This window comes from Podarcis bocagei (assembly GCF_964188305.1).
Source record: "Podarcis bocagei genome assembly, chromosome: 3".
Lineage (NCBI taxonomy): Eukaryota > Metazoa > Chordata > Lepidosauria > Squamata > Lacertidae > Podarcis > Podarcis bocagei.
The window spans coordinates 85,589,806-85,703,608 of NC_138127.1; the positions used below are offsets into that span (position 1 = coordinate 85,589,806).

At 42.0% G+C, this 113,803-nt stretch overlaps 1 protein-coding gene and 1 long non-coding RNA gene across 6 annotated transcripts; one reads left to right on the plus strand and one right to left on the minus strand.

The window, feature by feature from the left end:
* Positions 1–13,233: 13,233 nt before the first annotated feature.
* Positions 13,234–97,786, minus strand: SYT14 (synaptotagmin 14). Of its 5 annotated transcripts, none has more exons than XM_081186006.1 (10): positions 97,658–97,750; positions 92,375–92,422; positions 83,743–83,825; positions 74,426–74,590; positions 71,338–71,556; positions 29,183–29,451; positions 26,501–26,950; positions 19,360–19,549; positions 15,867–15,923; positions 13,234–14,683 (listed from the first exon to the last, which is right to left on the minus strand). In XM_081186006.1, exons 3-10 carry the CDS (start codon positions 83,789–83,791, stop codon positions 14,370–14,372), a joined length of 1,713 nt encoding a protein of 570 aa, XP_081042132.1. In that variant the 5' UTR covers positions 83,792–83,825; positions 92,375–92,422; positions 97,658–97,750; the 3' UTR covers positions 13,234–14,369. The 5 variants fall into 5 exon arrangements, with proteins under 5 accessions (XP_081042132.1, XP_081042129.1, XP_081042130.1 ...); XM_081186003.1 differs by lacking the exon at positions 15,867–15,923 and adding an exon at positions 72,718–73,541; XM_081186004.1 differs by lacking the exon at positions 15,867–15,923 and adding an exon at positions 80,196–80,336.
* Positions 97,787–97,962: 176 nt separating this feature from the next.
* On the plus strand, positions 97,963–110,309 carry LOC308582716. Its single transcript, XR_014005794.1, has 3 exons — positions 97,963–98,310; positions 102,452–102,588; positions 109,720–110,309. It is a non-coding gene; the product is annotated as an uncharacterized lncRNA (long non-coding RNA).
* Positions 110,310–113,803: the final 3,494 nt, after the last annotated feature.

The window sequence follows — 113,803 nt, forward strand, 5'->3', positions numbered from 1 at the left end:
TAGGCAGAAAGTTTTGGGCATTTAGATGAACCGTCTTGTGAATTCTAATGTTTCTGAATTCTAACCATGTACCACATGGTTTTTCTGAATGTATAGCTATGTGCCTTCTTGGTCATATTAATACTACATTTTGAGATCCCTTTGACTTGAAGTGGAAAATGGATTTGGTCCTGAGTGGTGCAGTCCTACCACTGTTTTTGCGTGGTAGTATATATTCTGTGAATGGGTTCTCATTGAAATCAGCTGAATCACATAATGTATAGGGCGTGGTTCAGCATGAATAAACCCTGCAGAATCAGTCTCTGAGTAAGGACAATGGGTCAGGACCATTATGATACAGTATTGCTCATGGAGCATCTAAGTTTGATCCAAGTTATAAAAATAGTTAAGAAAGCTCTGTAGGAAAGTTCATAAACTCAGTAAGGGGGAATCTTGCCTTAAATTTAAAAAAAGGAAAAGAAATAACATTTCATTTATCACACATTGTTATTAAAATGATGCTTTTAAAGCATTATTGGATGTCGCCCTCAGAAGCGTCCTTGTAGCCTGTGACTTGCATTGTTAATAAATATTTTCTTAAATGTCCAAAGTTACAAGATAGTTGCTTAAAATGTTACAATGACGTACCAAGTACATTAACCTGGGCTGCCTGAACCTGATGTCTGCATCTATCAGCTGGGTGAGGAGAGACAAGGCAGGAAAATCAGGCAAGTTGCCCATGGCGCTGATGCTGGGGGCACATGCTGTGGTGCTATGTGAGTGGGACTGGACCCATAAGCTGCTTTGTAGCCATGGAGGTTGTCAGGCCATGGATATAAGTGGGGTAAGGATTGGGCTGCACAGCATACGGAAGAACAAAGGGGGGAGGCATCAGGTACTCAGTGCAAGATTAGGGCAGTGGTTCCCAACCTGTGGCCTGTAGATCACCAGCAGTTTTTTATTGCTTCTTTTATAAACACAATGTAATATATGTACAACATATAAGAAATAAAACAAGCAATAAAATACAACTGAAAACATACAGTAGCACAGTGCATTAAAATTGCTGAAACAGGCAGACAAATAATTACATGGTCTGCCAATTTTGGGAACCACTGCATTAGGGAACTAGGACCTTGGGTCGGACGTTGGCAGCTACAGCCTAAGAACAAAGTTGTTCTGCATTGTGGTACAATCTGCCACAGTATCCAAAAGAATTCGATTGTGCCATTTCTAAATGTGGAGTTATACAAACTCTGATTTTACATCAAAGGGGAGATTTTGATACTATTTGCTTAGAGCCCCTGTGTTACAGAGAAATTGACCGGATTTGTTGATCGAGATAATGTTCATGCAAACTGAAAAGTTGCTGCTTACTTTTTCTTCGCTAGTTTTTTTTAAAAATAAAAACCGCAGCTAAAACTGCAAACAATACATTTCATATAAAAACCTCACCAAATAACAACTCCCAGCTCCTTTCCACCCCTCTGATGAATGTTAAAACTTTAACGCGAGCGTTAAAGAGATACATGCCAAATCTTGTTGCTGCTACAGGGAATTTCAGGGTTGTTGTTTTTTAAAACAAAGAATCTTCATACAAGTAAATATGCATGGGTAGTACTGAGTAACATTTTACTAAATGTTAAGGTACAACTTTAAAATATAGGGAAATTTGAAAAGGCAAATACTTGAGTTCAACCAAATTTTCGCAAGCTTCAATTTTTGTGTTTAAATGTGCCTACTTGATAGGGGCGCAGGTGGCGCTGTGGGTAAAAGCCTCAGCGCCTAGGGCTTGCCGATCGAAAGGTTGGCGGTTCGAATCCCTGGGGCGGGGTGCGCTCCCGTCGTTCGGTCCCAGCGCCTGCCAACCTAGCAGTTCGAAAGCACCCCCGGGTGCAAGTAGATAAATAGGGACCGCTTACAAGCGGGAAGGTAAACGGCGTTTCCGTGTGCGGCTCTGGTTCGCCAGAGCAGCGATGTCACGCTGGCCACGTGACCCGGAAGTGTCTTTGGACAGCGCTGGCCCCCGGCCTCTTGAGTGAGATGGGCGCACAACCCTAGAGTCTGGCAAGACTGGCCCGTACGGGCAGGGGTACCTTTACCTTTACCTTTTACTTGATAGGGGAGATTTGTGGAACAGGTATGCAAATCATGAAAAAGAATGAAAAACTCTGCACTGCTCAGAGAAAGCTGTGCAGAAAACATCATTGTGTTGTTTTTCTTTTCTTTTTTTAAGCTCTAGGAAGCTGTGCATTTCATGCGCTAGTCCACAGGACTATCCAGCCTACCAATTCTATTATTGTGGGGAAGCAGAGGGATGCTATTCTCATGCTGATGTGTGAGAAATGTTGTGCTCACGAGAAGTATGTCTAGCAGTTACTGGGGTAACAAGGCTTGCAACTGACAAGATTCAATCTTTAGGCAGGGCATAAAGCTCCAGGATCGACTCAGACAATAATCTGTTCACTCCATGGTGAGTGTTCACAATTACCCTGTGGTGAATCCCTTGTGCAGCATCATGGTAGAAAAGGGTTCTAGCATTACACTGAGTCTCCAGCTGTGAGGGTTTGATTAGCTGCTTGTGCGTGAAAACGTGCTCCCTCAGAGTTTGTGCGCCCCCACAAACCTCCGTGTGTGACGGAGCTCCTCAGACATGTCTGCTCTAGTCACTAGTAGAGTCCGACAGTGGCTGTCTGCGGAAGCGTTTCCAGCAAAGAAGTTCCTTAACGGAAACGCGTCTCCTGGACTCACGGCGTGACAGTTTCCTGCGAGGTATGGGTCTCCCTATGGGAGACTCCGATACCTCCCCACTGTTCTCGCTGGAAGCCTCCCTGAGCCCTCCCTCCTGCTCGCATTCCCTCAGAGACCCACTCCTCCCCCTGCTGGTCCCTGCTTCAGCAGTTGAGTCTCTTTCATCCTGCCTGAGTCCCTCCACCACCTGATGCTCTGATGGCAGTTCCCTGACATCCACCTCCCCTCCAGGGCCCCCCTCACCCCCTCCCAATTCCTCCCCCCTGGGAGGTGAAGGGCTAAAACCCCGAAACGAATCTTCCTCATCTTCTGACGTCTCGAACAATTCTCTCCATCGATCGTCGTCCTGGCCAGCTGAATCCTCCTCCTCTTCAGAATCTGGGAACCCCTCCAACTCCTCTTCCTCGTCGGTGGTGGCAAAGTATTCCCTTCGGAACCTCGCTACAGGCTGAGGTTTACGTGGGAACCTCTGATGAAAAGTCTCTATTAAAACCTCGTCATTGACATCCTCTGCCCTAACCCAGGTGTTTTCCGACTCCGGTTCCCCTTCCCACATTACCAAATACTCTACTTGATCTCCCTTCCACCTGGAATCGAGGATCTCCGCTACATGGTAGCTGTGTTCCTTCTCCTCCATTGCTGGTCCCCTAGTGACCCTCCCCTCACTGTCTCCTCTATACGGTGACAGCAACGACCTGTGAAAAACTGGGTGCAGCTTCATGTGGTTCGGTAACCGGAGCCTGAAAGCCACTGGATTGACCTGCTGTATGACTTCAAACGGACCCAGCCTTTTGGGTCTTAATTTCTTACAACCTCCTTTGAATGGCAACCCTTGGGTTGACAGCCACACCTGGTCCCCCACCCTGATGCTTTCACCTTCCCTTCTGTTTTTGTCTGCTTGCCTCTTATATTCCTCCTTAGCCCTGTTTAAGTTGAGTTGGAGCTGGCGATGGATCGCTTCCATTTCTTCCACGAACTGTTCTGCAGCTGGAACGCTCCAGTTCTCCCCCTCCCCCCCTGGGAAGGCTCTGGGATGGCACCCGTGATTAGCCAAAAAGGGGCTCATCCCCGTGGACACGTTCTCTGCATTGTTGTAGGCAAATTCTGCCAACGCCAGCTTCTCCACCCAATCATTCTCTCTGTCATTAACATAACACCTCAAATATTGTTGGAGAACCCCATTTGCTCTTTCCGCCTGCCCGTTGGTTTCAGGATGACGGGCCGTCGAGAAATTAACCTCTACATGCAGTAAGCTCATGAGCTTCCTCCAGAACCTGGAAGTAAATTGTTTCCCTCGGTCTGAAACCACCCTCAAGGGGGCGCCATGCAACCTAAACACATTCTCTACAAACAATTTGGCGGTTTCTTCTGCTGTAACCGCATGTGAGCAGGCTATGAAGTGGGCCATTTTAGTTAACAGGTCTACTACAACCATGATGGCTGTTTTCCCTCTAGACCTTGGCAGATCAGTCATGAAATCTATTGCCACTGCTTCCCACGGTCTCTCAGGTGTGGGCAGTGGTTCTAATAAACCAGCCGGCGCCTGCCTCTCCCCCTTGGCTCTTTGGCATTGTTCACACCCTCTCACATACTCCCGCACATCTTCCCTGACCTTGGGCCACCAAAATTCCCTGGTAACCAGCCACATGGTTTTGTGTTGCCCAAAGTGCCCTGCTGTGGGGCTATCGTGCAGCTGCTTGAGTACTTTCTCCCTCAATTCCCCTTCAGGTATATATAACGCTCCCTTATAATACAATGCCCCATTTCTCTCCTCAAAACCACCGGGTTTGTCTTCCTCCCCTCTGAGATCCCTGAGTTTCCCCTGGGCGTATGCATCCTGCACCGTACCCTCTACCAATTCCCTTTGCCCCACCAAAGTCGCCCCACACACCCAGCGGTCCTCTGGAATGATATGGGTTTCTTCGGGTGCTCCCTCCCCCTCCAAATATTCAGGTTTGCGTGAGAGAGCGTCCGCCCTAACATTCTCTGGGCCTGGCACATAACAAATCTCAAAGTTAAATTTGGAGAACTCTTGGGCCCATCTCAACTGCCTTTGGTTGAGCACTCGCGCCGTTCTCCAGTACTCTAGATTTTTATGGTCCGTGCACACTTGCACTTTATGTTGTGCACCAACTAGCAGATGCCTCCATCTCCGGAACGCCTCATGAATAGCAAGCAGTTCTCGGTCGTACACCGTGTAGTTCCTCTCGGATTTGTTCAGCTTCCGCGAGAAGAAGGCACACGGACGCCACTCCGACTCCTCCTTCCCCGGCTGCAGAAGAAGCACCGCCCCTATGGCTCTGTCAGATGCGTCTGTTTCAACCCTTAGCTTCTTTCGTAAATCCACATGCAGAAGTTGTTCTTCAGAGGCGAAGGCCCTTTTCAGTTCCTCAAACGCTCGCTCCGCCTCCGCCGTCCATACAAACTTCTTCTTACTGCTGAGACAGTCAGTGATGGGCGCCGTCAGATGGGCGAAGTTGCGGATGAACTTACGATAAAAGTTTCCAAACCCTAGGAACCTCTGCACATCCTTCTTGGTTTTGGGTGTTTTCCATTCCAGCACTGCCTGTACCTTGCCGGGATCCATGGCCAATCCCTTGTCTGACAGGCGGTACCCCAGGAATTCCACCTCCTTGGTATGGAACCGACACTTCTCCAGTTTGACCCACAGCCTGTTGGCTTGCAGTCTGCTCAACACTTCTCTGACGTCTCTCACATGTTGCTCCTCATTCTCAGAATACACCAACACATCATCTAGAAAGGCAACGCAATTCTTGTAGAGCAAAGGGCCCAGCACGTGGTTCATAAAAGATTGAAAACACGCGGAGCCTGCTTGTAATCCAAATGGCATAACGAGGTATTCAAACGCCCCCAAAGGGGTAAACATGGTGGTTTTCCATTCATCCCCTTTCCTTATGCGTATCAGGTTGTACGCCCCCCTTAGATCCAGCTTTGTGAAAATCTTTCCCTTCCTCACCATGGTCAAAATATCATCAATTCTGGGCATAGGGAACGCCACCGGTTCAGTCACTGCATTCAGCCGCCTAAAATCACATACAAGTCTCGGCTTGTCCGCATTTTTTTTGTCCACAAAGAACACTGGGCTCCCCCCTGCTGCTTTGGACTCTCTGATGAAGCCTCTCTTCAGGTTCTTGTCAATGAACCCTCGCAACTCCTGCATTTCCCTGTCTGACATGGCATACAACTTGCCCACGGGAAGCTGTGCTCCAGGGAGTAAATTGATCTGACAATCAAAGGGTCTATGAGGTGGTAGTTGGTCAGCTTCCTTCTCGCTGAACACGTCGCTGAGATCTGCATACTGTGGTGGTACCTTCACCTTCCCCATTACTTCAGTCCCTGCTAGGGTGGCTTGGGCCCCTACTGAACCCTTCTCCCCTTTGCAGTGTTCTAGGCAATGTGCTGAACCAAAGGACACCACTCTTTGATGCCAGCCAACCAGCGGATCATGTAGAGCTAGCCAGCTCATTCCCAAAATAATGGGAGCGCCTCCCAGGGTGGCCACATTAAACGCTATCAGTTCTGTGTGCCTTGCCACCCTCATTATCATTGGGACAGTCTGCAAGCGGACTCCTCCTCCCAACAACTCCCTGCCATCAATCGTGGTCACCTGCAGGGGGTTGCTTAAAGGGATGGTCTGTATCTGGTGTTCAGCAGCAAACTCCTTGCTCATAAAATTGCAGGAGCTGCCTGAGTCCAATAGCGCCTTTATTTTTAGGGGGTGCCCATTCTGCAGCTCTAGCGACACTTCAATCACTAGAGCAGGTCGAGGAGCTTCTGGCACGGGCACTTTCACTGCTCTTTGGCCTGGCTGCAGTGCCCCAATTGTGGCAACCAGGCGTTGGCTTTTACCTGCTCCGCTCCCCCTTCTTCTCCCCCCTCAACAGCTCCCACCATCCCTTGCCATTCCTTCCTCTGGGGGCAGACTCTGGCAAAGTGGCCTGGCTGTTGGCAGAGATAGCATTTCCGGGGGCCCTTTCCCTCCTTCTTAGCTCCCTCGCTGGTTTTTGAAAATGCGCGCGCGCGCGCTGTTCCGATTTCCATCGGCTCTGCCGGCGGGAAAGCTGGCTCAGGAATGTCTGGAATGCGGAACTCCTTCCAACGTTCCCCTCTCCCTTCCCGCCTCTCCAAGGCTCTTGCCTCCTGCCGCGCTCCTATGGTCAGCGCAGATTTGGTCAGCTGATCCATAGACTCCGCCCTGGGGCTCCGTGCCAGCTCGTCTTTCCCCCCCGAAGAAAGACCTTCTTCAAATAGCATTTGAACGGGTGCCGCCGATAAATCCCAACTCAGTCTGTGAATCAGCATGGTAAACTCAGTCCAATATTCACGTACAGATCGACTCCCCTGCTTACAAGCCATTAGCTGTCTGCGCACCACCCCTTCCTCAATATCGCTGGAAAACATGATATCCATTGCACGAAAGAACTTCATTGTGTCCTTTAGTATGTCATTGTGCGTTGCCATTAGGGGTCGAACCCAGTCTCTAGCCCCTTTCTCAAGATGCCCAATTACAAAAGCAACTCGCGATTCCTCATCAGGGAACTCATCGAACTGCACATTAAGGGCATATTGCATCTCTGTCCTAAAAGCATGGTAGTCCTTGGGGTCCCCCCCAAATTTCTGCACCAATCCTGGTACCTTTCTGGGGAATTGAGTGGCTCTCCCCTTCTTGTCTGCATCCTGAGCCCTTCTCTCCTCCAGCCTCGCCGTCTGCAGGGCCAGTTGAACCTCCAACGCTCGGTATCTATCTTCCAAGCTTGGACCAGCTCCAGCCCCTGCTCCTCCGGTTCCGGTTGGTTCGCTCATGATGCCTTCTCTTGCACAGGCAGCGTACAAAGACTGTCGGACTGCTGTGAGGGTTTGATTAGCTGCTTGTGCGTGAAAACGTGCTCCCTCAGAGTTTGTGCGCCCCCACAAACCTCCGTGTGTGACGGAGCTCCTCAGACATGTCTGCTCTAGTCACTAGTAGAGTCCGACAGTGGCTGTCTGCGGAAGCGTTTCCAGCAAAGAAGTTCCTTAACGGAAACGCGTCTCCTGGACTCACGGCGTGACAGTTTCCTGCGAGGTATGGGTCTCCCTATGGGAGACTCCGATACCTCCCCACTGTTCTCGCTGGAAGCCTCCCTGAGCCCTCCCTCCTGCTCGCATTCCCTCAGAGACCCACTCCTCCCCCTGCTGGTCCCTGCTTCAGCAGTTGAGTCTCTTTCATCCTGCCTGAGTCCCTCCACCACCTGATGCTCTGATGGCAGTTCCCTGACACCAGCCACCACGTTTTGTTTTTTTAATCGCTATTTGATTTTAATGAGAGTCTGGTGGCCATGGAGGTGGTCTCATGCAACTCATTTCCCAAGAGTTCCTGTAGTAAGGGAGGCTAAATAAATACATAAATCACCACAGTATCTAATTAATCCACACCTAGAAGTTCTGTCTATGGTTGAAAACCCTCTTGCAATTAATAAGAGTTCTCTACTTGGTTTAAAATAGAAGGCCAAAAGATAAGCAGTGATGCCAGCGTCAAACAGAGAAATTATCTTAATGCAACAGGTCCCAGCCCAGTTCAAGTCATAAGCAACTAGGTGTGCACAACATCCAGAGTCCTGAAGGGATATACATGTTCCCAAACCTATCAAAAGGCGAGTTTTAAATTTGTCATTCAGAAATATGAACTCTGCTAAAGATCAGATAAAACACTTTCCCTCCCACGTGCGTTCTCTATTGCAGCAGGAAAATGAAAGGACTGCCACATGGAAATCACAACAAGTGGGAGAACAACACACAGTCAACATAGAACCAAAAGCAAGTGCTCTCAGTAGTTTGTTCAGGAGTTAAGGCTGCCACCCTAACCTCACAATGTTGTTGGCAGGGGGAGAGGCTAGGATGGCACATACTTGTGTCTGCTGGTTGGGAGGGTCTACCACGAAGATGCCTGGGCAAGAGGTTATGGGGCATTTCGGGGCACCACAGATTATGGACCGATGGAATCCAAATCCCCATGGATCCCCCAAGGGGCCCAATCCTGTGCCAGCCCTGGAGCTGAAGCAGCAGTAAGCCGGAGGAGGAAATACCCCTCCTTTCCCTGTGTCCAGCAGCAGCAGCAGGTAGGGCTGAGGATGCAGCAGTGAATCTGCGGCTTCCTACCTTCCCAGTCCTGTTAAGTGCCTTACAGACTTTGAACAGAGCAATTTGCCAAAAAAGAGAATCTATAATTAATCTCTCTTTTCACGAGGACAGATATTCTATAACTGCTATTTGAATGAAGTGTTCCTCAAATGATTCCCTTTCTTTTTAGCTTTAAAGTAGACAAATTCCAAGCTGCTAAAGGATGAACAGGATATTAAATTGAAGACAGGGGATTTTTAATCATACTCATCCATGTTAAAAGGGGTACTATACTTTACACGTCATTCACATAGCATCTGTGGTTGCCTAATGTCACTTGCCTTTAGTGGCATCATTTATTCATTTATTTTAAAAACTAATATCCTGTCCAGGTTTTTTTTGTGTGTGTAAAACACCCAAGACGGCTGAGCATAACAAAAATGAAAAATCGTCACGATTTAAAACAATGTAAGAGAATCCAAACATGAACAGTGAGTAAAATCAACAGCAGAAAAAGAACCACACTATTTCCCCCCCGCCCATAGGATACAATTTCTGTTCTTCTAAAATCAAGAGCAAAAACAAAAACCCCAATGAGTTTGATCACATGAGGCTGATTCTCACTTCTGAGTCAAACCCTATCCCAGTACTTCAGTGGCATTCAAGGTTTTGGACAAGAGATCTTCACCAACGTTGCAACCTGAGTTCCTTTCAACTACATATGCCACTGATTGAACCAGGGATCTTCTGCAAGCAAGATCCTGCCATATAAGCCATAGCCCTCCCATAAAAGGCTTGCTGGCATTCAGCAATAATCCACAGATTAGCAAGAAAGCAGTTGGAACAGTTTGGAAACGATTCAGAGAATATGCCAAGTCAGAGTTTGAAAAGCATGACGGCCCCTTTGCCAACAGCATTCAAGCAAGAATATTTCCAAGACACCCAAAATGAGTACATTAAAATGCCTCGCTCGCAAGCGGTAATCACTGGGTGACTTGCTAGACAGGAACTTGAAGCAACACAGTCCCTTGCGAGAGTCCTTAACACGACAAGGCCCTTTCCCTAAACATACAAATCAAGATATAATTTCTGCACTCAAAGAAAAAGAGGGTTGTAGCCAATTACGTTCTACTCAGGGTAGACCCATTACATTAATGAAAGTAAGTTAGCCATGTCTATTAACTTCAATGGGTTAGTTCTGAGTAGGACTAGACTGGGATACAACCCACAGTATTTTCACATGAAAAATTGCAATGTTTGGGTAAAAAAAAATATGGGGGCAATCCATATGGTATTTTGGGTGCAGCTGCTGTCACAAAGTTGCTTGTGTCTGGCAGGCTCTCCTGCCCCAGATAATATTTTGTATTTATATCCTGTTGTTAAGGCAGACCAGCCTTTGCCAACCTGCTGCCCTCCAGAAAGCTCTTATCATCGCTAGCCAGCACAAAACATCTGGAAAGTATCAGGCTGGTTGAAGGCTGGATCAGACCATGTAGATACTTCCCACACTAAAGTCAGGTAGCATGGGAAATGCCCCTGTGATCTAGTACAACATGGGAACTAGCTTTAGAGAGGCAGTGTTATGGCAGCAACTACACTGAAAAGGCTATACACCTGTTGGCCCTAGCTCACACTATATTCTGGCATCATGGTAGTGGAAAGGCTAACCACATACTGCTTTCCTAAGCATATTACTCCACCACATAGGAAGAAACTGTTAACTCACATGTACTAGCCTCTATTTTGTTGTGTGCACAAAACTGGAAACTGCACATACACTGTCTTTTAAAACCTGTACCTGTGTTACTACATGTACATGCCATTTCCAATTTGTGTACACATTATGCAGTTATTGCACGTGACAATTTACACAGACTTTATACAATTTTTTCCGACATCAAATTGCTATGCATTTAGGACATTTCTTGCACTGAACATATTAATTATTAACCCTAGGGCACCATTTATGCAAAGTGTTCTACTACGGAGATATGACCCCACTCAGTTGAAAATGACATTAATCTGTTGCCTTGAGCTAGTTGAAGAAGGGAGGGGGGAATCTAGTAACTAATACAGTAATGATAATCCCAAACAACAAAATAAAAATAAGAGCCACCAAAAGGAGTGTTCTATTAATAGGATCTTATGTTAACGTGACTTGCTGAATTCCCTTTAGGCCTTTCTAAATACATACCCAAATATGTTTGTTGTTGTTTTTAAAAAGTCTTATGGTACAAAAGTTGAATTTTCAGTTAATACCTGTACAACAATCCTGTAGAAAGATGGAAGAAGATTTGAATGTTTCTTACCCATCAAATGCTTTATGTGTACAAGGTAATTTCCAAACAAGGCAACCAATGTGAAAATTAGGGCAAAGGTGTTAATATGACAAACAACGTTCATAAAAAAATAATACTCTGCTCACTTCTATCTTGCCTTTTAGCAGAATTACTCAATAGCTGTATCTATACTGCACTTTAAAAAGCAAAGAATATGCAGAGGTACAATCCTGATTAGACAACTTTGTGAATTAGGAATCTCTTAGGTCATAACCACCAACCAAGTAATACATTTTTAAAATTAGGAATATTGTTATGAAGCCACAGTTTATTCGTCTGCTCCTTCTCTGTATGAATGCATAATCCAATCTTCAAGGCACTATGACAGTGCAAGTCTTACAGAGCAATCCTAAATATGCTTACTCAGAAGTTTAAATGAGTTCAATAGTACTTATTTTCTGGTAAGCCTTATTGGAACTGGAGGCTTAGATCTACAAGTAGATCCCAAGTGTCTCCATTTTAACAAAAAGGTTGTAAAGTGAGGACTTCTGAAACAAAAAATCTTGTAATAAGGCTTGTATAAGGATGCACTGCGAAATCAATAAGAAACAAAACTGGAAAGATTATACTATACTGAACAACTATTAACATTATTTATGTTTGCAAAAGTTCCTGAATGGTTTTCTTTTAACAAATTATATTTTGTGTGCCATACTCTTCATGCAACACAGGAGGGAAAATTCATTTGGTAAATCTTTAAATCAATCAAGACTTAAATCATCCAGTTCAGCATCGCATTACAGTTACAAATTTAAGTGGTGAAACATGAAAGGCACTGAATAACAATTTCAAGACAACAGCTGGGAATTTTTAAGGAGGTTCTTAAGAATTTTGAGACTGGGAACATTGCACATATTTCATATGATGCACTTGTATCCATTCATGCAAAAACTGGATCTTAAACTTATCGGCATTCAAAAATATTGTGAAGAAAACAGTGATAAATATGCACTTTCTCAATCAGCTCACTCTAAATAAATAAAGGAAACATGAATCTTTTTTCACAGACTCACCTCATCCAGAAATCTTAACTGAATCTGGCACTTAACTAGGAATTCATGAGCTCTGACAACACTTGCAACAGATAGAGATTCCATCCTCAGATATGAATACTAGAAGTTCTAGGTGCTTATTTAAACTGTACTAATTTTTAATCATGATGCCAACCTCACCCTCAAGGAAAGCTTCAGTATCACACAGAATCCCTGAAATTTACCAGTAGTTGAAACAGAAAGTGGTGAAACAATTTATTGCAAGAACTTTAAAACTAGCAGACTCTAGTCATACTTTCCTTTGTGCTTCAAATCTCATAATGCATGAAGCTGCCTTTCCAAGATTTATATTATGATTAACACATTGCTGAAGTTAAATAAATTGACAGATGTCATAGAAGTTTATTTCCCTTATTTATTATCAAAGATTACCCAAGTCCTTATTCCCAGCTGTTTTAATCCTTAGATTTTTGTCACCTTTGAATTTTCAAAGGTTTGTAATACAAGGTTCATATAAAGACCAACTGATTTAATGACAAAGAAATTTTAGTAAAGTTATCAGCTGTAGTCCTGCAGTCTGCTACCTAAACAAAAATACCACTGGTATCAGTGAGACTTGCCAGAAACTGCATACAGTGGTGCCTCGCAAGACGAAAAGAATCCGTTCTGTGATTCTCTTCGTCTAGCGGTTTTTTCGTCTTGCGAAGCAAGCCCACTGACGGATTAGCGGATTAGCGCTATTAGCGGCTTTTAGCAGCTTATCGGATCAGCTGATAAGCGGCTTAGCTGCTTAGAAAAGGGGAGGAGGGGGAAAAACCCGCAGGAACTTGCAAGACATTTTCGTCTTGCGAAGCAAGCCCATAGGAGATTCGTTTTGTGAAGCACCTCCAAAACGGAAAACTCTTTCGTCTAGCGAGTTTTCCGTCTTGCGAGGCATTCGTCTTGCGGGGCACCACTGTACAGGATTTCAACCATGCTCTACTACTGGGGGAAATAGGATGACTTTAGTTGTGTCCTGGTGCTTCTGTTCATGCAGTGAAACTTTTTTTTAAAAAAACTCGACCTCCATACTGTGAAAATTCCTCTCCGTTTCAAAGCATGGAGGGCTGCTATTTGAGAAACACACGTCTAAAGCTCCCTTAGGCACATTGAATTAGTTGTGCAGCTCTTTAGATCCTGTGTTTTCAACCTGTCTAAATAGGCCTGTGAGGGATCCGTAAAACAAAAAATGATCGCTGCATGACATAAAGTGGAGATTATTCCTGAGGTGGACTCAAAGACAATTTGATCAATGCCAAAAATATTGAGACCTGATTTGACAGATCCAAGGAAACGACACGCAAGAGGATCCTGCATGGTAAATTGGCACTCTCACAATAGTTCAAGAGAGCAGAAAGTTTTTTGAGAGAGGCTTCCCTTCCCATGGTGTACACACACATTTTTCTTTTCTCTCACTGCTGCCACCGGTGAAACAAGTCTGTAAGCTCCTGAAACAACACAAAAAGGTGTTTGCCAGGGATGAATTGTGATGGGTTTATGCACACTATTAGCAGTGATTCATCATTCGAACAACTTCCGCTCTTGGGAGCGAATAGGGAGTTACAACCCCCAGCCTAAAGCAGGCACCACAGAGGAGCTGTTTGTGTATCTGATAAGCAGTCAACATGCAGGAGTGCTCTTGCATGTTGTTCTTCAAAATTAAACTCCGTTAAGGAAATGTTAAGTTCCTAAGGGGGTGGGGAAGCAATGTTCCAATTACTGTGTGCCAAAATTCTAATTTTTGTGTTCCACTAGTTAACTACTCCCCCAGCTCTCTAAATCTGCTTCTCGACAAGTCATATATAACACAGCATAGCACCTCTAAGAAAACAAACACAATCAAGAGAACTTTGCAATAGTAGATGATTTACACAAAATACCTATTAGTTAAATGGAAAACTGAGATGTGAACCAAAACAATCCTGAAAGCGTCAAAATAAGGACTTGGGATTGCTCTTTCTTCTGCGTCCAGTGCATGTCACCTGAACTCAGTGGTGTCAACTGAAGATGCGAAAGTAAATTCTGCTCCACGGCGTTTTGTGCATCTGTAAAAGTGGAATGTTGAATTGTAACTTCTGCAACACTTTCTCTTGGTTGCACCTGCGGGGCAGCCTCGTGGAATCCTGACATTACGTGGAGCCGCAACTACTCATTAAGATTCTAACAACGAGTGCCACCTACATACTTGCTGTCCTTTGGATTCCTTCATCTCAGTCCAGTGATTTAGTTCCTCTTCGCCAGAACTGTTCAAACCTAAAGAAATCCAGCCTATCATTTCCTTTCGTTTCATGCTACGTTTATTGTACACAGACAATATGAGTGTAACATCAGAAAGCTGAAACAGTGCCACCTGGAAAATAAAGGTCTCTTTGTAGACTGGATTCGGTTGCCCTCTTCGGATAGATGTCTTGCATTTGGACATCTCTTGGCCCATAGAATTCAGCAACGTCAGCTTAACAAACGTATCTACAAAATAAACAATGTCATGCATAAGATGCTTTAGACAAAGGATTTCTCCTACGAAAATACACCAGACTATCTTTAAGGTTATGGCGTATACCATGTTGGATTTTGAGTAGTTGACTAAACTTAAGCCATGTTTAAAAAAGAAAGTAAACATTGAAGTTCAACTTTTACTTAATTGCATTATCCTTACATAACAAGTTTACTTAAAGGTATACCTCATAATCCTTCTATCCATTCACCCCCTGCTCACTTGCATAAAGCAGACATGTGTAGCATTAACACTCAGCAAGCTACAACTGGCCACAACACTGTAAAGCATTTCAGAGTTTTCAGATAATGTAAACAGGTGGATAAAAAGAGAAATGAAATAAACAAATAATTTACAAGTAAAAATATGTGTATGAGGTGGAGTGCAGTGATGACATCATGGGTGCTCAGAATGAAATGTTTACTGGGGGAAAATTCTCTGCATGGATGTGGTTCAAGGGTTGTCAGTTTTTTCTTTCATTTGTGAATATTTAAAATGCCAAAAAACAAAATGCATTGACAAGCTGATGTTTACTCATCTGAGTAATGCTCTCTCTTCATGTCTAATTTTTAATATTCAATGTGTTGTTTTGTTACATTATTTGGGCACAGTTGCTTTATAGTGCTTTTAAGAAGTACTAGGCTATAACAATAGCTCAGATAGTCAGGCCACAATCCAAAATCCTATCTGCACAGGGGGATATATTCCAATGTTGATAGACGAGAACAGGAAAGCCTCTATCTGTGCACCAGAGCTACTGAATCGTGGACATGAATTCATTAATACAACATTTGACACCAAAAACTATCAGTTTCATTATAGTGTTTTCCACTTTGTCTGGGAAAATACACTCATGGCCACTGAATGCAGGATGCTGCATCCATATCTGTATTTCATGGTATTTAGAAACAAGACAGTTTTTGTGTCTTCTTTTTTGGCTTACTCATTAAATTCAACTTCACATTTTAATTTTCAGATCTTTGAAATACCATCATCCAGTCAGAGATTTGGTCTATCTCCATTATAAGAGTAGAATAGTTAATTAAGGTAAATTGTCAGAAACCAACATGGTGGCGAGTGGTGGAGAGCTTTGCTGCTGGCAACTTTCTTTTGCATGAAAAAGACAACATCCAATTAGTCTCTACAGGAACTCACCTCGTATTATATAAACCTGTCCACCTATCAAGTGTTTTAGACAACAGAACAGTCCGTCTGACAACAGGGGGTGGAAAGCAGTAAAAGAAATAATGACCAGATGTCAATAGTTGGGTGAGAGAGGATCAAAGGTTAAAGTTTAAGAGGAAACACTATTCACCAGAGTGGAAGAAAATGAAACCTTAACAAATCTGTTTAGAGAGAGGGACCAAACAAAAGGATTGGCAGGTACAATTGAATGAAATGAATTCTGCAAGGTCATTGTGTAATCTTTAACAGGGAAAAAAATTACACTGTTTCAAGTAATGGGATATTTTAGTACTAATTTCTATTGTGTTTCTAACACAGAACATACAGATTCATGCAAAAGATTACGCTACAAAACTACAGAAATCATAGTGTCACCTTTACCGGACCATCCTCTTTTTCATGCAAACTCCAGCTTTTTGAGTAAGGGTCAGTTCAATGACCTCAAACTAGTGGAGCCTCATTTGAGGTCAATGGGATTACAAAAGGGTAAGCAGTCACTGAATTGAATCCTGTATATATTACAAACAATAAGGTGAAAGCTAATTGGATTAAACATTAGTTTGATCAATACACTGGTTGTTGGGTGTTTTGTTTTTTATTAAAAAAAACAACAACCACAACACTATTCTGTACATTTAATGCTACTTTACACCAACATTCATCTGAGATAAATTATTACACCAAGTGCAAAATCATGTGATCATAGACCATCTAAAGCTTAATGGCTGCTTCAATGCACCCATAAAGTTCTCCTGTAAGAATAGGCTTTCTACTCAAACTACAGTGTCAGGGAAGCCTGAGTGAAAAACATAGTGGAGATTAGTGCCTAGATCTGTTCCCAACACTGCAATGAACAGATAGAAAAATTTGGTGTGTGGATCACAACACCTGCATGTGCAAGGAGATTCTGGATCAGGGCACCAGATTCCTAAACTCATGACAGTAATATGGGTCCATTTCAAACAAAATGGAAGAAGATACAGTGGTACCTCGGGTTAAGAACTTAATTCGATCTAGAGGTTTTTTCTTAACCTGAAACTGTTCTTAACCTGAGGTACCACTTTAGCTAATGGGGCCTCCTGCTGCCGCCACCACACGATTTCTGTTCTCATCCTGAAGCAAAGTTCTTAACCTGAGGTACTATCTCTGGGTTAGCGGAGTCTGTAACCTGAAGCGTCTGTAACCTGAAGTGTCTGTTAAAAAGGGTTTTTTCAAAAAATGATGCTTGCAGCAACCCAAACGGATAGATAGAAGTGTATACAATTATGAATGGCATGGAAGAAGTGGATAGAGAAAAGTTTTTCTCCCTCTCTCATAACACTAGAACTCAAGGACATTAAGCCGAATGCTGGAAGATGCAGGACAGATAAAAGAAAGTATTTCTTCACACAGCACATAGTTAAACTACGGAACTCACTCCCCCAGCAGCAGAGATAGCCACCAACCTAAGGTAAAGATAAAGGGACCCCTGACCATTAGGTCCAGTCGTGGCTGACTCTGGGGTTGTGGCGCTCATCTCGCTTTATTGGCCAAGGGAGCCAGTGTACAGCTTCCGGGTCATGTGGCCAGCATGACTAAGCTGCTTCTGGCGAAACCAGAGCAGCACACGGAGACACCGTTTGCCTTCCCGCCAGAGCAGTACCTATTTATCTACTTGCACTGCGTGCTTTCAAACTGCTAGGTTGGCAGGAGCAGGGAACGAGCAACGGGAGCTCACCCCGTTGCAGGGATTCGAACCGCCGACCTTCTGATCGGCAAGCCCTAGGCTCTGTGGTTTAACCCACAGCGCCAACCTAGATAGCTTTAAAAGAGGATTAGACAAATTCATGCAGGAGAGGGCAATTGATGGCTATCAGCCACAACGACCATCTCCATGGCAGTAATACTTCTGAGTACCAGTTGCTGGAAACAGCAGGAGGGGAAATTGCTGTTGCACTCAGGTCCTGCTCGCAGGCTTCCAACAGACATCTGGCTGGCCACTGTGTGAACAGGATGCTGGACTAGATGGGCTATTGGCCTGATCCAGCAGGCTCTTCTTATGTTCTTACGACTTAACATCTTGGTAGCAATGGTTGTTGAATATCGTACCTAGTTTGTCTTTTCTCCTCCCTAGGTTCTGACTACCACTGTGGTTTTCTACCGCTTACTTTTTTCTTTACTGATTTATATATGCGTGGCTCCCAAGGGCTAAATTTGGGTGCTAGCACAATGTACATCTGATTCCTGGGCCCGCTTGCACATTCTGGTCCCGACAAGTGAACAAAAGGAACTCAAATATGCCCAGTTCAAACACATTCCTAGCTCCATCTGAGGCTATGGGGTGGAGCAGTCTAGTGGGGGCAGGAAAGGAAGAATTCACAGTGGAAGAACAGAGCCTTGACAGTCTTGTGATGACTAGGCTGGTAGGTGGATGCCAGGCCACTGCAGGGAAAATATGTGGAAGTTCCAAGACATCCTTTTCATCTATTGTTGGGGGCATGCCAGGGGCATGGGAGAGCTTTAGATCGTGTGGATCCAATGTTTCTTTCATTCTTCCCTGACATGCCCCCTTTCCCTTACCAACACAGCAGAAGCACTGGATGCAGAAGAGACTTCCAGTTACAGAAGTTCCCTCTGGGGTAGATCTCCTCTGTCTGCAGATCTCCCTCTCTACCCATGGAGTGAGAGGTCTGCAATTTCTTAGGATTGCACCCATATTTGCCCAGTTTATCCATAAGGGCAAGCCAAACCATGGCTCAGTGTGATTGTTCAAGTGCACGGGTACGCACAGTAGAAATCACAGCCACTTTGCTCCTTCCTGGTCTTGCTACTGCTGTCCAACCCAATGCTACCCCATGGTTTGGCTTAGCATTATGTCTGAACTCAGGTTTGTTGTTTGAGTACCGCATACAAACAAGAAGCAGGAAGCCAAGAACAAACCGCATGACTGTCTTCCTATCTATCTCTAGAGTATGCAACATTTCTTCATATCTGGTATCAGGAATAAATATAATATAAATCATATTATACTATGAGAATATAAAATCTAAATTATACATGTCGGTATCAGTTAAACTCTCACACACTGATAAACTCTTACAAGAGGATCCTTAACCGCAGTAGCATCAACACATTTACATAAACATTCATTGGCACACACTTTTAAAATACATTATAACTTTTTATATTGGCTCTGTGATGTGAGGCATTAATAGTTTAGCAATTAATCATTATGATAAAGGCAATTTATTAGTCAGCCAGTCATGAAAAATTAAAAGGATCTTGTCAAATCACAACTAATATTTTGAATTTTAGATTTCTGCCATTTCCCCAATGACTGGAAATATAAAACATGAAACAGATTAGCTGATGATTGCAGTATTTCAGTTTGACTGGATAAAGCTAAATGATAGGATTGAAGTCCCCACCAGTGAAATCCCCCCAAGTGCAGAAGTATTAGGATAAAAAAAAATATTCCACTCACTGGGTGGTCTGTTTGCTGCCAGGTTTTTGAAGTGGCTGCCTTTTATCACTTCTGCTGCTAGTCTTCCAGTTGTGGCATTATAAAGCAGTCCAATGAGGATTTCTGGAGCTGAGCCATGTGCCAGAGACTGACAGGAGGAGGTACTTTCACTGCAGGACATTTCTGACATGCTCATTTGGGAGTCGCAGCCCTAGAAGCAAAAGCAAAGCATTTGCAAGCATTTTATGCAGCCAAGATACTGAAGAACCCATTCCCAGTATTTATATCTCCCTAGATTTTGACTCTAACTTGATCTTAACAGCACATGACAGCTTAATGAAAATAAAAAACGGGGGTGTGGATCTGAAAGAACAATACATATAAGAGTGAAATATAACCCTCCTCAAAATATAAAGAAGGCCACCTTCTATGCCAACAGAACCAGTATCACAAATAGGAATAACAAGTTCTCAAAGTGCTGGAAAATGCTCAGTTTTGCACTTGGAACAGAGTCAGGAGGGAAAATCCATGCACAGAAAGGTTTTCACTACCCTCTTGGTCTAAGAATGAATTCCCATGCTCAACGCCTGCAGAGAGACACACGGTGTCCCTGCACCTATCATACAACATTAAACCAAGGACCAGCCCCGATCACTTTCTACCAGAGAGATCAATTCCAGGAACCTGTTTCCTCTATCTTTCTATAACAGCTGTAGGAGAATGCAGCAAGGCAAGATTCCAGGGGCCCCCAATGTTCAGAGCAAAGCCGAGGCAAAATATCAAGCTGTGAAATTCGATGCTCAATTCCCCCACCCCAGAAAACAATTAAATCTCATCACATACATTTAAGCCAGGATTACATTACCATCCCAGCCCAAAGAACCGGAATTACCTTGCCTTAAGTCAGAAACGCAGTATGATAAATCTGGTTGCTGGAAATCAAAGGTATGCTTCTGCAGATTTCCCATAACTGCAGGCAAGGGTCTATCACCGACACTCAGTGTGGTGCAAAGCCAAGTGCAACCTTCTACAAATCAGTTGGGTGCAACAAAGCAATTCAAATGACTCGGCAAGATACCGGCAAATGTTCTCCAATAACCCCACATTGTGTAAACGAAAGATCGCCGCAAGCACAAATCTAACACTCAAGGAAGCAAGAACAGACACAAATGTAACATTATGTTTTTGAAATGTGTATGTATGTGTATTGCATCTGACCTGAAGAGACAACTCTCCACCAGGGACCTGCCTTTTCAAAACCCTGGTTCGTGTTCTTATAAATTAGGAATCTTTTCCAGAAAGCAGTTGCAAGCATGTGTTTGCTGCTAAGAAGCACATTCTACTTTAAACAGGTGCCCTGTATTTGCCTTTGTTTGGGACAGTAAATTATGTAGTGGACAGTAAACAATGTAGCCAGGGTGTAAGATATCAGATGTCGGTCCATCTTTGCTATGTGGTAGGCATTTGTAGGCACCTCTTCTGGCAGCAACCATATCCCATGCATGAAAACTAGGAAATCTGAGACCTCCCTTCCCACTTGGATTTCTCTCCTAACAGACACCTCTGCTTTTGAGGAAAGTTCACTAAGCAACTCTCTTTCAATCAATAGTAAGGGCCCTGGAGACCTGCAGCTCCTGGTAAGCTGGACCTCTGACAAGAAGGGTAAGGTAGTTATAGCCTGACCTCCATCTCCTTGTGCCTTCTCTTGGCTACCAAAAAACACACATGTGCCCCATGTAAGTATACTTTCTTATTTCTCACTTCATTCCAGATGCCACTTTTGTCTTCTACACTCTGTCACCTCTACTTCAGGTGCAACTGGGTATCAGAGGATGTGTGAAGCAGATGTCCTCTTCCAGGGTTAATACCAAGATAAGGGTAACTACCCAAGATAGCAAGAATCTATTTGGACCAGATTGTTCAAGGATCTTTTCCACTTTTTAGAAATGTCAGCATGGGGCTTCTTGGTGACTCAGGATATCCTTTTTCAACACTGGTGCAAGGCTTTAATGGGGTGGAGAAGTGCTACAATGAGGTGTCTTCCTGCCTTTTCAGGAATCAGGTATCAAGAAATGTGCCTCAAGCTAAGATTATCTTATATGCAACTACAATCTCTGGCATATACTTAGAACATCTCCATTTTTTTTTCAGTGGAAGAAGTATGCATGCACAATATGTTAAAGAATCTACTAGCCATTCTTTCTTGGTAGGGGTTATATTATCTTTCCACCTATGACCTAACAAAGTCTGGGCATCTGTAGTCACATATATAAATAGTCTCTTCCGGTTATTTGGAATCTTTGCACCTAGGATTCCTAAAAGAAAAGCTTCTGGCTTCTTAGAAAAGGTTATCTTGAACAGGAATGTTCCTGTTTTGGCACTGAAAGGGTAACTTACTTTATTTCTACAATTCTACATGCTTCCCCAGGTTGACTCATGGTTAGAGACAGAAAAGCAAGCTGCTAAGTTAAGATTAAAGGTCTCCTGTCCCATACTGGAGCAAGAGCCAGGTACCGAGTCAAACTACGAGTGAAGCCCATTCCCCCCGTCCCTGGGGGGAATTTGCAAGGGTGATTTAGCCTCTGTCATTCTTGTTTTTCATTTGCTGGTGATCCCCCGCAGTTGTGGGGGCTGCTTCCATTAAGGCAGGGGGGACCATATTTGTAATCAGAATATTTGTGATGATTATTATTTTAATCACAGTATAGCTTCTATTTAAGATGAGGGTGTGAGATCTAGTTTGAATAAAATTTAGAGCCAAGCTCTTTTATTGATTTATGAAAAATCTTGCCGGCTACATATGCCATTCTAGTGGTACAGTAAAAAATGATAAAATAGACTGTTGTTTTATTAAGGGCACAATCCAAACTCCTGGAGGGTACAACTGGACATCATGGCAATCAGAGCAGAAGGTGGGTGGCACGAAATTACCATTCTGGACCAGCTCCAGGATAACACAGCAGAGAGACCTGGATTGGGCCTGTCAATGGACTGGCTTAGGATCAGTGGTTCCTTTGCCAACCCAAAACTCTCCACTCCTCGCCCCTGAAAAGCCTTGTTTGGGAGGCACACACAAGCTGTAGCTGATACTGACACTGCCAGTGGTAGCTTCCACACGTTCAGTCACATGCAGTTGGAAGCCCCGTCCGAATTCACTCCAGTGCAGAGGATTGATCTGCTCATCTACAATCCTATATCCACTTATCTAGGAGAAAGCCACACAGAACTCATTGATTCTTAATTCTGCATGGACCATGGGTAGGTAAACTAAGGCCCGGGGGCCAGATCCGGCCCAATTGCCTTCTCAATCCGGCCTGCGGATGGTCCAGGAATCAGCGTGTTTTTACATGAGTAGAATGTGTGCTTTTATTTAAAATGCATCTCTGGGTTATTTGTGGGGCCTGCCTGGTGTTTTTACATGAGTAGAATGTGTGCTTTTATTTAAAATGCATCTCTGGGTTATTTGTGGGGCATAGGAATTCATTCATTCCCCCCCCCCCATATAGTTCAGCCCCTCACAAGGTCTGCTGAAAAAGTTTGCTGACCCCTGGCATAGACTCTATAGAATTGCATGAAGCACCTAATCAGAGTTTTAGAAGAATTGGTTAAAAGACAACTTCTCAAAGGCCTTTGCTTCTAATTTGTTTTTTTCAATCTCAAGAGGGCAAACTGGTAGATGCACTATTAAAAATCTCCTTCTGTCTTGGGCAAAAACACTGATTAAAGTAAAATCAAATGAAAAACATAATTCCTTCACTGGGTATAATCAAGAGACTCAAATCTTTAAAAATTATTACATACAGCTGTGATTTATTACTACAGAGTCTATAAAGTTATATCAAATTTCCTTCTGCAAATCATAAATAATATGTGAAATATATGCATAGGCAAATTATTCTGAGAACAAAAGTATCACACTATTCACAGATCAGCTTTGTTCCCAAACTTAAGCTACTGTGAATAATATACTCTCAAAATGAAATGACAAAACAGAATTTATATGTTTCGGCAAATCAGTGTTCCAACTTCCTCAACAGACATTTGGCAAGGTAAGAATGGCACCCTTGTGCCACTTTTCTCATTTGATGCACAATGCAGTGTCTTTATAAGTTTTCTAATAAAAATTATGCAGTACATCTTAGTGGGTAAAAATGAGAAGATAGATTATTTAATTTGTTTGGAATGTGCTCTGACAAAGCATTAAAATTATTGCCTAGATACCCTTTTTATAGTCTACATTAGGGTCTAATAGTGTCATATGCAAGGCATCTTTCACTGACAAACATACTTCACAGCTATGTAAGAATGTAGCCATAAAAACTTTTCAAACATTTGATTAAAGGGTAAGCAGGCACATATCAGTCTATTTCTGGTTTATGCCTCTTTCAAGCAATGTTTTTTCATAAATCCATTTCATCGTGTTTCTGCATCAATCTACAAGATTTTAAAAAACTCACAAAAGTCAAATTTAAATAAATACTTTTTGAACATATTTTATCTCTAAATATGCATTTATAAATGTATTTCACCTCAGATACTTTACATATTGTGGAGTGAAAAACTGCAGCAGAAAATTCAGAGGAGTGCTAAATCTAAAGAATAACTAGGTTCCAATCTGCATAATAGCTTGGGAGGTGTGTGTGGGTCAGCTCAGTTTCTATCAGAATTGACAAAGAGCAACTTCCTCAGGCATCCCCGATAAAGGGATCCCAAGCCAAAAATCACAACCTAACATAGAGTTAACCACACATAAGGTCAGTAGTAGCATGACACTGGCATCACTGCTGCTTACTTGGACAGGGGTGGGAACAGGCCACAGTCCCACCAATGCAACCATGTAGCCCTGACCTCACTGTTGCCCTGCCTTGTCCAGGTAAGCCGCAGAAATGCCAGTCACAGGAGGCCACAACACACACTGCTACTGATTAAGCCCACTAAAATCCATGGTCTTAAATGTTAATTCATGGCTGTGAGTACTCTGAAAGAACAGCCCATTAGCAAAATAATGGCAGCCACCTCATGATTTTTTTTGCAAGCTTTATAGAAAATCCCCCAGAGAATATTGCATGTGTGTGTGTGTGTGTGTGTGTGTGTGTGTAGATCCACTATTCTTTGAGGAATCAATTCTATAAAGAAAGCATATGACCTGTAAAGGTAAAGGGACTCCTGACCATTAGGTCTGTTGTTGTTTAGTCGTTTAGTTGTGTCCGACTCTTTGTGACCCCATGGACCAGAGCACGCCAGGCCCTCCTGTCTTCCACTGCCTCCCGCAGTTTGGTCAGGCTCATGTTCGTAGCTTCAAGAACACTGTCCAACCACCTCGCCCGTCATCCCCTTCTTCTTGTGCCCTCCATCTTTCCCAACATCAGGGTCTTTTCCAGGGAGTCTTCTCTTCTCATGAGGTGGCCAAAGTATTGGAGCCTCAACTTCACGATCTGTCCTTCCAGTGAGCACTCAGGGCTGATTTCCTTAAGAATGGATAGGTTTGATCTTCTTGCAGTCCATGGGACTCTCAAGAGTCTCCTCCAGCACCATAATTCAAAAGCATCAATTCTTCGGCAATCAGCCTTCTTGATGGTCCAGCTCTCACTTCCATACATCACTACTGGGAAAACCATGGCTTTAACTATACGGACCTTTGTTGGCAAGGTGATGTCTCTGCTAGACCATTAGGTCTAGTTGTGGCCAACTCTGGGGTTGCGGTGCTCATCTCGCTTTATTGGCCGAGGGAGCTGGCGTACAGCTTCCAGGTCATGTGGCCAGCATGACTAAGCCGCTTTTGGCGAACCAGAGCAGCACACGGAAACGCCATTTACCTTCCCGCCGGAACGGTACCTATTTATCTACTTGCACTTTGACGTGCTTTCGAACTGCTAGGTTGGCAGGAGCTGGGACCGAGCAACGGGAGCTCACCTGGGAGCAGGGATTCGAACCGCGACCTTCTGATCAGTAAGTCCTAGGCTCTGTGGTTTAACCCACAGCGCCACCCACGTCCCTATATGACCTGTAAGCGATAGATAGCTCCATTGTCCTTAAAGTCTTTTGACGGTTTCTTGAATATAGCATAGGATGCTCCCCTGTCTCATTGCAAATTCAGTTGGGAAGGATTTGGTTTAGTGCTGCCTTCAGCTGATGCAAGGTGATTCAAGCCATTTGGCAGAATCCTACCATGCTTCTCACAAGGTGATACAATAAACACATATCTGAGGAACCTGGAGGAAACTGTGTAGTAAATGCAGGGAAAACTAACTGGAGCTTAGGAAGCTGAATCATTCTGTTTCTTCTTTTTTCACCCCTCTGTCCCCCTACCCATGTTTATTTCTAGTACCACCAGCTTTCAAACCTAGACTTGAGCAACAGTTGTTCATTGTGGATCTGTTCAGACAAGCCACTTACATTATTTCAAAGAGCTCACACATTCCAACTTAGTAATACTCATCTTGTATTACACAAATGAGAGCCATGTTGTTTACGTTACATTGTAGGATAAAATGATGTGCCCACATTGAGCTGGATTAATTACCTCAGATTTAACGTTTCCTGAAAGCACCCCCTCAGATGATAATTATTACAGAAACAACTATCAGAGATCTCATATTTCTTTCTGTCTTGGTCTCCAATGGAGTAAACCTTCCAGTATTTCTGATAGCATCCTGTTACAAAGGAATCTTGGCTGGCATGCAACAGCAAAAGCAATACAGTTCAAAGCACAATTAATAGCATCAATCTTTTTTAAATATATATATATATATAATATATATTTAATTAATTTACTATTTTCAGGTTTACACACACACACACACACACACACACACACACACATTCCTCAAAGGCTAAGATAAAGAGGTGTGTCTTTAGCATATGACAAAAACTGAATAATGGTAATGCTACATGGACCTTTGCTGGGAGGGAATTACAAAGTTTTAGGGCTACTACCAGGGCCAGTCCAAGCCATTTCAGCACCTGAGGTGAACTCCAAAATGGATTCTCTCCTTCCCCACCAGAAAAGAAGGAGTGAGCGAATTTCATTAAATCAACCAACTACTCATTGCCCCGCTGTAACGATTGTCCTGCTGTAGAGAAGTATATTTCTTTGTGGCACAAAGAACGGTTCTAATCAGAATCCTTGGTTGTACACTTTTCTGTATGATTTAATACTCACGGAAATAGGGTACGCTGGCTCCAATGTCACTGGTACCGACATCTTCCCTTGAAGATTTAATTTGGTTAAGTAAAATATCTTTTCTCCCAAAATCCTCTCTCTTTTTACACGGCGTATACTGTACAGTCTAAAGCGCACTGCATAATTCCCAATCATCTCAGACTCAATATGATTAAATTTAAATGTCTCAGTGAAGACAGGGCATGGACCCCGCTGGATGCTGGTCTTTGCTCTCTGCTTCTTGATAGGAAGAAGAACCAGGTGTACTTGCCATAAACTTCCACTTGTCCTGCTATAATTTGGAATGTCTGTGACAGCTGTCACTGTTATCAGAAGCCTCTGTTCCTGCGAGTCGTAGTCAAAAGTCACATCCAGGGTGCCATACTTAGCTTCTGGTTCAGGATCAAAAGATTTAGGGAGCTGTGATGATGATCCTCGAGCTGACAGATCCTAAATGAAATGGAGCAGAGGTTTTACATACATTCACCCCCATTTAGACATCTATAACTGTATCGATACACTCTGTGATACATTTTGTTAAAAGTGGTTTCGCCAGTATGTGTCTTAACATAAATTGTTAAAATTAAAATGCTTGTCCTCGGTGACGGAGTATGATGTTTTTGTTCATTTCACACACAAGGTATTTGAATATTCAAGGAAGGACAGCATGCTGTCAGGCAGTCAAACAAAAAATGTGAGGGCTTCTTTTACTGCTTGTGAAAAGAGCCAATCAGAAAAGAGAAAGGCAAGAATAAAAGGTTCATAGCAAGAAGGTCAAAGTGTTTGGAAACAGCTGGGAGAACTGGCTAGGACAATGTTGAAGGGGTCGGGAGGAGCTGGAGAAATAAATGACGTAATAAATTTAATTAATCAATGACATAATAAACCATTTTGAAATGTTTGCATAAAAATGAATAAAACAGAAATAAAACATAGAAATAAGTGACAATTTTTGGATTGTGCAGCCTGATACATAGAAGCAGGGGCTGTAGAAATTGTGCTTTTAAAGGCAAGACTAGGAGATGTTGTTCATGACATTATCAATTGTGGGCATGGCATTTTAAAAGTTAAAAGCATGTGCAGGAGGTCTGATCTGGATCAGGGTGGGTAAGCTAACCCCTTTCCCTCTACTATAGTCACTTTCAGGATTAGGCCTTCTGCACTTGCTATGTCTATTGGGGGAAAGAACTTCCATTTGTGATTAATAATAATAATAATAATAATAATAATAATAATAATAATAATAGCTGTTTCAAAACACCTGGTGATTTTTCAGAGTGCCAGATTTATTTTAAGGGAGGGACAGATAAGTAATCCCTGCATGAGGGTGCTATGTGCTGACACCACAGCCTTTTCCCACCTATTTCACCCTGTGCTTTACTAAAAAGAAAACCAAAACCCTGCTACCAGACTGGTCAAATGACCAGTCAAAGTGACATTTGGTATGCGAGAAGACTCAGTTAAAAATAAAACACCTTCCTAATTGCATGCTGTACATTTAAACTATCAAAGCACACTATTAATTATAAGTAAGAATGAGATTCACATATGTAGCCAAATCTGCTAATAATTTTGGTTGTGGTAGAAGACGGTGGTGTTATCTGTGTACCAAACATTAAGATTCCAGTCAAAGAATTCCACTGCAAAGTTAGCAAGTCTAACTATAATAGACTTACATTTATATACTTATTTGTTGCAATTACTTCTTTCTCACCTTTCAGGATACAAATCCTTCCACAATGGCTTATTAGTGACATTAAATTACTTTTTTAAAGTACACAATATTTTACTATGAGGAAAGTACAAAGTCATGGCTATTCTTCCCACAGGGCACTTGGTGGAAGAAAGGCTCAGGGGCAGGTTTGGGGAAGGAGAAGTTAACTTCAGGTCCTGAGGTGGTCTTCTGATATGTCAGAATTGGGGAGTGTTTTTCAGCCCGGGGGCCACCTTTTCGTCTGGGCAAGTTTCCGGGGGCCACAGGGAAGTGATGAGTGGGGCCAGAGGGAAAGGTGTTTTTTACCTTTTTACAGTAGGCTAGTTTCCACATACTCTCTCACACACACACTCCTTGATCCTCTATCCAGGCAAACAAGAAGAATTACCATATCCTCTCTAATTTAAACTCTAGCCAAGGCTTTGATAGAGGCTGCATCTCAGTTTTCATGCTCAGTAGGTAAAAGGTAAAGGGACCCCTGACCGTTAGGCCCAGTCGTGGCCGACTCTGGGGTTGCAGCGCTCATCTCGCTTTATTGGCTGAGGGAGCCGGCGTACGGCTTCCGGGTCATGTGGCCAGCATGACTAAAACGCTTCTGGCGAACCAGAGCAGCGCACGGAAATGCCATTTACCTTCCCACCACAGTGGTACCTATTTATCTACTTGCACTTTGACGTGCTTTCGAACTGCTAGGTTGGCAGGAGCAGGGACCGAGCAACGGGAGCTCACCCCATCGCGGGGATTCGAACCGCCGACCTTCTGATCGGCAAGTCCTAGGCTCTGTGGTTTAACCCACAGCGCCACCTGGAGGAACTTAAAGAGTTCTCTGCCTGTGTCTCAGGTGGTGCATGTATGGCTCAATGGGGAAAGCCATCTTTCAAGGCCCGACTGATCTGTAATGTACCGGACCAATGCTGCTTCATTATATCCTGAATAATTTTGGTACAATTGGGAGAGCGTGTGTTTACCTCTGGGCTAAGGACTGCAGTGCTGTCACTGGGTACATCTTCTTCATATCCTTTGTTATGGAAGCTTTCTATTTCATGCCCAGTGCTCCCTTCACTTGGGCATTTATATGAGCATCTCGGACTGTTGCTACACTGAGAGAATTCACATTTGCTGTCACCAACTTCGGAGGGCGTGCATGAGAGATGCGGGGAGCCGCTATCATCTTGGTACGGTGGGGGCTGCAATTCATCAAGAGGAGGTGTTTGTCTCATTCTCTGAATGCAGTTTGCTAGGAATAAATAACAGTTATCATAGGCTTTCATTCTGTAAGAAATGTGGCTGGAAGAGAAAAACATCATTTGTTTAGCAAGGTGGTGCTTTACGAGGAATTCAAACATGGTGGCCCTGATCCAAAGAGTTATGTGCTGAGCTTGGTGCATGAAGAAGGAACTGCATCCCTCATCTCTAGGTATGCTCCCTTACCACTCCTGCTCCATGGATCCAGATACGCTTTTGCCCTGCCCTGATTATCCTGAACTTCCAATACGACCCAACTTCAATATCCTCACAGTTTTTGCCTCATCTGCTATCCAACAATGCAGCGCTGGGTTGAATTCTACCTCAAATTGCCACCCGTGCCTTCTCATAAAAAGTACTTCCTAGGTGTGATCTTCTGTCTTTGATAAGATTCTGACAATTCTTGCGGCTTCTTTTCTTGCCTAACTTTCCTAGCTTGATACTTGAATCATAACCGTGAGTCTGTCACTATGAGGCATGTGCTTGCTTGACAGCTATAGCTGAGTTCATCTCCTGGTTCTGAGTCTAAGAGCTCACCTACAGTTCTGATTCTGTATTCAGTCCCAGTCCAGATCCTGCAAACACAATCAAGTGTGCCAAACATTGTGGCTACGTTTTCCAAAACATATAGCCAAGTTCTTTTAAATGGAACTTTATTTTAACTTTGCAAGTACTGTAATATAATTTAAGTATTATTAGGGGGCTGCACCATTTAGCTGATTAAACAGTTATCAGTTTAAAAGCTTTTTAACTGATCAAAAGGTGCCCCCAATTTATAGGGAAATACATTGTGTTAAATATTAACACATATAAAAAAGGCACAGGGTCAACAGCATATTAGAATCGGGTTGCCATATTTTAAAAAGTGAAAGTCCAGACACAACAGTTAGCAAAGTTGTTGAGCTTTTTAAAAGAAAATTTGCCATAATCTACCCTTCTGGACGTATGGCACCTCTTAAAAGAAGATTCCAACTTCTTTTTCTATGACACAGGAGGGAATACATTGTGTGTTCTGTGGCACATACATGCCTTGTCTGGAAATAAGGAGGCACTCCCCACCCCCCAAAAAACAAGTGTCTTATTCATATGCAACTATAAAATTGATTAATTACTTAATGAAGGCTGCAATCTTATACCCACTTACCTGGTAGTAAGTCCCACTGAAGTCAGCAGGGATTACTTCTGAACAGATATGTATAAGATTGCACTGGAAACCTCAAACAATTAATTAAATAACTTTAAGAAATGAAGAAGAATGACAGCCCTAATATATTTCAAGACAGATGGAAAGTACATACAGAAGAAATAGTAAAGTAGAACCTATGAACACACTGCGTTTGCCCCCCCCCCCACCATAAGACAAAACAGAAACAAATTAGTGTTTTCCATTAACAAGGATTTATATGAAGTAAAGTGTATGAGTATATGGGCTGCTTCTAAAAGCTGGATAAGATAATGAAGAAAAGAAAGGTGCATTTTGGAGTCAGGAAAGAAGCAGAGAAGTGATTAATGCTACTAACCAATTTAAGTGGGTTGCAAATTTCCTGTAGAAGGAAACAAATTGAATCCATATTAACTGCAACCATTACTGTTTCAGATGTAAGCTCCATCTTATTCCTTCTTTTCCCCCTCTCCTTTGAAATGTTCAACTTTTTCATTTCAATTGCAAGTTTGGTCCCTTGCCTTACATGCTACTTACTCACAAAAATACAGCATTTGCTAGTAAAGTTCTTTTGCATTGCGTGCCTTGCAGTTTCCCACAGGTCTTCATCATCTCAACTCTTCTTGTTCTATATTTGGTTTCCCCAAACCATGCCTACACTGTCTGCCTCATTAACATCTGGAAACTGCTGCCTTATCTCTGAGGTTCAAAATCCCTAGCCAGAGAACTGCTCTACCAAAATCTGGTTTTGCACATTAGCTTTGAGCTTCTCATGAGCTCCTTTAAATATTCATAATAATCAGAAAAAGGCCTATTGTTATCAATGAGCAACCCAATTCCGGCTTCCCTGTATAGCTTGATAATTTTTGCAAGTAATGCTTTGTAATCATCATGGCTGGTTTCTTTCTCAGCAGCATACTTGCATCTCTCTCTCCCCCTTCCTCTCTCCTGTCATTCCTCCACATGCAGGATTATTCATGTTTATTTTTAAGCTAACCTAAGTTTCAAAAGTTTTAGTACTTCAGGGGCTTCTCGGCAAATGTTAAAACAATTTAAATAAAACATAAAATGAAATACATGTTTAAAAATTAAAGAAAACCCTTTATTTTGAATGATTAAATACCCACAGAGGTTTCTGCTATGCTACTCCGATGAGCGCAAATGGAATTTTCATGTTTTAATATTTTTGAGCTGGGAAAAGTTCATCTCGCCAAATAACCCTGCACCGCAAAGAGAGTATAGAAGATAAATAATAAATGTTTAATGAAGACCTGGGGCGCTTTCCCCCCCTTTTAAAACAGAAAGATTACACGAGCGTACGCAAACATTGTTATTTCACAATGAAGTGGGTTGTCTCAGCATCCTGCTACAGAGGAATCACGGCTTATACCACCTGCCTACCAAAATGGAAACAACATATATTAAACATGAAGGGTAACTTGTGCAGCGAGAAAATAAATATACCTTACGAGTAGATTACTGGGTTGTTTGGGAGGAAGACAAATCGTTTTGATTTCATTTCCAAATAAATTGCTACTTTGGACATTCCTAAATTCTGAAAGCAAGCTGAACTCAGGGAATGTGCATTCAAACGCATTATAATGCAGTGAAAATTCACAGTTGCCATTCGCATCCTCCTCTCCCTTGGGTTTTCATCTACTGGTGAAACCCTTTGGTGCTGCTAAGATGAAACCCTTTGGTGCTACTAAGGTTGAGAAAGGAGAGGCTCACCCCATCAGCTCAGCTGAGAAATGAACTTCTCTTTGGCGCAGGCTTCCTCAAACTCAGCCCTCCAGATGTTTTGAGACTACAGTTCCCATCATCCCTGACCACTGGTCCTGCTAGCCAGGAATCATGGGAGTTGTAGGCCAAAAATATCTGGAGGGCTGAGTTTGAGGAAGCCTGCTTTGGCTCCTCCTCTCCTAAGACTGTCTCCATTCTAGCTGGTCATCATAAGAAAAATTAAGTAACTCCAAAAACTAGGGGCCCAAGTTGGCTTGTTTCCCTCTTTTCTCCCCAATCCTATTTCCTTTTGCATCACATTGATTAGACAATACGTTTGCATGCAGGAACTCTGGTTGTTGTTGTTTATTTTTTTAAAAAAAACTTTTGAGAGTAGTTAAAAAGCTGCTGGTGCTTTATAAATTATTATTACTGTTGTCAGTAATGGCAACAATAGTAAATTTGTTAACCATGCTATGTACGTGTAGTGCTGAGTGACAAAAAGGGGGAAAGGAGAAGGCACTTGTGGGTTGCTCCGCTAGATGTGTAGGAAAAACATGGGGTGGTTTCATCAGACCATAAAATCACAGAATTGTAGAGTTGGAAGAAATCCCAAAGGTCATCTGGTCCAACCCCCTGCAATGCAGGAATCTCAGCTAAAGCATCCATGACAGATGGCCACCCAACCTCTGCATGAATACTGCAGTCATGGCACCAGGCAGCTTTGATGAGAGCAGGGAGCAGTAAAACAAGCATTAACCCTGAGCTGGCTGGGTCTGGGAGTTATGCTGAATGCAAGCATAACGCACACCCATGCTGGGCACCATTGACTATTTGGCTAGCACATACATGCACTGCGTCCTTTTGGCTGGCCCCTGCCTCCACTAAGTTACTATACTTTGTCACCATACCACACAAATGACACCATATTTTGGTGAACCATGCTGACATTGGAGCCTGAAAGCAATAAATAGCACAGCTCTTGGGGGGTGGGGGTGGAGAGGAAGTTTTGTTTCTCTTGTGCTTAACAAAATAAACTAAAATTCAGTTTAGAAAATAGCACCCCCAGAATCCCACTGAAAAGCAAGAAACTCCTATTAAAGAACCTATTAAAGAAATGTGTCATAACAAGATTTTCGATCGGTAATCAGCTCTGTACTAGAAAGGAGCAGAAGAAAAAGGCAGTCTGACAGAATGAATGAACAAGGAGGGAAGAAAAAAGGAGCGGGGAGTGGCAGTTACATTCACTTGAAGACAGCTCAGCTGTCTTGCTCAAAAGCTGAAATAAGCATCAATCAGACAACCCAGTTCTCGTTTGCTACCTACACAACCTCTTCCCTTTAACTGATTGCTGGGCAGAACAATCCAAAAGGAAAGGAGAATCGAAGGCGAGCAAACCGCCTAATCCAAAGCTCCATTGGGCTTGTGTCAGTACGGCAGAAAGCAGTGATGTGGGTTCTTCCTCCTTTTCATTGGTTCACTGCTACATTTTTTAAAATTAAATCCATGCCACTGCTTCCATGCAGCACACCTGGGGTATCTGTTCCCCCTGTTCTAGCATTGGAGACACAGGAGTGCCTAGATCCAATGTTTCCAAAGCCTCCTTTAACATGCCTGCTCCCCTCAAATATCTCCCCCCTCCATTGTTTTCTCTGCTGTCATTCCACAGCAAGCAACATGTTACAACCAATCCCATGATTCTTTTCTCTCTTTCTAAGAAATGTGGGGAGGCTGGAGAAGTAGTGAAATGGGGAGAAGGGAAACTTTCTAGTGCCAGCTCTCTTCCCTGTGACTACCATTTTATTTCCCCAGAATCGCTCCTTGGAACAACACAATTTAATCATTCTGTGAGAGGCTTCTGTCAAAACAAAAAGGCGTCCCTTGACCACCGTCACCCCCGAAAAGCTACCTCAGAATCATCCTATGTGTGAAGAAATGGCTGCTGCTGGAAGAGTGCTATTGTCAGCACCATAAGAAAAGCGATGTTGAAGAAGGGTAAACTGTAGGGTGACTTTGGCGTCATTTTCCCTTGACTGCCACTCCGTCCCCTGCCCCAAAATTTCAGACTGAAACATCGCTGAAGCTAACTTTCAGCTGAGCACTATTTATTTTAACCCAATGCAGCCTGGATTTGGGAACCAGTGGACCTCCAGACATTGCTGGACTACAACTCCCATCATCCTGATATTTGGCCATGCTGGTTGGGGCTGATGGGGGTTGGGAATTCCACAACAACTGGAAGGCCATAGGTTCCTCACTGCTTGTGGATGAAGGAGATGTGGGCAGAGATTTAACCTTCTCCCGATCCTGCAGGAAGACGCTTCAGCTCAGAATTGCTCGACCCAAATTGCTCGACCCAAACTGCTTCATCACCAACATGGGAAAACATACAAGGTTATTATGCCAATTCAAGAACCAGAATGAGTTCCTTCCTAATGGAAAGCTAATCATCAGAAGACAATCTGACTGCGGGGAGACACAAGTACTGAACAATCTACTCTCAAGTGCTGGTTTTACCACCTTACAGTCAATAGTGTCACAATGGAAGTTGTAAAAGCATATTTCAAAAGAATGCTGATGTATTTACTATTTACAGTTATTAGTTTACACACTCAACATTTTCATGGGCATAAAATGTAACATTTTAGATACCTAATTTGAAATTACTGTTTTATACAGCTTGTTAAACAACCCATTTGAAGGTAGCAGATAAGTAGCTAATTACTAACAAATCTGACAGCTACAGCTGCAAAATGTTTGTATGATAATTCCAAAACTGAAAATGGTTTATTGAAGATCCATTCAGAAGCTAAATGACTTATCTGGAAAAAAAACACGCGATTAAAACATTCCAGTGTTTTCTTACAGGGATACAAACAAAGACCACTTTGATTTCTTCTATGCGGAAAAAATCGTTGCATGTTGGGACAGCTTAGTCAATAAAAAGCAAGTAAGAAAATAATAATTCTCGCCCTTGATGCCAGCACAGTAGAATAGGGAAAAAACTGAACAGCCAATCCTTTAAAACCATGTATTAACTGGGCACTGTTTTGAAGGTGTGGAAATTATTTAATAGCAAATCAGAAAAAAAGATATTAGGGGATGTATATATTGCAACACCTATGTATCGGTGCTTTTAAGTGTAGGATTTTAAAACATATAAATAGGGAGATTTGCACTTAACTCCTTCACTTTGGTCCCGATTCAGATTTACGATTTGCACAGCAGAGGGGTGGAGGAATGTCATTTGCTTTTCTACGAGTGGGGGCATAGTGGAGGACAAATGGTTAAACCCCTTCTACCAAGCTACACTTTATTTATTTGTTACGTTTATATCTGATATTTCCTGCAAGGAGCTCAAGGTGACATACAAAGCTCTCCCGCTCCCATCATTCATTCATTCATTCATTCAGTTAACTCATATCCCACTCTTCCTCCTGAAGTAGACTAAGCTGTAAAAGATGTCAATAATAGTAGTAATAGTGGTAGTAAAAGCATTCTTAAAATAGTAAGTAGCATTATAGAAACTGTGAAAAGCATTCTCTCAGCTAGTGATCTGAGAGTTGTATCAGACCCTCCAAGTTTCCCTATTTTCCAGGGACGTCCCTGATTTAGAGAAGCCGTCCTGGTTTCTATTTTCATTGGAGAAATGTTGGCAGGTATGGAATTATCTGACCCCCCCGAGCCATCCAAAGGCAATCCTGTTCTGGGATTTTTTTAAAAAAATGTTTTTATATATGTTGGAAGCTGCCCAGAGTGGCTAGGGCAACAGAGTATGATGTGTGATGTATAAATAGTAAAATTATCATTATGGAATGGGGTGTCCCTATTTTCATCGGAGAAATGTTGAAGCGTATGCTATTTCCTCACAACAACCCTGTGCGAGAGGTGAGCCGATGGTCAATAACCAGCCCAAAGTTACACAGCCTCATGGCTGAACAGGGATTTGAACCCTGGTCTCCAAGATGGAAAACAAGGTACTTAAGTGCAAAGATATACAGCTAACATCTTCTTATTATAATATATTTATTTATACCCCGCCTTTTTTCCTGACGGGACTCAAGGCAGCTTACACTTAAAAACAAGAAATGTAGCATCTAGTCCATGGGTAGGCAAACGAAGGCCTGGGGGCCGGATCCAGCCCAATAGCCTTCTGAATCCGGCCCACGGATGGTCCAGGAATCAGCGTGTTTTTACATGAGTAGAATGTGTGCTTTTATTTAAAATGCATCTCTGGGTTATTTGTGGGGCATAGGAATTCATTCATTCCCCCCCCAAAATATATATATATATATTCCGGTCCCCCACAAGGTTTGAGGGACAGTGGACTGGCCCCCTGCTGAAAAAGTTTGCTAACCCCTGATCTAGTCTCTGAGCTATTTCATCTCAGCAAAACTGTTTTATTTCACACCCAACCTCCCACGTATGCCCACCATAAGATTACGGGGAACAAAGAGCTATGCATGTGTCCCATATCTCCATCCAGTGTTTTATCATGGCTGTATGCAACCTGCACATGTCTCATAGACGAAAAAACTTACACAAGGGAAGACTGGATGGGGATAAGGGAGGAAAGGCCCCATAATATTCCCATGCACTGCCTAGAGGAGGAGAAATGGAGCTTGACTGAGCCCTGTGGGGACTGCTCCGTGAACAGATGCTGCACCTGCACCAGAAAAGAATTATCATTTAGTTTCGTTTTTCATCTCTCTCTCCCATCCAATTGAAACATTAGTAATATGGATTTTGCATGAATTAAGCATGAATTGGCTAGGTACCAGTGGGAGTTTTTCCCTATTGTGAATCACTGTGCTTGGGAGGGGATTTTTCTTTACCAAGATCACAGCTGGCGAGGGAAGGTTTTAAACCTTCCCTACCCACTTGGAACGTTATGATCAACAGTTGATAACAACAATGATATGGAAGGGGGTAAAAATAGGATGGATAAATTAATGGATATGTAGCTAAATAAGATGCATCTGAACTGCCACGGAAACCCAGGTGGGGAACTCTATGCGAATTATTGTATAAGGATGAAAATATGGTCTGTAAATATAAAACGGGGGGGGGGGGGAACCATTAACCTTTTTTGAAAAACCAAAAAACTCATAATGTGATGGCTAGTAACATTGTAAATGTAATACAGTGGTGCCCCGCAAGACAAATGCCTCGCAAGAAGGAAAACTCGCTAGACGAAAGAGTTTTCCGTTTTGGAGGTGCTTCGCAAAACAAATTTCCTATGGGCTTGCTTCGCAAGACGACAATGTCTTGCGAGTTCCTGCTGGTTTTTTTCCCTCCCCCCCTTTTCCTAAGCCGCTAAGCCGCTTATCAGCTGATCCGATCAGCAGATAAGCCACTAAAAGCCGCTAAAAGCCGCTAATAGCGCTAATCTGCTAATCCGTCAGTGGGCTTGCTTCGCAAGACGAAAAAACCGCTAGACAAAGAGAATCACAGAACGGATTCTTTCCGTCTTGCGAGGCACCACTGTATGCAGTTAGGCCTTAAGCACATGCAATTGAAATAATCGCATATTATTTTCCTATTTGCCCATGCTTCCCTTCCTTCTCCTTCCTATCATCATAAGATAGGTTGCATCAGAAGGTAAATAACTTTTTGCAAATCTCATTAGACTTCCATGAATTCAACAGCCAACCCTGCTATAAAGTTCCCTTGCCTGGAATTATTTTTATTAAGGTTTCAATAACAGGAATGAAATTATTTCATGGCTCTATGCAAAATCCACTTATCTTAAATGTTTATCAAAGGACATTGGTAGGGACTGCTGACTGCACCCTACCTTAAAAGCAGTGATTTCTGCAATGCAGGGGGTTGGACTAGATGACCTTTGGTGTATCTTCCAACTCTCCAGCTCTAAGATTCTAAAAGAAAATGGTTTGAATATAATGCTCACAGTATATAATGCTCAAGTTTTCATAGCATGCATACCACTGTTATGGTACTTGTCCCACTTCACCAAAGCAGCTGTTTTAAACTGTTATCATAGAAGACTGGTTTGTTTATAGAATTATAAACCAGAATAGAAGTCGCAGCATAATCAAATACTTTCAAATTAACTCCTATTAGAAACAATTGTGGCTGAACAATGTATGACCATGAAATGAAACAAAGACTGGGCTCGCAAAATATCATGTGCTTCCCCGAGCTGCCTGAATTTCAGTTAAAAACAACCATAAGTAAGCACTCTTGTTTTCTTGTACAAAGTTGCAAAAAAAAAAAAGTAGGCAGGGACAGTTTTCAGAAACATAATTGCATTATCATTTTGGCCATTCAACAATTCTTGAATGATGAAGTACATGGTTTAACCAGACACCATATTGCAATTTACTTTGAAGTAAGAAATGTGTATTGTAACATAGGGTAATGTTAGAATTTTGATAGGCGATCACAGCTGCACCAGAATTAGTTTCTATAGCAACCAAGAAGAAATAATGTGGTGAATTGCATTGTAATACACAAAGATGGGTTCCTTGCAAACAGGATTATTTTGCTAAAAGTTTAGCCTCCCCCCCTTCAAATTAAAACATTTTCTCTAAATAATTATTCTGTTTTTCCTATATAAAAATGTTGCTTGTTGAATCTCCCTGCACCCTGGACAAATATTACACTGCAATTGCTGTTCCTATAAATAAATTCAAGACATGTCCTTTTTAAAAAAAAGGATTTCTAGTCTAACCTGAAGTACCATTTTCAACAATGTCTGTTGCATCATTCCCTTGGAAAGAAAGGCATATATTAAACATACCTTTGAGTAATTCCTTACACAATGCACCATATGGGCAATGCTTTACAGTCCAAAGTCATCGTAAGAAATTGCATGATGGACTGGGGAATTAAAACTGAAATGCACCATCTAAAACCTTTGGACATATGAGATTTATAGAAGCTTTTATCAGCATGTTCTCTCTCATGGCTGGCACATGATTTCACAAATATATTAGTATTCAAGGTACCATGCACTTTTTTAGGACAAGGTTTTTTTATTTTAAAAAATCAGTTCAAACATATCTTTAAAATCTCAAAGGTTAGTGATTTCTACCAGCAAAACAAACCATTACGTTTTGTTTTAAGCTATTTATGGCAATTAATTACAAGCATATGTCTGAGCCTTTTATGCATTTTGCCCTCATAATGCGACCCATTACTGTGGCACAGTCTATCCCCCAGAGTTCCAAAGTATCTTTGGCGTTGCCATGGATACCAACGACATGCTTTCTCTTGCAACTGCTTTGTGTGTCTTATCAAACACCAGAAAACTGACACAGTAGGAATCTGAGCCATCTATATAGGATGAATTTCTAATCTCTTGGTACTGTTCCTTGAGGTTCCCACCCCCACCCTTAGAAACAAGCTGCACAATACTGTATACACTTGAGTTCTAAATGAAATGAATTCGTAGATTAATTTTCGGGAGGGGAAGGAGTTATTTAACCCAGCTGACTGCATTCCAAGAAAAAGAAAAAAGTGTCCAAAAAAAGGTTAGGGTTTCAGTTTCTAACGTTGCTGCAATGACTAGCGATGATATGAGAGTTTCAGAAATAATACTTAAGTTCTCAAGCAAAGAACAGCTGACATTCAGCTTTGGCCCTGAGCTCATGTGGCATTGTGAGACATTTTGAAAATTATTCAGTGGACCAAATTTAGGGACTCTTTTCTTATATTTATAACTATATCCTGCCTTTCTTTTAACTCAAGGGAGCATATTCGAGGTTCCTGGACAATCTTAGAGCCTGGGGATTGGTGGTGGGACAACAATGAGTGGTCAGAGGGAGAAGAGGGAGCCGAATGAGAGGAGGTGGTGCTGGAAGCTGAAGAGGTAACAGGATTTAGTGAGCAGGAAGAGACTGTGGCAGAGAGCAGTGCAGACTCAGAGGCAGGAGAGGAGGGGGGTAGGGTTGGGCAATATCTGATTTTCAACATCACGATATATCACCAGCTGAATATCATGATATCTTGATATATCACAATATATATCTATGGCAGCGGAGAGCCTTGCCAGGCCTCCCCCCGGTGGCAAAGGGTCCCGCCATACCTCCCCACAGCAGCAGAGGACCTTGAAGCACCCCTTCTTGGCAGCAGAGGGTCTCGCCGTACCTCCCCACAGTGGCAGAGGGTGTGCCGCGCTTCCCCACAGCAACTGAGGGCCTTGATGAGGCTCCCTGTGGCGGTGGAGGGCCTTAAAATGTAAACTAGTAGACTTAATAAAAATATTAAATAAACTCCCATATAATATATTTCATATATTTTCAACTAATTTAAGAGTTGTTTAAGTGATTTACTAGTCAGGTTGCATCTGCTTCCCCACTCAGAGGTCTAAGTGGATTCTATGCATGCATAAGCCCCACTGAGTTCAACTAAACTTACTTCTACTTTCCTGGGAGTAAGCCTCCTTGAATTCAGGAGGGCTTGCTTGTGAGTAGACATGCATTTGCTTGCACTGCTTACTGCAAAACACCCAACCTCCCATTTCAGCACAAGGCAGCCAGCTAAATCTTCTCCCCTCCATGTCCCCCCAGAACAGCCCCCCCAAAGGCCTCATCCCACCAATCTCTCCCTTCTTATCAGAGGGAGGGAGGGAGGGCAAGCAAGCAAAAAGATAGACTCATTTAAATAAATAAATAAAACCTTCCCTTTTGATATGGAAGGAAACTATTTAGGGGGGGAGGCAGCATAAACACCATCAGAAAATAAAAATAAAAACTCTTCCCCCTCTAAAAGAAAAAAGAAATAAGTGCTTTCCAGTTCTTTGTTTACATTCTTTCTTGTCCAGTCATGGGGGGGGGGGGCTCCTTCTGGATTGTTAGCAGGCTCAGCATAATTAGCTGAGCTCTAAATGGAAAGATACTGGTGAAGCTGAAAGAGTTTGCTGGTTTGTGTGAGAGTTTATCTCAAAATAAAATAATAATAATAGTAATAATACCCCACCCATCTGGCCGGGCCTCCCCAGCCACTCTGGGCGGCCTCCAACCGAATATTAAAAACAATACAGCATCAGACATTAAAAACTTCCCTAAACAGGACCGCCTTCAGTTGTCTTTTAAAAGTAAAATAGTTGTTTATTTCCTTGACATCTGCTGGGAGGGCGTTCCACGGGGCAGGCGCCACTACCAAGAAGGCCCTCTGCCTGGTTCCCTGTAACCTTACTTCTCGCAGCGAGGGAACCGCCAGAAGGCCCTTGGCGCTGGACCTCAGTGTCCAGGCTGGATGATGGGGGTGGAAACGCTCCTTCCAGTATACAGGACCGAAGCCGTTTAGGGCTTTAAAGGTCAGCACCAACACTATCTTAATTTCTTATCAGTTAGGAGGGAGAGAGCATACAAAGCTGGCAACACCGGGCCTGCAAAATTATCTGCAGAGTAACTAAAGTATCAGTTCAGCTGAGCTACTCCCAGGAAGCTGTTAAGTGTCCACCTGCCTTGTTGAAACACTTATCACAATATTTCAATATTTCAAGGGTGTGGTGATTTTTTGCACAGCCCTAGAGGGGGCCCAGGATACAAGGCAGGCTGCTGAAGAACCCAGGGAGTTCCCCCCTCCTGCTGTGACCAGCTCCCCCTCCTCTCCCCTTTCCCAGAACAAAGAAATGAAGAGGACACAGAAATGAGAAACAAGATGATGGAGCCTTAGGCTGCTGGGGAAGGAACTGGGAAAGAAGCTTTAGAGAGGCAGAGACCTTCAGTCCTCACAACTGCTTCATTGGGGCAAGGGTTGCTGTGACCACTAGGACTGAGCTGTTTTCTTTCCTTGAATAAAAAGTTAACTTCACTGACATTGGGTGCTCTTATTATTTTATTGCTGACCTACGCCTGACTCCAGCTCCTGACACTCTTTATGGAAGTCATATCCTCTTATAAAAAATTGCTAGTCAACCCGAAACCAACTACTCTTACATACATCAGCAAAATCAGCATAACTGGACATAATACAAGGGCACAGGTTGATACACATATAATTGTGATTCTGGGTCTCAATTCAACACACTTGAGGCAAAAAACCCGCCATAAATATCATCTGGTGTAACAAGTGAGACATGCAACAAAATGTTGCAGTGTGTCCTCTTCATCCCTTAACAGAAGTGCTCCTGTTCAAAGTTAATCAGATGGACAGGGTATTATAAACTGTAAGCTGCCTAGGCAGTACAATTCATCCCACCCCCATTTTCTGTTTTCCTTTCCAGCTGACACTCAACGTTCTGTGCTCCTGGAAGTCACTAAGCATGCTCAGTCCTCACTGCGTTGTGGTTCACTCAAGCACTCCAATACAGCCCTCTCATTTCTCAGCGGCCATTTGGGCTCCAATCCTGTTGGCATCACTCAACAACCTGGGTTTGCTATTAGATGCAACAAGTGGCACCTTGTAGTAATAATATATTGCCACACTTCTGCCAGGATTTTATTAGCTGCAAGGAGCTCAAGAAAAGCAATCCATTCTTCTTTCCTCCTAAGTCTTTCACTTCCCTTTAACAACTGACCCTCAGCTCAGTCTTCAGTATTTAAACAGGGGGCATCTCCTTAGGTATTTTTTGTATTTTTGCAAACTTTGGGATTCCCTGCTTCTGCCTCAGTGTCTCCGTTTCAGATTTTTTCCTGTTTGCACTGACACCTGAGTTTGCTATTATACAAACCAAGAAGTCTGAGAAATAACATATTTTTCGCACCATAGGGCGCACCGGACCATAGGGCGCACCTAGTTTTTAGACGGGGAAATCAATAAAAAAAATCTCCCCCCCCCAGCCCCAAAGGCAGCGTACAGGCTGCGCACAACCTCTCCCTGCCGGAGGGGTTGCGCGCGGCTATAGCACAAGCCAAGGCAGCCAACGGGATGGATCGCGCTGGCTGTTTTGGCTTCCTCTTTAGCCCCGCACAATCTCTCCCTGCCAGGAGAGGCTGCGTGGAGCTAAAGAAGTCATAGCCCCGTGCAGCATCTGTTGGTTTCTATTTCCCTCAGTGAGCAGCAACTGCAGCACAAGACATTGTTTTGCATCCCACAGTCAGAGTTACTGTGGGATTCCCACGGGAATGGGAGACTGGATGTGACGTACACTGGTTTCCTGTTTTTCACTGTTCTCTCAGTATTCTTTGTTTCCAAGAGGAGTTGCTTCTCTGCTCTCACAGAGGCAAGATGCATGTTTGTATTCTCTCAGCATAGAGTGGAAATAAAGTTAAGAATGTGGCACATACTGCTTATCCTTCAGCTGTGTGGACTACTCTGCCTGGGCTCAAGATAAGACGAGCCTGTATCAGCTTCAGATGGGCCGAAGCTGGTCAAAATCTCACAGCCTCTCCCTGCTGGAGGGGTTGCGCGCGGCTATAGCACAAGCCAAGGCAGCCAGCGGGATGGATCCCGCTGGCTGCTTTGGCTTCCTCTTTAGCCCCGCGCAATCTCTCCCTGTCGGGAGAGGCTGCGTGGAGCTAAAGAAGCCATAGCCCCGTGCAGCCTCTCCCTGCCAGAGGGGTTGCGCACTGCTATGGCACAAGCCTGCATTCGCTCCATAGGACGCACACACATTTCCCCTCAATTTTTGGAGGGGAAAAACTGTGTCCAATGGAGCAAAAAATACAGTAGGTTGCACAGTTGTAACTAATGACACAGTGATGTTTTTTGTTGTCAGCCTTTCTTTTCTCCTGTCATCATGCTAACTTGGGTAAATTCAGACATCAGATAACCAAAGCCAGGTTCAAGGCAAAAGTATGGCAAATTATACTTCAGTGAAAGCTCTTAGTTTATATTAATCCAGCTCATAAAAAAGCAGTACTATAAAAAATTATAGACTACCAAAAATTTTTATAAATTCACATTTGAAGTGTGGCCTGCTAATCAAAATAAATTTGTAGGCATGTCCTTAGCACCTGAGTAAAGGGAAAGGGACCCCTGACTGTTAGGTCCAGTTGCAGACGACTTTGGGGTTGTGGTGCTCATCTCGCTTTATTGGCCGAGGGAGCCGGAGTACAGCTTCTGGGTCATGTGGCCAGCATGGCTAAGCCGCTTTCTGGTGAACCAGAGCAGTGCACGGAAACACTGTTTACCTTCTCACTGGAGCGATACCTATTTATCTACTTGCGCTTTGGCATGCTTTCGAACTGCTAGGTTGGCAGGAGCAGGGAACGAGCAACAGAAGCTCACCCCGTTGCAAGGATTTGAACCACCGACCTTCTGATCAGCAAGCCCTAGGCTCTGTGGTTTAACCCACAGCGCCACCCGCGTCCCACCCACTACCTGAGTAGCAAGTCCAATTGGCTTAATCCCAGGTGAGTATTTATAGAATTGCCATGTATGGTTGCAACACTAACTCTTAACAAGACTTCAATAGATATGGCTATGGTTGCACTATAAAGTATTTGTGATAAATTTCAGCAAATAAATCACCCTCCCCACCTATGTACATGGATACACATTCTCTCCATCTGAGGCCTTGGGTAGTAAGTCTATCCTCACTATAATGGCTATTCATCAGCAACAGATCAATTATTGAATCCCCTTGGCCTTTTGACTACATTATTTACAAATATAATTCTCCAGTAGGGGCTGTGGACAACTGATTAAATGTTGGGAATTTAAAAGTTGTAGGTAGTAAGTGGTGTTCTCTCACTTTCACTTCCTATTCTCAGGCCCAGAACCATGACTACCTGTAGTCTCAAACTATGTGATAAGTTTAGCTTTACATACCTCTGGCAGTATTAACATCAGTGTATTTCCAGTAGTGATTATGTTAACTTACCACATGGCAAAAGGCCACAGATGGTCATCACCCTTGCTGTTAGCATCACCATGCTGCAGGTCATGTGTTTCCATCCTAATTCAAGTTGCTGGGAGTGATCAGCCTTCTGTTCTGAGATTCACATCTTCCAAATATGTACTCTTATTAGCTCTATTTTTAACCTGCCACTCATATAGTATACTTAAAATTCAGAGCATGTTTACATTATCCAAACAGCAGGCTAATGGAACTGCAAACCAGACAGTCATGCATAATTCAAATCAGTATCCTAAGGCTTGCAACTTCTAGTCAAAGATGCCTCTAAATTAGATAGGGTGTGACTTTTAACATGAAGAAAGTGTAGCTAATTTCTTCCTTTATCTGACAAATTGATGCATTTTGCAAAGGAATGCTATTAATGTGTGGCATCCATATAATAGTGCATTTGTAAACTACTGGTAGAAGGATGAACTACTACAAAATAAAATTAACCTGAAGACTGTAAAACCAAGTCAATAAACTCTAAATACTAAAAATATAAACTAGCCCACAAATTGGAAATGAAAAACAGGTTTTAGAAGGTTTCTGAAAACATTTCTATACATGCCATGGAAAAAGGCAACATGCTGGAACTGCTGAGAAAGGCCTTTGCAAAGACAAGAGGAAGATGGCCCAGAAACTATTGTATCAATCTCAGCAAACTATTTCTGTGTCCCCGAGGGTAAATTAGACAAGATGCCATTAGCAACTGTGTCAGTGTTGCTGTTTTAAATAGTTAGTACAAGAGGGCTCTGATTTGGACCAGGACCCTGGCTAGCAAGGGGATAGGACGCAGGGCTTTAGCACTTGCTGTAGTCCCAGTCTTGATCATGCCTGTTATTTCTTTTGGATTTCTATTTGTGGGGGGAAGGGTTAAAGGCTCAAAGGCTGCCTTTACCCATATGGACTGACCCAAATCCCACACTCATCCCCTGAGGCCCTTCTTCATATGCCTCCTCCATGAGAGGTCTGGAGGGTGGCAACACGAGAACAGGCCTTTTCTGCAGTGGCTCACCTTTTGCAGAATACTCTCCACAGGGAAGTTCAGCTGTTGTCTTCATTATACACATTACAGTGGTACCTTGGGTTACAGACACTTCGGGTTACGTGTTTTCAGGTTACTGACGCGCTGAAACCTGGAAGTACCGGAACGGGTTACTTCCGGGTTTCGGTGCTCACGCATGCACAGAAACACTAAATCGTGCTTTGCGCATGCGCATGCGCAGAAGCGCGTCATGCGCGTGCACAGGCGCGGCACTGTGGGTTGCGAACGTGCCTCCCGCACGGATTACGTTCGCAACCCGAGGTTCCACTGTATACATCTTTAGGCACCAGATGAAAATGTTCCCCTTCAACCTTTTGGCTGAAATGTGTTTGTGGAAGGGGGAGGGGGTTATTGGCTTGTTTGCTTTTGTTATGTATTTTGTGTTTTTTATATTGTAATTTTATGTTGCGAATAGCCCTGAATCTACAGATGAAGGGCAGTATACAAATTTAATACAACATCCACACATTTATTAATTGCACAAATGGCATGTCACTTAGTTGAACCCGGAGTCTGAATATATGTGAGGAAACAGGATATAAATGCCAAACATGGTGTGTAAAGCCATGACACTAAGTAAATTTAGAATTAAAGTCTCAGTACTGTAACTTATTTCTAAATATGTATCTGGTCATGTAACAATAAAGCAAATGCTTCCAGATAATGCTTTCTGTTCTGTTGACGGAAAACAACCTGTTGGTTTTCAAAGGAGATGAACAAGCTAGCTAAAGACAAAAATCAAATAACTTTGAGCTGAAGGAAGAAGGTGCTGATCCACGTAAAAAAAGTGTTCTGAGAATGTACAATTCTAATGCTTCATCTACAAGTAAAATCAGGTCAAAGTAGTAGATGACAATATATATGAGCACAAACTCACAGACCAAATGTAAAGTGAGAATCCACAATACTGAAAATATGTAAACCAGATACGCGAGAAAAAAATATTTACATGATTACTTTGATATAGAATGAGAAAGGTCACGTGATGCATCTAAAACTGCAGGCAGCCATGTAAGTCCATTGCGGGGGGGGGGGGTGTAATCCAAGAGCAACAGTAGTGTAATACCTTCTATTACGACAAAATTTAGTGAGCAAGATTTTAAGTTCCTCAGAAATTATTTTTCATACTGAATTCTCTTTCCAGTAAAGAAGGGAGGAATAAGAAAAATGAATTGTTTTAGGGCCTGAACTTTTGGGAACCAATCTTCGGATAGGGCTAATTACCGGTACCTGATTCCTCCCTCGGCCAATGCTGCTCTCCCCAGGTAATGTATGCATGTGACCCAAGACACACTTATTTACTCTTTAATGAGCAGAGAGTAATTGCAACTTTAAGTCTTTAGTACATGTGGGTATGAAACACATGAAGGAACCAGGAGGAACATAACTCTGCCCCCTCAAAGATGGCACATGTACCAGTCAGACTTTTCCATCCAAAGTGTGATTGGCATCAGTTTGAAGGAGTCCCCTTCTACATGCATAAGGTTTCCATCGTGTGGATGAGAACTCAGATTAAGAAGGTGGGGTAGCCCTGCGTGATCAGTGCCAGTTGGCACTGAATGCCTAAATAAGGCTTTCAGCAATCCTCCCAGTTTTGATCCCCTCAACACAACTCTGTAGAAGAAAAAACTACACTCATTTATCGTCTCACACAAAAAGCCAGGAACAAACTCCAAGTTTCTGCATCTCCCCTCCTCAGAAGGAGTTCTCAATACATCGCCAACCATGTGCGCCACATTATCCCATACATCTTAGAAGACAAAACAAAACAATGGGTGCAAGTGGAGATAGAGATAATTGGAAACATCCCCACCTCAGTGTACCCATTAAACCCCGGCATCACCTTGGAAGCAAACATGACACGGAGGGAAGGTTTGGTAACCTACTCCCACACAATCATCTTTGTGTTAGTTCAATTCCTGCTAAGCCAAAAACCTTTCACAGGCCCCAAGGCTAGCACCTGCAAGCCATCTTCTGCTGCTGCTGGGGATATATGAGTGAAATGCACATGGGTAACAGCTGTTGAGGTTTGAAAGACTGAATGGGGGTTATTCTGGCTCCCTGGCTTTTTTTAAAAAAAAAAGATTGGATATCTCTACCATTACTATCAATATAGTGGTATATCTCCTCTATAGAAATAGATATAAAGACAGATGAAGGAACAGACAGTTTCCTACTTATTGAATATCACTAATTGGAAATGTTTCTGTCTCTGATATTTTCCAAGTACATAAACTCAAGGTCATCTTAAGGACTTTATTTTCCTTTCCTTCTTAGACTTCAAGCCACACTGGTGGGTTGGCAGGGTAGGGGGATTGAATGAAGCAGTCCTAGCTACATACAAGCTTTGCTCCATTCTCCCAATACTGTCTTCATGCTTTCTACAATATGGCTTTCTATACCTGGAAGAGTTCCCACCCATTCTGCATCCTGCAAACTGCCTTTTCCTTCAAATCACCCTCAAAAGACTTCTACACCTACAATACTCTTTTTCACCACAACAAACTCCACCGCCTCTTTATTATTGATTGATTGATTTTAGGTATTTATAACCCACCCTTTAACAGTTCCCAGGGCAGCTTACATAAGTTTAAGTGACAACAAAACAAATTAAAACAAAAACCAAACCCATTATATGCTCATCACATGTATCATAAAGGTCAAGGGACCCCTGACCGTTAGGTCCAGTCGTGACTGACTCTGGGGTTGCGGCGCTCATCTTGCATTATTGGCTGAGGGAGCCAGAGTACAGCTTCCGGGTCATAGAATCATAGAATCATAGAGTTGGAAGAGACCACAAGGGCCATCAAGTCCAACCCCCTGGCAAGCATGGTTTCTGGCGAACCAGAGCAGCGCACGGAAATGCCATTTACCTTCCCGCCAGAGTGGTACCTATTTATCTATTTGCACTTCATGCTTTTGAACTGCTAGGTTGGCAAGAGCACATGTATCATACCAAAATCCTATTCTGTGCAAGGCAAAAAGTGTATCAAATTAGTTATAAGGACAAACTTGGGTAAAAAAGAATTTTTTATGACAGGGGTAGGAAATCGGTAATCTTGGGTTAGAGCTCCCACCATCTCTGGCCAAGGATCATGCTGGCTGGGGCTGATGGAAGTTGGTTTCCATCCTTATCTGGAAGGTACCAGGTCCCCATCACTACTTGGTGCATCATGCATTGAGCATTTTAGAATTATATTTTATGTAAAAGAGCTGACAATTCTGTTCTTCTTTTTGATAATTGTATTAAAACAGCAATGTTCTTTTATTATGCTTATGTATGCCCGTTTATGTTTGACGCGGATGGTGCTGTGGGTAAAACCTCAGCACCTAGGACTTGCCGATCGCATGGTCGGCGGTTCGAATCCCCGCGGTGGGGTGCGCTCCCGTCGTTCAGTCCCAGCGCCTGCCAACCTAGCAGTTCGAAAGCACCCCCGGGTGCAAGTAGATAAATAGGGACCGCTTACCAGCGGGAAGGTAAACGGCGTTCCGTGTGCTGTGCTGGCTCGCCAGATGCAGTTTGTCATGCTGGCCACGTGACCCGGAAGTGTCTGCGGACAGCGCTGGCTCCCGGCCTATAGAGTGAGATGAGCGCACAACCCTAGAGTCTGGCAAGACTGGCCCGTACGGGCAGGGGTACCTTTACCTTTACCTATGCCCGTTTATAAGCAAGTTTGTTGTGCTAAGTATTTATTCTTTGTATTTTCTTATTTTTAATATGTGCATATTTTTCAACAATGCAATTTTTAAAATTTCTTCTTATTTGAGATGTTTTGTTTGTAGCTCACACTTGTTAACCCCAAAGGGTTCTGGAGCACAGAACAATTAAAACAGTCAATTAAAACAACTGTGCATCAAAACCAAAATATTAAAACAGTAGAACATTCTTCAAAATTGCATAATAGCAGAACTAGTAAAATTAACTTCTCTACCTATGAGGGGGAATCCTGCCCTTGGAAACCTTCTCCCAACTTCCATAGAAAGGTTCACCATCAATACCTCCTTAGAAGACAAGGCAAAAAGGGTGGCATTCTGTTGTTGCATCTTGATCAGATGTCATTTCAACACATTCTGGAATGTGGGTAGTATGCCAATCTGGGATGGGATACTTATTTTCTATTACATTGAAACATTTTTTAAAGGCCACATACAGGGAAAAGATAAGGGGAGGACACTTCTGCTCCAACAGTGTCCTGGATCTGGCAGTTCCTGAACCTCAAATTCTCCCTGCCTCAGCCCTGTTTTTATCTGTCTGATAAAAACTGGCTACAGTAAAGCCTCTCTGGGAGCCTACAGTCCTTCCTTCAATAGGTACCACAACCATGGATCTTACAGTTATGGGGTACTCTCCTACATGACCGCCTCTCCTGGTATGCCCCGCGGAGGACATTAAAGTCCACAAATGAAAACATTTTGGAGGTCCCAAGTCACAAGGTGGTTAGATTGGTCTTAACTAGGGCCAGGGCCTTTTCAGTACTGGTCCCGACTTGGTAGAATGCTCTGTCACAAGAGACTAGGGCCCTGCGGGACTTGACATCTTTCCGCAGGGCCTGCAAGACAGAGCTGTTCCACCTGGCCTTTGGTTTGGACTCAGTCTGACCTTTATGTTGCCCTCCCCTTATGGTTTTGATCTATGGGCTATTAGTAAAATGAGGCTGTATTTTAAATGGTATTTTTAACCTGTATTTTAAATTGTTTTTCTTTCCCCCTATTATATTTTTATTGTAATTTTACTGGTGTTAGCCGCCCTGAGCCCAGCTCTGGTCGGGGAGGGCGGGGTATAAATGAATTTATTATTATTATTATTATTATTATTATTATTATTATTATTATTATTACTACTACTACTACTACTACTACTACTACTACTGTGCCTCACAAGGCCAGCATCCATGACAAATCCAGTAAAAGTTGTGGGTGTGAAATCAGGTTTTCTAGATGTTTGGCAGCCATTCCTCCTTTAGAAGAATGTTCTTTGAGCAATTGTACTCGATAAACCACACAGACACACACCATGTTTTACTTGCAAATCCTTGCCAATAAACAACTGCGATCATGCCTCATCACTAGGGCACACCTGATCCTGTGAACAGCTAAATCACTGCAAAACACTACAACACTAGCCAATAAACCTAAAATTATTTCTGGTATCTTAAGGATTAAACAGGCACGTGTCCTCTTCTCCTTGAATAAGTAGTATTAGGCAGCAACATGCAGAGTTAAACAGAAGTATTAACTCCAGTCGTGTTGTTCGCTTAATAGTAAAAGAGAAAGGAGGGGAAATGATTTCAGACATAACCATCCTTCACCACAGAATTCATGCAAGCTGATGCAGTCTTTAATCTCCCCACAACAGCATACATTATGACAAACCGCTTGGACGCAGCACAATTCAACATGTAACCCTATCTTCAAAACCTTCAGATCAATTACAATCAATGGGATTTTTGCCAGTGACTTGGATAGAAGGTGGGTTTGCACCCACAGTGTGGTAGGAAAATTTTAATGTTCACTAACTATAAACACATTACAAACATCAGCCTTTTCCAGGAGCCTACAGTCTGTTATTGCTTTTAACTTGGCAGCTTGTAGCTGGAAGAATCTGATGCTGAATTGTTTGGAGAGAGAAAGGCATCTGGAAAGAAACAAGACACTAGGTTATCAAAAATGCTTCAGTTTGTTCCTTTTTGTCAGCCTACTTTAAAAAAATAAAACTGTCATGAAAACAGCTTTAAAAAGCATTTCACTTCTTCCCCTGCACTCTTTCATTTTCACTATTAAAAATAAAATCTTCTCTAAGCAGGCCCACTTCTATGTTAGACTCTATGTAATACTGATACCTAGCAAAGGTACGGCTGAAAGGGCTGTTGCTGAAAAGGTAAAGATGTTCTTTAATTGCTATTATTGTTGTTGTTGTTGTTGTTTGTTATGTACTGAGTTGAATAGGATCCAAACTGAAGCAGTCTGATTGGTCCTAGAACAATGCAGCAGTATGATTGGTTGGCAGGAACCACCCAATCCTGCTCCAGATAGAAGTGAATCCACAACCTGATTGACTTACAGTAGAATTCCGGAATTAGCCAATCATGTGCAGCCCATTGTGTAAATAATGTATATAAAGCAGATACTGTGAGGGGACTTTCATTCATTCCTCCTCACCACTATGAGCTGATTAAAGAGCATGAAATCACTTTGCGACTCTGAGTATATTTCACTGGCGACGAAGGTGGGATCCCGCTGAGCTGACTGCCACACACAGCACCGCACCACCGCCACCTGCCGCACCGCTGCCTCGCATCGTGTATCCAGGCTTCAGCTCCGGGACACAAGGAACTCAGAATGGCAACCGACAGCAGCTTCTCACCATTCAACCCAGCATCTGGAGACTGGGAAGCGTACGCCTCCCGTTTCACCTTCCTCCTAGAAGCCAAAGGGGTCACCGACGAAGAAGACGCCAAGAAGAGGGCGATATTCTTCAGCGTCTGCGGAGAGCAGACGTTTGAAATCGCCCGGGCTCTCCTTGCGCCTGAAGACGTCGCTACTGTTCCATACAAAACAATAATGGAACAGCTGAAGGGGCACTTTTCGCCGCAGCCCTCAGTGGTGGCTCGTCGAAATGCCTTCTACGCAAAGCGACAAGCCCCTGGGGAAACCATAACTGGGTTTGTGACCTCTCTCCGCCAAGCCGCCCGGTTCTGCAACTTCTCAGAGCTGGAGAACATGCTTCGTGACCGCCTCGTCGGTGGCCTGAAGGATGAGAAGCTGCAACGACGCCTCTACGCCAAGAAGGACCTAACGTTCCAGGTCGCTCTGGAGGAGGCCCTGGCAACGGAAGCTGCCGAGAGGTCAATGCAAGAGGCACGGCCGAGCCTGCCATCCCAACCGAGGGTCCACCACGAAGACCTCACCGACGACTCAGGATCCGACAGGGAGGAGGTGCACCGAGTACAGCAGCGCACTCAAGCAGCGCACAGACCACAGCTGCCTCGACGAGAAGGAGGAAACTGCGCAAGCTGCGGGGAGAGTCACGAGAGGAGGACCTGCCGTTTCTGCAACGCAGAGTGCAGGCAGTGCAGAAAATCGGGACACATCGCCCGGGTGTGTCGGGCTCGGCCCACCCGACACCAGGCATCAGATGACCAACCTAAGAGCCCCAGGTCCCGGGGCCCAACGCACCAAGGCAACTCGACAGAGCTCACGGACTGCCAGGTATACCAGTTGCCCCACCCCAACGTAGAGAAAATTTATGTAGAGGTGCAGATAGAGGGGGCCCCATGCCGCATGGAGCTTGACACGGGTTCAACTCTATCCATAATCTCGGCAAAGACCTTAAGGAAACTGTGTCCTACTGGGGGTCCCAACTCAGGCCGGCCCCATTCACCCTACGGGACTTCCAGAAACGTAAGGTCCCCACAATGGGGATGGGGACCTTCAGGGTGCAATACCGAGGGCGGATGCGGCAACTGGACTTGCTTGTGGTCAAGGGCCCCTACATTAGCTTACTGGGATTGGCATGGTTTGGACCACTGGGGCTAGCTGTCCCTGGGGTGAACCACACTAGCTTACAAGTGGACGTGGACGCCATATGCAAGGAATTTCCAGGGGTTTTCGACGGGAAATTGGGACAGTATACGGGCCCCCCCATTGCACTACAGCTTGACCCCGCAGTACGACCGGTCAGGCTCAAGGCCCGCCGGGTCCCGTTCGCCTTGAAACCCCGCATAGACGAGGAATTGGACCGACTCGTGGAGCAAGGAGTGCTGGAGCCGGTGCCTAATGCCCCCTGGGAAACTCCAATCGTCACACCCGTCAAGCCTAATGGTTCGGTCCGCATCTGTGCAGACTACAAATGTACCATAAACAAGGCCCTCACGGCCCACGCATACCCAGTGCCAGTGGTCAGCCATGTCCTTGCCACCCTGGCTGGGTCGAAAATTTTTGGCAAGCTGGACTTGGCCCAAGCATATCAACAGCTGCCAGTAGATGAGGCCACAGCAGAGGCACAGACGATTGTGACGCACAGAGGAGCGTTCAGGGTAAAGCGGCTGCAATTCGGGGTCAGCGTGGCACCAGGCATATTCCAGAATCTAATGGACTCTCTCCTTAAAGGGATTCCTGGTGTCACCCCCTTCTTCGATGATGTGTTGATTGCCGGGCCCACACCAGAGGAGTTTGAGGACCGCCTCCGCACCGTTCTGCACCGTTTCCAGACGGCGGGTCTCAAGGTGAAGCGGGAAAAATGTCTACTAGGAGTGCCTCAGGTGGACTTTCTGGGATTTATGGTGGACGCAGAAGGGGTCCACCCAACTGGGGACAAGGTACGGGCCATTTGTGATGCCCCAGCGCCCAAGAGCAAGACTGAACTTCAGGCCTTCTTGGGACTATTGAACTTTTACCATTCCTTCCTTCCCCACAAGGCGGCGGTAGCAGAGCCCCTACACAGACTCCTGGACAAGCGGGCCCCTTGGGTGTGGGGCCAGCGCCAGGAGGCCGCATTCCAGGCAGTCAAGGACTTGCTTGTCTCAAACTCTGTCTTGGCACACTTCGACGAGAGGCTGCCGGTGGTGCTAGCATGCGACGCCTCACCCTATGGCATTGGCGCTGTCCTGGGGCACCAACTCCCGGATGGAAGAGAGGTACCGGTGGCGTACTTTTCCCAGACACTCAACGCAACCGAGCGGAACTACTCGCAAATTGACAAGGAGGGTCTGGCAATGGTGAAGGGAGTAAAAAAATTCCATGATTTCTTGTACGGGCGGCCCTTCACCGTGGTGACTGACCACAAGCCGTTGCTTGGCTTGTTTGCCCCCGAAAAGCAGACCCCCCAAGTGCTGTCTCCTCGCGTCCTCAGGTGGTCAATTTTCCTTGCCAGCTACCAGTATGCACTGATTCACCGACCTGGGAAGGCGATGGGCCATGCGGACGCCCTCAGCAGGCTACCACTACCGGAAACAGGCCCTGACCCAGCACCTGCACAAGAGGTTATGAGCCTGGAGCTGCTTCCCGACCGCCCCATTCAGGCACAAGAAGTTGCACACCATTCCAAGAAAGATAGGGTCATCTCCCGGGTCCTGGACTGGGTGTGGAGGGGATGGCCCAGCAGCAGCCCCGGGCCAGAATTCGCTGGCTACACAACCCGCAAACATGAACTGTCGGCCCACAAGGGGTGCCTGTTATGGGGAAGCAGAGTCGTTGTTCCCCAGCCCCTCCGCAAAAGGGTCCTCACAGCCCTACACGAGACACATCCAGGGGTAGTAAGAATGAAGGCCCTTGCCAGGAGTTATGTGTGGTGGCCGGGGATCGATGGCAAGATAGAGGCCTGGGTCAAACACTGCCAGGCCTGCCAAGAATCCCGCCCAGATCCCCCAAGGGCCCCAGTCCAGTCCTGGGAGTCCGCCCGAGCACCATGGTCACACCTGCATGTGGACTTCGCTGGCCCCTTTCAGGGGAAAACATTCTTCATAGTGGTGGACTCCTACACCAAATGGCTGGAAGTCGCACTGGTACCATCCACTTCCACGTCCGCAGCCATCCGAGTACTACGCAGGCTGTTTGCAACCCACGGGCTCCCTAACACTCTCGTCTCAGACAACGGGACTGCATTTACGTCAGGAGAATTCCAAACCTTCACAGCACAGAACGCCATCCGCCACATCCGTTCGGCGCCGTTCCACCCTGCCACCAATGGCCAAGCAGAACGCATGGTGCGGACCACCAAGGACACCCTTCGCCGCATGACGCAAGGGGACTGGGAGTACCGCCTTGCGACATTCCTTCTAGCACAGCACAGCACCCCCAGCTCAACGACGGGCCGGAGCCCCACTGAACTACTAATGGGTCGGCGCCTTGCAATCAGATTGGACCGCCTTCACCCCGATAGAGCTCAGGATGAGGTAGTGGTGGGGGAAGGCAGGAACCCCCGGACCTTCGAGGCCCAGGACCCAGTGTACGCAAAGAATTTTGGGGCAGGCCCAGCATGGGTACCCGCCACAGTCACCAGGGTCACTGGCCCCGTGTCGTACGAGGTGCTAACGGATGGGGGGCAATGCTGGCGCCGCCACTGCGACCAGATACGGCGACGATTCCCGGGAGAAACCCAGGAGGAGGACAGGTCAGAGGAGTCCCAAGGGAACAGCGGGGCAGTGAGGCCCATAGAGCAGGAGGGGTCAGCAGGAGAGGCAGAATCAGTAAATACAGAGAGGACCCGTGAGGCCGAAAGGACACCAGAACCAGAACCACGACTGAGCGAGCCGGTTGCACCAGACCAAACAACCCCATCACAGCCAGCATCCTTGGAACACGAGCCAGAACCTGGAGCCCGGACCAGGGAACACCCCAGGCCGCAACGCACACGTAGGCCGCCGGCATACCTTGAGGACTATGAATGCGACCTCCCGGGCAGGACTGGAACTTAGAGGGGAGGGGTGTTATGTACTGAGTTGAATAGGATCCAAACTGAAGCAGTCTGATTGGTCCTAGAACAATGCAGCAGTATGATTGGTTGGCAGGAACCACCCAATCCTGCTCCAGATAGAAGTGAATCCACAACCTGATTGGCTTACAGTAGAATTCCGGAATTAGCCAATCATGTGCAGCCCATTGTGTAAATAATGTATATAAAGCAGATACTGTGAGGGGACTTTCATTCATTCCTCCTCACCACTATGAGCTGATTAAAGAGCATGAAATCACTTTGCGACTCTGAGTATATTTCATTGTTATTTCTACCACCCTCAAAAAAGTTAATTCAAAAAAGGCTATACTAAGGGCTAATCCAGCCTTCCTTTTGTGCCACATTTCTAAGCACAGGTCTGGACTTTAAAGCTCTGTGTCACAGCAGGGTGGATTTTTTTTGTCCCAGCGCATTCCCTGAGAAAACCTGTATTTTACTGCTGAACTGGAGCAAACAGCAAACAGGTTTTCCATGCAAAGCAATGGTGCAGAAGAAAGTGTGGATGAGCACTAATGTACCCTTTGAGAAAGGCTATACAAGATATGCACTAATGATTTCCCTTAAGAGTTCCAAAGAAAACTAACCAAAACATCATGTGCAAATTCACCTAAATAGTAAATTTGCTAATTTGCTTGTAAATTAGTTTGTTGAACACTTAGCTATATCCGCAGCAGCAAGCTATAGTCAAGCCAGGATTATGTCTGGAACAGTTATACTTGAGAAGAACACTAGTACCTAGACAGTCACCGTAAGACCTGGGCACATTTTAAAGAAAATGGCCCATTCGCTTCCATATCCTGTGAAATCAAAGGAGAATTGTATTTAGACTACCTACACCCATATGAATCTGCATGGGTCCTGCTCTCTGGCCTGCAATGAAAGTTAATTAAATTAGGAGATATCAGAGAAAATGATGGGTCTACATTTTTGGAAGTCTCTCCCTAAAATACATATGGCTTTGTCTGTCTACCTATCAAAATATTTTCATTCTTGTTTTAAATGTTTGAAAACTACCTTAGGAGCATTTTTGCCCTAAAAGGTGAGACATAAAATTATTAAATAAATGAATGAACTGAAAATGAAAACTCGAGAATCTAATTAACTAGACTACTGCTTGCTGAGATAGTTTCTTGGGATGGTATGGACAACACAGATTGCAAGACAAGAGCAGTGGATTGCAAACTGTGTTCTAGTGGCCCATGATACTCCTCAGAAGCTTATTAAGAGGATGTCAATGAGAACATGAGTAGCAGAAGAGAAAATTCCTGAAATATAGCTTTCCCGCATTACTACTGATCTTCCAACACACCATGGAGTCATAGATTTTTAAGTTCCAGGACGCACCATCAGGTTACACAAGCAGTGCTGGATTTATGTATAGGCCAAGTAGGCTGAAAACTAGGGCCTCTAAATCTAGAGGGGCTCCCCAGCCCACCCGCCCCCCAGCGGGCAGTCTCCCCTCTCCCAAAATTGCAAACCCAAGACTTCATGTGAGGGCAGGGTAACGCGGGCCCAGCAACTATGAGACTCGGGACCAGCCATGTGCTAGGTCATTTTCACAAGGTCAGCAAAGCCCTTCAGAAATCAGACCTCTTATTGAGTTCTTGTGCAAGTTTGTTCAGTTCACTTCTGGATTTTTTAAAGAGAAGATTTTGATGAGCTTGAGAAACAAACAAAAGCCACATTGCCAAATTTTAGCTACAAAAAAAGGAGACAAAAAGGGGACAGCAAAGAAATGACAGAAGTGCACCTGATGCCTTAGATGCACTTTCTTCAAGAGATATGTTTAGGATAAAATCCTTTATTCCTATATTAGATGCACTTGAAGCCAATTTTAAAAGAAGTACTGTATACAGTGATGTTGCACAATTGTTTTTCCGTTCTTGCTATTCTGATAGCATCTAAGCAAGAAATTCAGCAAGGTGTTGAACTGTTGATGGAAGCATACCCAGAAGATATTGACTTACTGATGAACTTCTGCACTTTCACCTGTGAGCCAAAGCCATAGGCTTACAGCAGAGCACTCTCTGTCTCGTACAGACCTTTATCAAATTATATACAAGGAAAAAAATCAGATGCAGAGATTTCTTAGCTATATGGTCACTAACTGCTCGGGAGGGAGGAGTTTTTCAAGACTCAAAAGAACTGAAAATGAATTAAGGTCCTCGATGTCTCAAGAGAGATTGTCCACACTGTGCATTCTGTATAATGAAAGTGACAAACTTAGAAAAACAAATTTTGATGAAGTTCTCTGATGTCCTTTAGAGGAGAAATTGTGAATTGAGGAATTGTAAATACCCATCATCATCCTTGGCTTCAATTTTGTTTATAACACTCTTCCATTTTCTTGTAGTTGTGAGGGTGGTGGATTGCAAAGGGCCTCACAAGTGGAGTAGCCTAGGGCCTCTCTTCATCTAAATCCGGCCCTGGAAGGGGGGAGGGGGCAGGAGAGAGGGACTGGGGTAGCAAAGCTGAAGTTCTTATATTTACTGTATGCTTGGGGGTTTTATGTCAGCGTCACTTGGGGAAGTTCTCTTTCTATTCGCTTGTTATATGTGGTGGATCATCTTTGGCTGGCTGCAGTGGGATTTGCTTGTGCGTGGGTAAGGGGGTTGTCGGATTAAGTTAGCCATATTGAATCGTATGCTGTTGGTGGGTTATGAGCTCTTTCTATTGTGAGTGGGCATTGTTATCTTGGAAGGTGTTCAGTAGGGCCAGTTCTGGGGTAACTTCTAGTACCTGTTTAGTTATTTTGCTTATTTCTGGTATGACTGTGCATACTCCTTTTCTGACTGGGTCCTTGATTACTTGGTTTGGTGGGATCTGCTGGTTCAGACACAGCACATGTCTGAGAAGGCCCCATGTGGGATCATGGGGAGGAGGTGCGAGAAAAAAACTGTTGTGTCAATGATTTCTTTGGCAACTTGGAAGGGCTGCGGTGGGATCCAGAAACGGAAACCTGGAGCCCCACTGAGCAGTTAACTGCTCTCTTCTTCAGCTTGGGAGCTTTTTCTGAGATGCTTGCGGGGTATGATAGCATCCTTTGTCGTTTGAGCATCTTTATCAAGATGCTAACAGATCTGCCTGCCTTTGGTCAGTTGTGCTTCAAGGGAAGCTCACCAGACCTCTGATTCTTTAATATTTTCCAGCCCAGATAGATGTTAACCAAAGGATTTCATAATAGTCATCTCCTTGCAGGAGCAAGGAAGCATAGGAGAATCAGATGCACCACAAGAGAATCTTGGATGGGATGGCTTTCAAAGAAGGCTAGACAATTGCATGGAGGAGAGGCCTATCAAAGGCAACTAGCCATCATGGTTATGTTCAGCCTCACCTGTTGGAGAGAGCAATGCTTCTGAAAAGCACTTGCTGGAAGCCACAGACTCCCCAAATGTGTTCCACAAGGACCCCTTCCTTCCCTCTGCCCCAGTTCCTGAGGGTCATCATGTCTCTCCAGGGATTTGGCCAGAACAAAGTATATGTTGGGGAAAAGCTCCCTCCCTGCAAAGAAATTGGAGGAATCAGCAGTGCCTAGCTCCCAGCCATGCTAGCACCAGTCTGGCGCATGAGGGGACACCGGAAGGAAGCATTCCTATAGTATAGGGCACTCAATTGGCATTTCCACCTACCTGAACTCTGAGCCTTTCCCACCTTGTTCTGGACTGCCTCTCTCCTAAGAAAGATGCAAGCTCTTGCTGGAAGCCACTGGTGGGGAGAGTGTCCTATGATTCTCAAATCTTTCAGAAGCATCTTTTTGTTCCTTTAGCTGCTTGATATAATCGAAGCATGGCAGGCTTGGAAGAGATCCAAGAGGTCATCTAGTCCAACCCCCGGCAATGCAAGGATCCTGCCCACAGCCAGCCCTGGCTGGGCTCCAAACTCCAGCCTTCTGGTTACCATTGCAATTCTGCATGGTGTGGGGATAGGGGAGAGAGAAATGTGTTGCTTCCACACTCATAACACTGATATGAAATCCACACCATGCAGCCCTTTTAATAACTAAAGTCTAAAGGGCTGTCACATGGAGGATGGAACAAGTTTGTTTTCAGCTGCTCCAGAGGCCCTTAGGGCTGAAGCAGTGATTCCCCTTCCTTGGATGCTTTTAAGCAGCGCTTGGATGGCCATCGGCCATGGATCATCTAGTTGAGATTCCTTCATTGTAGGGGGTTGGACCCTCGGGGTCCAACTCTACAATTCTATGATGCTATGTTTTAAAGAGCATCCAATGCGCCTTTAAAGCACATGACTTCCCCCCAAAGGATTTCTGCCTTTGTGGCTTCCTTCTCACAGACTTACAATCACCATAACCCCTAACAAAGTACAAGTCCCAGGATCATTTGGGGGAAGACATCTGCTTTTTAGAACAGGGATGAAGAAGCTGCAGTTTGCTCACCCCCATTTCCTAGGAACCAGGAATGGGAAGCTCAAGTGCTTCTAACAGTATGGTTATAGGTAGCAGTGTGTATAAAACATTGAATGTAACAGGGTTATTAAGGTAACTGTATCAGAATTATTATGGGAAGGTTAAGGAGGGAGTGGGAGGGGGAAAGAGAGATTGTGGAATTCTGGTGGTGAGTGATGACTGGATGAGGATTTGAAAGGAGTCTGAATGCAAGGCAGTTGAGAGTCAGTTGAGAGCGGTGGGTTCTAGAGGGGATGGTTGGGCAACTAACTATTCAGTTTAGCATCAGTAGTCTAGTCGTCATTTTTGTAATAAAGCAGCATATAAGATAAAGAGAATTTGAGGCCGTAGGCTCAGGTACACATGTCATCCTACAATCATTTAGTGAATCATCCATACAGTCTACTTTAGTGAGGGTGCAGTACCTAGCATCTGGACCAAACATTGATATTTTTTGCTCTTTTCTAGTTTCATAGGTTTATGTTCTGGTTCTAATGATGTAAAAGGGGTGGGGGCTCTTTAAATATTGGGAGCTGCTACACACTCCTTTTCTTCTTTAAAAAACTAATAATTTCCCCTCATTTTCAAAAGCACACGCATTGTCTCTTTCTTCAGGTTCTTCAGTTACATTTGTTGTAAGACATTGGTGTTACCGTATATGCAGTAGAGGGTTGGGGGGGAAAGAGAACACAAGGCATTTAAATGCTATGACCAAACACTTCTGATTTATGTATACAGTATATCCTAGAATAAAACCCAGAATCCTTTGCAGTGCACCAGGTCCCTCAACAGACAAACTGACATACCCTGAAAGCATAACGTTTGAAAACCACTAGCTCATGAAAACTGAAAGACAAAGCACTATAACAATGAAGGGAATTTATTCCAGAAGATTCGGCAAGCATCCGCGCTTTTGACTTTCAGGTGTCTCTTGAAGACTGGTTTTATGCCAACAGGCCTATGCAGTTGTTTTAATTTTTCTTGAGTAGCCAATAGGGATGCACAAATATGTCCATTTCTGTTTCTTTCAGTTATTCCAACCTTAAACTCAGTTCTTCACATATGCACATCTGTTTGCAAATTATTTTTTTTAAGTCCTCATTAAAATTCATCAGCATTTGAGTGCTAATTTCTCCTAATATACATGTTTGTATGCAATTTTCCTGAACAACATGCATTTTTGTATTTGTTTTCAATAATATCTACATTTATATGCATATCTTACACTAGTTTATGTATTTTTCTACATGTTACTTGGCTGGAGAACTGCATTGCATAGGAGTGCAAATTTATTAGATTCAGAGCTATTTATTCTAAAAGGAGAATAATAGTATCTTGAAGTGCCAGATCTGCTTGAAGTAACTGTCATTCTTATAATATTTTAAGTTTTATATATGTACTTCATTATTTATATAAAATGTAAAATGAGAAATAAGAGAAAAATTATAGGAAATATTACATGTTGAAACATTTTTAATCATAGCTTGATCTTCCCATATTGGTAAGTCATCTTTTCTAAGTATTCCCATGCTAAAAAAAGAAAAGAAAAAAGATTAATATGGCCACCTAGAGGTGAAAAGAATAATCCTAAAGCAGCCCATATTTGTTTCTGAGTATTTTAAACTAATAATCATGAAACAAGTATATCTTGAGCTGGTATGCCTGTCAGGGAACACCAGAAAAATATCAGTACAATGCACTGGTACATAGTACTTTGTTTTACTAGCATAACTATTACTAGAGTTCAACCTAGTATAATGATGCAAGCTTTCTGATTGGTTTGGCCAGCTAAACTTGTAGTCTTTTTTTTTTTAGACTATGGTGAAATATGAGTTTACAAAACTGTGCTTTTTACAGTATTCAATGAGGTAGGAATTTACTAGTCTGCTCTTCAATACAAAGATTCCCATAATTTTAATTTAAATCAGCAGCAATGAAGTTAAAAAATATATATAATAATTCCTCAAAAGAACTGCATATTATTTTGGGAAGTGTGAATCAGATAACTTGGATTCTATGTGCTGTAAGTGAGTAGTTAAATTCAATCAATCCATCAATCAATCAATCAATAGTCAGTGAGAGGGTACAAACCCATGATATGCATCTAGTTACCACACAGACCATTAAGGCATGATATTACACACCCACACCCTTATCTATCTATCCATATACACACAGCCATTTGTGTGTATCATATCCATCTTGTACTATAATGTATATTTTTTGTATTATGCACACATCTGTTCCTAATGAAATTATCCTAGGAGTGGTAACTCTGTTTCTATCAAAGGAATCTTTTTTTCTCCACACAGTATATGTATGTGCCAAATGTTAAGGCACTGAATGGCAGTGATTGATGTGTAAAATTCATTTCAAATGGAAAGTGCTCCATAAAATTTCATTCCTTAAAATCCATTATTTAGCAGATATCCTTAGGAAAGGACAAAGCTCAGTGGCAGAGCACACACTTTGCATGCAATTTTTTTAAAAAAAAACCCAAAAACAATATCCCTAGGTGCCCCAATATAAAATCCAGAAAGGTTCAATCCCTGAGGTTTAGAGAAAATCCCGGTGAGCTTGCTGTAGCAGCAGTGAGGTTAGGCTACTCAGCTTGTAGAAGATAAGCTCAATAATATAGTGAAACAATCCAGATCTGTGTTCAGGGTAGGCACTCACTGCATAGCAGTGAATCTTTATGTTTAGTTGGGGTTTGTTGGACACTTTTCTTCCTGCACCAATTTTCCAAAGCATGCAAGTTACCCCAGCAGAGACAGGTCAAGCCCAACTTAACTATTTTCTATAATAAAATTTAAATAGGTTGCATTCACAGTTGAATATATAAAATTGAGCATTTGCAGTATTGAAATCTCATCATACTTTCTAAAACAGAAATCTTCGCAGGTCCCTCTGAATCCTGCCACTAGAGTAACAAAAATTATAGATACAAATTTCATATCTGTAGGTCATATGCCCTTTTAAAAAAAGCTGCAAGTAGAAAACACAATAAACCTTTATGCACTACTACATTTCAGTTATGGTTATACTGACCTTGCATGGGAGTTGAAGCAGAAGCTATAGATAGCAGTGTATCCTACAGAGGTCATCTCTAGGCTGTATGACAGAGCAGTGGAGTCTAGGGTGGGAACAGAAAACCTCTGGCGTTCTAGATGTTGGACTCCACTTGCCATTGTCAGGGATGAAGGAAGGTATAGTAGAATCTGGTGACTGAAGTTGAGTGTGTTTCTCCCTATCTCAGAGGCAATGAGTACCATAAAGGGTCTAGTGTACTCCTGCCTCCAAAGCTGTGATTCTGCCAGTGGGTCAGATCCTATCAATCATGTTAATACTGGTGCAGTTAAGAAAATATTCCTTTCATTCCTCAAGGTGACTTCAAACAATTCAGTGTGGTTTAGGTAGAATTCTCATAGGTATAAAACTATATATAAAAACTCACAATGAATAATAATCTTCCTAATTCTATTAGCTAAAAATACTATTTAAATAACCATTAAGTACTATTTTGGGATATGAGAACCTACCACAGTGGTACCTTGGGTTAAGAACTTAATTTGTTCTGGAGGTCCGTTCTTAATCTGAAACTGTTCTTAACCTGAGGTACCACTTTAGCTAATGGGGCCTCCCGCTGCCGCCACGCAATTTCTGTTCTCATCCTGAAGCAAAGTTCTTAACCCGATGTACTATTTCTGGGTTAGCGGAGTCTGTAACCTGAAGCATCTGTAACCTGAAGCGTCTGTAACCCGAGGTACCACTGTATATATTTTGAAAGACGGCTTTTCCATTTCTTTGGCCACCTCGTGAGATACTGTTGTCAAACTTGGAACAAGGGTTTCTGAGACTGGGGCACTGGTTTTCATTGGTGTTGGGCATCCAGCCACCATTTTGAATCAAGATGTTGGTCTGAAATGTGACTTTGGTGTGACTTCATCCGGTTTTTGGTGCGATGGGTACAACTGTGCTGATTTCAAACTCCAGTATTCAAACAAGGGTTTCCAAGGTGGGAACTGCAGTTTTCATCAACACTGGGATGCTGGCTACCAATGGGACATTGTGCATATGGACAAATCAATCATTTCACAAACGGAGTATTGACTGGTGGGGAAAGACTCACACCGTCTATACAACATTGTATCCTTTTAAATACATTTAAGACAATCAAATCTGCTATTCACCCTCCATTGACTCATGGAACCTTATGGAGAGACACTTTAATTTGATTGCCTTTCTTGGAACATCTAAAACTACAACCAGCATCCACTATTTTTCTTTTCTTTTCTGTACAAATACTATGGTCTGTTTTCTTTGTATGGGTATGTTTGTTACTTGAAATTAAAAAACAAATTTAAAAATAATAAACTGATACAAAAAAGTAGGAGTCTGATGCTCTTGACAGGTAGTAGTATGAAATGATAAAATAGGAGCAGGGCTGTGAACTGCTGCTGCCCCATGCACTAATAATAATAATAATAATAATAATAATAATAATAATAATAATAATAAATTTTATTTATATCCCGCCCTCTATAGCAGATGTGAATGCAATTCACCACATCTTGTCTTATTTTCACAATGCAAGCATATCCCCTTTATTATTTCTGTTGAACGTTTAAAATGTACCTTGATGTCCATCACTCCTAATCTGAGATAGAAACTTTTTTAAAAAGTTCTTTAAAAGGTATACAGGCTGGTAGTGCTTGTTAGCCTCCTTTATGGCCTGCTGGTTCCTGTTTTCTCAGCCACTATAGTCCTATGCTGCGCAGATTTTTCGCCATCACGAATCTGATGCAACTGTGAACGTCATTCATTATGTTTTCCTGCATTCAAAGTAAATTTATTTGTGATATTGTAGTAATATTTCAAAAGTTTCTTAAACGGAAATAATTTAGAAATAGCCTAAATATGTTCATACATTTTAGGAGAATATGTACCGATGCTTCTAGTACAGTGGTGCCTCGCAAGACGAAATTAATCCGTTCCGCGAGTCTCTTCGTCTAGCGGTTTTTTCGTCTTGCGAAGCAACCCTATTAGCGGCTTAGCGGATTAGCGCTATTAAAGGCTTAGTGGCTATTAAAGGCTTAGCGGCTATTAAAGGCTTAGCGGATTAGCGGCTAAAAGGCTATTAGCAGCTTAGCGGCTTAGAAAAAGGGGGGAGCGGAAAAAAATCGGAACACTCGCAAGACGTTTTCGTCTTGCAAAGCAAGCCCATAGGGAAAATCGTCTTGCGAAGCAGCTCAAAAACGGAAAACCCTTTCGTCTAGCGGGTTTTCCGTCTTGCGAGGCATTCGTCTTGCGGGGCACCACTGTATAAGAGTCAGTATAACAATACCCTGACAGACAACTTGTGTTTAAATGGTCCATGTACTTCAGCACTGTTAACATTAAAGCTGCAAAGTCATGTAAGATCATGACTCCTTTTTTGTTTTGACTGAAATGCTGAGATCACATGTGAGTTCAGATTTCTGAAATTACATTGCACAAGCAATAGACTGATAGTGTGAGCCAATTTTTAGTGAGAGTTCCAGAAAAACATCTACTTCTGTTTCATTGATTATGCAAAAGCCTTTGACTGTGTTGGCCACAGCAAACTATGGCAAGTTCTTAAAGAAATGGGACTGCCTCATCACCTCATCTTTCTCCTGAGAAATCTATATGTGGGACAAGAAGCTACAATTAGAACTGGATATGGAACAACTGATTGGTTCAAAATTGGGAAAGGAGTACGACAAGGCTATATATTGTCTCCCTGTTTATTTAACTTATATGCAGAATTCATCATGTGAAAGGCCGGGTTGGATGAACCCCAAGCCGGAATTAAGATTGCCAGAAGAAATATCAACAACCTCAGATATGCAGATGACACAACCTTGATGGCAGAAAGTGAGGAGGAATTAAAGAACCTTTTAATGAGGGTGAAAGAGGAGAGAGCAAAATATGGTCTGAAGCTCAACATCAAAAAAACGAAGATCATGGCCACTGGTCCCATCACCTCCTGGCAAATAGAAGGCGAAGAAATGGAGGCAGTGAGAGATTTTACTTTCTCGGGCTCCATGATCACAGCAGATGGTAACAGCAGCCACGAAATTAAAAGACGCCTGCTTCTTGGGAGAAAAGCAATGACAAACCTAGACAGCATCTTAAAAAGCAGAGACATCACTTTGCCAAGAAAGGTCCGCATAGTTAAAGCTATGGTTTTCCCAGTAGTGATGTATGGATGTGAGAGCTGGACCATAAAGAAGGCTGATCGCCGAAGAATCAGTGTTTTTGAATTATGGTGCTGGAGGAGACTATTGAGAGTCCCATGTACTGCAAGAAGATCAAACCTAGCCATTCTTAAGGAAATCAGCCCTGAGTGCTCACTGGAAGGACAGATCGTGAAGCTGAGGCTCCAATACTTTGGCCACCTCATGAGAAAAGAAAATTCCCTGGAAAAGACCATGATGTTGGGAAAGATGGAGAGCACAAGGAGAAGGGGACGACAGAGGACGAGATGGTTGCACAGTGTTCTCGAAGCTACGAACATGAGTTTGACCAAGCTGTGGGAGGCAGTGGAAGAGTCGGACACAACTAAACAACAACAATCAAGAGGTATGTTGCTAGAACCATAAAGAGTGGGGAAGATAACAGGGATGAGAAACTCCTGGGCCCTCCAGATGTTATGCTATGTTGCAACTCTCATCACCCCTGTCATTTGGCTATGCTGGCTGGGACTGGTGGGAGTTGGAGTACACAAAATATCTGGAGGCCACAGGTTCCCCTTCCCTGTCCTAGAGAGCCAGCTCCATTTCTATTAGCAAAAGTTGTCCTACTTGGTCACCTAGAGCAGGTGTCTTCAAACCTTTCAGACTAAGGATCGACTTGTAACCCAAACATGCATTTAAGGACCCATTTCTTAATATTTTCTTAATCTTTTACCATATATTTGTATGGAGGTAGTACTCCTGTTGCGACCTACTTTGAATCAGGCTGCAACCCATTAGGCTGCACCCTATCGGATGAAGACCTATGGCAATTCTGACTCACTCCTATTGAGAAAGTGACAGGCTATTTACAAGCCTAGTGCTGTGTTGATTCCAGTAACACAAATGTAAATCTTAATTTACTCTACCTGACTAACTAATACTCAGAGTAAACCTACTGAAATGAATGACACATTAGTCATTATGAAATCAGTCCATTGGTTTCAGTGTCTACTTGGAGTATGACTTAGAGGGCTAGAATAGCTACATAGAGTTGAATCAGAAATGTTTTCATTCAGTACATTTGATACTACAGAAGAAAGATCAGAGTGGTGGATTGTCAGAAGAAGGGCATGGCAGGTTGTATTGTCCCCCTGAGCCAACACTTTGATTATTATTTTAGAGAGTTTCCTGGTCTCTCACCAGTATTCCTGCACTATGCCTTACACAATCTAATGTGCAAATATACCATCAGATCTAGAAAGAACTACAAATCCCTCCCACTCACATTTACTAGACACAAAGCCTGCTGATCGTAAATACACCAGTTTGCATGGTTCACGTCCAGTTTTTGCAATAGTCAAGCATCCGGTAAGCCTAGAATCTTACACAGATGAGAAGGATAGGTGATAGTCATTTGCATATCAATTACTTCTAACTACAAATTGCCATATATTTCAATACAGCCTCTATATAATGGGTAAGAAAACTAAGGCCCAGGGGCCGGATCCGACCCAATCGCCTTCTAAATCCGACCTGTGGACAGTCCAGGAATCAGTGTGTTTTTACATGAGTAGAATGTGTCCTTTTATTTAAAATGCATCTCTGGGATATTTGTGGGGCCTGCCTGGTGTTTTGACATAAGTAGAATGTGTGCTTTTATTTAAAACGCATCTCTGGGTTATTTGTGGGGCATAAGAATTCATTCATTTTCCCTCCCCAAAGTATAGTCTGGCCCCCACAAGATCTGAGGGACAGTGGACCAGCCCCCTGCTGAAAAAGTTTGCTGACCCTGGCTCTATATAGTGAATAGGCAAGTGTGAGGGAAAGAGGAAATACTATGAAACGTTAGAGAACTTCACATGAAGCCAGAGAGGTAATGAGCAGGCATTCATCCTTGCTCTTCCAGAAACGAGCAGATCAACTCAGCAATGTCCTATTACAGTGTCTTATGAAAAATCATAAGGATTCCAGCCATAGCACCAACACTTCATCATGTCAAAATCTGCTAAAATTCTAATAGGATCAATGATAGTCATAACATCATTAAAGCATGCTAGGAACTTGACTGAACATAAGACAATGATCTACCTAAAAGTGAGGCTACATCAAAGGGAGATGAGGGAAGCAGTGTCACCATCAGTCTGTAGAGAAATAACTAGGCTCCTCCCCCAATCAACTGTCAATGGGCAGAAGCCATGACATCAGGTGACAGCAGAAAGAAGCAAGTCACTCCATTGGCTTGGCTGAGAGACCAGCAACTTTGGATCCCTCTTTTCCTTGAACTCTTTGTAATTAACCATTAGTGCCTGGGTTTGCTTTCCCCCCTCTTCTACATCAATCTATTTTTTATTTTTTATTGTATCTTTTAGACTGGAAGCCTGAGGACATGGACTGTATTGTTACCTATAAGAACGTAAGACTAGGATGCTGATCATTTCCCAAAGACTCCTTTCAAGCTGACTAAAGACTTGCCACTATTATACTATGATGAAAAATGAGCCTAAACTTATTTGCCACTTTAGAAAGGGAAGAAGTAATGCCTGCCCCAAAGGGTCACAAAACACTTAAGTTACTTAAGAAAAAGCAGAAGGAACTATCTCAAAGGTGGAAAGAAAAAGCATTTTGTTAACATCACCCAAACATTTTCTAATTTTTGGAAAGGCCAAAGTTGGTAAGACTCTTTGTTAGGGAAATTTGGATTTACAAAAAAAAAATAACTTATGAAAACAGTTCATTAATTAGTAGTTGACACAATATGCCCTAATGAAGCAGGAAATATTAATTAATATAAGAAAAAGCCTTTTGGATCAGCCAATGACCCATGTGATCCATCCTGTTCTCACAGTGGCCAACCAGATGCCTATGGGAAGCCTGCAAGAAACACCTGAGGACAATCACACTATTCCTACTAGTGATTCTCAGCAACTGGCAGTCAAATATATATTTCATCCAACAGTGGATGTACAACATAATTGGTTGAGAAGCTGAGACTTTCAGATGAAAGACAAAACAACAAACTGTTCAAATAAAGTTATGCCCAACTTTTATTATCTCAGAGACAGATTCTATCTCCCTTTTAACTAGTCCCCAATCCAAAATTATATGTCTGTTGTTGATGATGAATCACTTGATGATGATTCCCTGACCCAAACTCTGAGCACACACCAGAATTCCACTACCTTATTAGAAGTCATCTAAGGCAGAAAAGATAAGCGTCACACATAGTATGGTACCTTAGACACTCTGGGCATTCCCTTGGACATTACAGTATGGTAATGATGATGAATACATTTATGAATCATCTTCCAAGGTGATTTACATACATTATGTGCCAACAGGTCATCAGTATTATGTGTTCCTTCCTAATTTACCCAACTAACTTTTTTTCTGTCTCAGAACAGGTCCTTAAATAAACTGACACATATATGTAAAACTCTAAATAAATTCAGCTATGGTTACACAACTGAACCAGATCATCACCAGGGTTCCCAAACGTGAGTTTTCTATCATCCAGCTGGTATAGAAGTCTCAGAGGATGTCTTATCTGGTATCCCAGTAAGAATATAATAGGGCTAGAACATGTACCTTTAGCTCACAACAACAGTGATTTCTTAACAATCTCATTTATAAACAGAGTCAGTGCAAACCAGGGTGACCAGATGAAAAAGAGGAGCGCACCTTTAAGACCTGCATAGAGGAGGTAAATTTGGAATGGTGTTGCTTGTATGACAAGTAACACATGCTGAAAACCCCTCTTTTACATAGCTATTAAAGGCACAGAGCCCTGTCTTTTTCATCTAGTCACCGTAAAACCACCATATACCAAAGGCAATTTATTATCAGGAAATGTTTACAAACTTTTCCATACATAACAATAAATTGTAAACTGCTACGCTTTTTGTTAAACGTTTCCCATATGAATATAGGTGAAATGCTTGGAAAGCTCTAAGCACTCAGAAGGTAAAAGATCAATAAAAGAAATCCAGTCTTTCCCCCTAAATCCCTAACTATTTCAGTCAGGGTTTTAGATTTTACTGGCACCTTTACAGATAATATCTTGCAACCGCTGTATCTTTATCCTATGGTGTTTTTTGATGAATGTGAAATAAGATGAAGTAAAAACCATTGTAAATAATGTCATACCTTCATCTATTGAGGCTTCACTACTGTACCCATCATACTCTGCAGACAGAGGGCTATATTTTTGTCTGGTTTCCCAAATATAGTTTTTCTGTTGTCTGTTATCGCCTGCTGGTGGCCTTGAACTTTGTGTTCTGGATAAGGCTTCGTGATATTTACCCAGTGCCTCATCTTCACTTTCAGATGATGAACCATGCTGATCTTTATTTATGTATGAGTTGTCTATTTTGGAAAAAAAGGAGGGGGGAATGATAACAGATGGCACCATAAAGGAGAGTGCTAAAATTATAATGGGTAAACATTTAATTGTTAATACATTTTTTTTCCTAAACAGAAGGTAATATAGTTCACATTTTAACCCAGTTTAGGCAAGAGCTCAAACTTCACAATAAATGTATTATCCCTAACATAATTATTTTTTGTTTCTGTTATTCCTGGAAATATTTATTTTAGCCTGAAATAATCAGGCTTTTAAAGGGATGAACCAAGGTTGTTTCCTAAATACATGCTTTTTACTGCTGCCCATGGGGAAGTTCCCCCCCCCCATGCATTTCATTTTGTTTTGTCTTCCCTCTTTGCCCTATCACCCTTAGTGGATTCAGAAAGCTCTTCTGTAACTTGATATAGGGGGTTTATCCTTCTTGTTAGATAGATACATTTATGTCAGCATTTGTTTTTGTGTATAACTGCAAAGTTTGGGATACCTTCATGGTTTCGCTAGCAATGGCTTTAAATGTTTGTTTTCCTTCCATTATTAGAGATAGGAAATAGCCTATTTTATAATTTATGCATTGACTGATTTTAGAGAAAATATATTTTCAATTATATTTATTTATTTTAGATATATATATTTTAGACTTGTTGCATTACCACTTCATGATTTGTATGTTAGTTTTCTCACTTTTAGTATTACCCCTCATGAAAAGCTATATGTAGCTTATAATATGTTAGGTTCCCAGATATTATTTCTTATAATAAAACAACATCTGCACACTATGTCCTGAAGCACCAGGTAAATAAACGCATATAAATATAGAATTCAAGAATCATGTACAAAATATTCTTGTTATCCAGTGAAAACCGTTGAAAAATGTAGCAAAATTTAAGGGAACAGAAAGAATTTTTTTTAAAAAAGTTGATTAATCACTATTCAAAAGTTAGTAGCATTAATCAGGAAAGAAAATATGTAACCAGTTTTCAAGGAGTATGAATAAAATTAGATAAAGCAAATTTCAGAGAAAGAGTTTCACAAAGAGTTTCTACTAAGGAGACTGTTTTAAAGATCATTATGAATGAAATCTAAAAAAACAGTTGGGAAAAGAAGTATGTAGTAAAAGATCCAGGAAAGGCCACATGGATAAAGTATGATATAAGACACCTCACCTTTTTCTGGTGTCTTCTTACTACTCACTTCTTTTGAAAAACATTCTGATTGCTTAGCCTTTTCCTTTTTACTTTCTTTTGAAAGAATAGATGGTGCATTTTCTTCCTGCTTTGTTACAGACTGTCTGTGGCCATCCGAAAATGGTTTGCATTTCTTTTCTTTTACATCATGAACCCCATGAGCTTTTTTAGACTTTAACTTCTGCAATTTTGGAGTTTGCTCTTCATTTTTTTCTGAATTCCTGGAATCAAAACTGTGCACTTCTTTGGTGTTTTTGAAGTCAAGTCCTGGTGATTTTTGTTTTGCTTTTTTATGCAACGGGCCCTCATTTTGTTCTACTACAGCATGCAATTCTTGATTTAGTTCTTTATTAAGGGACTCATCTGTTCTATATGTCTTGCAGTTCTGCCTAGTATCTTTTGGAAAGGTAACATATTTCAATTCTTCTTTCTCTTTATTTTCCTCTTTATCTACTATAGATTTATCTTCTTGGGTGGTAGCAGTATCATCTGTCCGAAGGCTGTTGATCATACTTGTTACCTGTTCTGTAACTGAGTCAGCTACTGTATAGCTGACATCTCCAACAGCACTGGTTAGATCATCTACAGCATTACTGAGTGTGTCAACCAGAGAAGACATAGAAGGAAGGCTCAGATTTTGTTGAAAATTTTTGAAAAATGCCATGTTTTGATTATTAGTACATTATTGCTTTGAAAATATGTTATTCCGCAAATGCATTGCTATTGTATTTTTTTCAAGTATCCTAAACCCTATCCTTTAAATTGTGGACTCTGCAGATTAGTCATTCTCTGAATTCTGTTACCTTAAAAGCAATAAATAGGAGCAAGTGTTTTCTACTACACAAAGCCAAAATCAATTGATAAAAATCTATTCTGTTTTTTATGTTGTGTTGTATGTTGTATTGTATAACATAACCAGACATTTTAAATATTATATGTAAATTGTTGAATTTACTCTACACCTGCAAAGAAAAAGTTTAAACGTATTTAAATAATATATTATAAAGACAGATATACTACATTGTTATAAAACACTAGCATATACCCCACATTGTATTAAGAAACCATAAAACATAATTCTTAACACTGGACTACATTCTTAACATTGTATTCACCCAGACCACAATAATTCTGTACCCATGGCCAACAGTCTGTACAAATTCTGTACAAATATAAGCATACAACTCCAGTAAAATCAACAAGTTTATGCAGTCTAAATTCTATGTTGAACTGCGGTCATGGAATATAATTCAGTTCAAATATGATTATTGTGTGTTTTCCCTCTAACTTTTAATGAATGATACACTGCAAATAAAAGAGGTTTGTCCTACCACTTTTGAGATTCAGAAATATCTAAGATTTTGTCCCTCATAATTGAGAAAATATGGTTTCCTGGTATATAAAAGCTGTGATCTAATTATTCTTATTAAGCATGTTTGGGAAATATAAAACCATTTGTTTCTTTCCACTATCTAAAATGTCAACCCCTTACAAAACATTCAACAGACCCCAAAGCCATTAAATTCTGACTAAGCACTACAGATGGATTAGTAAAAGTATTTTGGACTATATAAGATATTTATTTTATTCAAGTCAAACTTTTATGCCTACATAACATTATTCATATGATATTACACCAGGGGTTTGCAGTCTTTCAAAGCCATAGACCATAGAATTTGATACTTACAAAGTTTGTCCTGTGAATTTTTTCTGGCATTGTATCGTGAATTGAGGTCTGGGAAACCTCCAACATTCTCAAAACACATCTTCTTGTTAATATATAGAAAAAGAATCAACAACAGGATAATAAACAGTCCAACTGCTGACAGAAATCCAACTGCCTCAGGAGATACTAGAAAAAACACAAACAATGACCAGAATGGAAAGCCAACACATTTCATTAAACTAGATTGTTAGTAAATCACACCCAGACCCAAACTTCCATGCAAGTACATAATAGGGAGAAGATGAAACAAGAGGCCTAGTTTCATATTCCCCTTCATTCAAGTGGTTACATGGGCACACTGCCTTTTCAGTGGTGGTAACAAGTCTGTAGAACTCCATACCCAGGGAAGTTGCTTTGCTTCTTTTTTGTTAGTTTTTAGGCATCAGGCCAACATGGTTTTATTTTAGGCTCAACAGAGTTCATAGAATAGAATTCAACTGCTGGTGCTTTGAATGTTTTATTTAACTCTTTTACCTTGTTTCATTTATTTGCTCTTTAAGTTATTTACTAACATTTATTATATTATCATATTGTTTATATATTTGCCTTGTAGAGTTAAAAGAATAAAATAAAAACCCTTAATAAATAAATATTAATTGCCATCATTTTCATTACAATATAATTTTTCAGCCTACTTTCAATCAAGTAATCAATCACAGATCTACTGTCAAGACCAATGTGTGTATATATCCCCATCCTGCCAATTGTGAAATCTACGTGGCTTTGGCTGAATACGACAGCAATTTTATGTCTACTTTTATGAATTGTGTTTACTTTTGTATTTCATAAAAGCAATGTGACCCATTAATGAACATAATGTTTAAATCAAAGTTTAAAATCACATCCTTTTGGATTATAACCAGGATTTTTTTTTTGCTGCAAATAAACAGTTACCACACATGGATATCTAGGTGGAACCTGTCACTGGGAATGAATTCAACACATGCTTTCTAATGTCCACTACAGATATATAGTAAAATCTTTGACTTGGTCAGGTAACAAATTGACAGCCAGTGCATGTTTAATGTGTTGATTGGATCCCACACCTGTCAGTAACCTGGACCTGGTTTTGAAGCCACTGCTTTCTCACTCCAGCTTCCTGTTCTCTTTGCTTGCCTCCAGATTGACTAGTGGCCATCCAAAACCCTCTGAAGTTCTAACGTTTAGTCTTCCAAGGGTCTAGACACACAATTCTAATTTTATTGTATGAAGTTTCATTAAGGATTAGTGCTTGCAGTACAGAGCAACCACTATAGAGGGATTTGCATGCATTTTTGTATGTCTGCAAGTCTGTGACTGTAAGAGACTGTGAATCTGGGGTGGCCACACCAACTTGAGTACTTCCACATTCACTTTAGCTATGCCTGCCACTGGCATGCAGCCCTGTTTTCATCTCTAAATTGTTAACAATGCCTTGCTTTAAATGCTGCATCAAATTTATGAAAAATACTTGCTGTTTCAATAGACTTTTTATCAAGTTGTGGCCAATGCCTTCAAGCATGCAGTGTTTCATTTGCCCCTATTTACTTTGACGGACTATAATGCCACAGCACAGAAATAATCAATTAAAACAACAACATCATCATGTAAAAAGCACTGAAAGATCACAGAACAATTGAATTCAAACCCTTTTTTTGTAAAAGGGTACATATTTCATAATCTTTGGAGTCTGTTAGAACCCAAATGCATAAAATAGTTATTAGGGTTTTTAAGAAGTAAAAGAAAAAAGGTACCGTATTTTTGGCTCTATAAGACGCACCAGACCACAAGACACACCTAGTTTTTGGAGGAGGAAAACAAACAAAAAATATTCTGAATCTCAGAAGCCAGAACAGCAAGAGAGATTGCTACACAGTGAAAGCTGCAATCCCTCTTGCTGTTCTGGCTTCTGGGATAGCTGCACAGCCTGCATGCGCCCCATAAGACACGCACACATTTCCCCTTACTTTTTAGGAGGGAAAAAGTGAGTCCTATAGAGCAAAAAATACAGTAAGTGATTAACTACATATTCTTGAATTTGTGACTAGCCCCATTTTATTGCAGAAGTTACTCCTGCCTGTATAGTTCTTCTGCAAGGGCACTGTCCCAATAGGATAACACGTTTTTCAGCCACAGAGCATAGCTGGTTTGCTTATTAGCTTAATGTTAAATTTAGTGTTTAATATGATAATATCAATTATAGATCTAAGGTCATTTTCTGAGGTTAAGAGAATACAGCAATTAATACCTTACGAAAGAATGATACCTTAGCTTCAGCTAGACTAATTAATTATTCATCTACCTTAACACCAAATGCAAGTATTTGGAATTATCTATCTTGTATCAATTTGCATACATGAACCCATCTTTAGGACTATAAGCAGCCTGATTTTATCACATGTGAAAGACATGACTATTCTGATAGTTTTCTTAAACCTGTAACCAGCATTTCTATAGCCCCATGAGGGATTATGGACTCGATTAGGGGGTTGGACTCGATGGCCCTTGTGGTCTATTCCAACTCTATGATTCTATGTACAGTACAGTATACTATGCTGTTTGCATTCCACTATTTAACATTAAGCATTTAATTCTCTTAAATTAACTATTAAGCACAATTATTTTACGGACAGATAGTTATAGTAACTCTCATAAAATTAAATATAAGGAATTTAACACAATTATGCAGAGGATGCACTCCATTAAAAATATTGCTAATGTTATATCCTAATTAATGACCCACAATAATATTAATTGCTTCTTGAAAAGTATTACAACTTTCAAAATACAACAGATTTTGTAAAGACTATCTTAGAACTGTTTTTATGAGGCTGAACAGTTTTATTCAACATAGCAGATGCACAATGACAAAAAGAATGTAAATTCTATCTAATGAACTAAAGTAATTCAAGGAACATTATTATATTTTAATAACAGGTGAAAGAAATTCACTGAAATTAATATTGTAATGTACTGTAAATACTAGCAATGAATTCAAAGGTTATAAATTACGCTAACAAAATTAGTATTTGGCAGCTTACATTAATTAAATATCATTATATTAGGACTTTTGTTTTCTATGTCACAAAAATCAACATATGTTGTATATTTAAATTTGTTTTTATCTCTTTCCAAAAGTAATTTCAAACATACTGGAAAAGTATTTTTGAAGAGTAGCAGTATCACAAGCATTAAACCAAAACAAATACCTTTAATTTTAAGGAAGGGTAATTGCTTTAAAAAAATTTATAAACTTCTTTTTTTACTTACATAAAGTGTTGACTGTTCAATTGCTCCAATAGTGTATGAAACTATATATTTATCTTACTGCATGTCAAGACAGTTTAATTATTAATGTGGTCAATGCAATAGTATCTGCCTTGTGTACAAGCCAAACTGGTACTTGATCTGAAACCCCATGATGGTCAATGAACATACACTTATTTTTAAAAACACAATTCAACGGGTTGTATTCAAAGTAGCACTAAGGGGAGTGTTCCATGAAAGCAAGGATTCTCCTTGCACAAGGGATGTTCACCCTCTCTCTTCTCACCTGTGTATTCCCTAAATCTGTTTTGGGGGTTACCCCAGCACTCGAGAGCAGATTTGGGAATGGCATGGGATGTAAGGAGGAGTTAAGTCCCTTTGCACAAATGGAACTCATTCCGCTTGTGGAATTATTTAGTTGAATGCTACTTAGTACTAAAAGTTATGCTGCTTTTACAGTGTTAAGGTATCAAATACAGTATGGGTATTTAATTTATATAATAATTAATTCATTATAACTAAATAACTTCATTTCTTTCACAATAGTATAGAATTTTAAAAGTTTAAAATAGGCATACAGTGGTACCTTGGGTTAAGAACATAATTCGTTCTGGAGGTTCTTAACCTGAAACTGTTCCTAACCTGAAGCACCACTTTAGCTAATGGGGCCTCCTGCTGCCGCCGCGCCACCAGAGAACGATTTCTGTTCTCATCCTGAAGCAAAGTTCTTAACCCGAGGTACTATTTCTGGGTTAGCGGAGTCTGTAACATGAAGTGTATGTAACCTGAAGCGTATGTAACCCAAGGTACCACTGTATAACAAAGGAGTACTAAAAAGTTCTTATTTCAGCTGCTTCTAAAGATCCTCATTAATCAAAGGGTATTTAACCAACCTTTGCTCCATTTACCCACTGGATACATGCCGCAACAAAAAAACAAAGTCACTATTGGCAATATGTGTACTTCTTTATTTGCTTTCTTGGCTTAATAGGCCAGTGACCATTTAAGACAGAGACAGAATCATTATCTGCAATAATGTTATCCCAGAGACCAGCCCCAGTGTTAAAGGGGTAGCACAGATATCACTGAAACTATGGCACAAGATGAGATGAGCACGCAACCCCAGAGTCGGACACGACTGGCCCGTACGGGCAGGGGTACCTTTACCTTTACCTTTATGGCACAAGAAAGCAGTCCATTTCAATGGAAGAGGCATATTCCTAGAAGCTTATGTTACTTGCTCACAGCAAGCAGACAAACAGAAGTTCACAGCAGAGATGTGCAAGTGGGCCACTGCCTTAATTGATTCAGAAATAAACCAAGGTTCAGAAAATATTCCTCCTTCCAGTCAGTCCTCTTTGGTCCCCAAAGAACCCTCCCCATCAACTCCCCACTTCAGCTCCCTTCTCTTCTTTTAATCAAGTCATTACCTGACCAGCCAGTGGTGACAGCAGGTGAAGGCACATATGCCAACTATCCTAGTATGCTGGCTTACTGACACACTGTATGTCAGCCCACACCTCAACCTGTGAGAGATGAAGTATGGGGCTACTGCAATTTCTGCAGCCTTCGGAACTCATGGGTAATCTGGGCTTATACGTTTAAAACACATGTTTAAAAACATGGCAGGGAGATCTTCTTTATGACAACCATAGTTTAGTAGTTCACATTAGTAGTGACATCCACTGTCCCATATAAAAAATAAAGTTTTTAATAATTATTGGCAGCTTCAGATTATTATCAATTAATACTGCTCATTTTAAAAAGACTATTCTCAAATTCTTACAAAGTATTAGTTCTGAGACAGCAGGTGAAAACTCAAACCATTACACTGCAGTTGTAATCTCAGTGTACACACGGCCAAAAGTATTTTTCACTTCTGTGCTCACTCAGGCTCAGGAAACCAGATGTGAAAATCTATTAAATATAATTTGCAATGAAAAATAGGCTTTATCTGCTTAACTCATCCTCAGAGCAGCCATCCCAGAATGAACAGAAATAAGCTTGTCTTTACTAACTTAAGTCCACTGATCTCAATGATGGCCAAAAGCAACCTATATAGAGTACAGTGGTACTCGGGTTAAGTACTTAATTCGTTCCGGAGGTCCGTTCTTAACCTGAAACTGTTCTTAACCTGAAGCACCACTTTAGCTAATGGGATTTCCTGCTGCCGCCGCACTGCCAGAGCACGATTTCTGTTCTCATCCTGAAGCAAAGTTCTTAACCCGAGGTAATATTTCTGGGTTAGCGGAGTCTGTAACCTGAAGTGTATGTAACCTGAAGCGTATGTAACCCAAGGTACCACTGTATTATTTTGCACAGTATTCATTAGACCATGGTTTTCATGGGAAATTTTTTTATGTATTTCATAAATTAGCCATTAGATGGCACTATAGGTCAACTAGATTACAAAGTGCAAAACCTACACTTTGAATATTCTGTTCCCACTAAATAAGTACCACAGATAGTGATTTTGATTGCTTACTCAAATATTGGGTGGAATCCAGATACAGCTCAACATATTTAAATCCTATTAATTTCAAAGGGAGGGAACTGAGCAAGTGCTTAACTCCAACTGAAACGAACAGGCCTTCAAAGTGCTTCATTTAAGATGGATCATACTTTCCTGTTTTATGAAGATAAACATTATTTTAGATTTATAAAAAGTAATGAGCACTGACCCATGCAACAAGCTCATCTAATGGCTCATCATTTCTAAATTTAGGATTTGTCCTTTTTTGTTATGATTATCCTTATTTATGATCAACAGATTACAATAAATAGTAAATTATCTCTCTAGAAATCAGCAAGCTGATGCAATTACATGAATTTATTGTATTTATTTTAGTGAGATGCAAATGCACATAATTACGTCACATAAATTAAGTAAAATAACTTTAATGACAGATTATTGATTACGTCCAACCTAAATCTCTAGCTAAACAAATAAACTGTGACCACAAGACAATGAAAATATTTAAAGAAACATTTAATTGCTACTGCTTAACCACAGAACCCTGGGGAATGGAATACCTGCGTTGAGCAGGATCAGTCATGCTCTACATTATTCAACATCTCTAAGGTATTTGTCTGATGCATTCTAGATTACATTCAGCCTCATTCATAACTCAGGGCCAATTTATATGTAACCAACCACTGAAATGTGAGAGAGATTCTGCATAGATGACTCACATGCCACACCAGTAGTGTCTATTTCTAGGAACCACATGGAACAGTTTGGTTATATGATTACACCTACATAAACACTACAATACTAGTGCTAGTGTGAGAAGTAACCACATTATTCACTGATTTCAGAAGACTCCTGTAAACAAATGTTACTTGTATTCAATGTGACCCAACGAAGCAATTCCCATACCACATTAGCGGGACAAATTACAGGTTTTATGAAAATAGCCGCAAAATGGAAGCAAACAAGCCACACCACAAATTATGACAGGCTTAAAGGGCTCCTCCAAGTTGAAATGCTGTTACAGTGGTACCTTGGTTGTCAAACAGCTTAGTTGTCGAACATATCAGCTCCCAAATACCGTTCCAGTTTGCAAGCTTTTTTGGAAGCTGAACGTCCAACACGGCTTCCGTAGATTCCAACTGGGTGCAGGAAGCTCCTGCAGCCAATCGGAAGCCGCACCTTGGTTTTCAAACCGTTTCGGGAGTCAAACGGACTCCCAGAACAGATTAAGTTCAACAACCAAGGTACTACTGTACTAAAGTGTCTCTGACATATTCCTTTACCTTCAAGAAAGGAGCAAGCTTTTTTTCCAGTGTTGAACTTTTTATATTATATTCAGCTCCATGAAGTTCAATGCTTTTAAAAACATTACCCTCAAATTTTGCTGAAGAACTAAGTATTGTAATTATTCATTTTTTTAAAGAAAACATGTTAAATCAAGATACCAAAGTTATATAAAGAAATAGAAGATAAAAGATATAAGAAGATTCAAGAAGTTGGTTTGAATTCCCCATGTCCATCAGTCTGTGTGTTATCGGCCTGGAGGTCTCAAGTCCACAGCCAAATTTTTCTCATTCCACCTTGCCGGTTTTCTTTAAATTTATTTGTTTTATTGATGTTTAACTTCAAAAATCCAGTCTAATAGAGGCCTTTAGTTTCCTTGGTCTTTGTTGCTCCTCCCATTGTTCTTTCCGTGTCGTAGTTGGTCCTTTGTTCTTTTTATTCCTTACTTTCTCAGGTTTCTTGTCTTGTTCAGCTGCTAAAACGTTCTTATTCCAAAATCTAGTATCTCTACAGAGGTTTGTTATTCAGGAACAAAAACTTACGTCCAGTCCCTTCCTTTCTTCAATAGAAAATTCTATTGTCTCCTTTTAATATAAACACCTCTGTAGACAAAATAGTATTTCAGTTTTGCAGCTTTCCCAGAAGATAAGACCTGTGCACATCCCAGAGTAGTTTCCCACATACGACCGCTTGTAATGTCCCGAAACCCCTCTAGGGGGATTGCAGTAACTTTGTATCCTCTAATCCAAAAGTCAAATTGTTGTTTCTTTTTTCCCCCAACAGTTTGTATCCATATTATATCAAATTGTAACAGAATTAACCAGCAAAATACTTGTAACAAAGTCCTCTTTATATTCTCAAGATTTGACAGCTACTTTGACAGCTGTCAAATTCTCCGTCTCTCTTCGCCAGGTTCTACGAATCGCCCCGGTTCCCAGGGGGGGTTGCCTTTTCCTCTCACCCTCCACTTTTCTCCTCCAGCACAATTCTTGTAATTTCGCATCGTGGAATTAATAATTTTTATCAGCAATAAACTTCTGGATCGATCTTGGTTGCCCAGTCCTTGTTTTAGCATGTTTACAATCAGGGGGGGGACTGACTTCCTTTTTAGATCGCCCCCGCTCGTGCCAAATCCGAAAAAAATTTCTTTTTTTCTCCTTTTATACCCGGTTACCCAATTACTCACGGGTTGTTGTTAAAAGTCCGAATTTCCAATGGAAGAAGCCAGCGCTCTCCGCCGAATGGCATGCGGCTGCGCTCGGCAGGGGAAGCGGAGGACTCACAGCACCACGCCGCTCCCCGGCACCCGATCCGAAGCCTTTAAAAAGGCTCCTTCACGAGTCGGGAGGGCGCTATCGGTGCTAGCCGAGTCACCATGTCCACGGGCTCCATGCCCGTGGTTTTTAAGGGTCCCCGCGTCGCCGGCGCGGTAGGACCCAGCCCCTGCCGAGCAGACTCCCTCCGGAGCTCGGAGGGAGTCCGCCATTCGGCGATGGCGCCAACCCGGAAGCCGAAGGAAGCCGCACCTTGGTTTTCAAACCGTTTCGGGAGTCAAACGGACTCCCAGAACAGATTAAGTTCAACAACCAAGGTACTACTGTACTAAAGTGTCTCTGACATATTCCTTTACCTTCAAGAAAGGAGCAAGCTTTTTTTCCAGTGTTGAACTTTTTATATTATATTCAGCTCCATGAAGTTCAATGCTTTTAAAAACATTACCCTCAAATTTTGCTGAAGAACTAAGTATTGTAATTATTCATTATATTTCCAAAAACAATTTTTTTATATTATAGTTATACACACATTGGTCCACTTTGCACATAAGACACAGATCATTCCAAATCTGATCCTGCTCTAGTACAAACAAAAGCAATAAACCATTATCCCTGGCTTAGCATTACATCCGACCCAAAGATAGTGGTTTGTTTTTCTTGAACAAGTCATGCTCAGAAAGCCAAAAACGAATTTTGGTTTTAGATTGTAATTCATGTGAAGCAAATCAAACCACAGTTGCTAGTTCAGACATAACTCTAATCCAGGGACTGTGGTTTGTTGCTCCTATTTGTGCTACGGAAACAGCAGGTTTACTGCAATATTCCGATACAGTCAGCATCTAACTTACTTTACACTATATAATTTTGGTTTCACAGAAAATATTTTATCCATAGTTTAAAACTAAGAAATCCTAGTCATCTTTACTCTTTTAATATATCTGAACCACAAATTCAATGGGAAATGTTGATTACTTTGCTTTGTTTCTTTTGAGACATGTTACCTATGTCAAAGCTGCTTGTCTCGTTCTCTACCATCCTTCGCACTTTCATGTGCTCTAACTACACCCAGCAGATGGTCTATAAACTAGATGAAAAGGGGGAGGGGAAGAAATTGAATTACTTTTTTGCTTCAAAGTCCACAAGTTTAACAAAAATTTAAACAAAAATTAACCCTTTTTGTAATATAAAATTTGAGTCCATCAAGCAATTAAGACTTTCACAAAACCTTAATATACATTTTGAAATATGTATTATAAAGTATATGATATGGTGATGGGATAAAAACTAAAAATATAATTCAATGAAAATAAATTAGGAGTTCATATTATTTTTAAAAAATTAACAAGGTTACTGTTAAATAAACACAAAACAAGCGGAAGTCTGAATTTACAGCACAATCTTATGCATTTTTACCTCAAAGTAAGTTTTATTGTATTCAGTGAGGCTTACTTCAGCTAAGTGTGCACCACAATCAAGACTGCCTTCACGCAGCACAATTCTCTACATGTCTACTCAGTTCTGAGTAAACCCATTGATTTCCTTGGTATTTGCTTACTGGTGAGAGTTATAGGATTGTAGTTATAATCATTTTCTCTAGTCCATATAAAATTCATTTGATGTACACAAACTATAAAGTAGGGCTTTTTAGGCTTGGAAAAGGGGGAGAGGAAGGGAACACAGAGAGGTCATAAGCCCCAATTTAAGGAATGGTCTATTTCAGGAAGGAACTGTGCCAGTGGTGCAGCTAGGTAATTTTAGACCCTGAACTAGTGGTCTTATTGGAAGGAAGGGCATTATGCACTCATATATGTTACTTCAGTTATGATGTCATCGAGTTCAGTGGGACTTACTCCCAGGTAAGTTGGTCTAAGACCCAAGTGGACCCACAATAATTTGCCAGAGGTGGCATGTATATTTAGCTCTTCCGCACGTACAAGGAGGAAACACATGGGGAGCGGTCACTGCATGAGCCTTACCAAATTTTCTCCCACTTCTGAATCACCACCTCAGAAGGAACAGCAGTTATTCCAGCCCTAACTAGCACATAGTCATGGCAATAACTAGTACACAAATCTGACCTTTTTAGCCCCTTAATAGGTGCCTCCAAGCCGTATTCCAGGTGCACTGACCTACTATCCCCAATTTTTTTAATTCTGTAACCTCAAACTTTCTATGGGCATGGCTGATCTGCTGAAGAGTTTAGATCAAGGACAGCTAGCCATTATGATTACACTGGACCTTACAGCTGCATCTCATCAGAAATGACTGAACATGAACTGCCTCTTCAAGATGAGCCAACTTGAATAAAATATACCTACAAAATTTATATCCACAAGATGAGATTGAATCACTAATGAAGAACAATTACGTGTTGTTCCAAAGAGATTTAAATGTGAAATGTGAAACCAACCACCTGTCTCCTGGATCCTTGCCCATCCTGGCTTATAAAAGCTAGCCGGGAAGGACTGGGCGATGGGCTTCGTGGGGTGGTGAATGCTTCCCTCCGTGAGGGAGCCTTCCCAGACCCGCTGAAAGAGGCGGTTATTAAACCGCTTCTTAAAAAACCATCTTTAGATGCGGCCACGATGGCCAACTATCGCCCAGTCTCAAATCTTCCATTCCTGGGCAAGGTGATTGAGCGAGCGGTTGCCGAACAACTCCAGGCACACCTGGAAGAAGCGGACCATTTGGATCCCTTCCAGTCAGGATTCAGGCCTCATCATGGGACTGAAACTGCCTTGGTCGCACTGGTTGATGATCTCCGGCGGGCTAGGGACAAAGGTGAGAGCTGTTTCCTAGTTCTGCTGGATCTCTCAGCGGCGTTTGATACCATCGACCATAGCATCCTTCTGGACCATCTAGAGGGGCTGGGAGCTGGGGGCACTGTTATACAGTGGTTCCGCTCCTTCCTCCTGGGCCGTGTTCAGAAAGTGGTGGTGGGGGATGAGTGTTCAGACCCCTGGGCTCTCACTTGTGGGGTGCCTCAGGGTTCTGTCCTCTCCCCCATGCTTTTCAACATTTATATGCAGCCGCTGGGAGAGATCATCAGGAGGTTTGGGCTGGGTGTTCATCAGTATGCGGATGATACCCAGTTCTACCTCTCTTTTAAATCAGAACCAGTGAAGGCGGTGAAGGTCCTGCGTGAGTGTCTGGAGGCGGTTGGAGGATGGATGGCGGCTAACAGATTGAGCTTGAATCCTGACAAGACAGAAGTACTGTTTTGGGGGGACAGGAGGCGGGCAGGTGTGGAGGATTCCCTGGTCCTGAATGGGGTAGCTGTGCCCCTGAAGGACCAGGTGCGCAGCCTGGGAGTAATTTTGGACTCACAGCTGTCCATGGAGGCACAGGTCAAATCTGTGTCCAGGGCAGCTGTTTACCAGCTCCATCTGGTACGTAGGCTGAGACCCTATCTGCCTGCGGACTGTCTCGCCAGAGTGGTGCATGCTCTGGTTATCTCCCGCTTGGACTACTGCAATGCACTCTACGTGGAGCTACCTTTGAAGGTGACTCGGAAACTACAATTAATCCAGAATGCGGCAGCTAGACTGGTGACTGGGGGCGGCCGCCGAGACCACATAACACCGGTCTTGAAAGACCTACATTGGCTCCCAGTACGTTTCCGAGCACAATTCAAAGTGTTGGTGCTGACCTTTAAAGCCCTAAACGGCCTCGGTCCAGTATACCTGAAGGAGCGTCTCCACCCCCATCATTCTGCCCGGACGCTGAGGTCCAGCGCCGAGGGCCTTCTGGCGGTTCCCTCATTGCGAGAAGCAAAGCTACAGGGAACCAGGCAGAGGGTCTTCTCGGTAGTGGCGCCCGCCCTGTGGAACACCCTTCCAGCAGATGTCAAAGTGATAAACAACTACCTGACATTCAGAAGACATCTTAAGGCAGCCCTGTTCAGGGAAGTTTTTAACGTGTGATATTTTACTGTATTTTTGGTTTCCATGGAAGCCGCCCAGAGTGGCTGGGGAGGCCCAGCCAGATGGGCGGGGTATAAATAAATTATTATTATTATTATTATTATTATTATTATTATTATTATTATTATTATTATTAAATGTGTTCCTCTATGTGCTGTTCTACACCCAAGTGATTCAGTAGCAGACACTTAAGAGTGCCATAGGTAAACATAACATATCTCTTACCCCTTTGCATCATAGTACATTTTTCTCTGCTGGGAAGACTGGTGGGGAATGTATGAAGGGTGCTGGCCTGCTGGGGAGACTGGTGGGGAATGTATGAAGGGTGCAATATGAGGATCTGAAGGGCACAATATTAATGTCCTCAATTTCTTTTGCATTGACAAGTTCAGATCAAGGAAGTGGGTCGTCATCATCTTCAAATTTTGAATACTGAGTTTGAGATTGATGTGCTAATTGTGATTTTATTTGTCCTGTGGTGGTTTTGCCCCAATGGTCTCTGGTGGTCACAAAGCTCAGTTTCTGCTATTTCCTCCTATATGGGCCTCCTGTAATGCTGCTTTATGAACTAAATTGTTCATAATAGAATAGCATAGTTACTTACTGCTCTAAGCAACTGTGATCAGATCGTATCTGTCCTACATTCCTTACATTTAGTACCTTTAGATTGGAAGGTAATTTAAAATTGTATTGCTAGTTTTCAAAGCCTTGACAACTTAAAAATTAGCAGATTCTAATGGTATCCCACCCACGAGTTCTTTAAAAACACAAATGTGAAATTGCTGATCTTGAAATAAAATCAGTCTCCATACTTGAGAACTGGAAAGTGCCCAGTATAATAACTTTTTTAAAAGGATGTGGGGGCGCCAAAAAATTACACACTTGTTAGCTTAAAGTATATTCTAAATACACTTAAAATATTGTTAAAGATAAAATTACCAAGTGCTGAGATGAACAAGTTTTGCTGGAAAAACCTCATGTGCTTTCTGCAGAAATAAGTCTGCCTCACTATTCTGTTCAGAGTTCCTTGACAGTGACAACAAGCACATTTTATCCTTCTGCTTTCAAAAAGTGTTTGACTAATTCCTTCACCAAAGTAAACTTAGAAGCTAGTGGATAAGAGGTCAGAGCACAAATGGATGGTTTTCACAATGAGGGAGGTAAGGAACTGTATTGGAACAAGAACTTTTTAAATTATTCATTAATTATCTGGAGCTAGGCATGAGCAATAAGATGGTAGTTTGCTGATGACACCAAGTTATTCAGAATGGTAAAAAAGCAAAAAAAAACCTCCATAAAGAGCTCTCCTAACTGGCTGAATAGGCAATAAAAAGGCGAAATTATCTTACCCACTCAAATGGTTCAATCTGCAAAGCTGGCACATTGACAAGTGCCATCTAATGATGAAAACCTCACTGTAGTTTCTGGTAACTGCTAAAAACTTATTTGCTTAGGTAAACCTACTAGACATATAATTTTATTACATCTATTTGTTGTAAAACTACAGACTTTTACTTATATTTTGATACATTTTACTTTGCCTACTGTTTTTATTGGTGTTTTAATGAATTTTTGTACTGCTTTATGTAAAACTTAAAAACAAAAGAGGTTTTTGTTGTTTAAACGGGGGGGGGGGACTTGTTAAATAAATAACATAAAGTGTGGTTCAGTGAAAGTAACAGCAAAGTGATACATTTCATGGTAAAAAAAATCCTAACTTTACAAGGCAACTTTGGAGTCTGAGCTGGCACTGACTGACCAACAAATAACTCGAGGTTGTGGTGGATAGCTCAATGAAAACAATTGACCAGGATCAAAATAAAAAAAATTCCTTCCTGTAGCACCTTAAAGACCAACTAAGTTAGTTCTTGGTATAAGCTTTCGTATGCATGCACACTTCTTCAGATACACATCTGAAGTATATCTGAAGTACATCTGAAGTACATCTGAAGTGTATCTGAAGAAGTGTGCATGCACACGAAAGCTTATACCAAGAACTAACTTAGTTGGTCTTTAAGGTGCTACAGGAAGGATTTTTTTTTATTTTGACTATGGCAGACCAACACGGCTACCTATCTGTAATTGACCAGGATGTTGCAGCTGTGAAAAAAGTAAATCGCATGATAGCTATTATTAGGGAAGGAATCAAAAATAAAACTTCCAGCATCACATAATTAAAATACAAATATATGGTGTGTCCATGCTTTGAGGTACAGTACTGTGTACAGTGGTACCTTGGTTCTCAAATGTCTTGGTTCCCAAATGCCGAAAACCCAGAAGTAAGTGTTCCAGTTTTCTAACGTTTTTTCAGAAGCAAAACGTCCAATGCAGCTGTTGGCTATTGTTTCCGAGGCGTCTGCACCAATCAGAAGCATTTTGGAAGTCAAACGGACTTCCGAAGCAGATTAAGTTTGGAGCTTTTGTTTTTGCTATTTATTTTGCGTTTTTTATTTTTAGGGGTATTCAGTTAAATTGTTTTTGTGACTGTGTGAAACCCAATTCAGCTACTTACTGGTTGATTGTGTGACTGTGGAAATGGATAAAAGTCCCCCATCCAAACAATGACTATCATCAGTGCAGGTAAAGAGAAAAAAATAATTTTAATTTTTATCATCTACAATGCTGTCTTATTTATTTTATAGTACAGTACATTGATACAGTGTGCTGCTCTGGTTTGCCAGAAGCGGCTTAGTCATGCTGGCCACATGACCCGGAAGCTGTACGGCAGCTCCCTCAGCCAATAAAGTGAAATGAGCACCACAACCCCAGAGTCGTCCTTGACTGTACCTAATGGTCAGGGGTCCCTTTACCTTTACCTTACATTGATTATTGCTTTCATTTTATGGACCAATAGTCTCATTAGATAGTAAAATTCATGTTAAATTGCTGTTTCAGGGGTTGTTTTTAAAAGTCTGGAACAGGTGAATCCGTTCTGCATTACTTTCTATGGGAAAGCGCGCCTTGGTTTTGGAACATTTTGGTTTTGGAACGGACTTCTGGAAAGGATTAAGTTTGAGAACCAAGGTACCACTGTATTGTTTTGGGCATGCCATCTCAAAAAGTTATGTAGAACTAGGGGCGGGCAGGGAGAGATTAAAAAGTGGGTAACCAAAATGTTCAAGTGGGTAGAGCAATTCCCAGTTTATGCCATAAGGTTACAACTGTGTTTTGGGGTTTGTTTGTTTGCTTGCTTGCTTGCTTGCTTGCTTGCTTGCTTGCTTGCTTGCTTGCTTTAAGGGCATTTAAACAGGGACATGACAGACATGAAAGGTTAGAAGTGTGACCCTACTTTCATTTGTTAAGATACTTTGGAGGATATGGCATTTTTGCTATTAATACATAACAAAATTGGTTCTGTTGTGTTTTTATTCTGTGTTGGAATAAAAACACAACAGTGGTTGGGGCAACTCAGTCAGATAGGCAGGATAGAAATATTATTATTATTATTATTATTATTATTATTATTATTATTATTATTATTACTTCTTTAAGAGTTGTCTAATAAACAATATGCCATATGGAAATGAGTGGACAAAGCTACACTATGCAACATTTTAAAGCTGGAAATCACCAGACAATATATCAGTTGATTGTTACTAATGGAAATTCAATCTACCATAGCCAAGTACCTATCTAGTTTCATTGGGTTATATAATCTTGATTTATTAAAGAGCTAGTAAATGGCTTTCAAAACACAAGCATTATGATAATAACAGACTAAAGGGGGAAAAACATATCTAGTTTCATACCTTCCAAAAAACAAACTAGTGATGACAAAGTTATTTTGCTAATGCTTAAAATATTTATTTAACCATTTTACTTCCTATTCTCAATGCTCAAGGCAACTTACAGCAATGATAAAAATATGTTTCCTCACATCCATTCAGTCTTAATTCTTTAAACAGGGGCAGGAGTGTCTGGAATAGTTTCAAAACTCTCTCTATATCCCACAGGTTTATGGAATTTAGGCCTCTTTGCAGATTAGCTTTAACCCGTTCAAGTGTCAGAGGTGGTGACAGACCAACAAAAGGAACAATGTTCCCAGTGCAGTGGAGCATTGGGTTATCTCTACAAAACATTTTGCAAAACAGCCCCTATAAGCACACTTCTGTTGCTAAGAAAAACACAAAACTAAAAGGCCTGAACCTGAGATAGGCATAAGATGCCATCCGAATCCTTGTGGCCCACAAATAGTATCATGGTGTAAATTAATTAGCAGCCAAGGTGTATAAGGAAGGGTTCACTCCTAATAAATTCCTCTTTGCAAAGTTTTGTGATGATTCCATGTTTGTCTGATACTACTCTGACATAGCACTTTCGTCCTGAGATTAACCTGTATTTATTCAGGCATTTATGGGATGTTACTATGCTGCTCTTACTGATATGCCAGACTTATATTCAAATTGTTAGCTGTAAAATGTATTACACCAAAATCAATCATGTATTTTGAATAGGTTATATTTTCCAAGTACTTTAATTTAAACTTGAAAGGAGAATGGGCTTACTGAATACGTATGTACTTGGACTTTTTAAATGTAAACCGCTTTGAGATCTATTGACAGTAAGCGGTCTATAAATGAATTATATAAGTAAAATAAATAATTTTCAGTACAATTAAGATTTGACACATATAGCCTATAGCCTGGATCCAAAGAACCATACAACTATGGCTATGCATTAAAATAAACTTTTGACTTGTGTTTCTGGAAAAGCAACTTTCCATGCTGCATTGCAAGCCTCTTTGGAAACTGAAAATTTCAAATGCAGATTGTGATACTGAATGGGAGTTTGCCATGCAAGAAGAAGAAGAAAAGAATAAAATAATTTCCACTGGACAACTTTAGTGCTTTGGCATGCTTAAAAGAGCTTAATTAAGGTTTCATTCATTCATTGAGATTCCTGCATTGCAGGGGGTTGGACTAGATGACCCTACAATTCGGAATTCAGTTATTTTATTATTCTATCACATTTGTATTACGTCCTTCCTTAAAGGGAGGTGTGACAAACTGTCCATCTCTGGACCAGGTCTTGCCTTTCAATTCTTTTGAAATGGCCCACCAGTCATCTTTCACCCAAATTTTTGCCAGCAGCACTTCATGCTGAAGGAGATTTGAACCAAGGTCTTCCCAGGCCAAATCTAAGATTCTGTCCACTACACTACAGTGGCTATACAAATTGCTTTGTAGCAAGCATTTCTCACATGAAGACAGCAGGAGAATAATTGGCCTGAAATAGGCTTTACTACATGCAAAAATATAGAAATGATTCTTAAGCACAACTAGATTGAATTTGAAGCAACTTCCTGGAAATCTGATTGCAGAGTAAAGGAACAACCACTGCATCCATAGTCCTAACACTCATGACAGTAACAGCAGAGTAAGAGACAGGACAATTGGGCCCAATTCAGACCTGATTGCTATGCCACCTACCAGCTAGCACAACAGCTAGGTCCAATGCTGACATACAACAGCTGTGAGGCAGCAGATCTTGGGCCAGCTCAGCATCAGCCTCTTCACAACCTTGGAATGCCCCATTCCAGGGCTGTGTGCTGCCCCCACTGGTGGGGACATTCAGCAGCCAGTGGGAAACCAGCTGAGCTGAGGAGAGCTGAACATAAGGGTCTGGATTGCTCTTTCCTTAACTCTTCTAGGCTGTTCCACTATTTTTAAAAATGTTTACATAATTAAAAGTATTCAAAGAAGTTGCTTACCTTTTCTAATGCAAATTAGTTCATGTACGCCACAGGGTCTTTCACCACCTGTTCATAGAAAGAGAATTAAGTGGGGAAACGATACAATATATTTCAGTATTCATAAACTTATCTTAGGCAGGCTTAATAATCATCCAATGGTATTTTTAATTATTTGAAAGACCTTCAAACTTACTTACAGTATCAAATGGTTATTAGTTTCTTATTCTATCCTCAATAGATAACAGTAGATTCAAAATATCTAAATTATAATTATAACTCATATTGGAGCAATTTACTGTACCTTGGTACTTAAGTATGTAAGCTTTGCAGTTATACAGAGTACTTTACTGGACAGAATGAAATTTCAAGCTAATGAAAATGAGTTGTTCCCCAGAGCAAGTAACCCAATCAAAAGCCATCTGTACATTTACAATACTTAAGTGTCCAAAAATGTTGGCTTGGCTTACTAGCCAGCCCTTACTAGTGCCTGTCACAAGTCACTTCCCATTTCTTGAGATGCAGGGTCATCTCACATTTGGGCAGCATATGGGTAAGATAAGAAACAGCAGCAGTCTTTCTTATGCTGATGGGAAGGGACTCCTGCTATTTCTTACCTGCTTAAAAATTGCAATGGAAAACGAGCCTGTGGGCTGCTGTGTGTACTCGTCCCTGGCAAGGAGATTTGTGGATACCTGTAATACTATACTATGCAAGACTATATTGCTAGGAGTTTGTGGTGTTGAGATATGTGCCAGAACCTTCTAATCCCTGGATCCACCAAATGTTAAAAGTTAACCAAGCCAAGTTAGCTGTCTGATGAGGTGATTAAGGAGCTTGGTATGAGATGGCTAATGGGTGGGGGCTCCTCACTCAAGAGACAAGCCAGAGTTTGGAAGAGAGTTGAGAGGGCAATATGATCTAGAAATAAAGCAGCAAGCTGGAGAGGAGAGGCAGAGATACATTTGAGAGCAGTGTTTGATTTCTATTTGAATCTAAGGCTGCGGCTATGGGAGAAACAAGATCCTTTTGGGGTATTAATGCTGGGAACCCCTACATTGTAGGCTCGGGTTGTATATACAGTGGTACCTTGGTTTACAACCAAAATCTGTTCCAGAGGTCTGTTTGTAAACCAAAACAGGTTGTAATCCAAGGCGTGCTTTCGCCAATGGGGCCTCCAAAATTTGTTCATAATCCAAAAAAAAATGGGTTGTAATCCAAAAAAAAAAGGTTGCAAACTGGGACACACACTTACAGGTTTGACGTGTTTGTAATCCCAAACATATGCAAACCAAGGTACCATTGTACGTGTAAATGAACCATATATCATAAAGACACCACAGTCTCCACTGTGCCTCATTTCCAAAAGGAAACATAAACCCTGGGAAAGTACCCAGAACCCCTGGAATATTGCACAGCTTGGAGACTGGGGTGACATGCAACAATATTATACTATATAATTACTACAAAATGTGATCCTCAGTCTCACCAGTCAGGTTTATTCATTAAGTCTTTAGCAGCCAGAGAGTCAACAATATTTCAAGAAATTGTGTAAGAAAGTTTATTTCACTGTATGTAAAGTAAATCCCTTCATCCATGTATGGTGAACAAACCTACATCATATACTTCTGAATTTCTGAATTTCAGAGACTGGGGTAGTTATATTTACCTCACTATTTCCACTACTATTCAATCAAATTTGCACCATGGACCTCTTTTTTAATGCTCTGGATTATGACAAGCATAATTACAAAACCACACCAAGGTTAAGCAGCAATATTATGCTGCTAAAAGCAGTATTGACCCAGGCAATTGTGCTGGATTATAGAGGGTGTGGGACTTGCTCTCACTGGACCAACTGCATCCTTTTGGATTGTAAGGGAGATAGCACAAGAGCCACAAACAAAATGCCTTTCTGATAACTTTGGAAGCAAGACCTGCAAAAGCTCTGTGCCTGAAGGCACTCACATCACAGGGATTGCTTGGCAGATAACAGCAACCTCAGGGCTAACAAAACATATCCCTCAATGAAAACTATGTGTAACTCATCCTCCAAAGATAGAGTGGGGGGGGGGGGATGAAGTGAAAAACAAGAAAAACAAAAACAAAAAACCAACAAAATGCAAACACTGACAATAAAACAGAAAGCAACATGGAGACAGAAGACCAGAGAAAAAGATTTAGAAGCAACAGAAGGTGAAAGGAAAGACAAACCCCCAAACACCCATAGCAACTCGAAAGTATTTCTGACAGAACTCTTCAGAGCTTAGGTCAGACCCAACCTAATCAAAGCTCTGGTCTGGAGGGCTGGATGGCTCCTCCCTACAAGGGAGAGGCAGCAGACTTAAAGGACCCTGCCTATTCCACAATGAAGGAGTTACCATCCCATGTGTTAGGAATGTCTCCCAGCATCATCTAGCAAACAATGCTTTAAAAAGCTTAACTATAGTTTGACATGATGTCCGAAATGATGAACCATGTTTTGTAAAGCAGAATCGCAACCCATGTTTTGAATTGATGGACCATAGTAATAACCACTGCTCCACCTGCAGAGGCTACTGTACCATGAAAACAGGAGAAAAAGTGCCAAGAGGAACTCTTAAGTCTCAGTTCAGGCATAGAATGGTTGGGCTCAGGGACTCAGAAGGGCCCGTCACTGATATTTCTCTTGTATTCTATGTAACAAAATTAACATCTAGAACCATTCACTACCATTACAGGATCTTCTCAACACTTTAAGAATGCATTTTCCATTTAGGAGTTTTAACAAATATCCTATCTTTAGTAACTGGCTCTGAAAAGTGCGCTTTTATGAAGGCAAGATGTATATCAATAAAAAGCAACAACAAAACACCCAACAATATTAAGTGTTAGGCACCTCTGGAAGAAGATGCAGGATATAAATTTAACAGATAATATATGTGTTCTCTTGTTATTAAATGTGGTGAACTGGAAAAATAATTAAAATAGTTTCAGATATAAGACATATTCAGATATTTGCATGATAATCTCCCTCATTTTTTCTTAAAAAAAAGAAAATCAATGTATACAAGATAAACAAACAAGGATAATAAAGATGGCAATGACTACTAATTAATTTGATCAAGACAAATAACTGTCTTCTAAGACAGGCCAAAACACCAGACAGCATAGTTGGAAATGATCAACAAAGATTGCACTACTCTATTAATGTCATGTGTTGTTACACACTTGTCAAGACTATAAAACAGACACAAGCTAGTTGGCTAGGTAGAAAATTACTCTGTCCATACAGCTGCAAATAAAATGTTTTAAACGAAGTGTAAGGTACAATATACAAATGTAATTCTAGATGACGACACTGAGCTATGCAAAATTCAATGTATTTTTCAAAACATTTTTTAAAACAGCATTTTCACAGCTTTTTTATATTTGTGTAGATTCCACCTTAGTATGTTATTCAACTGAGTAACTGTGAAATATTGTTTCCCAATGTGCACTTCCAAGAACATAATCACACCTTCTATTCCCACTTGCAATGCTTAAAGGGAACAAATCTTCCCATAAATGATGACATATGGATTATTTTACTGCCATAATTGTCTTAAATACCTTACATGGGAAAGGACCTATTCAGACTAAGATCCTATGCATAATGACAGTGTTCTTGAAGCTACCAGCATGAGTTTGACCAAACTGCGGGAGGCAGTGGAAGATAGGAATGCCTGGCGTGCTCTGGTCCATGGGGTCACAAAGAGTCGGACACAACTAAACGACTAAACAACAACAACAAAACTTGCTGAAGCAACTGTGTCTTATTTTCAAGGAAGCATGCATTGGATCAGACTGCCAATACACAAACTAGATAAATGTGCATGTCAAATGCATGAAACCAACTATTCTCAAAGAATAGAAGCAAGGAAAACTGGAAAAGAAGACAAGATTTTCAGACAAACTTTAGTTTTATGTAAAGAGTACAAGTAAACGGACATTAGCAGTGTTAAATCCGTACCTCTCTCTAAGAATCGAACATGATATTAATAAGAACATTTTCCTGCTCATCAGCGGCAATGAATTCTCCCCCCCCCCAACTTCCTGCAGTGTCAACCAAATGCACTGAATACTCCCACACTCTACAAAATTTAAAAGGTCTATTTGAAAAGAATGGAGTTCAGAAAGACCAATGACTGCCTTCCTTGGGAAGTGGGGAAAGAGAAGCTCCTCTCTCTCTCTCTTTTGTTTGCAGACTTTTAGTTGTGAAGCAGCTGATTAAAAAGTCCGCCTGAAAGTCTACCCAAGTCTGTTGCTCTTTCGGCATCATTTGAATATATATATATATATATATATATATATATATATATATATATATATATATATATATATATTTACCCCCTCCTCTTATTCAAATGATGCCGAAAGAGCAACAGACTTGGAAACACTCCACGCAACCAGCTGTATCCAGGGCTGAGGGCAGCATCTCTAGGAGATGGGTCAGGCGGCGGAAAAGGGGGGGAGGACGTTGAACCCTGATTGTTTGCAGCCCCCCCCCGAAACCCAGCTGCGTGACGGCAGCCTTTGCGAGGCTGGTTTTATTTCTCTCAGGCACTTATTAAAGGCTTGCCAGAAGGCGTTTGGCGAAGTGAGAAAAAGAAAGCGGGTTTCTTCCGCCCCACTTCTTCTTGAGGCACCTTTTCGCCTTCCAGGAGCTGCTGCTGCCTGTGGCACAGGGCGGGGGGGGGGGCTAAGACAGACACAACCTCTAAGTAAAACGGGTCAATAACGGTGTGGCAACTACTATTCCTGAGGGGGACTTAATTTTTACATGTCAGCGAAGAGTCAGCCACCTACACCATGTAAACAAACGATACAGGACCCCCACCATTATATCGGCGTGTGTTTGCGGAGGCGGCTGCCTCTCGTCTTCGGCGCCCACAAAAAAAGCCTCGACTCCACGGGGAGCAAACGGCCGCCGCTGCCGGGGGTCGAGCTGAGGCAGCGCCTGGCACCACAGAGCGGGGGGAAAGCCGCCCCGAGCGCCCCCGCCGCTCACTTTGGGGGAAAGACCACTCATCATCATTCCCGCGCGCCCGCCACCCTGGTTTGGGTTTTGTTTTTAATTCTCATTCTTTTAATTTATGCGTTTGTTTATTCCGCCGCCTCTCCTCAGGGGCAGGCAGCCCGCGCGCACCCCCCCCCGACCACCACCCACCGGCACCACAGCGCCGCTGCTCGCCCCTCCCCCTCGCTCCCCGCGCCCGCTGCCCAGGTAGGGGGAAGGAGGGGGGGTTATTCGAGAGGAGAGGAGCCCGTTATTGGCCTACTTACCATCAATCGCCATGATCTTCCAGGTGGGCCGTACCAAGTGGAACGCACGTAGGAGGCACACGCTGTCGGGTAGAGACGGGAAGGAACAGCGGCGATGGGGAAGAGAAGCGCCCGAGGGTGGGGGAAGGAGGAGGCAGCGGCAGGAGGAGGAGGGAGGGGGGGCTGTTAAACAGAGCGGAGCGTGCCAGGGCTGTGGACCTGCGCGTGACTCCTCCCCCCCCTCCAACTCCGCCTCCCTCCCTGCTCCGCGCGCCCAGATTCGAAAGTGCGGCGGTGGCTTTTTCTTCTTCTTTGGTTTCTGCCGGCGCGCGGCGCGGCAGTTGACACCATCTCGCGGACCAACGGTCGTCCCACATTCTCCCGCTGTCAGTCAAACCGCGCGGTAAGGCCGCCGACGCCACCGACTGCCGCTGCTGCAGCCTCCCAACGCGAGCCAAGCGTCACTGTTCAGCCTCTCGGAGGCCGGGCGTGGGTGTGAAGGAGGAGGTGGGGTGTTTGGGTGTTGCCTCACCCGCCGCGGGCGTCGCCGGATAAAAAGGCCTTATGTGAAAAGAGACGCGCTTGAGGCAGTCTAAGGAGAGTCGTGCGCATCCAGCTTCCTGAGGGGGTTGCTGCATTAGTTCAGCGTCGCAAGCGGAGCCAGGACCGGCAAGGTGAGGCAACTGCCTCAGGTAGCGGGATCCACCCGAGCAGCAGATCCCCATGTCGATCTATCTTTCCCCACCACCACGCTGCCTTGTTACTGATGTAGATATTGCCGTACTCCAGAGCATGTGCGTAGCGGGGGGGGGCAGGGGGGAACTGCCCCCCAATCAATACAAATCTGAGGTTCTGACCCCCAACAAAAAGCCCCACCCCCCATCAAAAATCCTGGCTGCACCCATGGGCTCCACCGGGTAGCACAACCGGTTTGGCTATACTGGGTGCCAGAGAGGGTGCTGCAACAATGAGGTAGAACAGAGCGCCAGAGGTGGGTGGGTGCCAAATTTTAGTGCCACACAGGGTGCTGCTGAAATTTGAGAGCCCGAAGTCTGCTACTGTCACTCTTCCTGGGCAGGGAGAAGAGAGCCATTTCGAGGTCTGCCTCAGGTGCCAAAATGTCTTGGGCTGACCCTGAGCGGAGCAAGGGCACTTGTGGCAACCGCAAAGCAGTGGCGGGTCTTGTTGTGTTAGATTTCAGTGGCACCCTATGCAACGCCAAAATTCAGTGCCCCTCCACCTCTCATACTCCATTGTAAATCATAGCCCACAAGGCTCTGCACCCAGTGCAACCAAACCAGTCACAGCCCCCTAAATTTGCCTCTGCATGAAGACTTAACAGATTTCTTACACCATAGGTTTTGGTGGTGTAGTGGTTAGAGTGTCACACTAGGACCTGGGAGCTACTGGACTTCATATCACTACTCAGCTTTGAAGCTCACTGGGTGACGTTGGGCCAACCACTGCCTTCCAGCCTCACCTACCTCACAGGGTTGTTGTGGGGATTACGTGAAGATTCGGGAGAACCATGTACGTGAGCTGCCTGGAGAAAAGGGCAGGATATAAATGCAATAAATAAATAAGTCTTCAAGTGTATGAAATATTATCCTGAGCTACAGGAACATTTACAGGGGTGCAGAAATTGTACATTCAAATACATATATGCATTCAAATGCAGTGGGCGCTCGGGTTGCGAACGCGATCTGTGCGGGATGCACGTTCGCAACCCACGTCTGCGCACACGCGGATTGCAATTTGGCACTTATGCGCAAAGCGTGATTATTCGTTTCTGCGCATGCGTGACCGCCGAAACCCGGAAGTAACCCGTTCTGGTACGTCCAGGTTTTGGCGGTCCATAACCTGAAAAAACGCAACCTGAAGCATCTGTAACCCAAGGTATGACTGTATAGACTTACACCATGGCTTATTCAGAAGTAAGTCCTATGGAACTCAATGGCACTAACTCCCAGATAAGTAGGGTTAGGGTTGCAGCCCAAGAAATTCAATAGGACTAAAGTCAGTCATGATGTAAATTTGTTACAACTAACTTTAATCCCATTTAAGATCTGGGTTACAAGCCAGTCTTTATTTAGGGCAGAGCCATTGCTGCTTCATTCCAGAATCCTTGCTGTGTAAAATGAAAAATTGATGACCAATTTAAATCCCATCTTAATTCAATGTAAGCTTCTATAACATGAGAGAAATGTGCCAGAGGCTATACAAAGATGGTGGGTTGGTGTTTGTCCTCTGTGGTCTTTTATTAGTGTCATTAATCTGCATGGCACTTTACAAGTATAGGTGCATTTCCTGGGATTGACAACCTTATTTTATTAAATTCAATGCAGAACGGAATACCTAAATAGTGGAAAGATGGAATATAAGCCTTTATTTACACAAAGCAAGAGTGGGTGTTTTAGTGCTGTTTACAATTAAGGCAAAGTTAATCTATGTTATATGATACAAGTAGGCAGTACTTATATTAAGGGGGGGGGACTGCCAAATTTACTCCACCGTTATTTGGAAGAATCCCAACAACCAGAGGTGCTAGGGGTCTACCAGAAACTAGCAACAAGCTATCTTCTGCCAACATTTGGTTGCTGCTGAACCTATTTTTTGCCCACCTTGTCATCAGAATGTATGACTGATACCCGGAGGGTTTAAAATGAATTTATTTAAAACAAAATTGACGGAGGGGATTTCAATCATATATATAAGAATTGTTGAGAATACTTATTTTTCTTTTTAGAGGCTGGTGTTCTTTTTAATGTTATCATGCTATTCGTGTGTTTTGCATGTTTTAGATTTGTTCTATGGCTCATAGAGACTGTCAGTATTAGACAACTAACAAATAAATAAATAATAATAATAATGAGCCACCCTAGAGGTAGATAAGTTAACATTTCTATGACTTGTAAGACAAATTGGAGACTGAAAATGTTATCCCTGTGCCCATTTTCCTGTGCCACTTAATTCCAATTAGCAGGCTGCTTAGTCACGAAAGTGTTCCAGTGTTAGAATTAAAGGGGTGGCTTCAGGTCAAGAAGAGTGTAAGTTGGCAGAGATATTCAGATGAAGCAGGTACTCAGTGTGCCAGTACTATGGCTGGCTGTAGTTAATGCTTCCTATCAGCTCCTTTTCATTGTTACCTTTTTAAAAATCCAGATTCTCTTTAATCTGTTTTTTCCCTTATTTTGAATATGTCTAGTTTTCTCTGTCTTTTGCTCTGTCTTCTGAAAACTCATTTTTGGACCAGTTTTCATTAGCATATATATATTTGTACTAAACATTTATAGCCCATTATAAAAGAACAGTGAGGCGTACAACAATTAATACACATAAAAAGATTGAAGACAATGCATAATAAAATGAAATTCACAATTTATTATGTCAAGGTCAAATAACATTTTACTTCATCAGGATATTAAAAATGTTTTAGCTTGACTCCAAAAAGCAAGCAATGGAAGCTTCTATAACAAGAGAGCTCCACAGAACTTGAACTGCATTGTCTACACTTCATTTACGTTGTCTTTCACCTGTAGAAAGCCCAAAAGAGCAAAAGTTTTAGGATGAATATGTAATGGCATTACCATGACAGTAGCAGGGCTATCAGAAGGAGCCATAGCACCATTATAAGAATAAATAGGAATGAAGGTGCTGAGCTAAAACTCAAGTACAGTGGTACCTCAGGTTACATACGCCTCAGGTTACAGACTCCATTAACCCAGAAATATTGCTTCAGGTTAAGAACTTTGCTTCAGGATGAGAACAGAAATTGTGCTCCAGCGGCGCGGCAGCAGCAGGAGGCCCCATTAGCTAAAGTGGTGCTTCAGGTTAAGAACAGTTTCAGGTTAAGTATGGACCTCTGGAACGAATTAAGTACTTAACCCGAGGTACCACTGTATTCACTTATTAAAGCTCAGGATGTTGACTGATACCCCCCCCGCCATGCTTTGTGGCTTCTTACTCATAGCTTGTTTTGCATCAAATGCCCTCCAGCAACATTCTTCTTCAAGTCTCTTATTAGATTTCCTTACCATCCCTTCACTTTTGCTGCTCCCTTTCATTTTGTCATTTCTTTATTCTTTCTGCTCTTTTACTCCTATGTACACCAAACATTTGAAAGTGAAAGTGGTCCCAACACACATTCTCTGCATTTTAGTGATTTGTGTTCAAATCTCTCTTCCAACATTTAAAATCATATGAAGCGTGATAAGCACCGCACCCCAGCCTTTGACTGGATTTAACTGTCCAGGGGTCCTTTACCTTTACCTTACAAAGCAATAAACATGAACTTGATATATTCAGTTAGAAAAGTAAGAACTGGTCAGAAATATAGATGCTAGACATAGTCCTGGCTTGGATTAGCTAGACTGAGAGCCTGTGGAGCAGCTCCTGCTGGAGCATGAATCATCTCACTCCAGAGACCTGGTAGAAAGCAACAGATGTAAGATCCCAGAAGTCAGAATTCAAACAGCAGGTTGAGGTTGAGTCTTTCAGGACCTGGGAGAGCTCCCAGCAAATTTAGCAACCAAGACAGGTTGCTTAGACAATCTGAATTTAGCTGAGAGCAAAGGCTACTGAGGCAGATGTCAGGCCTGCAGGATCCATTTTGTTGGGTTTTTTTACTAGATCCTAAAGACCACCAACCAGAGCCAGGTGCAAAATCATGGCTCAGGATGTAGATATACACAGAAGTTAGGAACAGGCTGCTTCTGAGCACATGTGTAGCCCAATAATTTGCTTTCAGCCCCGGGTTTGAGCTCAGTTCTCTCATGTTCACTCCTGACTCATACCCACTAGCTTTCTTTATTTCAGCAGTCTTATTTTGGAGAGTGAGAGCCTTTTGCTAAACAATTGGTACTTCGAGACCCTTTCTGATGTACTGCAAATCACTCTGAGATCTACCAATTCCTAATGTACCTTCAGGCTACGCCTGCCTCTGGAGAAAGCTGGTAAGAATGCTAAAGGTCAGAACCCTACTTTAGAGACATGTGCCTGCTGTGCTTGGCTTAGATCTGTATATTGGCCATTGGTCTGATCAAGCAAGCTCTTCTTATGTTCTTATGCACTGTCTCCCTTTGTGGCCTCTAGGTGTGTTTCCCCCCTCTTCTCTGCTCTGAATTTATATGGGAGTGAAGGCCACTGGGCACTTACTGTGGTTGTGGGACTGCTTAAGGTTATACTTAACTTTAGTAATTTGAACCCCTGGCCTCAAAGGCACAGTCTGATATCAAATCCTCTTCTGTGTGGCGTGTGCTGTCCCTCAGACTGTCATGTGTGATCCCTAAGTCAGAGCCCTGTTGACCTGCATTTGGAGAGGACACCTTCGTGTCAAAATCACTGTCCAAGGGGACCGGGCACTGGGATATTAAAAATATCATTGGAAATTACATCATTTCAATGAGCTGAAAATACCATCTGATTTTGATGGAGAAGGGGCTAGGATAATTTCTTAACATAAATCACATAAAGAGAGGAGTTATTATTGATTGTTCCTACTCCTATAAAGGTAAACTGAAACAATATTTTGATACATTGATTTTTTTATTCAAGAATCCTCTTTTAAACAACTGGACGTACTAGCTTGTTCAATAAAAATCTGGATACCATTTAAGATTCAAAAGTTGTTTTAGCAAGTTCAAAATCAGCACATCATGGCTATTCATTACTATTCCAAAATGATCCTCACTGAAACTCAGCTCAGAATTCAGTTACACTGAACACACACTTCATTCATCTGCTTCCATTTTATAAACTGAGAAACTTTGTCCACATATTGAATTTATTGTATCCACCATAACAAAACAGTGCAGTATCATAATGCTGAGTGCAAAAATGAAATGAGTGGGTGGATGAACCTATAGGATTCAGTTACAGTGGTACCTCGCAAGACGAATGCCTCACAAGACAAAAAACTCGCAAGACGAAAGGGTTTTTTGTTTTTTGAGCTGCTTCGCAAGACGATTTTCCCTATGGGCTTGCTTCGCAAGACGGAAACGTCTTGCAAGTTTGTTTCCTTTTTCTTAACACAATACAGTTGCGACTTGACTTCGAGGAGCAACTCATAGAACGCGGTGTGGTAGCCTTTTTTGAGGTTTTTAAAGACTTTGGTATTTTTGAAGCTTTTCCAAAACTTTCCCGACACCGTGCTTCGCAAGACGACAAAACTCGCAGAACGAATTAATTTCGTCTTGTGAGGCACCACTGTACGTAAGTTTAAAAGGGAAAGCAGTAAAAAAAGAGGGCTGGTGAGTGGTACTCTTGAGAGAGACTTTGTGTCCCCCACCCCCATGAACAGAATATCTTGTAATATATGAGTGGTGTTGTGAGTATTGTCCTAATATTGGAGAAAAGATCTAAAGCAAGCCAAAAAGAGAGAACCCCCATACCATCAACGAAAAGGGAACAGTAGCAGTCGTATACACACTTCGATAGACGTCAGCTGCAGTGGCAGTTAAATAAGCAAAGGGAAAGGGTACAAGCCTCTCACAACATCTGTCCTTCTGTTTTCCATAAGTATTACTGCAGCCTTCTGCTTTGCTTCAGAAGTGAATAAGGAACGTTAACTGAAATTAAAAATCAATAAAGTTTTTTTTTCCAAAAGAAAGAAATAGTGTCTCCTATTTGCCTCTCTTCAGTCTTACAAAAGTCCCCATAATTGATATGGGGTTAAATGAGCAGAACTTGCTAAAGCACTACTCTTTATTCCTGAATACATCTATAGCACCTTGGATTCAGGGTATGCTTTGCTATTTTCATCCCTTGAGCCAAAGACCAGCTAAACAACGGTCTCAGGGTTGAAGGAGGGTAAGAAAGCACCCATACCCTCAAATCCATGCTGAGGCCAACTTCCCCGTGTTCCCTTACCCAATGGGTGAGAAATACATGAAGGAAAAGGAGGGGGAAATATAAACTGTCTGAACTCCCTCACCCCTATGGATTTCTCAGAACACCTTCTTTGTAGGGCTAAATGAATTGGCTTTCTTAATCCCATTATCCTTATCTTTGTGCACAATTCTTTATACATAATTTTTTAAAAATAAATGTTTTAGTCTCATTTCTTTTGTACCATTAGATATATGTGGCAGAGCCTTGAATCTGTACCCATTGTACCTAAAACTGCCTCCCCAATATTGTTAAGCACTCCTCATTTAGTTAAGTTGGATCCATCTTTAAATAGCAGTCTCAACAGAAGAAGAAATATTAAATTTAATAAATAAATAAATAAATGCTTGTGTCTTCATTTTGTGTTTTTGTGTTGTAAACCGCCCTGTGATCATGTAATTAAGGGCAGTATATAGATTTAATAAATACATAATATAAAAACAAACAAATAAAGATAGTTTCACTGAGAATTATTTAATCAAAGGTCAACAGGTGTGAAATGAATTTGCTGTTAACTGTTGTGGCAAAACTTGCTTTTAAGATGTGATTATTTACCCTTCCAAAAGCTCACAGAGGAGTCATCAGTCTAATGGTACATGGGCATAATTTAGGCATTAAGATTTATGACAGAATTGGATTAACAAATGTGTATTGATTTCTTTAAAGAAGTTTTATTTCCATAGCTCTTTGAAACCCCTGATGTTTGAGAGCTTGCCCTTTTATAAAAAAGGTTTTAAAAACCAATTTCATCTGCTGAATTCCTGATTAGGAACTCCTACACTACAATAGTTGCCCAGAAACGGAAAAATCATTTCCACTCTTTCTGTTCCTTTCTGTTCTGTGTTATTTTCAAGGATGCAACTAGAGTGGCATTAACAATTGTGTTCACAAATGAGAATAGATTATTTTCAGTGAGTACTGTTTTCTGTCACTTCAAAAGTGCTCATGTTTGGGAGCTTGCCCTTTTAAAATATATTTCTTCATACTTTAAAAAATCCATAAGATGATTCTTTTCACTAAATAACATTTCCTATGTTTTATTATTGAGCACAGCTGAAACCAAAGCTCTCCCAATATTTAAGTTGTATTTATATACAGTTCCCAAAAGTTCATTGTGTACACTTGAAACTGAGAAATTCTCACGACTGTTGAACGCAGTACAGATGTTGTAGGAGGAAGGATATTGTAGTAGCTCTATAGGAGAGTGAATGGTGCTTAAAAGTAAAGGCTTCCCATTGGGCTCCATTTCCATCTCATTTCAACTCTATTTCGGCATGAAAAGGAAAAATATCAAAACCTTGGATGGTGGGAATACTGTGGGTGAGTGTCCCACTGAGCATATCACAGAGATGCAGAAACTTTGCATGTTTTCTAGAGGCATTTTTCCATTAACAAGCACATTCCATCCCCCCCCCCCCCGAACAGTGGTGGCCAAAACAGCAATCAAGTAATTATTACACCTGCAGAAATTTTGGTAAGAAACACCTTAGCCACACAATTTTCCAGAAAACAGTTCTGTTCATTGACGTTCTTGTGCTTGCTTTGTTTTATTTCAAGCATCCTGTTCTTAAGGGTAAAGTTAGCAGTAATTAGTTTAAAACCACTGTCTCACATGATCATATCAAACATTATTATTTGTAAAATCACCACATCTTTTTAATTGATTTGAAGATGTAACTGGAAATCACATTAAGTATCTAGACTGTACTTTGGATAATGAGAATGCCTACATCATAATTTCATCAAACTAAATATATTTTGGGAGCTGTTATATCAACAACTTTGTAAGAATATTGACAGTGAGTCTTTTGTTGGTCATTCTACCTCATTTATCTATAAAAGTGTGGAGAAAAACCAAATGAGCTGAATTATTTCAAGGTCCACCAATCCAGCACCCTATTTCCAACAGTGGCAAAGACTCTGGAACACCCAGCGAGATAGCTTGCTGAGAAAACCCTCTCCTGACATTTGCCTGTTTGTGACGACTATTCAGAGATACACTGTTTTAAAACATGAGGTTGTGGTTCGAGGACCCGAACCCCGCACAGTGGAATGAAACACAAGGACACGTGATATAAGGTTAATGGGCAAGAAAAGGCCACAACTTTATTGATTACAGCAAATGAAAAGGTATTGGCTTAGGCATTGGATTACGTCAGCTGACTCCACCCCACTCGGAGAGGGGTGAGTCTAAAAAACAAAGGGGGTTTATTCACCAGTAGGTGGAGCCTGTTGATGCTAATCCAACTATAAGCTCTCCCCTGATGTCACCGAGGGTCGTGCCATGGCCTCCCGCCAAGCAGGCATCGGACAGAATACACGACCGCCGGATTCCTTTAATGGAATACCCAAAAATTGAAGGCGCAGGCGATGGCCACACCTAGCCCTTCGACACCACAACACATTATTCCAATGCCTAACCTACCCACCAATACCACGAAAGTTGTGACGATTGCTACCAGGTAGGTGAAAAAAACCAAAAGGCCTAATGCCAAATGGAAAAATTCCTACCAGGCCCCCCGGGCAACCAGGGTGACCAACCTAAGGTCCATAGCAAGGCCAAAAGAAAACTGGAAACCCTGCTCTAAGGGAGTGGAGGGTGGGTGACTTGCGACGGGATGACAAAAAGTGAGGGCTGGAGGCTGGCGCCGCAGCAATTTAGGCTGCAGTACACGCCCCCTTGAAGGCACCTGGTTGGGTGCCTGGCCAAGGGCGTGGGCGCCAGCCAGGTGGGTGGGAGGCAGGGGGCAAACACCCCCTGCTTGAGGCGGAGTCCGGCTCCCGGCCACAACCACTCCCCTCTCTTGAAGGGAGGAGAGTCTTTTCCATTTAGGCACCATTATTAATACATGCTGCTAGAAGTATCCCTTTGGATTTTTTCTTATGTTTTTAAAAAACCATCTCAGCTGCTTACCATCACCTCATCTGGTGGTAGCAAATTCCGTAAGTGAATTACGTATAGTATTAAGAACTGCCATCTATTGACAATCAGTTTGGGGTAGTGTATGATCCTGGTTCTAGTATTATAAGAGGATGGAAGAAATTATGCCATTTTCACATATCTTTCATCTACCCTATATTTTGGGGAATGGTTTGTCCATTTGTCTGCTCGTACTCCATGTGTAAGAGGGAACAGGGTGGAAGAAGAGGGGCAGTGATGTTGCTGTCATAAAGAGGAGAATTGGCAGGGTTTGGAGGTGACAGGGGCATCAGTCAGACTGTGGCAAGGGCAGCCCGCAGCCCCAGAAAGAGAGCAAAAGGCAGCTGGTGTCTCAGCAGAGCCAGTGGAATATCTTTGCTTCCCTTCTATGTAGATCAACACACACACTTCCCTTTCAATGTATTTGATATCCAAGGCTCACCATAGACTCCTTGGGGAGGAAGGGTGGGGTATCAGTTCAATAAATAAATGTCTCACCATTTATATTCATCCCACCCAGATTCTGATATTCCCATTATATCTACGTTCACTTTGAGTACCAAGCACTCCAAGATCCCACATCTTGGCTTTTGAGACTTCTGGCATTAGGGCATAAACGCCTAAACATTGTGTCCTTTTCCTTCCTCCTTTTTCTTTTTGCATGACATATGGAATGCCAGCAAAGTCATTAGATAGATTAATGTTTTTGTAGGGGGAACACAGAACAGACCTTCTCATTATATATATATGATTATATATATATAATTATATAATTATATAATTATATAATTACACACACACACACACACACACAAAATGCAAACCAGGAGTAAACAGAAAACAAGTGAGACTTGCGAAGAAACACAGGGCTCCTGCTCTTCAGGGTTCCAGCCAACCAACCATACCTTCTTCCTGAATATTTCATTTTATGCCCTCCCTTCCTGGCATATTCCCCCACCCTAGATTTGAAATATTCATGCAAACCCTGGTGCTCCCTTGAGCCTACTGTTTCTTCCCGGTTAATGTAAGAACATAAGACTAGCCTGCTGGGTCCGGTATCCTGTTCTCACAGTGACCAGCCAGATGCCTGTGGGAAACCAGGGAGCAGAGCACGTGCTCAAGAGCACTCTTCCCTCCCATTATTCCCAACAACTGGTATTTTGAAACATTACTGTTTCCAATTGTGGAGGTAGAGCATAGCCATCATAGCTAGCAGCCTTGTTCCATGAATGTTGTAGCTTGTTCCATTGGGCTGGCACTGGGAGAACTGAAATTGTTATAGGCTTTAGTTTTTCATTCATATAGCAAGACTTAGAGAGACAAGCAACACATTCCTTAATATACTTGGAAGCAAGTGTACTAAATGGAGCTGATTCCCAGGTAAGGAGTTATTGCTAATCTGTAAGAAAGAAAAAGCACTATGGCTTGTTTTTTGCTTTGTGAACAATTGCCAGAAAACCAACGGACAAGGATTTTGTTCTTTTCAGCTGTGTGTGTACTGTTGTGCCAGCAGTAGACTACCGCTGATGGAACCCTTTATGGCAGTGTGACTTGCCAGTGCTGTACAAGAGAACTGAGTGAAGCTGGGGAACAGCTCCAGTAAGGATGTAATGATAAATTTGCAAAATAAGTGGTGTAAGTGAAAACAGTCCCATTTCAGTCAATGGAACAGGTATTTATTTTTAAGTTTTTTTAAAAAAACAACACACCAAAAACTTAAACTGTTATTTAAAACACAAACACACACACACACACACACACACATATATATATATTCAACAATAAAGAAAGAAAAGAAAGAAAAAGAAAATAGAGAGAGAGAGAAGGATAAACTTACATCAAAAGATAATACAAATTCCACATGTTGAGATTACTCTGAATCTCCTAACTAATGTCACCTAAGAATGGCAATGTGGGTTTGTGAGGGTATTATCAATAATCAGAGTAGGATGATACAATAGGCGAAAGATGTGGGGCATAATATACAAATGATGGCTTGGGAGAGGCTATGAAAAACAGATCTGAAATTTATGGCATGTTCTTCATTGAAAGAAAACTATATATGAAAATGACGTATTGGTGGTACTTAACCCCAGTAAAATTAGCAAAAATGTATAGAACAAGTACCAATACATGCTGGAAATGCAAAGAAAAAAAGGGTACCTTTTATCGTAAGTGGTGGAATTGTAATGTAATAAAAAAGGGAAAGGATATATAATGAAATGTGGGGAAAAGTTTAAATTAACCTTTCCTTAAAAACCAGAAGCTTTTTTATTAGGAATTATAGGTACCAAGATCCCAAAAGATCAAAAGAAACCTGTTCATGTATGCTACAATGGCCGCTTGGATGCTGCTAGCCCAGAGATGGAAGAAACAACCCTGACCAAAGAAGAATGGCAAATCAAGTTGATGGACTATGCCGAAATGGCAAAATTAACTGGGAAGCTCAGGGACGAAGAAGACAACTAATACATTTTGTGTGTATATACCGATATGTGTGTTTCTGTGTGTGCTACAATCAATATTGATTAATAAAGCAAGTGATTGGAAGTGCAACCTATAGAACTATGACCAAACCCTCTTCCATTTACATGGAGAAATTCACTCCTTTTCATGTAGGCTAACTTTATCTTATTTTATATAAACATCACTGTCCTTTCAGTGCTGCATCTTTCCTTCTTTGTTCATGGGAAAGCAAGAGCCAAAAATGTAATAAAATTTACTAACCTAACTGTAGATGATAGGACATTCCAACATTTTCTTACTGTTTGCTGTCTGTGGTTACCTTTCCTTCACCTTGTTGTCAGTTTACTAGGTCTAGCTGCTGGTCCACAACTAGAAACTATGGTTTCTCAATGTGCAAAAAGCTGGACAATCCAAGGCTTATGCCACACATTCCAAAGTTTTTTCCCTGTACAAAAAATAAATCTTTTTGTGCATTTCCAATCCACACTTCAGACTTAAAGAAGCTTGCCTCGCCTCTGGTAACCATGGTTTCTCTCCTTCAAGATTATTCACCTGATGCTAAATCTCTAGCAGATGCCCCACAATCCATATTCAATTCTGTTACGTATCTTTAAAATATTCTGTTGGGTATCTGATCTTTTAAAGTACCAGACAACTTTATGTATTTGCAATTTTTCCAACTGTGGTTTAAAATAATTAATTCTAAAATGGTTCTGTTTTAATATTCCTCATAGTTTCAGCTTTCAATCATTCTGCATGAATTTTCCACGTCTTTAAAGATTCATACACATCTGAAATAATCGAGCCATTGTACTTTAGTACTTACGTATATACTAAACAGATCTTACTCTTTCCACCACTTAACTGCCCACTCTTTTCCTATCCAACTCAGTTCGAAAATTGCCCAATCTGCTTTCTTGAATCCTTTTCTCTGAAACTTGAGCCCACTTACCAAAATTATAACTCGGAAATGTTCCCAAACATTTCAGCCCCAAAGTTGGAAAATACAAGTCTCTTTTTGCTCATTTTCCCCCTAAAAGCTACTGCTCTTTCCAATGGAAAATGACAAGTACTGTATATCTTGGCAACTGTGATTCATGTGTCCATAATCTCACAAATGGACAACAATAATGCACTATCATGGTGGTTCCTTGAGATTGATCTAGAAATTATTGGTGGTGCAGAACACTGCAACCAGGTTGCTGAGTGCACTACCCGGGTGTGCACATATTTCACCTGTGTTGAGGGAACTGCGCTGGCTGCCGATTGGCTACTTATTTCTAATATATAAAGCCCTGGAAACTCTCAGCCCTGGAAAGTCTCAGCTTCAGGATCTGCCCTTCCAGTGAGCACTCAGGGCTGATTTCCTTCAGAATGGAGAGGTCTGATCTTCTTGCAGTCCATGGGACTCTCAAGAGTCTCCTCCATCACCATAATTCAAAAGCATCAATTCTTCAGTGACCAGCCTTCTTTATGGTCCAGTTCTCACTTCCATACATCACTACTGGGAAAACCATAGCTTTAACTATACGGACCTTTGTTGGTAGAGTTCTGTAAACATCTACCATATCACCCCTTACTCACCTTTTCTGTACAACAAAGTCCCAAGTGCACTCACAGTCATTAGCCCAGGCTCTTCATGAACGAACAGTGTTACATTTCATGAAAAACTGAAGGACCAAGAAACAGGAATTCTATTTGCTTCATGACAATCAGTGATGAAAATAATACCAGTTTTGAGATTTGCTGACAATATCTCCCATGGTTCTGTTTAGTCTGTTCGAGTATAAGGCATATTTTCATTTTCTCGCTTTTTTTTTTTTTTTTTGCTGCCATCTCCAGCTGGAATATTTCCAGCCCTGATATCCTTCTGCATGGCTGCTCTGGCTTGACAGTCACCATCTGTCTCCTTTACTTACGATTATAAATCTAAGAAATGGCCCAGGTAAAATGGCATGCCAGCCAGTCAACATGCCCTACAGAGAAATCTTATCATGCGCAATCACAATAATGTATTTTCCTTCTGCATTTTTGTTAGTTTAAGAATTTAATTTCCGTTAATTTCGTGGTCTTCTTTATATGCATGGGAAACAAATTTTGCACTAGAAAGATAATTGAAAGCAACAATGAACTTGTCCTACTTTATCTTTTTTGAAGTTGATTCAGGGAGAGGAGAAAGAGAGGGGGAATTGTCTAATTTGGAGAGTCGGTGTAGTGTAGTGGTTAAGAGCGGTAGTCTTGTAATCTGGGGAACCGGGTTCGCGTCTCCGCTCCTCCACATGCAGCTGCTGGGTGACCTTGGGCCAGTCACACTTCTTTGAAGTCTCTCAGCCCCACTCACCTCACAGAGTGTTTGTTGTGGGGGAGGAAGGGAAAGGAGAATGTTAGCTGCTTTGAGACTCCTGAAGGGGAGTGAAAGGCGGGATATCAAATCCAAACTCTTCTTCTTCTAAAAACATGGAGCATGGGAAGGGAACATGGGAAGGGAAATGAACACAAGTCAACAGTGTGACAAGCTGGATAGTGTCCATATCAAGGGTTGTGCCTTCTCCTTGCATTAATTGCAAGATCAGAACTGAACCAACAGATGTACAAATCAACATGAGTACTGTGTCCAGTTCTGGGCACCACAATTCAAGAAGGACACTGACAAACTGGAACGTGTCCAGAGGAGGGCAACCAAAATGGTCAAAGGCCTGGAAACGATGCCTTATGAGGAACGGCTAAGGGAGCTGGGCATGTTTAGCCTGGAGAAGAGGAGGTTAAGGGGTGATATGATAGCCATGTTCAAATATATAAAAGGATGTCACATAGAGGAGGGAGAAAGGTTGTTTTCTGCTGCTCCAGAGAAGCGGACACGGAGCAATGGATCCAAACTACAAGAAAGAAGATTCCACCTAAACATTAGGAAGAACTTCCTGACAGTAAGAGCTGTTCGACAGTGGAATTTGCTGCCAATGAGTGTGGTGGAGTCTCCTACTTTGGAGGTCTTTAAGCAGAGGCTTGACAACCATATGTCAGGAGTGCTCTGATGGTGTTTCCTGCTTGGCAGGGGGTTGGACTCGATGGGCCTTGTGGTCTCTTCCAACTCTATGATTCTATGATTTTATGAATACAATCCATTATTCAGGGAACCTACATGTTGCAGAGTTCACTTCCCAGCCACACAGAGGGCTGATGTGCATACATATTCGTACACACACTAACTCTCTTCTGACCTCTAGGTGAGCAGGTGAAGGTGAGGGGATGTGCAGCAGGTATGATCCCTCTCTCTTTGCATTTCTCTCCATAGGTATGATTGTTTGAATGGGGTTTAGTTTGGCCTTCACATCAATATGTTTCAAGAGATCACTTATATATTGCCCCCTAAGACTGAAATCTTATACTTACTCAAGAGTAATCCCCATTGAACATAGTGGAACTTATGACCAAGAAAACATGCATAGCATTGCACAGTTAGATTCAGGAAGGGTACTGTATCAACTGTATATTGGCATCCATTATTAAAATAATATGCAAATCATGCAGTTACAGGCTCTGTTCTCTGTCCTGCTTATTTGTGCTGAACAATTTACACAGCTCTGCCCTAAGGTTTCTAAGCAGATCTCATCTTCGATTGTATTTCTTTGGTTAATTAAGCTTTGAAGTTATTCATATTTCCTAATTTTGGTATAACAGCTGATTTGCTTCAGCTGCTGGAACACAATTTCTAAAACTAAGAGGAGTAGAGTACAAATGGAATAGGTTAGATATCTGTGGCACTTTTAAATAAAAGAAACATATTGGATTCAAGCCATGGATGGCCGTATTAATAGCAAAGTTTCTGGAGGAATTATAATATATTGAAACTATTTGTTTTGTGCACACATTCTAATATCCAGCTACACTGCAGCAAT

Bases quoted from the DNA above. Each gene is read 5' to 3' on its own strand.
- SYT14 (XM_081186003.1), bottom strand. From the start codon at position 73,402: ATGGCATTTTTCAAAAATTTTCAACAAAATCTGAGCCTTCCTTCTATG. The intron at 71,557-72,717 runs GTGAGGTGTCTT...TTTCCAAAATAG, and splicing joins TAAGAAGACACCAGAAAAAG to ACAACTCATACATAAATAAA. The intron at 19,550-26,500 runs GTGAGTATTAAA...TTTTGCTTCTAG, and splicing joins AGCCAGCGTACCCTATTTCC to GGCTGCGACTCCCAAATGAG.